The sequence below is a fragment of the Oryzias latipes genome, chromosome 12 (assembly GCF_053564925.1).
Source record: "Oryzias latipes strain Hd-rR chromosome 12, Olatipes_Hd-rR_3.1".
NCBI lineage: Eukaryota > Metazoa > Chordata > Actinopteri > Beloniformes > Adrianichthyidae > Oryzias > Oryzias latipes.
The window spans coordinates 13,325,016-13,469,194 of NC_136248.1; the positions used below are offsets into that span (position 1 = coordinate 13,325,016).

Below are 144,179 nucleotides of genomic sequence, written 5' to 3' on the forward strand. Positions count from 1 at the left end.
ACACATTAGAGTTATAAACTAAATGTCATTAAGGATGCAGCCAGACACGCTTTAAATCAAAGAGAACAAGATGACAGGAAGAGCTGCAAATACACTTATGCACGGAGTTCCGGTGCTGCCCGGAGCTGGAAAACCAGCAATCCACTCAACACTCAAGAACCATTCCAGTCAGCACCGAAGGGAATAAAGCCCCGCTGCAGTTCACACACACACACACACACACGTGCACGAATTTTCCTCAAGTCGCTGATACAGAGGTTTTGTTGATAGCCATACTGATTGTATGATGGCTAATTTCTCCTTCAAACACTTTACGGTGGAAAAATCACCTTGAGCCTTGCGGGAGGTAGATTCCCCCAGAGAGCAGGAAGGTTTGATTTGACACACACACACACACATGCACAATAGAATTGGTGCCCGATATTTACATATATACTGCACTAGGACAGCTACAGTCCCATTTCACCCCCACGAGATTCAAGGTTATCACAAAAACATTAAGGAGTAATATTTGATGTAAAAGCAGTTAAATAATTTAGTTGAGCAACCTACAATGAAAATTAGTTTTCATCATGATACAAGTAATTTTTTACAATATTCCTCACAAAATAAAACTAAAAAAGGTTGATAAGGTTGTAGAATATTCACAATGGGAACAATAGATTGCTGGGTTTGTGGTGCACTTTTTTACAGCAACACAGTTGTAAACCACTGTTAGCCTCATTTTTAGATAGTCTAATCCAAAACAAAGGCAATGCCAACATCTTCAAATTACATGCTGACATCAACAGCATTTCCAATACACATTGTTTCCAGGGCTTGCATCATCTGTTTTTCAAAACATGGTGCATTTGATAGAATTGTGCAGCTAATTGTTATATAATTCAGAATTAAGCTGCATTTCCTTGATTTCATAAAATTGATCTCCGACTTAATAAGTTGAGCTATTTCAGAAGACAAAAATAAAAAAAACAATTATTAAAAATAAATAGGAAGTGTTAATTAGGATCAGTATTTTGGACATTTCCTTTTCTTCATAAACCAGAAACTGTGATTGTCACAGTTTATTTATATCCCTCCTCCATCAGTCTCCACAGACAAAGGGAAGAATTATAGCTAGCTCCTCGTTACCCTGGCAGTTGGTATCTCAGCCAATAAACCATGTCTAATTGCATTGCTGGGAAGCATCTTTGCACAATTAAACCTTCTGTCTCAAGTAGCTCATCACACAATAAAGGATGCTGGAGATACAAACTGGCAAAAATAGATGTCAAAGCCAGACAATGTATATTAGGTTTATTATTCTGAGTAGGACAACCCAAACTAGAAGCAAAGAGGAATAAACATTTATTTATTTGGAGATCTCTAGGAGTAACATGCAGCACTAGTTGCACAAGGGAACCTGAAGAAAATAGAGCCAATATGTGTCCAGCTCCAAACAAAAGATAATCCAGTTTCTTCATACACTGAAACTTCTTAGTAACAAAGATGGAGCACACTGGTGACGTCATGGAACAAGGAGGAATCCAGTGAGGAGAAGCAAACTAATCCTACTACCGTAATCTATAGACAAAACACTCAGAGGCAGAAAAAGGCAGATTGATACACCAAGGAGGCCGATTTAATCTTAAGCAGGAACAGGAAAAGGGTCACATTAAACAGACAAGCAAAAGCTATGAAAACTGTGAACCGCTGGAACGTGAGCTAAAGCATAACAACTGGCCAAGAGTGTGAGGAACTATCAGCCCTAAACACTAGGGCTCACAGGTTAAATACAATTATTAGGCCAACCATACGGATTACGAATTTTCAAGAATTTGGATTCTTGTTGCGGCCATATTCACTATGTTGTATGCGAGAGGGTCAGGGGGTGGGATTTGTGGGCATTGTGTGTGTTTAAAATGTTCTTTTTGTGTGTGAAGGTCTTTACTTTGGTTTTTTAAGTTGACAACTGTTTTTATTATTAAAGGCACTTTGAGTGACTTATGTATTATAAAAGTGGTATATAAATAAAGTTTGATTGCTAAAGTTACCCTGTTATCTACACCTTAGGGCGCACTGGGTGATAAGGTGCACGGTCAATGAAAGGTCTATTTTTGAACTTATATCATATATAAGGAGCAGTCAGTCAGTCAGTCAGTCAGTCAGTCAGTCAGTCAGTCAGTCAATTATTAACGGCATTCCGAAAGAAGCTCTGGTGTTGCAATCTGGAGTGCCATAGAATTATGTTAAAGCAGTGCTGGACATATGTGAGGGCTGTAAAACAGTGGTGAGGTGTGCTGAAGGGGTGACAGAGGAGATCAAAGTAGAGGTGGGATTACACAAAAAAAAGGCTTTTAGGTAAGCATCATAGTGCAAATAATAAAGTCATTCTCTAAAATTTTTCTTACAAAAAACTTTCCTTTACTTTTCAGTGAGAGATGCATAAAACCACATCAAACAGAAAAAAAAAGGTTTTAAGATGTATCAGTGTTTTACTCTCAAATCAAACTAAGTCTGCTGGGCTATTAAGAATTAAAGAAAAAGAGATGGAACGGCTGTGACATTTCAATTTCATGCAGACCAAATTGTTGTGTTTGGAACAATGCATTGTTCTAGAAGGAACCTACTGTAGCAGCCTGGGCAAATGTTTTTAGATCTTGCCATCACTGGTTTAAAACATGAAAAATAAACAAGTACAATAAATTAAATAAAAATTTTCAATGTATTGTTTAAACATTATGAATAACTGTCTAGAAGATAAATGAGATTACTATTTTCTTTTGGAAAAAAAAAAAATCAAACAACGTTGTTAATGTTTCTCTTCCACAAAAACACAACAACATTCAATCTTTTTAAGTTTTATTGCAAAAATATAGAATTTTAAAAGGACACTACAAAAACATCAACACAAACATAATGCACAACAATTTCAAAGACAAACCAATAGCACATTAAAAGCTAATTATTTTCACTGTGCTTTGAACTGATCACAACTGAGTCAGTTATTTCAAACCTTATGTGTGAGTTATTGATAACAACATTTTTAATACTCCAAGAAAACAACTTCATAACCTGCTTTTGTACACTTATAAATGAAACCTGCATATTTTTCAGTGAAAATAAATGCTCAACTTCCCAATGTATGCATCTAATGAAACCAATTCAAGTTTATTTGAAAATAGCTTTGCAATGAGAGTTGCAGACAGACTTTGATGTTTATTTACCACGTGTGTGATTTGAGGATTCAAAAGGAATACGATTAATTTGATGATGCATTTGAGTATCCATCTCTATCAAAGTATTTTACAAAAACAGCAACAGGAACAAGTTGGAGCTGGATCTATCATAACCCTGTTCCTGATACAACTCCACCTCCAATATTCAAGGTCTTAAGAAAGAAATTTTCAAGTATTTCAAAAAGCATTCGATACTTAGTGCAACCTTTCATTGTTGTATTATCGCCATGCTATTTTTTGTTTCATACAAAACTTTTTTTGCTTGTATTGTATTGCTTTTGCACACTTGCTGGAAGGGAGTCACACCTGGTGTCCAAGTCTTCATTCAGTGATTTTTATCACAAATCAAATTCACCAAACTCTTTTTTTTAAATTCTTTATAATTTGAAACATTTAAAGTTGATTTGGGTGAAAATTGTTACATCATGTCACAGATCAATTATTACTCCTGCAAAAATTACACAAGAGCCATCAGAGAAAAACATTAATAAATCTCAAGAAGATGCCTGTCTTCTGTGCTTTTTAGAGCCAATTCTGAATTGTAAAGATAATGTAAATATAGTGCAAAAGTTTTGTAGAAAATAAATGTATGCCTTTTACACAGCATTGCATTGTAAATAATGAGAACATATTAATTTGCTTTTGTTTTGTTTTGAATAAAGATGTAATAATTCATAAATGCAACAATTAGATTGACATAATGGGTTAGTGCAGCCAATTCCTTGGAAAAGTAAAATCTCCATTTAACAAAACATCTGCTGGACCATGTACTTACATCCTGAAGCTGTAAGTTTTGCCATAAACAACAAAAAATGTGCTGTAAATCAGCGTTTGTGGATAATTTTTTAAAGATGAGACAAATGCATTGTGCTTAACGGTCTGATTTCATATCATGGGAAGCACTGATAATAAGAACTCTAATCAGCAAAATGAAAAAGTTATAGCTAATAATAATAATAAAAAAAAAGTTTGACAATATAATCAAGTATGCTATAAACATTTTTGTCAAACAAGGGGAAAGGACTACTTCGTAAAGTGCAAATTAAATTAGTTCCAATGTACAAACATTGTCTGACATTCTTGATATTGCCTGTAGACATTGTTGGCAAAGAGTAAATATAGACTGTTGGGACACAATTGGGCATAGCATTTTGAATGGAGAGAAAACATTGGTGCACAAAGATTGCGAGGCACTTGTAAGGGTGTATTATTCACCAATTGTTCATGCCTCACATGCGGATTTTAAGGTGTTCATTTAGCTGAAAAGTGTGATTAGAAAACAGCCCATTACATGAAGTTCAGTGGGACTCTGATGCTACGTTCACACTAGGCCCGAAATGCACGTTTGAGCGAACCACTTTCAATGAAAAGTCTATCTAAACGCACAAATATGAACGTTTCGTGTTTCCGTGTTCCAAACTTTCATGTTCATGCATTGCTATGCAATTTATAAGTTCATTTTTAGGCTATACGTACAAAAAGTGATGCAATTGAACCCGTGTTGAAAGTTAAACCAGTTGAACTTTGACCAATCAGGAAGTCTGACTTGGTTGTGATGTATGGGTAGCATCTTTTTCAAAACATTGAAGTGCCAACAAATTAATCATGAAAGAGAAATTAATAATTGTGGTTTGTGCCTGGCTGGAGTTATATGAAACCAAGCCTTTCATATATCGGAAAAGAGCTGTGGAAAAAAAAAGTCTGGAAAAGATTCGCCAGATTTGGACCTCTTTGACATTTCACACCAAGCCTCTTCCAACTGTGAGTACATGCGATAGAATCGGGTAGTGACATACCTGTGTGAACACCATATGCTAGAAGTGTGTTACAAACCCTCGTAACACTTTCAGCGCATTCTTGAATGCGCCACACATGCCCGGTGTGTACGTAGCTTAAGCTTTGTGAATCCTCTCCAAAAAGTCAATAGTTTTAGCACAATTCGAGATCCATGAACCTAGAACTGCCTGGATGCAAACTAGAAGCACCCAACACATTTTTCATCTGCTGCACATGCATTATATAGTGCAAACGAATACAGATGCTTCCCTCAATGAAAAAATAAGTGTCTACATAGCCATAATAGTCTACATGTATGGATTTACTGCCATAAGGTAGACAAAAAAAAAACAAAAATAATAATTTTATTTGAATAGTTACATTTTGTTTTCAGCAGTTTAAAATAAACAATGTTCAAATGTATTTTTTTATCCTTTAAATTTTAAATTAAAATGGAGCCCCAACTAAGAGTGAGAACATATAGACTACTATGGCCATGCAGAACTTAAATTGTAGCCAACGTTTGACTGACATAGAACATTTTCCCTTTTGGAAACTCTTGTCGTGTGATCATTTTACATTCAGTCATTTAAATATAATCTTGAGAACAGGCAAAAAACCCTAACCACAGCAAGTATCTACCATTGACAACCAACTCATTTAAAAGCGAAATGCCCCCTTAAAACCTTACATTCTTTTCCTGTGCTTTTCATATAGTGAAATGATTACCTCCTTAAAAAAAAAGAAAAATACATCTTTACAGATTATTGTTTCCACCTTTATGCCCCAAAATAACAGTGTACTGAATACGAAAAAATAACATAATCTGCAAAGAAGTTTCTGTTTCAAAGAGAAATATTCAGGCTGTTTTTACCAATAAAGCACAGAGTAGGTGTGATTCCATACCAAAGACAAAAAATGACGCACAAAGCTTGTTTACTGACATCAATGTTTACCTTTGAACCATGCCATGTCTTTACCCAGAGGGCAAAAGAGCCTTTCTCTGTGGAGGCAGAGGATCTCCAGCTATCTCATTTACGGCAAGTCAGAATATTTGTTGGTTTTGTACAAAACATATGAAAGCAACACTATCACTGACAACTGAGGATGAACATCCACTCCCTCTGCAGATCCTATTGGGGACCCTGACGTGGAGACAAATGTGCTGGCTGCCCCCACAAAGAGGCCCAATCATGATTTGCAGAAGTGTGGATTTAAATAATTTATCACAATTGTACTCAAGTGTACAACTCTGAGATGTATGATTAATACCAACTTGTCCACATGACAGTAGACAGAAAAACAGTGCTCCCTGCTTAAATATATATTACATTATATACATGAAATACATAGGTGGAGATGCATGTTGAATATAAACAAAACAACCTGTCCACATATTTTTTATATTGTATTTTTTCATATACAATAATTAAATGATAATAAAGTTGGTGGATATTGGCTTCTTGTTTCAGCACTCCTGTATTCATGTGAGTTACTTTTGGAGTGGCAGGTAAGAGTACGAGTCTGCAGTAGTTTTATCGCAACAGGATCATCATGGTGTTCTTAGGAACAAGACCTTTAGTGTTTTCTTAACTAATATGTATACGTGTAATTTGCATGATTCTGTAAAATAATATCATTTTCTGGTTTATTCCCACAGAAAAGATCACTTGACACCCTAATGCTCCGTTTATACCGAAAGCAATTCGCACATCAAATTTGTGTCAGTTGCCTCTATTTGGAAGTGCAGTGAATTTTGCTGCTTGACGCCTGACCAAAAATGTGTTTTATTGCCAAATATTTTAGCCTGACTGCCACGTGGAGCACTGTTTGTGTATATCTCATTTATCATGCATGGAAGACTCGGATGATGTTGAGAGATCGGATTAATTTAGTTTTGAAGAGTTCTATAAAAGCGTCAGTAATCACGTCTCCATGTCTGGGTTAATGAGATCATTCAGAGACGCTCCCAGTACGACGAGGTTCACCATCTACTACTGGATCTGCATCTGAAGAATGGCCCTTTCAACGCTACCTCTGTGTCTCTGTGACCCAGTTTGATGTTAGTTCAAGGAGGGAGATAATAAAAGTATTATTCAAATTTGAGGAATTTTATATTATTTATTATTATTTAATGCAAATAAGAACAAATATCAGGACGAGAACGATAAAATTCTCGCCCTTGTTGGTTTTGGACTCCACCTGGTGATCGCGACATTGAACACGTCACGTACCCAAGGCTGAGTCCCTGATTGATTTACGCGATGCGTCTTCTATGCCAAAATTCAGATTTTTTAACTCTGGATATACTAAAACGCGCTGCTGCCCGACGGCCATGCCTGGCATTTAAATTGTTCTGCAGAACCTCTAATTGCGTCTGTACATTGAAGCAACCTTTGAATCTACTGTGCGAATTGCGTTCGGTGTGAAAGCAGCTTCAGGAGTAATAAACTGTAATAAGGGCAATGAGGGGCAAGGGGACAGAGGTAATAGGTGTTTCTTTTAAAAGATCCACTAATGATTGTTCCTGCTTCCAATTTCCTTTTAAAAATCCGTCAATGAGTTTCAAAGTTCGACTTAGAACCATATGAATGCAGGTGAAAGATACATTAATTTTTATATGGGGGTTGTAAATTGAGAGGAGCTTAAAACTACAACAACCTGCAAAAGCGTAAGCCTCTGCTTTATGAACCAGATCCTAAAAATCAACATGTCTGATCTTCCTTGAGTTCTGCATATTTTAGATGCAGTTTTGTAAAAGCTTTCAGACAAAAAAAAGAAAAGACTAACAAATAGAGCTGAATACTGTTGGTGGTCTATTATTTAGACCTTGACTTAATCTGTTTTTCAGCTCACCAACTCCTAGTAGGCATAAAAAAGTAAAGTAAAATGAGAATAAAAGTTAGTTCACCTGAGACAGGTTAAAAATAGTTAGGAGTAAGTGCTTTACATGAAACTCCAACTTCAGAGCCAAGAGGCAATAGGCTGAGTGGATGGTCTTTGTGGTTCATTACGGTTTATTACCAAAGGTCAAAGCATTGCACAGAATGAATTATTGCAAAAAACAAACAGAAAAGTTTTGGAACGATTAGAATGTTAGGTGTCCCTTAAGTAAAGTTCGGTTCACCATCCATGTTTCTCCAAGTAGCACCACATAGTCCAGTTCAGTTTGGTTTTAGCGCTGTAATGTCAGAAATCTCCAGTGACAACACAGGCAACTGTACATACACCCAAACCACTAAAATGCAGTTAATCCAGTGCAGATCCAAAGGACACTCTCTATCCGCAAACATGTCCCAAGCCGTTCTAGGTCCAACAGTTCTTTGATTACATACTAGGTCCATATATTGTTGTCTTGTGCATGTATGAATGCATGGAAGCGTGTGCATGCCTGCACAAATGCATCAGATTTTTACAGTGGAGTTGTTCATATGAACTCTCATCTCTTGAATACTTGTGATTATTTTTTTCTGATGTCCTGCCAAGTTCACCCCCACTCTCCGCAGATCTCTAGAAAACATCAAATAGACAACATCAGACTTAAGTAAAACATGTTTGTTTACTTTTTTTTTGCTTTATAAAACACATGCAATATAAAAGGCTAAACTCCTAAATATACAAATGTTTCATTTATTGTATATTAGCACTTGGATTATTTGATTTACGAAGGCTTTACTGGAATTTGGATAAGTTCTAAAGGCCGAGAAACACTAGATATTGTTGAAATTAAGTTGCAAGGTGAAAAATATCTTGCTGCATTGCAGCAGCCAAACTATGTTAGTATATACAAATGGGACTGAGCAAAGTTTCTGTTTGAGAAAGAAAAGAAACAATACTGAGAGAAGCTGCTTGATTTTAAAAATATAATGGCATGAGATTCTAAAAAGGTTAAGTGTAAATCTGCTAGTTTGGTTTAGATCTTCTAAGTGTGGTGGCCCTAAAGTGCAAATCACACCATCAAATCACTCAATGCAAAGACAAAACAAAGATCACAACGAAAATTAAAAAAGCAAAACAAATAGTAAAAAAAGTTATTTCCAGAAATCAACATGAAATGAAAATGAAACAAAAGAAGAAACCAGAAAAGCAGGGTATTCCGGGACATCATTGATTGGATGATGAGGAATCTTTGACATTTTTCAAATGCGTCTTTAGTGTCCGCAGACTTTTAACAGTTTTTTGATTAGTATGGAGCATGTACAGTATCGCTTTATGCCAATTAACTTTCGGTTGAAATGACAGACAACCATCATCATCCAATCACCTTTCTGGTTTCTTATTTTGTTTATTTTTTTCACATTTAATTTTGCTTCCCGGAAATTACTTTTTTTTTTTAACCCAAAATGTTTCATTTTTTTAGGAATTACGTTTTGGTTTCTATTTGTGTTGATTTCCAACACAAATATGTTTCTGCATTGAGTGATTCGTGGTGTGAATTGGACTTCAGGGCCACTGTACCCATGTCCTGTAAAATGGAAATAACTGAACTGTTGCACTTCCCTAACATTCACAATGGGTTTTACAGAGGGAACAAAGCAAATGCAACATCCAGTCATCCTACGAGTTGTACCTGGGCTTTTACATTTTTTAAGAATTCCAGCATTTTACACATTTTTCAAAAGCCTGTAATACCGTGACTAGTCTATCATTATTTTTAAAATACTTTGTTTTATTATAAGGCTATAAATGTTCAAATATTGCAGCAGAAAAACCAGAGCTAAAGAGCAAAAGTTTAAATTCAGTATATCATAACGCAAAAGGTATAGAAGGGCTCAGATGGGAATTTTTGATATAAATGTAGGTGTTCTTACTCAGAGGTCATCTGTGTCACCGTTTCCATGGAAGAGTAGCCTGCCTCCATAAATAGTTCAGTGTAACGCCCCATTTTGATGGAATCCAGCCACTCTCCTACAGTCTGGCTTTGAGTGCCACAGTCTCCATCTGCAGTGGTGTGCTCCACCAAAAGATTAGACACTCTGGAAGACAGACAAAAATGGGTTTAACAAGAAAATACATCAAAAATTGTTCTTCCAATAAGCTGAACATTTTGTTATCATGAAAAGACACAATCTTAAATCAAATAATATTAAAAATAGTAGAATTTAACGGTCCCAGCAGTCACCTGACTGGCTTCACTAGTAATACCCATTGTGCAGCATCACACAATGATGCAAATGCTTTTCCCCTCAAACCATTTGTCATTTGGCTCTCTTTTTGTGCTGACAAATTGAACACCTCATGGTATCAAAGAAAAATATTCAAAGTACTAAAAAAATATTCCTCGCTGCAGCAGGAACAGGAGGCTGGCATAGAAAGAGAACTGATCCTGCTGGCAAATCTTTATTCCTAACCTTTATAGGTTAACACATGGATATTAGATACAGTGCTGACTTGTTAGGCATGCTACTTTTTGAATCTGTGAAAGACAAAATATTAGGCAAAACTAACAAGGTTTGTCTTGGTAAAGAAATATGTATATTATTCCAGCCACTTGATTGTGGCGCTCCCTGTATGCTTTACCTGCCAGCATCTTATACCCTGCAGTTATGTGCTGGATTGTTTCAGGTGCCTCTTTGCACAGCCTACACCTTGGGTCTTGTCTGGTGTGGTAGATCTGAGCCTCAATCTCTCTGGTGCTCAGGGCTTTTTCCTGAGCTGCCAGAATGAGTGCTTCAGTGCTGTCCTGTAGGCATTGGTAGGACCTCTTGATATCAGCCACTTCAGTTATGGTCCGTGGTACATCCCATGCAGGAGTTTGTCCTCCCATGATGATATGTCCTCCAGCACTGCATCCTCTGCTATCCATTCACTGAGACATTCACTGAGCACACTGTCAGTTGGGGGCTTGAGCTTGATGTTTTCAAGCATTTTGAACGTTTCATCCTGGATAGTGGCTTCCACGCTCACTATTCCTCTGCCTCCTTCCTTGCGGCTAGCATACAGTCTCAGGGTGCTGGACTTGGGATGGAACCTTCCATGCATGGTAAGGAGCTTTTGTGGCCGTCTTATTATTCCTGCAGGGTATCTGATAACTGGCAGTGCGTAGCTGTTTATTGCCCGGGTCTTGTTTTTGCCATTGAGCTGGCTTCTCAGGACTTGCCTTACTCATTGGAGGTATTTAGCTGTTGCAGCTTTCCTTGTTGCCTGCTCCAGGTTGCCATTTGCCTGTGGAATTCCAAGGTACTTGTAACTGTCCTCAATGTCTACTATTATTCCTTCTGGGAGTGAGACCCCTCCTGTGTGGATTATCTTGCCTCACTTTGTCACCATCCAGCTACATTTCTCGAGCCCGAATTACATCCCAATGTCAGTACTGTAGATCCTGGTGGTGTGGATCAGGGAGTCAATGTCGCGCTTGCTCTTAATGTATAACATATTGTCATCCACGTAGAGGAGCCAGTCTTCTTGATTATTTGGCTGAGGGGTTCACACCTATGCAGGACAGCAATGGGGACTGAGTGCCTGCTTGGTAAATGGTTTGATGAAAACCTGTGCAAGTTGCTTGCCATTGGCTTCAAGGTTTTTTTCCACAGCTTCAACGACTTTCCTGTGAAGGCTTTTAGAGTCCTGTTGATGTTGTACAGTTCCAACCATTCAGTGATCCATCAATCAATCCAGGCTGTGCACAGGTTGGTGTGTCGTGACCTGCAGTCTTGTTCATGCCAACCAGAAATTTCTACCAATGCCCTTCTGTGCTTTGCTCATGTATTAATCCATGTGGCTATTTATCTTGGTTGCTTCCATGTTGTGGAGAGAGAGGTTTTTGGCCGGAAGTTGAGGGATCCTTCTGGATCAGGATTGTTCACCCTTCCGTTAGCTATTCAGGGTGAGTCCCATCTCATAGCAGCTGGTTCATTTGTGCCAAGAGGTGCTCATGGAGTGCAGCGAATTTCTTTAGCCAGTAGGCATGTATCATGTCAGTGCTTGGTGTTGTCCAGTTCTTCATACCCGAGACTCTTTCATGGATGTCTGCCACTGTGATGGTTACTGGATTCTGTTCAGGGAGGCTGCTGTGTTTTTTTTCCAGAGAGACCAGCCATTGGGCATTGCTGTTATGGGCTGTCTCTTTCTCCTATACACTTTTACCAGTACTGTTCAGTTTCCAGCCTTGGTGGGTCAGTTTTGACCCTGCCACTGAGAATACAATTTTGCAGGCTGAGTTGCAAACAGCCTGTTTCTGGCTTCATTGTTTCTTGTGTAACTCTTTAGGTGGCTCCTTAAGGCCAGAAGCCTTTGTTTGGCAGTTTCCAGTGCTTCAGGTATGAGCATCTGGCTGTATCTTTTAGGCACTTGCTTTTTCATTGCACCTCTTTGGACCTCTATTAGCTGACTCACATCCCTCCGAGCTGTTTCCAGGAAACTTTCTGGTGGTACATCACTTAACCATTGTAGCTGGTGTCGGGGTTCCCGGGGGTTTATTCTAAAGATGGTCTTGTCTTTCAGTTCAGTTGCTGCCTCGCTCAGCGTAACAGTAGTTATTGGGGCTGTGTACCCAAGTTACAGTTAGGAGTGTGGTAGAGCCTTCTCTCTGACCTGTTCTTGCATCCCTGTGGTGTTGCATTTATGTTGTTCAATCTCAAGTTGTGATAGGAATTGCAGTTTGTGGATGTTGGAACATGGAGCTACTAGTTGCTTAGGAGTTAAGTCTTGATTGTGGATTTCCAAGCATCCATTCATTCCACATTCTCAGCATGTAACCTCTCTGAGTAGGACTACTAGCGTAGTAGCACTCCAACAAAATTTGTTCTCACATCTAGTCCATTTCCGTCGTTTTCCAGTAGCCCACTTTCCATCAGGGTGCTCTGGTCCCCCAACACCTGACGCAGACCTTGTTTGACCGGGTTATTGCTACGCCGGCATAACATTTGTTTCCTTTTCTCTCATGGGTTAAGAGGTAGGCAGTAGCAGCAAAGGTTCTGCCCAAGGACCCTCACTGGATTATGTTAATAGCCCACCATTGTTATGGTAATTGCTCCCATTAATAGCTCATTCTGGCACTGGGAATCGAACCCTGGTTTACTGCATGCCAGTCCTGCCCTTTTTTGTTTTTCATAGATCTTTAAATAAATGGCTGCTACACAGAACACCATTATACACTGATGCAATACTCTTATTTCACAGAGAAATACCAAGTAAACATAAAAATTCTTATTTTTATTTTCTAACAAGCAGCCCTTAGTGACATTACCCATCTAAATGAAATTATTTTGCCACATAAAAATTGAAAAACGCCATTTATACTTGATGATGAGCTGATCACCTTCTATTTTAGACATTGCTTTCTTCAGCAAGGACATGTTTTTACAGCATTCACAAAGAAAATAAAAAAGCTTTGTAATATAGAGTCAAAAGTTTCTTAGTTTAGGTATAAAAACATAACTACAAATTTGGGTAGAAGCATCTAGTGGTTTCATTCTTGTCTAAATTTAATGGGGGAAAAAAACACTTTTTTACTTTGCAGGGGTTACATCAGGTCCTGGAAAAAGTGTCATGTATGTAAGAGTAAACGAAGACAAGAATGTGGAATTTGTAATTTTTCTCCAACTCTTTCTCAGCAACATCTGGTTCCTGTAACGCAAGCTTTGAAATTTTTTAAATATTTTATTAATTGTAAACTCTGGTTTTCAATAAATGTCACAATATTAATCTTATTTAAAACTTACTACTGATCCTAAAAGTTTTGCTTTTGTTTGTGTATTTTTTTTTCCTGGCTTTTGTTTTTAAATCTCTATGGAACTGATATCCACAGACTACAAACTATGCATTATTTCTTTTAATCTTGTGTCAAAAAGAAAATAGGTTTTTATTTGCTTCATTCTTTTTAGGTAAACAAACACATTTTTAAATTTAAGATCAAGGTTGAGCAAAATCTTCAAAAGTAAAGGTCAGTACAGAAAGCTGCACAAAAATCTGAGAATAATGAGGTGATCTGATAATGCAGATGCTTCAAAAAAGTGTCTAAATACATTATTAGGGGCATTTTATTTTGCATACGCCTCAGAAACATGTTTTTTCACGTTGGTGTTGTAGGCATTTGGTGGAATATCTGGGTAAAAGGGAGTTTACAGCTCACAGTAATAATTATAAATATCTTTAACTCAATACATTTTAAAGTAATACGTATATATAAAAAAAAAACTGCATTTATAATTGCTGCTTAGTTTGCAAAGACGTTCTGAATAGCAACACTGCAATGCAAATCAGTGTGAAGGCTGAGCCAGACTTTCCTTCATACCTATGTGAGGAGTTGACCAGTTTTTTTAATGAACTGGGATTACGGATAAGTTTGTCTAATAGACAAACAATCTCATCAAACTTTGGACGGTTGGTGCGTTCATGCTGCCAGCAGTCCATCATTAGGTGATAAAGGGCCTCAGGGCAGTCCATGGGACCTGGCAACCTATAGCTCTCTTCTACTGCCTTTATTACCTGCAGACAGACAGGGAAACAAATGGAGAAAGACAGAAACCATTCATATTGGTTTAAAATATTACAAATTGTTATCATTCATTATATATCCTTGAAGAAATATATTTACTAAAGCATCACAGATCCAGATCAGATTTGTATTAAACCAATGCAGTGCCTTGAAAATTGCAACCTTTTAAATGTACTACTTTTTTTCACAACGTCTTTACCTTTTTTTTTTCTTTTTGATACATGGAAGCTCTTAAATTCAAACTTCTAAGGATTGTGAGCAAAGACTGCTTACCTGGTAGGGTCATGTTACATGAGAATGATTTGTTTAATTTGAAAAACAGAAAAAGCACAGTGAAAATTAATTTATTTTCCTTTGGAGGACAGCTTACAGAGTTGGATAAATAATAAAAAAGAGCTGCTTTTCTCATTACTCCTAGCAGTGGAACAGAAGCTGGAGTTTTTAGTCTCGTCTTGCTTTTGAAAGACATTGCAGGGAGCTGATTTGCTGAGTTCATGGCAGTATTTACCCATGTTAAAGTCACACAAAAGAACCAATTCAATCTACATGCACGCATGCTTTCATAAACTAAAGCTTCCAAGAAAAGCAGAGTATCAAATCATCATCAAGCTGAGAGGAAGAGGAAGTAATCTGAGCGCACTGGCAGGGTGGAGAGATCAGAGACTGAGAACGAAAGAGAGGACAGACGGGAGCCCAGGAAGAAGAGTGGCAGTTTTTGAGAGACAAGGGAGGACGAGAGGAAGAGCTGAGGAGAGGGACGGACTGAGAAAAGTGAAGGAGACGGCTTAGAGACAGAATGTGAGTGTCTGCGCTTTCTTGTGCAGATCAGAGAAAAGCTGGCACAACGCTTTCAATTAAACATGAAATGTCTCTCCTCTTCTTTGCTCTCATCCCTGTCTCCTCTGCTCTCCTACCCATCTCAAGCCTCTGAGACAGGCAGTGTGATAACTGAGGAGGTGGGAGTCTACAAGCTGAAGACGGTGGGTCATTTAACTCTTTTAGTATTCAGGTGGCCTCTTTCCAAAATAGGCTACAGAACTGTAGAGATCTGCTTGTTTTTACATATGTATGCTACTAAAGGGGTTAAACAGGATGGCAATCAAACAAGTACATTGCAGTGAGTAATACATGTAAATATCTCGCCTACTTACTTGTTTTTGTAATATGCATAGTGACTGTAGGATGGTTTTGAAGGTGTTTCCCCATACCTCAATACCATAGATGAGGTATTGAGACATGGGGAAACACCTACACTTTGTCCTCTCCATCAGTTCAGTCTGAACTAAATATTTGCTAAAGATCTTTTTCGTCCATGTGGAATTTTAGGACTGGATTACAGTAAAGGTTTGGGTCTCTGGGCAATTTAAGGTAAAAAAAAAAAAAAAAAAACAACAAACAAAACATTAATTGTGTCTAAAGTCATGTCTAAACAAACCCAGCTAGTCAAAAAAAAAAGTAACATTCAAAAGTAGGCTCAAAATATAAAGGTTTGAATGTATGCAAGTGCTTTTTCTTTCAAAAGTCAATTAAATATATAGTTAGTACCTAGAGTAGGGAAGTACAAAAGGTACACATTTTAATTTTATACATGATTGACCTCCTGACCTGGCATGTAACAACCAGACCTCTCTGCTAATCTAGATCTGGTTATTTTTTTAGTTTCAAAATCAAAACATGGAGAAGCTGCATGTAGCTTCTATGCTCCACAGATCTGGAACAGATTTCCAGAAAGCTTTAGATCAGCTGAAATGCTCAGTTTCTTTAAATCCAGGTTAAAGATCCACCTGTTCTCAGCTGTAATTGATTGGTTTTCATTCAAAAGTTTACATCCACACTGTTGCTTTAAATTTACTTTACGTTCAGTTATTTTAAACTTTCTGAAAAAGGATTTTTTTAAATTTACTTTACAATTTCTTTTAATAATTTATGAAAAACATTTTGAATTGTCTTTGCTTGCCTAAATACGTGATCTTAAGTTTTTGTGGGGCACTTTTTTAGAACCATCCCTCAACACGAGTAGATATAATTATTTTTTTTAATGGTTGAAAATGTGTTTAAAACCTCCCTGAGCCTTGAAGCGGACCAAGATGAACCACTACAATGATGCTTCCTGCAATGATGCAGGAAGTCTCTAACGCTGAATGTCTCCAATGATCACTCTCCAGGTTTTGTAATAAAACCCTTTAAGAGTGTATTCAGACTGGAAAGGTCTGTTGGTCTGGTCCAAGTCTGCTTATTTTGGTCCGGATCAAGTCCTGAACCCTGTGCTTCGTCTGTATTCAGACTGCTTTTGTAAGAAAAAGCCATCGGTCAGTAATTAAAAGGGCGGGGCAAAGCAACGAGAGAAAGAATAATGTCCTGCGCTTTGCAATCCTTGTCGGGATAGTTCACTTATTCAAACATCATAATTCACTGACTAATTTTGAACGTCTGTATCAATGTCAGGTATAAAACGTTTTACTTTGGTACGGCAGAGGCATGCTGCAAGGCGGTTACTGAAGAGACGACGGCTAACAAGGCACATATTCTACAAATTGAAAAGGTAGGATTTAGTAAAAAGTTAGTCCAGGTACAGGTACAGGAATTACAATTCCTGATAATTTAACATGTTCAGTGTGAAGAATTACTGTTTCTGCAATAAAAATTGAGACAAAGTAAATTAAAAGTTGCAGTTATAACTTATGTAACATTTTTTTTTTTATGACTTACATCTTGATTGGACATCTCCCAGTATGGCCTTTCTCCATACGACATCACCTCCCACATGACAATCCCATAACTCCATACATCGCTGGCTGACGTGAACTTCCTGTATGCAATCGCCTCTGGAGCCGTCCAGCGAATGGGAATTTTTCCACCCTGAAATAGAACGAAATGAGATGTTCAATTGACCTACATACTTTCACAATGTTACTAGAACACACAATTTATGAGAGTGCACAGATTTAGAAGAAAGTGGTGATATAAAATTGCTCTAATATTTAGCTTAGGAGTTATATCTACCTTCCATTTATTTCTTCAAATGTCTTCAGTTGCAGCGCCAATTTGACATTTTATTAACGCTCTTGGTAAATCTAGTTTTGATCAAATTCCTAACTATCCAACATAATTAGTTGGATTGATTTAGTTCTCTACAGCATCTAACGCTTCCTGTTAAAAGTCTGTTGTTAAAAAAGAAAGACTAGTAAGTGATTTTTTGACATTCATTCAATTATACATCAATATTCTGGTGAATTGGAGATTGATGATGTGATTTTCTGGATTTTTTTTTCTTCGTAGTTGAAGTGTATCTATGATAAAAGTTACAGACCTCTCTCAGGTTTTTAAATGGGAGAACTTGGATAATTGGTGACTGGCTAAATACTTTTTTGCCTGACTGTAACTTGAATACATTTTCCTGTTTGCATTTCAAGTTTTGTGTGGCCCGTTACCGTGAGATTAAAGAACCACTTCAATAAAAATTGTTTTTAACATGTTCCTTTCGCCTTTTTTTTTCCTGATGGAGGACTTATTTAAAGTAAAATAGGATTAAAATTGCATTTCTAAGTATTTCTTTATTCAAATAGTTGTGAATGAGACGAAAAAATCCCGTTTGAAAAAGCTTGTAGCAGTAGCTGCTACAGTTGCTGCGATAAAGCCTCCCTGCTCCTCTTCATTCTGATAAATCCATTTGCAGACAACTAGATTCTAGATTCTTGGTCTGCGCTGGCATCTGGCTCAAAACTGTCCGGCTGGATAGTGTGATATTTAGTATATATTATAGATATTTAGTGTGTATGATAAAATGTTTGAGATAAAAAGTTTCACTTTCTTTGACAAATCTACTGTGGCCCTGTGAGCTCTACTTACTATCATTATCCAAATCACTGTGCTTTCCTTTGCACAGGTTTAAACAAGCTCTCAGCAAGGCTGTCATGTTTGACAGGAACATGTGCTCCCAGTCTATGTGAAATTATCTCAACGCAGTGCTGATGAAGACAGCAGCAGGATTTCTTGGGCTCTGATTACAGGGAGGAAGTGAATATTGTTATTCACACTTGTCAGGGAAGGAACGCTTGATAACGACAGAAAGCAAGAGGAGATGTAAGCCTGGCACTGCTGGCAGCAAAAAAAGAGAGCAGCAAGACTCTGTGCTAATTGAGTGTTGTGGAAAGTGAGCCGAGTAATAATCAGCCGTCTTCCTACAGAAAGCTGCTCGACTGTGGCTGACAGAACCCCGCTCAGCCACGGATGCACAGCTCAGCTTAAACCCTGCTGTTAGATGTGTTTCACTGCATAAACTTTGACATGTTTGTCTCTTTTCCCACCTATCCACTTACATTTTTTAATATCCATAACTGACTCTTAAAATCCCACTCCTATCTTTGTTTGATCTATTTTAAAAGAGTTCACAGTGGTCTTTTAATTCTAATTATGCTGTTTTAAATCTAAAAACCTGTGTTGTTTTCTAGGACGCCCTGGACACCCCTAGAGAGTTGGGCATGATGTTGGTGTGGAGCACCCCACCCCCCCTTTCCTTCCCATTGAGGAGCGGAGCAGTGAGCTTGTGGCCTGCCCAGTGTATTTCCTACGTCACAAGTAAGCTTTTTTTCATACTGCCTTTTTATACTTCTGCTCCTGATTCACAGTGATTTGTATAAAAAATACTCTGAAATGAAATTTGTAAGCTTGATTTTCTTCATAAATGTCCTCCATCATCAGAAAAAATGCCAAGAACATGTTAAAAACACCAAAAACTCAATGTTCATCAGAGTGGGTCTTTAATTACATTACATTTTTGATCTACTTTAGTGTAACACAGTACAGACCTTCCCATTCATTCATTCATTTGAATGGGAAGGTGTGTCCAAACTTTTGGTCTGTACTGTGCCTTAAAAGACAAACATAGACAGACTCAAGTTTGCCTTGCATACAGTCTACCATCTGGATTGATCAAATTTATGAGTTACATCCTGCAATTTTGGATAAAGTAAATTTGTTCAAATTTAAGTGCAAACATAGAATACAGTCTTACCCGAGTGGTGTATGCAGCCTCTGGGTCATCTTCCAGGACTCGGGACAGCCCAAAATCAGACACTTTACACACAAGGATGCCGTTCACGAGGATGTTGCGGGCAGCAAGATCGCGGTGAACGTAGCCCATATCAGACAGATATCTGCATTCATCAAAAAAGAGCATAATGAGGATTTAACATACGGTAATTATTGCAATGGATGACATTTCTTTGTGTGTCACAGTGTTTTGTACCTCATGCCAGATGCAATGCCACGGAGCATACCAACCAGCTGGATTACCGTGAACTGACCATCATTTTTCTGAGAAGGACAGAAAGCACCAAATGTATATTTTTATCTATTTTTGGATAATTAACAACCTGTGCAGACACTGATATTAATCAAAAAAATCAAATTAAAAAAAAATTCCCTTTTAAAAGGTACTGTATGGCAAATTTATGGTTAGAAATTCCACTTGAAAAACATCCTTTTTTACTAAACGTATCAAATGTTCAACATTTCATTTTTGTGTAAATTGGTTAATCTTAGTATTATTTTGTAAGAACTTCTCTGAATAGTTTATTGAAAAATTTTAAACAGCAACAAAACAAAAGCTAATAAGATTATGGATCAGGAGTTATTACAGTACATCGTAAAACAGAGGTCTACAACCTTTCTGCATTTTTTTAATCCCTCCTATTTGGCTCTTTAGCTTTGAAGAAAAAAACTATTTGAACAAATATTGGTGTTTTGTAGTTTTGGTTCATTTGTTTTAGTTAACTTGTCACTTATGTTTAGGTTTTTAACATGTCAGGTATTTCATGCACATTGACATGCACATAAAGCACAAACTTTACTGCACAACAGTGTCTAGTTGCTGTTCATAGGCCAAGTCCTTAAAGCATATACTTGAATCTAAATGTTTACATATAAAAAAAAACTGGATTGTACACCAATGTTGTCATGTATATATTCAGTAGTGAAAGATGAAAAGGGATGATGGTGCTCTAAATTTATAATGAGAGAAAAAAATCATGTTTGACTTGGCTTTCTTGCAGTTTTTATTCTGTAGATCTGCCACAGCAGATCTGTGTCTTTTATTTTGAAAGGAATTTCTTGTGCCGCTGTCAAAAGTAAAAGAAGTTAGACCTCATAAATAGGAAATTATAGCACCCTATCAGTATACCGTATTTATTTATCACAATAATTCAATTATTGCAAACACTTTGAAGCTACCCTTTTAAAAAAAAAAATAATAATAATTTTTTTTTTTCAAATGGTGAGGTGGGACTTTGGAGCCCTTAAGTCCGAAACCAAATGGCTCTTTTAGCGTTTATGGTTGCAGACCCCTGCCATAAACTATGATTTAAGCTGTGAAATATGAATGAAAACTAACATTTATATATTGGTTTGAAAATATCTCACAAACGTGCAACAGAATTTCTTTGTTTTGTTTTGTTTAGGAAGCAAAATATGGGAGAAAAGGACAGAAAAAAAACATTTTTTTCTATAAATGTTTAAACATGTAAGTGTAATGGACAAAACACACACATAAAAAAAACTATAAAAGCTGTTTTCATAACAGCATTAATGTTGGCAACATTCAATTGCCCAGTTATTTCAGATACAACATGGTAGCAGCTGCAAAACTAACCTTAGCAAAGTTCATTTGTGTTAAATATTAAACTGTTTATTTCATGCATGTGCAAAAACAAGATCTCATTAGAGAAATGGCGAGCCTCCACCCACTGCAGCTGGATCTTTAGCTACATTACCACCAGGGTGCTCATTCAGATATGAAGATGATGCTCTCAACTGTCGAAAATGGAAGCAGTGCTTGTTTGAAAGGAGCTTTAGACTTCTCCCTATGACAGCTCTCATTGTTAGTTTAAGCTTCAACTCCCTCCAATCCAATGTAAACTCTTCAACCTTCCATTTATGCACTTTCCAGATTTTCGTAGCAGGCAATAGCTGTAGCAATAAACTCAGATCCTTAATGGTTTTAGGCCTCCGTTTGCATCACTTTTGAAACTAATTTTGCCATCCATTCACAGAACATCCCACCTTCATGAGAAATGAGATGTATAGTCAAAGGGATGAGTTATGGCGGTCAGAGTTCATTGTCCAAAGCTGTGACAGCTAATCCCGGACCCAGAGCCGCCCTTGATTTTCCAGAGGCTGTGTCATTTATACCACCCTAAGCACAGCAGCCATCCATGTAATTACCTCACAGAGTTTTCTGTGCTTCCTTGCCTGCTGGTTCCCAGTCTCCTCTGTCTCCCCTTTGCCATTTCGTTTTATAGCCATAAGCACAGAGTACAGTCATGTCAGCAGTTTCCACTGACCACATCCCAGTTTGTCTTTAATGTCTCAGCATGTTCTCCTTTGGATGGCCACAGTGGGATCAAGTTCAGATAAGACTTGATCTTGTTTACTTTTCAACTTCAGAAATAGACCTTCTTTGATTTATTATGTTATCATTAATTTATTACCTGAGGTAGAAACAATTTTTATTATCTTAATTACATTTATCTAAGTAACTTCTTGTTCAATTTAAACTGTAAGTAGTTTTACTAGACCATACTTTTACTCAAGAAGATTTATTAAGCTATACGATATGGCCTTAAGTGCAGGAATGGCACCTGAGAAATCAGGGTTTGATTCCCAGGGTGTCAATCAGCTTCCTGTGTGGGTCCTTGGGCAAGACTTTGCGCTACTGCCTACCTATGTAGCCACAAGGGGACACAAGTCTGAGTCCCCCCGTGCTGGTCCCCAGCCCAGATAAAATACAGGGTTGTGTCAGGATGGGCATCCGGCGTAAAAATCTCTGCCAAACTAGCTGTGCAAATTATTCCCAAAACTTCATAGCTCAGACACAAGACTTTCTGGCTCCAAGTGCATCAGGATTTTCAAGCTGTCTGGAAAGCGATCCATGTCGCCTTTGGTGAGAGGGAAGGCCTGTTCAAATCACTTCTGTTCACACACCTGGAGCAAAATCTTTCATCTTCTAATGCTGCACAGCAAAAATGAAATCAAAAATGTTACTGCTCTTACAGTGGCTACTGATGTTTGAGGTTTTCTTTTTTAAATAAAAAATTTGATTTGAAAATGTAAAGGCAACATATAACAAGCTTTAACGTGTAAAAAACTACGGTAAAATAAGAAAATATTGAAAAAATTCCATCTGACAATTTTTATAACTATTTCGATTTATTGCTAAATAAAATTGGTGAATCTTCTGGATAGGTTGGAGTTTTCACATCTTCATTCTTGCCGAGTTCTAGCCTGTGCTTGGAATTTTGACAGACTCGATAGCCTGAATCATAACTTTTTTTTTTACTCTCCTTTGTACATTCTAGTGAACACCCATCCTACCTTAAGAAAAGTGTCCAGTGATCCATTCTCCATGTATTCTGTGATGATCATCACAGGTTTGCCTGAGAAGCAAAACAAAGCACATCCTAGATTTAAAAAAATTATATTTTATATTTTAGCTTCTACCTTTATTTAATGATAAAGTAAAAACCTGGATCTGTCATTAAATACGATTTTTTTCAAATAGCACCACATAAAACTAAATACTTTCACATCTCAATATTCACTTTTGCCTTAATCTTCTCGACTTCTGTTCCATACAGTTTAACTAAACACTTAAAATACAAAAAATAAAAAAATAAATCCAAAAATGTTTACATCAGTGCAAAATGTAAAAGTGTAGAACCAGTCAAAGAACGCCTAAAAGTGCCCTTTACATTATAAATGTAACTGAATCTGCACTAAAACATCCAGCTGTTACGAAAGTACACATTACTTAGAACAGGTTGACACATCGACAAAAAGTAACCTCTAAAAAGGTAACGCACAAAATTATTGCATTTACCATCTCTAAAAACATTAGGGCTTTTAACCTTTTAGCCATGTGATCAGTTTTACTGTAAGCTGTTATATCTGTTCATCAAAGCCTGGTCTAAATCCTAAAAATGGAATACAATTATTATTTTTTTAATTTCAAAGGTAAAAATAGCTACTGTTCCAATATTCTGTATATAAAGTATACATGTAAGTGGTGACGCACTTAAAATCTGCTCCTCTGTAGGATGGAGTGCGTGGCATTGACATAAAAAATGACCAGAAACAAGTAGATGACCTACTTTTTGTGACCACACCTTCCAGACGGATGATGTTCGGATGGTTGAATTGCCCCATGATTGACGCCTCCCACAGGAAGTCCCGCCTCTGTTGCTCGGTGTAACCGGCTTTTAAGGTCTTGATAGCGACCTGGATCTCTCTTTTTCCAGGCAGCCTCAGTGGCCCACAACACACCTCACCAAATTCACCTGAAGGCAAAAAAAGAAAAAGAAACAGACGCTGAGCTTTTTACTAACTCTTGTAAAACAAAAAAGGAAACAAAGTAAAAATAAGCCTTTGCTTTCCGACATTACAATGATTTTTCTTTCAAATTTTTTTCGTTAAAATAAATGAGAATTAAATGTAATTCGTTTTTTATCTCAAAAGATACACTGGTAATTTTTCGTAAGAGAGCGCAGTCAACAAACTCGAAAGCACTCAGGGATCAATTTTACTCACCAGCACCGATGATCCTTTCAATGGAGATGGATGAGACATCGATCTCTTGTGCAAACTCATGCACAGCTTGGTTGGGATCTTCATAGGTCAAAGGGTCAATGTAAGTGCGCACCCCAGGAAACTTTACTGCAGAGAAAATACATATATTTAGAAATTATGTAGTATTATGACAGCAAGCTGGCGTAATTTTCACAGCACAGCATAAACACACATTCTGCTCCTAAAATAAAAATGTTGGTAAAGAAGGGTTTTATGAAGCCAGTTCAAAATCAATTTACTGGCCAGACATGTGTGAGTTTACTTCATACTTTATTTTAATCCACTAGGTTAATTAAGTTTTTTTTTATATATAACTGTTTAAGACACATGTGTCAAACTCAAGGCCCGGGGGCCAAATGTGGCCCGCCATGTCCCTTCATGTGGCCCGCGAGAGCATAAAAGTTTTTAATTTCTTAATTTTTGTTGTTGTTGTTGATTACATATTATTTATGTGTAGCTGCTGTTTTAATTATTTTACGTTTGCAGGTCCTATTTGTGCATGCAGACAAATTGTCATCAAACCATCAGTTGGATGCAAGACTGTGTGCAGGCTTTTTTGTAAAATGTTACACATGTGATACATGTTCTTTCTAGCTCAGTTTTATGTTATTTTTCTTTATTCACTTGAACAGTTTGATCCTTCATTAATGGAGTTATGTGGGTTTTAATAAACGGACAGAATTTAAAGGATTTATGCCAGAGTAACAAGCAAACATGTTTTCTATGCAACTGCAATTGTCTCTTTAAAAAGTTATAATAAATAAATAATGAGTTATTTAACATTAAGGAGTAGTTACATTTATTTTTCATTAAATTTAGTTACATGTATAAGTTATATCTGGCCCTTTGAGGACAACCCCTATGATGATGTGGCCCTCAGTGAAAATGAGTTTGACACCCCTGGTTTAAGACAACAACGGCTGTGTTGAGTAAGATTAAAAATATAAGACAAAACATAATTAAAATAAACTACAAATACAACTAAAATACATAAAATATAAAGGCAAAAAGCAAAGACTGAGGTTTTCTAAAAAAGAAAAAAAGAAAATCAGTCCCTTTATGTGTGTGATTACATATGTGATGTGGGGTTATACAACTCTAAACTGGGCAACAAATGGGATACATCACCTTTGAACACATACAAAATAAACATAATAAAAACACACAAAAATGCACTACTAATGGAGAATTTTAGTTTTCTTTCTTAGCAGTAGTAACACGGATTTAAGCTTCATAAAGTGAAAAAATGTTAATTAATTCACAAAATATAAGTGAGATTGACATCTGTTAGAAAAAAAAAACGTTTAAAAACATTCATCAGGTCAGGTTAAAAAACTTACTGTGACCGTTGTGAAAGTGCATCTTCTCTTCCTCAGGATCCTGCTTTGCTTTACTGTAACCACATCGTCTGAAAGAAAAACACAAAACTCCTAAATGTTAGCAAGTTTCTCCGCATATTATGCTACATTCTTGACCATGCTTTTAGTCAATGGTGTCACACCAGACTTTCACTACCCGATATTAGCTCATGTCTGCCACCTACAGTTGGAAGAGGCTTGGTGGGAAATGTCAAAGTGGTGTAAATCTGGTGAATCTTGCTCCAGGCTTATTCCTTCACAGCTCTATTGCAATATAGACTTTGTGTCATATAATTCCGGCCAGGCACATACCACAATTATAAATTCCTCCTTTTAAACAGTTGGTACTTCTGGTAATTACAAAGGATGCCATTTAAATGACACTACCAAATCTCAGTCCCTAATTGGTCATTGTTCCACTGGTTTAAATATTGTTGCACATTCAATGGTCGGGCAGTTTGTATTGCTGCACGTAAACGTGAGAGTTTAAAACGCAGAAGCCCGTGAAGCATTTACTCATTTTAACATAGACTTTACATTAAAAGGGGTCGCTTGAACGCGCATTACCGAGGCCAATGTGAACGTAATGTACTGTGGCTTGACAAATAATATACCACCACTGTTCAATAGAGAAAGGAGAAGTTGCTAATTCCTTTAGTGCTTCCTTGTTGTTACTCTTTCGGCTTTTCCCATCAGGGGTCGCCACAGCGAACGAGTCGCATGGTAAACTTGGCAATTTTTTAAGCCGGATGCCCTTCCTGATGCAACCCTCTCAAGGCAACTGGGCTTGGGACTGGCACAGAAGTAGAGAAGGGAACAGGGAGCAGCCCGGAGTCGAACCCTGGTTTCACGGACGGAAGGCGCCGCAAACCAGCACGAGCTAAACCGGCTCCCTTTAGTGCTTCCCCAACAGGAAAAATCATGGCTATCTTCAAATGGTCATGATGCCACATTTAATTTTTACTGATTTAATTTTTGCTAAAAAACAACAACAACAACCACCGAAAAATAACAACAAAGACAAGAAATGTGTTAACCCGTGTGTCCTGATCATCCAAAAAGGTTTGGATAAAAGTTCAGTGTCTAAAAAAAAAAAGTGGCTCCTCCACTGTCCATTGTTATTGTCTTTGTCTGATAGAATAGTCTAGATAAAATTGTCATCCCACACAACTTATGTTGTCAAAATAAATCACTAAAAATCTTTTTATACAAGAAGTACATGCTTTTTTGGGTATGATTGCTTTAAAAAATGTAAATTAGGTCTGTTTAGTTAATTAATTTCAGTTATTTTTCAATCAACCATTTTTATTTTATGCAAAATTATAGCTTTTATTGTATCTTAGTCTTCACACATTTTTATAATTATCTATATGTGTGTGTGTGTGCTGCACGCATGTGAAAAGTGTACCTGCATGACTGTCCTCCTTTAAAGGCATTAAGACTCAAAAACATTAGCATTATTCTAATTGCTTTGTGCGTGCTTGCCTTACCGACCGCTGAGCAGGAAGCCAGCAACCACTGCCAGGAGAACCAGAGCCAGCGTGATGGCGACTGCTATTATCGAGGCCTGAGCACGCTCACTGGTGGCGGTTACTGCCAGAGAAAAGACAGGAAATAAGCACACACAAAAACACACCTAGCTTCTATTGTGAGTTACGCACTCATCTGCTTTACTCACGATAAGGACTTGTCTGGAATTCGAATCGGCGGCTAAAAGCCCCATATCCTGCTGATGTCCTGGCTCTTACCTGTAAAAGGTAAACATTCATGTGTTAGTAATCTGTCTGTGCAATATTTCACATTTTATAAATGCATCATTATGTTTGAAATATTTTTTACCTGGAAAATGTAAACTGAGGAGGGTTTCAGGCCTTCTACTACCATCTCTGTGTCCTTGGATTTTATAATGGTGTAACTGGAGTCCTGCTCCTGTAACATGAGAAACAAAGAAGCTTACTCCTAATCACTCTCATGTTCTACATGCTTCATTTTTGTGTATGCTGAATTGCACCAGATTTGCCTGTCAAACTGTCCACACATTGATCTCTTGCTTAGATATCCTTCTACTCTGTGGTTGAGCTGCCTGCGGTAAGCGCAGGCATAAGTTGGTGTGTGTGCAGGATCAGTTTCTTCACTTTAACCACATTGGGATTAAACACAGCCAAAAGTCCCTTCCATTAAGCCCAAGGCCATTAGCAAACCACAAACTGTGGCCTGTTCTCCTGTGGACCTTTACTCTGACCTTCCAAGGAAAGACGACAACTGAGGATGACTGAGGAAGAAGAGAAAGGGGGGTGGAAACAAGGACCCAAACTGATGCATCACATTGCAGAACATTCTAATTCCAAACTAGAGCCTTTAGTGAAAGATGATTGTAACAGCACAAGACAAAATACTTCTTTATCTACATGATTTCTGCCCCAATATGATGAATTAAATGAGAATATATCTTACCATAAAAACTTAGAAAATGTAATTAATTTATTGATTTAATGTTGCTCAAAAGAAAAGGAGAGAATCTTGAGATTTTATAGTCATTTCTTGTTTTCCAAGATCCCCAAAGAGGTAACAAGAATAATTTAGTAAAAATTGTTTGAATTTATACTGGCTCATTGAAAAATGTAGTGTATATTTTGGAGTAAAAGTATGATTTTAAAAACGAAATAGCAACAGCCACTGGAGGGCCCTCTTAGTGTGTATTAATTCTACTGACACCAATGCAGAAGAAGAACTGTCGTTCATTCTTATGCTATGTCCACACCGAGCTTGGAAAAGTGTGCTCGAGTGACCGCTTTCAAGGAGAAGTCCTCGTAAACGCACGTATATGCACATATCAGGCTTCCACATTCAAAACTCTTACGTTCACACGTCGCTATGCAAGTTTTTAAGTCCGTTTAAAGGCCTCTGCGTACAAAAGGTGCGTCCATGGCCTGTGACATAAAGAGTTTAGTTGACTTGTTTGCATGTTTTTTGTGCTATGGTTTTCTGAATAATTGTCCATATGTTGCGCTAATATACGAGATTCCTCCTATGTTTCATGAAGCTAAATAAGCATCAATGTGTAACGGTAGTGAAGCGTGCATATATTCAGTCAATTATTGTTGAGATAAAATGTCCTGCATTTTGGTTATAAAGTTTCTCCCAAAAGTGTGACTTATACTCCAGTGTGACTTATATTCTGAAAAATACTTTATTTATTTTTAATACAGGGCAGTCTGACTAAGTCCTTCGTTATCCAAAAAGTGCACACAAACTTCCATTTGTTTTTTTTGTTTTTTCACCTTTTCAAAGTACTTGATCTCATACTCAAGGATTATGCCATTGGGGCGATCCGGCTCTGCCCAGGAAAGGGCGATACTGCTCTTCCCAGTATGTCCTTTCCTCACCACACTTACTGGGGAAGGCGCTGCAAAGACAAAGATCCAGTATAAAGACAATGCATAATGTCAGGAGCCAACATCTCACTGTCAGAAGCAATTTGATAAAAAAGCAACCCAGAGGATTTTACACAAGCAGTAATTGAGACCATCAAGAGGAAAAACAATGGTGCGGTCTCCAAACAAACAGCAGTTAAACTCCAGAGAAATCCTGTCAGTATTATAAAATCTGCTGGGTTAAATTACATGTCATTAAATATGACACATAATTCAATAACACCTCAACACGCTTTGATGTTTACAAGCACTGTGCTAATTATGCTGATCATGAAAATTTAAACTGCAAATGAAACCTCAAAGTGAAATTATCACAAAGCAAAGAGAAAAAAAAACAACAAGAAAGACTTTGAAGGCAATGCTGAAAGAAAAAATTGATTTCTGCCCTTCAGCTAGTGATATTATGATATTTTTTTAAATAAGAATAATTTTGTTTTTTCTTTTTACATTCAATTTTGTGAAAATTCAAATCCCCACAAGGGCCTTGCCAATCTGGCAACAAGGTGAGCTAACGTCTAATCAAATAATCCTTTAATAATCCTCTTCATCTTCCTGTGACGTCATTTCCGGGTGAGCTATTCGCAGTGCTAGTTGTGTGACTGCTGTCCTCTTGTTTGGCATTAGCCTTACTACTATTGCTTACTCTAAGGGTTATCTGGGTTAATATTCACATCTAGTACCTTTTATTAGCTAATTCACCACTGTTAAACCGCTTTCTGTTCACTTTTCTCATTTTGCTAAATAAACCACTTCTCTTTACTTAAACACCGCTAGCCTTAGCTTAGAACCTAGTATGGCCACCACCACTCCTTCCGCCTCTCCTCCTCTCTCCTGCCCCATGTGCCATATGTTTAGTGATGATCCTGCCTCCTTTAGTGAAGATAGGGGTAGGTGTGTTAAGTGTAGTCTTGTGTTAGACTTGGAGGCCAGGCTGGAGCAGTTAGAAGCGCGGCTCCGCACAGTGGAAGCTAAGCCGGCTAGCCAGGTCGTTACTCGTAGCGCGGGCCGCGCTACCAGGGCTAACTTAGCTAGCACCCCAGCGCCCTCCCAACAGCCGGGAGACAGTCAGGGGTTTGTACCGGTTGGGAGGAAACATAGTGCTAAACGCAAAAACTTAGAGCACCCGAGACTCCACGTTAGTAATAGGTTCTCCCCCCTCAGCGACACACCCGCTGAACACTCAACTCTGGTTATAGGCTCTTCTGAAGTTAGAAACGTGGAGCTCCCAGCGGCTACAGTCAGGTGTTATCCGGGGGCCAGAGTTGGTGACATCGAGGGGAACCTTAGGATGTTAGCTCAGAATAAGTCCAGGTTCCGTCGAGTCGTGATTCACGCAGGCGGTAATGATGCCCGACGGAGACAGTCAGAGGTGGTTAAGTTAAACGTAACTTCGGTGTGTAAACTGGCTAAGACGATGTCCGACACTGTAATTTTCTCTGGTCCCCTGCCGAACTTAGTCAATGATGAAATGTACAGCCGCTTTTCATCATTTAACCGCTGGCTTTCTAGATGGTGCCCAGAAAACGGCGTTGGTTTTGTGGATAACTGGAGCGCGTTTTGGGGGAAGCCCGGTCTCATGCGGAGAGACGGCGTCCATCCCACCCGGGACGGTGCCGCTCTTCTTTCTAGAAACATTTCTGCTAGGCTTAGTCTGTTAACCTGACAATCCAGAGACGAGACCCGGGCGCAGAGCAGCAGTGTAAAACGCTCCTCTGAGCCTCCCTTAGGGTTAGTGCCGGTGCAAAACCCATGCAGGGAAAATCAAGCAGGTCCGAGCTTTAGCTTATGTGCTGAAAGACAAATGAAAGGAGCGCGTCATAGAAACTTAAAAGTGACAGACAGCAGTTCTCACAAGCAGAATTATGTCATTAAATGCGGTTTATTAAACATTCGATCCATTTCCTCCAAGTCCCTCTTAGTCAACGAGTTAATTACTGATAACAATCTTAGTCTTTTAGCCTTAACAGAAACTTGGCTCCATCAGGATGACTATGTTAGATTGAATGAAGCAACCCCCCCCACTTATGCTAACTATCAGAAATCCAGGATTTCAGGGAAAGGAGGTGGTTTGGCAGTAATATCACAGTCTAGCTTACTTCTCAGCCCTAAAGTTAAAAATGCTTATAATTCATTTGAAAGCATCATATTGTCTTTAAGTCACCCAAACAGGAAAACTCGAAAACCTGTTTTACTCATAATTATTTATCGCCCCCCCGGCCCATATTCAGAATTTTTAACTGAGTTTTCCGACTTCCTATCGACTATTGTCTTAGATTCTGATCAAATTATAATATTAGGGGATTTTAATATTCATGTTGATGACCCCAGTGACTGCCTAGGAAAGGCTTTTGCAGCTTTATTAGATGATGTTGGTTTCACCCAAAGTGTGAATGAACCCACTCACTGTCATAAGCACACCCTGGACCTTGTTCTAACCCATGGTATAGAGATCAGCCAGCTGAGTGTCCTTCCTCTTAACCCCATCATTTCTGATCACTTTCTGATTACCTTCCAGTTTACACTGGAACATCCTTCTGCCCCAGTGAATAAGAAACAACTTAGAAGAACCTTAACTGACCGTTCTGTGTCTGAGTTTAAACACACAGTTCAGCCAGTACTTAGTGATATTCTGAGAAAATACTCTGAGTCCAGCTCCCATAGTATCAGTCCTAGTATAAATGACCACTTTGTTAATGATGCCTTACAAGCCCTCAGGAGTACACTCGATGTTGTTGCCCCCTTGAAACCTAAGTTCGTCAGACAAAACCGAGTAGCACCGTGGTTTAACGCTGAAACTCGTTCTCTCAAACGAGAAACCCGTAAGTTGGAAAGGGAATGGCGCCGCTCCGGTTCAGAGCAGTCTCTGGATATCTGGAAACATAGCCTATTAAATTATAAAAAAGCTCTGCGTAGAGCTAGAAGCCAGTACTATTCAACCTTAATATCAGAGAATGGAAACAATCCAAGATTTCTTTTTAGCACTATAGCTAAATTAACTCGCAGTCAGAGCTCAGTAGAACCACATGTTCCTGTTTCTCTCAGCTCTGATGATTTTCTTACATTTTTCGATAGTAAAATCTCAAATATTAGACATAAGTTAAATCAAGTTATTCCTACTATCAGCCCAGAACAGGCTGAAGCGGTAGAAATGGAGGCATCCATAGAAACCTCTGTAACATTAGACTGCTTCACTGCTGTGGATCAAGCGGAAATAACATCAATTATTACGTCCTCCAAATCCTCAACGTGTCTGTTAGACCCAATTCCCACTAGACTTTTTAAAGAAACTTTTCCCCTAATTAATGATCCCATATTAACAATGATAAATACCTCTCTGGAAACGGGTTACGTGCCACAGTCTTTTAAATATGCAGTTGTTAAACCTCTTCTGAAAAAGCCCAGTTTGGATCCTAGCATCTTGGCCAACTATAGACCGATATCAAACCTGCCCTTTATTTCTAAAATCCTAGAAAGAGTTGTAGTTAAGCAGCTTTACTGCCACCTACAGGACAACAGCCACTTTGAAGACTTTCAGTCGGGGTTTAGACCTCACCACAGTACGGAAACTGCACTAGTTAGAGTCTCTAATGACTTGTTATTGGCCTCAGAAAAGGGACTACTTTCTATTCTGGTCCTGTTGGACCTCAGTGCTGCCTTTGACACTATCGACCACGGTATTTTACTCCATAGATTAGAGCAGGACATAGGGATCAGAGGATCTGCTCTCCAGTGGTTTAAATCCTATCTGTCTGATAGGTATCAGTTCGTTAATGTAAATGGCCATTCCTCTCAGTGCACTCGAGTCAACTATGGAGTCCCACAGGGCTCAGTCTTGGGACCGATCCTGTTTACGCTTTATATGTTACCCCTAGGAAACATAATCAGGAAACACAGCATTAATTTTCATTGTTATGCCGACGATACGCAGTTGTATTTATCCATGAAGCCTGACCAGAATGACCAGATAGAGAAACTGAACGCCTGCATCAGTGACATCAAGACCTGGATGACAATTAATTACCTCCTCTTGAACCCAGAAAAAACTGAGGTCATTATACTTGGTCCTAAAAACCTCAGAGATGCTCTGTCTGCTCAGATAGTCTCCCTGGATGGTATAAGTATAGCCCCCAATTCCACAGTTAGAAACCTTGGGGTTTTACTTGACCAGGATTTATCATTTAAGGCTCACATATCTCAGGCGTGTAGAACTGCCTTTTTTCACCTGCGAAATATTGCTAAGATCAGAAATATACTTTCTAAGAGTGATGCTGAAAAACTCATCCATGCATTTGTTACGTCGAGGCTGGATTACTGTAACTCCTTGTTAGCAGCGTGTCCTAAGAGTTCCTTAAGAAGTCTCCAGCTTGTTCAGAACGCAGCTGCTAGATTGTTAGCTGGAACCAGCAGAAGAGATCACATCACTCCTGTGTTAGTTTCGCTCCATTGGCTCCCAGTTGATTCTAGAATTAAGTTCAAGATCCTCCTGTTAACCTATAAGGCCTTACATGGAATGGCCCCGTCCTATATTAAGGACCTCATAGTCCCTTACCAACCAATCAGAACACTTCGCTCGCAAAATGCAGGACTGCTTGTGGTTCCTAGAATTAGTAAAAGTACGGTTGGAGGTAGAGCGTTTAGCCACCAAGCCCCTGTCTTATGGAATAAACTCCCAGCTCATGTAAGAGAGGCCGACTCAGTTTCTACATTCAAAGCTAGACTGAAAACATTCCTCTTTGGACAGGCTTATTGTCAGACTGGCTAGTATTCAGAGATTATTTAACTTAATGTTAGTTTGTTTAAATTAAACTTAATAATAACTATTTCTTTTAAAAGGCTGCTAGAAGTTGAAGCTGGGGTAACTATGGTGCACTGGGGTTCTGTCCTCTTTCCTGTTTTTACTTCTACGCTTCCTCTCCTCTATTCTTGATTCTTTTAGTTCTCCATGCCTCTGTTTGGTACAGTGCGATTCATGTATTGTCCCTCTTTTCCTCTCCCCTCCTGGGGAGTGGGAGTGCTTCCAGACTCCAGTTGGCTCATCCGTGCTCCAGTTCCTGACCGTTTACCTCGCCTTTGCTCCTGCTCCTACACCTGGCTGTGGATCCTGCCTCTGGCTCATCTCTGGCTCGTCTCTGCTCTGTACCTGACCGTTTACCTCGTCTCTGCTCCTGCTCCTACACCTGGCTGTGGTTCCTGTCTCCGGCTCGACTCGCGCCTTTGACTGTCCCCACAACCACGGCTGGATGAAGCTCGTCTGCTGGACTTTTATATATGTAGTTGTAGATTTAGATAAGTTAATTCTTCTCTGAGATTTCTGGTAAATCGCCTGTCCGTCCTGGGGGAGGATCCCTCCTTCATGTGGGCACCCCTGAGGTTTCTTCGTTTTTTCCGGAATCCGGTTTTTTTGGGAGTTTTTCCTTACCGCGAAGGGGGGTCTAAGGGCAGGGATGCCAGTATAGCTTAGTCAGTTTGTTAGTTCATTTTAGTATTTTTCTATTGAACTCTTTGTATTCGTGATCCTTTTGATTTCATGTTTTACTTCGAAGCCCATCGAGACGACTGTTGTTGTGATTTTGGGCTATACAAATAAAATTGAATTGAATTGAATTTATTCTTCACAAACGAGAAGACGCATCTGGGGAAGCCCTTGAGATCAGCTCAATGGCTCTTCAGGTCTGAGTTTCAGCACTTGGTGTCATCAAGCAGTTATCAAAAAGTGCAGAGAAAAAATAAATAAATAAATAAAAAAGCCTTCCGTTCACAAAACTTGTTTCTGCTCATTTTTAAAATAATCATTTCAGTTTGGAACCTGAAAAAGAGGATGGTAGCATCAATCAACCAGCCATCCTATTGTAACCTGAACTGTTGAGCTGACTCTCAGAGGGACAGTTGGGGAGTCTCTGACACATAAAGAGCTTTTAACCAGGCAAAATGCTCCCTCAGGCAACATCCCGATGGTGTACGAGTGTGAATGTATGTGTGTGTGCGTCTGCTGCAACGCTGTTTAGGTTTCAATAGCCTCAGCAGAACTCCACAGGGAATAAATCATTGCTACAAATGCAGTAACTGTATCCTGAGAGGATGGTTGCACAGAAGTGTTATCTGCAACATCTTAAAAGCCTGAAACCAGAGACCAAATCACACACACACACTTTCAATGCTTAAATGGCACCAAGGCTGGGATTGAGTGATGAGAAATGGCCTATTTTCCCAAAAGCTTTATGGGTAACAATACACCACTATCTATGTTAAAGTCCAAACATACACATACACAGCTTTTCAAGGTCTGTTAAATCGAAAGGTTTCGAAATCGAAAGGCTGTTGTGAAAGGGCATCGCTGCAGAAGGTTCTGCAAAAAGAGATTCTGGTATACAGTACAGGTCACTTTGCATTCCTTACCGCTTTGACCACATTTGCTGTATCTCACTTACAGTGCAGACATCTGAGGCAATGAATATAAAACTTTATTGTATCCACTGACTATCTTGGCAACAAAAAAGCAATTTAGAGTCAATTACAGAACAGAAAATACAGATCACAGTAATTTACAATGAAAGTTGGAATATAGATGCTAAGCACTAAGCAGAAACTATATTTCTAAAATAAATACAATTCTGGAAAATAAGGAATTAGGAAAATAAAGTCTCACTCTGGAATATTTTTCTTATCAAAGGAACTCTTGGTAAACCATTTTTACCTCAATGTCAGATTTTCTGTCATTTTGCTTTAAATACATTTTTCAAAATTTAAAAAGTTTTGACTTTTTTAAGGGGGTCCGTTTTTTGCTTTGAGTCTAAAAATGAAATATCTTTGACTTCTTTAACTTCATGATTTGATTCTTGAGAACTTCTATTCCTTTTCTTTAAGTAAAAGTAAGAAGGATGCCATTTACTACTGAAGCTGTGAAACTGAAGTTTGTTGGGTAGGTTTATAAATTATTTTTAGCTTGCTAAGTGATACGAAGTCATATTTTTAACAAAAAAAAATAAAATGATGGGAAATAATGACATGATAGTTGTTGTTGCCAACTTTTGGCTTTTCCCATCAGGGGTCGCCACAGCGAACGAGTCGCATTGTAAACTTGGCAATGTTTAAGCCGGTTGCCCTTCCTGACGCAACCCCCTCAAAGCAACCGGGCTTGGCACCGGCACAGAAGTAGAGAAGGGAACAGGGAGCAGCCCCGAGTCGAACCCTGGTTTCACGGACGGAGGCACCGCAAACCAGCACGAGCTAAACCGGCTCCCATACAAATTGACATGATAGTGATTACTCAAAACAAGTGGTTGTGCTTGAACCTTGTAAAACCAATTCCACTTTACTCGGTTTGAAAGAACTGTAAAAAAGCAAAATATTTGTCAATGATAACTTTATAGAGTATTTATTAAATGATTACGTGATCATTATGAAATCTTATACTTTAAATTGTATGTATTAATTTATGTCCAAATTAAATAAGTGGATAAAAATAAAGTCAATTTTTTTGTCAGTTCTTGTGGGATTTAACTAAACTTTTGTGTCAACTGCCAAGTTAAAAGGCTGCAGATTTCTGTTAAACATCAACTTATAGATGAGCAAATGTTATGCAAACATACAACAGAAATGAGCTATGAACCGCAAAAGATGAGTGTTTACAACAGAAGACGGGAAAAAGCAGTTGCAGAAAAACAAAAATCACAAAGTGACGCCAGGGAGGAATGTGGTAACAAGGGAGAGTGATGGTAACTGAGTGAGCTGTTTGGTGACAAAAAGAAAGTGAGAAATTAAACATCAGAAACACAGAAAGGGGGATGTTCTAAAGAGAAGTGCTAACAGCGCTCCAGCAACACTTTTATTTTAGCAACTGGGTTCACGCTTTATTGACACTTGCTGTTTTAAACACTTCCTGTGCTTGTTAAATCTGTTAATAAGCCTTTACATCAGGGGTGCCCACACTTTTTTTGGCATGTGAGCTACTTTTGAGACGACAATGTCTTAAACATCTACCTATATATATATATATATATATATATATATATATACATACCAAAATACTGTTTAAAAAAACATAGTATTATGAATATTATGTACATTAAATTGTTTATCTACTGATAATTCAAAAACTACACAGTAAGAGTACACAGATATTTGTGAGGAGATGCTTTTGTATTAACAGATGAGCTGTTTTATTACAAAAGCTGAAAGCAAAGACTATCACATTTCATGCTCTGCTGTAAACCGTACAATGGGGGGAGCATGGCATTGCTAAAGTGCTGCTGGCCAGCGCTCGAGAAGCGTGTGCCACGGAAGACACTGCTGCCTTAGTGGGCTCAGATCCATCGGGCGGGAACTGCGGAGGCACGCCGGGCGATCCGGGCCTCAATAAACCCCCCAGTGGGCCGGAGTGGTTTCTGCCAGTGATCTGACGTGCCGTGGGGCAAGTAGCGACTTTCTGTTGACATACAGAATTTGAGCTCAGTGTATTTAAACACGCATGTGCAGTGATGTATGTATCAGAGTTCGATTGGCCATTCTGCATGTCAATCAAGTCACATACTTCTCGGTGAGGATTTTGATTCGCTGGTGGATTTTTTAGAAATATATTTTTATTTTACTGGTTATTTATCTATGCTGGCCTGCGATCTACCCTCATGTCCTTAAAGATCGACCAGCCTAACACATAAAATAACACTGTCCAACACCCCTACACTTTAGCGTATTCAGAATAACACAGCTAAACATTTTGACAGAGGGCCGTGTAGCTCTCAAAATTGCTTCAACATCAGAAAAACACCACCAGAATAACATATTAGACGCTCTGGATTATAAGGCACACTGCCTTTTTTTTAATGTAGGGCTTTTTAGAGAGCTTTATAGTGCAGAAAATATGATATTTGCTACATATTTCAGGTGGTAACAACCAACAATTAACAAAATGTATAAAATGAAGAGGGATAGTCTCCTTTTTTTTTTGTAAACAAGAAGCCTAAAAGTCTCACTATTCTGTATGTTAAAAGGCTGACTTGGTTGACTTCGAGTCACTAATGCGCATTCAAGTGACCACTTTTAAGCAAAAGATAATATCAGTAGATGCGTTATCATGTGCAAAAGTAATCGGACTGAATGCCTGATCGGAAGAAAAATGCGTCATGTAAAAACGGTGTTCGGAATACTCTGCCCCGATCAGACTCTTTTGGATCAAAATATCTTTCCGATCGAGGTGGGTTTTGCCGATTGTTGGTGCATGTAAACAGTTTATTCCGATAGTGTGTCACTACTGCTCTGGTTTTACATCACGCACAACGGTCGGGTGCTCCAGATAAAGCTTTGGAGCGCAAACAGGACCAACCGGCTGCTCCGCGCGACTGAACCGTGTCTGTGAGCACAGCAGCCGGACTTATAGCTTTGTGTTTGTAGGCAGGGGAGGGGGGCTTTGTCTCTGGGTGAGCTGCCGGACTCAGGAGAATTGGTCTCCTGATAGAACTGTGTCTCCGGGCAGAACTTGGACTGCCAGCTCACACAAGCTCACACACCGGCTTTGGGGCGGTGTGTGAGCTTTTCAAAGCAGAAATGCCACTCAGTCCTCACAAACCGTTCAAACAATCAACGTGGATTTGTGTTTCCAGTGGTGTCCCGACAAAATAAAGGGCTGATGTTATTCCCACATATTTAGGTTCAGCCAAAATGCAGATTGCGGCTTTTATGTTCATTCGAGGCTAAATGTTGTAGCACGTGTTAGCCTTCTCCTAACCCTTCTTCAGGCTTTTTTAAAAAAAAGCACTGACCACACAGATTAAAAATAAAACAATGAGCGAACAGGCACTTCATAATAACCATAACAATAATAAAAGGACAGTTAGAAGATCATCTTGTATATTACGGAACTGCCACATATATGTGTTTGGCAGCTCGGCTTGTTTACAGCGGAACTCATTTCCTCTTCCAGTATTTTAGAGAGTTCTGCACATGTAAATGATGTATTCCGACCGAAAGTGCGGGGCATGTAAACGTTTATTATAATGGGAAAAGGTTTTTCTGGGCCCATGTACACGGTTTAATTCTAATCCGATCTTTGATCCGATCAAGATATTTTGCACATGCTAATGATGCTAATGATGACATGTTAGGTGATTTGATAAGGTTTGCTCAAAACAATGATGAGTATTCAGGAAATAAACAATTTATTTACCTACTATCTCAATTTTAATCCACACATTTTCAACATGGTGTAACAAGTTTGTACAGATATCAACTATCAACAAATTTTGCATTTTTTGAATACAGCCATTGGTCATTTAAAAAATGAAAAGGAAAAGATTGGTTATTCTAACAATAAAGTTTAGAAAATTAGCTGAACTTTTCACACCAAAAGTGTTTTTGAAATTTCATGGGAGCAGCCATTTTGAAATTAACAGGAAAAGCCGTTCTACTGCCTCTAGTGGAGTGATGATAAACTACAGGGTAGAAAGCAAAGATCATGTTAGATACAATGGAGTTTTAGGGAAACTTTTTATCATGTCAATGATAAATACTTCTTAGAAATACGGGTATATAATATAAGAATGGTTATATATGATTTTGGAACATTTTTGTTTATAAATTTTTTTGTTAATAAGTTGTTTATAAATTCAACCAGAATCTCTCCTTCCCTTTCCTATCATATTTCCATAATTACTTTTTTCGATACATAGCATATCTAAAATAAATTATGTCTGAAACCTAAAGTAATAAAATCTTAATAACTTGCCAAATCTAAGGAGAATGTCCCAAAATATTTTGTTTCGGATTATTTCTCAAATTTTTTTTTGGCCATTTTTCTCTTTGCCATCCCCACTCTTTTTTTTGACATTTCCTTTCTAGGTGACCTTTAAATCCATTATCACAACCTTCCTATCATTACTCCTCCAGTCTGTCCCCTAGCATCTGTCCCCTGTTGTTCTGGCCCTCTTTTTCCTACTTCTCTCTGGAACTTTCACCTCCTCACGAGTACCAGCACTTTATTATTCAGCAGGGCTTCACAGAGATGCTGTGAAATCACCTATTTCACGGATCCCTTATCGCGCATGACACTTTCCTCACATCAAACAGCACATCCTCCAACTCTCTGTTGTTCTGAATCTAATTCGCCCCCGTCTCAGTTGCTTGTTTTTTGTGCCTTTACCACCAAAGGCAGAAGCACTGTCAAAAACATTTGCACACAAGACAAGTGAAAGTGTGGTTTGCTTGTAGTGAAAATCAAAGGTTTCACCAGCCAATTAAACCCATGACACAAAGGGTGCAGATCAATGGGTTAAAGCACACGTTACATTTCTTGCTTTGGGAATTCTCTTTAAATTGCTGTTCTTGTTACTTTGGTATACCATTTGATGTTAATAGCTTCCTTTTTAACAGAAATCTTTTCCACACATGCACATCTTTTATTTTATCAAGACAACACGCAAAAACTAAGAAAAATTACTTTTTAAGCTACATTTTAAATTATTTATTCAATATTGTGTTTGATTAAATATTTTCCTATCTAACTGTATTTTTGCCATGCTTTTTTACCAATAAAACATGTCAGTTGACATGGACAAAGTTCTGTTGTGACTCTATGGGTGGGGCGCCTTGTGAGGGTCTCGCCCGGGGATTAATTCAGGGTAGAACTGCCACTGGAGTGAAACCAGTTTGTTGGGTTTCAAGAGATGGTTGTAGATGGCTTGAGTATTGTACCAGAGTCTGTCAGCTAAGAACAGGAAACTGAGGCTACAATTTTCACAGGCTCACCAAAAGTGGACAATAGATGATTGGAAAAATGTTGCCTGGTCTGATGAGTCTCCATTCCTGCTGCAACATTCGACTGGTAGAGTCATAATTTGACATCAACAATATGACAGCATGGATCCATCCTCCCTTGGATCAACGGTTCAGGCTGCTGGTGTAAGGGTGTGGGGGATATTTTTTTGGCGCACTTAGAGCCCATTTATTACTAATTGAGCATAGTTAAAATGCCACAGTTTACCTAAGCACTGTTGCTAACCACGGCCATCCCTTTATGACCACAGTGTACCATCTTCTGATGGCTACTTCCAGCAGTATAAGGCGCCATGTCATAAAGATGGAATCATCTCAGACTGGAGAATGTTGGAGAATGGATATAGGAATGTGGGGGAACCATTGACTGTATAAGAGAATTGAACTGAGTCAGTGACATCACCCAAAGAAAATTATTTACTTCCGGTTCCAACCAAGTGAAGTCAATTCAGCAGTATGTCCATCGCCATGTTGAAACCAGATGTGAACTGTGATTGGTCAGTATTGATCTGAGTCTACAGCAACCAATCTCTCCAATCAGTGTTAAGCATGATAGAAGGCCACACCCCTTCCAACGAAAGCAGGCCTGGGAAAATCTGTCAATCGATCGCTTCATACGTCCAACCATTGACCATATAAGACAACTGGACTAAATGATTCCTCCCCCTTGTGTTCCAAATAGTACCCGCTGGCTCAACGAAGCCAAAGTCCGATAGACTTCTATTCAGAAGACAAATAGCTGTTACTCAGTAACTCAGTCATTATTTTTGTCAGAATATCCATTCTTGCTCTGCTACTTTTTTAACATGTTCTTGCTAATCCTAGTTATTTTCAATTTCAAATAAAATGACATTAATATCTGTTTATTTCTCTTTAGAAGTGGGTGGGAAGGGGTCACTTAGTCTAGTTCTCATATACAGTCAAAAGGGGAAACGTGAAATTGGCATCACAGATGTGCAGCCGACAAATCTGCAGAAACTGTGTGATGCTATCATGTCAATATGGACCAAACTCTCATAAGAATGTTTCCAGTACCTTGCTGAGTCAATGTCACCAAGGATTAAGGCAGTTCTGAAGGCAAAAGGGGGTACAACCTGGTACTAGCAAGATGTACTTGATAAAGTAGCTGGTCAGTTCTTTTTGCGATTTCCTATAGTTTTGCCTTAGAGTCAAATTAAGAAAAATGTTTTAATTATTTTTTAAATCCAAGTTCCCTAATACTTTAATTGTTTTTGTAGAGAATTTTAAAACCTGAAACAAAACTTATGAAAGGTGTGAATTTAAGTGATGAAAAAACATGTTGCACTTCATTAAACAAACAACAAAAACAGTTGCTTGTGTTTCAGTTCTGATTATATTTTTAAAGTGTGTTCTTTCAGCTATAGTTTAACAGAAAACAAATGAGGCAACGTGTAATTTTATCAATGTCCAAATTCACACTTTTTTTGGTACATTACAATGCAAAGTTTTGTACTTTTTGCCTCAATTTTGGATGAAACACCTTAATTAATTTTGTTTAATTTCTTATTTCACAATTAAAAAGGAGCAATGGGTCAAGCTATATAAATGGTTATAATGTTGCTCATCGTATTGGATCAAAAGTTCTTTGTAACTATTAGTAACAACAGTAACAATTGCATATCAGTGTTATGCCTTCACCACCCAATGCCTGAAATCTGCTAAAGTCGTCTGGTTCTAACTCTGGCTGGCATGTCTACCGTAATCTAGCATAATCCCAGCCTTCCACTTGCTCTTGTGATTATTTAATCTAGATTCAACTCCAACCAAGAATAATTAAGAGTTGTGCAGTGTTTTAATCAACTCAGTTCAGTGACAAGACAGAGAATGTCAGCATTCATCAGACAGCCTCCTGATGGTTTCATCAGCACAGATACATCTCTTGTCTGCCCTTTCTGCCCTTTCATAGTACAATCATAACTAGGGGTGTTAGAAATATATTGCTATAGTTCATTTGGCGATACTTGTATTGATTCAAAATACTGTTAGGACAATATTTATTTAATTATTTCTGACTCTTGTTTTCCACTTCACCCTCCGACCGCTAGTTGGCAGCAGAGCACACGGAGCCTCTTTGACCAGCTCTACTCTGCACAAAACAACAGGAAGACCTCGGCCAGAGGCAGCTTTTTTCGTTGTTATGAGACATGAACTACTTAGTTTTTACTTGGGATGGGAACCGAACTGAAACTCTGTTCCATGTTGCTGTCAGTAACATCTAAAAACGCACATTGCAGTGCTTTCTAGCAGACTCCGATGAGAACGAGTGAAGCACTGCAGCTGCACAGCGGCTAATAGGCTAATGCACTTAGCATCAACAAAAATGCTATCGGCAAAGCTGGCCAAAGTTCTGCAGAACCTCCCAGCAATGGGTTCTAGTTCAGCGACCTGATGGATCAGAGTGATATGTACAACGCTCTAAAAAAGCTGTCATTTTGATAATCAGCGTTAGTTTACTTCCGCGTTAGAAAGCGTGGCTGTGCAGATATTTAAACAAAGCATCTTTATCACAATAAAGGAAGTTTCCTTCATCCTGTCATGCTATGGAAGCGATTCTGTAGCATAAAAACGTGCTGAGTGCGTGTTGGTCCAACCAGCAAACGTTTAGCATGGCAAAATCTGCTATAGTTGTTGTTGTGCTTTTATTACTGTTGTGATTATTATTAAAGGCCTGCTCGCTCATATTTTTTTAAAATCCATGCGGTCGTTGTTTTTTCTTTGCTGTAAGGAGGACCCGAAAGACGGGTTAGCATTAGGCTAATATGTGCTTAAAACATTAGCCGAAAGGATACTTAAAACTCTGAACGGGCAATAAGCATCTTGGATGTAAATTTGTGTGAATTACATCATCCTTTATTTTGTTTTGGACACCACTGGAAAGTCAAATTCATATGATGGTTTCTCAGATTGTAGCAGCACTGAAATGCTGATACGTAGTTCTGAGAAGCTGTGTAAAATCATCAGAAGTTCACAACCATCACAAAGCCGTCTTCTCTGCCGCTACCACAAAGCTCTACTGCTCCTAGCATGTGTCTCGTAGCAGCCGGACATACGGAGATGGCACTGACGTCATCGCCCCGCCTCCTCGCTGGAAATGCTTATTCGAATTGAAGAATGCGACACTATTCGCAGGGTGGATGTTAAAATGAAAATGCAATCCCCTCTTTGCATTTTCGTTTTAATTAAGACACAGAATAAGCGTTTTTTAAGTAGAAAATGAAAAAGCATTTTGAAGTATATATTTTTCATTTTAATTTTGAGTCATTTGATGCCGCTACATTTTGAAAATTAAAAAGCCTTTCTGTTAATCCATTTTAATTGTCAAATTAGACATTTCAAAATTAATTTTGCTACACATTTGCCAGAGAACGATTTGAAAGTGAAATGTCAAATACCATTTTCATTATCATTTTAATTAAGTGACAGAATAAGCAGTGTTGAAGAAGAAAAAGGAAAAGCATTTTGAAGGATTGACTTTTCATAGTAATTTTGAATCGAAAAATGCTGCTTCATTTTGAAAATGAAAAAGAATTTCTGGTTTTGACTTTTATTTTTAATTATGCTACTGAATCGCTTGCATAGTCAAGCTGCCTCATCATCACACTTTATTGTGTTCGGAAAGAAACAATAAAGATTTTTAAAACACCATTCAGGTTCCTGAACTGTTACCATTTAAATGTACTGGAGAAGCTACGTTAAGCAATGTTGAAAATAAAATGCGCTTTATTTCCCCAATCAAACTTTTACAACCTTATTGGTTAAGGCACATTCATTCATTTTTTTCCATATACTAAAGTATATTTTGTAGTGGAAATCAGACAATGTTGACTGTTCCCTTTATATATTTTAGGTTACCAACATAAGAGCACTTCAAATTTGCCTGGGTAAAAGCAACTTATTTATGAGATACAGTTGCAGTGCTTAACATTGTGATCACAAAATAAACTGAATTTGACTATTACAATGAAAGATGTATTGAAATCCAGGTAGAGTTTTTCTAAGTTATATTTGTAAAAAAAAATAAAGAAAAAAATGTGTTCCGGTACAATATTGGGATATGTATCATAGCCTGGGGCCCGTGTCGGGATATGTATCGTATTGCCAGACTCTTGCCAATACACACCCCTAATCGTAACCACTCCTGTTAGACTAATACTCTCTACTCTTATGCTGCCTATGCATCAGCACCATGTATAGCAAACTGGAGAAAACCCTTCTTCAACATCCTTCCTCTCCTCCTCCTCCAGAGAGGCGAAGGCAAGAACAAAGTACTCATCTTTCTCTCATTTCATTAACACCATGTGCTGCCCTTTTCATTCGCAGAAAATTAAATAAACGGCTCAAGCTTATTACTCTTGTAAACATCAAAATGGGTTTCCCAAGCAGATATGGACTCTAATCTTCATTTCAAAGGAGGCAAACAATGGCTCTGGCGACAGCTGATGAATGTGAAGTGGATGGAGTTTTACACTGTGTGAATCCCTTTGACCTCTGGTGAGGCAGATTTTATAGATCCTAATAAACGCTGATCAAAAACACTACTCCCCTCCCCTCCTAACCTCAAATTAACATGCAAAGTGACTCATCATTGTGATTCATCACTGCTGACAGGCATTGAGAATACCACCTGCTACCAGACAAGAGAGGCCCGTACACACAGCAGCCTTCGAGTCAGGGAATTTCATTACACCTCGGATTCCTGTGAATCTTGTTGATGAAACGCTGCTCCTAAATGAGGGAACCAAGCTGCTTTTTGGAAGACACATCTGGATGCAGCAGCAAAACCAAAATTGGCTCTTCTTTGCAGCGTGCTTTTTCCTTCACAGCAAGCATGGTGTATAAGTGAAAAATTAATACAGCAACAGATTTGTTGGACAAATACTGTGATAATTTGATCATCTGGTGCTTTTGTTATCAAACTCAGCTATCTGTGCCAAAAGGGCAGACATACAGATTGTCTGGAAGACGATCTCCTTTTCCTGTGATTCACATTAATTAAGGATACAGCAGATAAAAGGGACAGCTGCGTTTTTAATTGGAGCACTCATAATAATTTCGCATCAAAACATTACTGGAAATGCAAGTTATCCTTCTGCTACAATCTTTTGGGTTTACCACATCTTTTATATACATTGAGAACAGATTTATAGTGACAGGAAATGAAGCTGGATTGGTTTGGTGCAACATACCTGCCTGATTGGTAGTCACATTCAGCGACACATACTGTTTGGGGTGGTCTTTGGCCAGTTCTGACACTCCGTTGACAGCCTCAAGCAGGAAGCTGTAGTTGGTGTGTGACTGCAGGTCAGCCACCATTACTGAGGTGTTAGACAGACCGACTCGGCGAGGCAGAAAGCGAACATTTGGTCCGCACTCATCCAAGCCTCTGCCCTCCGGCAGGACCTGCCTGCATAAGATATTGTAGCGGATGTCCTTCCTGCCGCCAGTCTCCAATGGAATGGACCACTCCAAAAAGACACTGGTTTCATTGACGTTGGAAATGGCGTTACGTGGTGCAGAGGGAGGACCTAAAAATCAGATAGAAAGAGCATAATTGGTACAAAGGATTACAAAAATAGATATAAAATCCCAATATTTAGTGGAAAATCCTCACGTGTGCAGGCCATGTTGGACGGGTCAGACTCAATCTTGTAGTATCCATCTTCACAGGTACAAACTGTGGCCCCTGTTTGCCTGGCCACACTGTGAGGGGGACATTTACTGCAGCCCGTAGACTCCAGCAGCGAGCGGTAGAAACCCACTTTGCAGACTGAAAGGGAGGGAGAGGACGGGATGTCATGAGAAGGTTGAGGTTAGAGAGAATGGATGGAATAAGAGCGGATGTATAAATACAAAAAAGAAGAAGAGGGTGCAAAGGAGAACCAAATAAAAACATGTTGAGAAGCCTGGTTAAAGTTTACCAGAGAAGGTGATTAAAATCTTACCAACTGCCTACCTTGCTTTTTATTTCATGTTTTCTCATCAAAAAAACATGTACTATCACATTATCGAGAAAACACCTTCTTTTTAAGAGATTATCAAGATAGTAGAAGTTACTGTCACCAGATAACAAAGTACGCTGTGTTGTGGTAAGAAGATAACGAAGAATCTACCTATTTTCATTTTGCTACAATCCGAAGCAAAACAAAGCATTTTGTCAGAGAAAATCTTTGAATACCAGGAGAAATTAATCAATTCATAATTGATTACTTTAATCATGGTCTAACTAAGACGGAGATTGTGCAAAATGCTGTTGGTCATAAACGTCATTGTCATTTGAGGCAACGGCTACAGCTGTGTAGGCATTTCTACATGCAGATCACCAATTAAAATCCAGTTTTTTTATGTTTTTATGCTAACAAGGATTATTATCTTGTGGTCTAGTTCTGAATAGTTAAGAGTGCTTCATTTGTGACACAAGTTTGCAAATAAACTTTTCAATTACGGTCCCCTTATAATCCAGTGGGCCCTATTGTAAGGAAAATATGGTAGTTTATTTTCTATTTTTCAGTTATTTTAAATCTGCAAACATCTTGGGATTAACATTTCCATATGTGCGACACACAGAGGTACAAGGAAAGAAACAGACCATCTTCCTCCCACAGAAAAACAAACTAATCCAAAAGTGGCAGGCAGACAGGAGGCTGATGTGCTCAGTATGTTAACATCCAAAAACCCACAAGCAGCATCTGATAACATGACTGCAACTCCATGCCAACCAAACAGTCATTTAATCTGTACTCTGTTAAAGCATTTCAACCAGATATGAAAATATGGTGGAGGTGCAAATGAAAGTAGCAGGAAAATGTTTTCAATTATACAGTTAGCTCTAAGCAGGAGTATTATTCAGATGAGTACAGGCTATGATAGAGGACAACAAGACAAAGGAGCAAGGATCCTTCAATCTTTGTCCAAGGAATTTAAAGGCTCTTGTTTTCCACTATTGTTCTGATGCAGCTGTAGAGCAAACCCACTCCATCAAAAGCTTCAATTAAAATCACAAAAATGAAACTTCTAGGGAATGGACAACCAGTCGCTGAGACAAACAAAAAAAATATATACAAAAGCAAAAATGAAGATAAGATCAAAATGGTGAATGAGGGGGGGAGAGCCGCCAAATTTCTGAGGGTGAGACAGGAAGCAATAGAAGGACAAAAGAGGAGACAAAGGAGAAAGAGGTGGGAGGAGGTGTGTGTGTGTGTGTGTGTATGTGTGTTTCAGACGTTAGGCAGCAGTGCTTCTGATTCACCTTGACGGAACCTTGGTCTGTTGTCATGGAATATTAGTCCTGAAAAATTCCCCCTCTGCCCCGGATCACTCCGAGTCTCACCTCTGCCTCCCCCCCGCACGCACCCTCCTCGCACAAACTGTGTATGACACGTGGGATGCGACACATAACCAACTTAAAAAGTAAAATGAAGACAAAGACTACAGTTAAATTTGAAAAAAAAAAAGCAATCATTAACCAAATTTTCAATCAAAGTGCTGAAACTATTGTACCACTAAGTACAATTAGATATTTTTCTAGTTATTACTGCAGCTACATAAATTCATATGTTTCTGCGACCAGAGTTTATCATTATACTTAACAAATGCCTGCAAATGTAGGTCTGCTATTGGCTTAGCCGGAAAATTCTTAAAATTAGTGTTCAACAACCATAACACCTTAGCAGACTTTCAAAAAATAAATATAAAGTTGAATAATGAACATCCTTTTTTAAGTTCAATCAGTCAGAATTATGTAAAGTTTCAAAGTCCCATAAATTAAGTTTAACCTCAAAAGAGTCGTTTTTTGGATCTGCTGATAGCTAAAGGTCGAATTTGTACTTGAGGTGAAAAAAAGGTACACACAGAGACACACAGTTATGAGATTTATTGTGCAGCCTATATCTGCCCTTGGCTTCATCCTCAAAATCCCTCCAAGTCAAATCAATAAAAAGAGGTGTGTTCTTCCATTTCACCCACCAAACAATGTTACACATTTACCTTTTGGAAACTCTCATGTTGTGCCCCTACTGCTCTCCTCCATCAATCCTCAGACAAATAGTTAAGTATCCTGGACTAAGCCTGTCACCATAATGCCTTTATACAAGGTACCTATAAAATAAAGTTTCACTCCCTGGATTTTTGTCTGTTTTTCTTGGTTTAATAGCCGCCGTCGTAGAAAGATGTTTCCCAGGATAGCTATTTTTTTATTTATTCCCAGCCAATTAGTACAGCACAGATAATATTCACTATGGGACCCACAATCTAGAATAAAAAACAACTAACATGTTTTTTTTAAGGTTTAGAGAGAAAGGTGAAAAACCAAATTTCCATTAAAAAAAAGAAATTGAAATTAGGTCTTGTTTTTAAATGAAACATGTTTGTTAAAAGGGACTTGATTACAGCCTTCAGCTCAAGCTGAAATGTTTTACCAATACATTTTGTTAACAGCCCCTTATTATCCAATTTTGCTAATGCCAAACATATAGAGGAAAATATTATATTAATATTAATTATTGTACTTCTGCCCACTGATTGAATAAAAAGTGGCCAGAAAAAGGAATGGAAAAACCAAAGAATAAGTTGACAACATGTCTTTAAATAGTTTAAACTTTTACCCTCTAGATCAGGGATGTCAAACTCATTTTCACTTAGGGCCACATCAGCATATTCTATCCCCAAAGGGTCAGATATAACTTATACATGTAACTAAATGTAATGGAAAATTAATGTAACTACTCTTTGATGTTAAACAACTCATATTTATTTATTCTAACTTTTTAAAGGGACAATTACATACAATTTAGACAATTGCATAGAAAACATATGTTTGCTTGTTACTCTAGCATCAATCCTTTTAAATTTGATTCTGTCAGGTTATGTAATATTGACAGTGTTTAAATCCTAATGTATAGTTGCCCAATCCGATATTTCAAGTCAGATTCTCCCTAGATATGAATAAATACACACCAATTTTTTTATTTTATTTTAATAAATTAAAAGCTTTTATGCTCTCGTGGGCCACATACAATGACATAGCGGGCCACATTTGGACGCCGGGCCTTGAGTTTGACACATGTGCACACACACACACATTTATACATGCGTGTGTGTGTGTGCAATACCATTTAATAAACAACTGCCAAGGATATCAAAAGCGTAAAGCTTTTATTTATTTTTTCTTAAGTTGCTTCAGTTTTCAAAAAACATGTTTGTTGTTTTTTTTTGTGTGTGTGAAATTGAAGCGGTTTAACGTCTGATCATTTTTTCTTTAGATTAAAAATGGAAGTTCAGGTAGCACTGTGTGCGCCTGAGCCCGTACCTGGATTACCCTTGACCAGGCTGTCTTTACAAAGCTAGGTGGATCTTGATGCACAGCACAAAGGGAAATGGGTAATTAATATGCAACACACAGTAATGTGTCTGTACAGATTTGTGTGTGCACGCTTTTATGAATATGAGGTTAATATGTAATTAATATGCATCCCACACTGGCATCCTAGGCAATTACGGATCCAGAAATGTCCACTGATGCCTATTAACAAACGTCCTTCTTAATTGGAAGCATTTCACAGTAAACATGTTGATTCATGCGTCTTCTTGACGTTCAGAGGGATTAGAGAAAGTAAGCCATTAATGCTTAGGGAAAGAAGCACGCAGGGAGAGGGGCTATAAAAAAAGGACATTAAAGCCCACAGACTGTGAATAAACGAAGTATTTAATTGTATTTGTCTGAACATAAACACATTATGAATGCAAATATTGCCTTTTTTGTTTTTATGACAGGGATGGTGGCTTGGAATGGGGCCAGTTGCAACAGATCACTATCCTGTAGGTCTGAGAGCCCAACATTTCAAAGGAACATTGTAGAAAGTCAAAGACTTCACAAAACATACAGCAAAAAATTGATATTTAAATGGTAATCAAGAATTGTAGCTGAAGTATGCATCAGCATTAAAAGGCGTTCATATCTGCCATAAAAGTCAAATAGAATTCCACAATAAAATAAAAAAATAAAAAAGGAAAAATATGTCAAATTGTCATTTTCTTCCTAGGGGAAGTCACCCTTTAGAGTCATTTTGACAGACGAAGAGCAAAATGTGAACAAAAGAAAAAAAAAAGCATTTTAACACAATAACTTTTTCGTCGACTGATAAGATTGTGAACTAATAAACCATTAGAGGAAACGGTAAATATCCTCTTCCTGTATTTGTTCTACTGGTCCAAAGAACATAAACACAACGTGCAGTGGCCTTTTTGTATGTTTGCATGTACGAAGGATTCATACCTTCAAATATTATTGTTGTCTTTTTGGCTGGATCGCATACGGCCACATGTGCATGTACCAGCACTTGCCTGCACACATTACTGTGAGAATACAAACCAAGAGAGATGATAATACAACAATAATATACAATCAAGTCAATGGAGGTTTCCTTTTAGTGGGAATAACAGGCCAGGACATTGTTTAGCTCCCACTTATTCTCACAATCTTGCAATAAGCAGACATTAGTGCATTCTAAAATGCGGAATATAAGTGAAAATGTTTGGTTTAATGAAAGTCTAAAGTAAGAAATGAACTATTATTAAAAACTAAAGCAATTAATATAAAAAATGCTGTTAAAGGGTCTATATCATGCAAAATTAACTTTGAGTTTTTAAGTGTATTATAATGTTCATTCCACACAAAAACAACCCCAAAGCGGTATTTTGATCCATTCATGCATTTCTGAGGATTCCTCTAAATACCTGCTCTCTTAGCACCAGCCCCTCCCAATCCACAAAACGAGTGGGTTCTCACAATGTGACGCCATAAAGTGAGGAACAGCCCCTTCCAGGAAGAGTCTGTGCTGCCAGCAATGCCCCCAGGTTAAAACACACACACACACACTTTCTCCACGCAGCTAGCAGTGATCAGCAGAATGCATTCATTGCACAATATGCACATCCATCTTTGCAAAAGTTTAAATGTTGTTTGTTTACGCGGCCGTAATGCAGACACGCTGCCGAGGCCGGCTTTAAGTTATCATCATGAAATGGGCGGCACCCACAAGGAGAGATCGAGGCACTTCCGGGTAGAAAATTACCGTGACTGTGAATATAATTCATACTTAATTGAATTAATTGTTTTTGTTGTGCCACAGGTAATGTATTATTATATATATGGAGTCTTACTCTAAAAGGAAAAGCATGATGTAAGCCCTTAAAGTAAATAAAAATCCTCAATTAATTCTATATTTATCCTATTTTACAACTTCAGTTTCGACATTTACTTCAACGTAATTTAATCTGGAAACGAAAAACAAAACCATGCACCCAACAATCAATCGACTATGTTCAACCAATACAAGATTGGCCGCTTGTTTCCCAGTGGTGATTGAGACCGTGTGAATGGAAAACATCTTAAAGATTAAAAATCTCATAAAAGAGAAATCTTTTTCTCATTTAAATAAAGTTCTACACAGTAGATACGTACGATATTAGGGGAAACTCATAATATTAGTGATCAATATGATGACTTGTGATACATGAACATACAGCAAAACAAAAAACAACTACTATATTATCATTTCACTGCAACCGTTCTATTTTAAGAAAAGTCAATATATCTTACATTTTTCTACAAATAACCCTTGTCAAAATTGGAGCCAGGCATCTAACATATAAGGGCTCCTTTTGATTGGTCAGATGTGTAAAATACTTTGAGATTGTTTTAGCAATTAATAAACAAATGCCAAACATATCAAAAGTGAGAAGCTTATATTTCTTTTTATGCGTTAAGTTGCTTCTGTTGTCAAAAAAAGTGTTTGTTGTTTTTTTTTAAATTGTGAAATTGAGGCAGTTATCAGGGTTTAACGTCTGATCTTTTTTTTTAAGATTAAAAATGGAAACAATCAAAAAAAGAATGATATGGTTTTTGTATTGTTCATTCATTAGTGTTAAATAGACAAAGCAATTTAGAAAGGCATCATCAAAAATGAATGTACTTAAAGGATCTTTAACTAGCAGTCTAACCAGCCCTTAGCCTAAACCAGGACTCTGGAGACAAGCAGACTTTCATAGAAGTCTCTTTTGCCAAATGAAGAAATTATTAATATTTCAGAAGCTTCAGGAATGTTTTTTCATGTGTTTGAGATGCAGAATATATTTTTGTGAGGATACTATCTTATGGATAAGCCTATGCAATTTAGAAAAAAAATAAGGCTTCAGTTTTATTGAATTTGTTTCTTATATTGATGCAATAAATAGCCTTCTCACTTGCTAAGCTGGTTAGAGCTGGTCAAGACTCAGGCCCTGCCAAAATCCCCATGTCTAATAAGGTCCTCCCAAGTGTAGAAGACAACCTCGGAATATGTGCACACAAATAGGGAGAAGGGTAAAAGGGAGGACGCACTTCTGGGAAAGTGAGTTTACCCAACAAGCACTCAGAAAGCACTTTAGTTGTCATGACAGCATCGCCACGTTGAGATGATGATTTGAGAGGGAGTGGGGAGAAAGGGAAAAAAGAGGGAAGCATGTAGAAGGATTCAGAAAGAGCAAGACTAGTGAAGGGAGTGAACTAAAGCCTACTCTGATGAAAATTGCATTTTTGGTGTTTTTGACATGTGTTCCTGTAGCATTTTTCTGATGATAGAGAATAAATACAAAGAAAATGTAAGCTTAAAGGGCCTATATCATGCTTTTCTTAAGTGTTTCAGCAGTGGCGGTTTTAAACTAACGTACTCCCTGGGCGAGTAACCCCCCACCCCTATCCCCCGCACTCATTCAATTCTGACGGCATCCTATTGTTCCCCATCTTTCTATGGCCATTTTACAAAAAAATGCATGAATTTTATTTACTCATATAACTCAGTCGCACAGGGGGCCTTAATCCAAAACACGCTTTAGGGTTGCGGACCGGACAAGATAAACATTTATTGAACACACTAAAGCTAAGCTTTTAAAACTTTAAAAACGTATAAAGAGCATAGATAGAAATAAAGACAGACAGGAATATCAATCAAAATAAATCAAGATAAACCTCAAATAACATAATATTTTGGTCTCCATAAAAATACATTCTGTTAAAATTATACAATTATGAACGTGCTGCAAAATAAAAACAAACAAAGCCTGGAAATATAAATAATAAGAAATAACAAATCAATGAATTCTGTTTTCTTTGCTCTTTTGTCATTTTTTTAGAGCTGGACTCCTGGCATCAGTTTTAGCAAAAAGTTCATTTCTGCTTGGTGTTTGACGTCCGGTGTGTGTTTTTGTGAAACGTATCAGAGGGATTTGATTATTTAAAAACCTGTTATTGTGAATATCATTTTTAGGTCTTAAAAAACGTGAAAAACAAAATCATACAACTCATCAGTGGGATTACTCCAAAACTATTTGGCATTTTCCTAACTATGTGCAACACCAGCAGTAAAATCCCTCCAAATACCCTCAATACATTCATAAACAAATAATCAGTTGTTTATTTATGATCTCAAAATGCCTGCATTACCTGCTGTCTCTGTGTCAAATACTAACACCAACTAAACAACAGGCAGACGTAAAAAATACATTTAGATGGAAAATAAAGAATAAAAATGTTACAATAGTAAATAAAGAATGACATTATTGGCATGAGCTGAGTAATCTTAAGGCACACCATGATCCAGGTGTTGCACAATCGTGACTGCCCTCCGTGCTCACCTCGCTGCCTTCGCTCACTATCCCCCCCCTTCCTTCACACAAATTTGCGGCTCCTTCTCCAAGACAGGAGCGGGCGGAGCTGCGGGTGCGCCAATTCGCAGGTTTTAGGCCGATCCAAGTCTGCGAAATAACAGAAAATTGCGCTACTATCGTTTTTCTATTATCTTTCTTCCAAGCGTGGGAATGGCGCCCCCCTTTAAATTGCCCGTATTGCCCATGCCTTGTGAGGCTCCTGCTAACAGGAGAGCGTGTAAACAGATGGATGATGGACAGGGGGCGGGTTTACTGACTTTCTGATGGACTCCTGACGCTCTGCAGAAACTGTCCTAGAAAACGAAAGGTTTTTGATTGGCTAAAAACAGGATCATCATAATTTAAGACAACTAGGAACATTTTTAAAATAGATCACAACATGATCTGAGTGGGAAATTTTCCATTTAGTTTTGGTTAAAGCATGGAAGCTCCAAGGTCAATTGGCTTCTTCAAACCACAATTAAATATGCGGTTGAAAGTAATAGATTCAGAAAAAAGGGTATTTTATTCATGTATGTTTAAAAAAAAAAAAAGGAGAAATCATCCTTTTTTTAAGGCATAGTAAAACAAAAGCCCTTATTTTGAAATAATACAGACATGAGAGTCAAACAAAATAAATCAAATAAAGAAAAAATAGAGAAACTCTTAAAGAAGCGTTGTGCCCAAACTGATATCCTTTTCTTACATGACAGTAATCCTTCAGAAATGACAGAAGTTGTCGCGTTTATGTGTGTGTTTCTGTGTTATCCGGGTTTTTGGGGACGTCCTTGTCGCCACATCAACAACCACAAGCCCCAGACTGCAAGTGTGAGTTGCTCCTTTGCAATCCTGTCATTCCCCAGGGAGCGAGGGCCCAAAGCTTCCTACATTTCCTCTCAGACGAGACAGTTTCTGACGGCATCGCCACCACTATGACAGGATGGAGTTTGACGTGTGCTGCAATAACGTCTGACAGCAAGACAAACACACAGGAACAATCTGGGGGGGGGGGGCACTGAAAACAAGAAATAAAGGAACCCAGCCTCAGCCATGACACACTTTAACGGTAATCCCCAAACAAAAAGCTCCAGGGTTTTAGTATTCCTTTAATGACGTGGTTTTTCTTCTGTTTTATTCCAGGTTTTTCTGTTAATTGTTGACAACAACAAATGACCTCATTTTCATTAACCAGCAGCTGTCATCTGCTTTTTATCTTCATTGCTGTTCTTACCCCCAGTTTCATTTGCGTTACCCAAAGCCAGTTCCAGGCTGAATTTTGAACAGCACAAGGCAACATTTTTGTCAGTCTTTATCTGATCAGTCTGACTATGACTACAGCCTATCCTCAGCTGCTCCCTCTCTCTTTAAATACAAGCTTTCTGCATCTATCTCATTTAGCTCCATTACCATCATTACGCCATTCCCCTCAGCCTACATGCCATAATACCATAATTTAAAAAATGGTTGTACTTATTCCAGTCAATTATCAATTTCTGCCATTTTAAGTATTTGTTTGATGATACAAAATTTCCTTTCGTCTCAAATGTTCTTATTACTTGACAGCCTTAACACATTATGAACTGTTTTTGATTAAAAGGGAAATTTAATTTGTAATTTAAGATATCCTTCTTTTGTAGTAAATCCTTCTTTTTGAAGGTTTTATTACAAAAATTCAAGATATATTAGCAATACAAAGTAAAAAACATATTCTGCAAGCTTATAATGCTATTATTAATTATTAGGATTATATTTTAGGATTCTAATTTCTGCTGGTTTATTAGTATATATGGTTACTGAATATACCATATTTTTGACACTATAAAGGCGCACTTTAGAGCCTCTTTTTCTCCTGTCAAAAATCGACAGTGCGCTTTATTATCCGGAGCACCTGGTATATGGATTAATTCTAGTTGTGCTTAATCTATAGGAGGTAAGGTTCTCTGCCTATAGGTCTGTTTGGTTTGTTTTTTAATGTTGCAGACAAGCTTAAGTGTAATTGTTAATAGGCCAACGCTGTGTTTTTGTTGTTTTTTTTAAACATTTTACTAACTTGGTTAGTGTAGTCACGGTAACGTTTGTTTTAGCGGTACCAGTCTGTGTTTTCTGCATGTTGCAAACAGAGTACAGAGTTACAGAGTTAAATGTGTTAGCGCTTCAATGTGGATAATGTTTAGTGTGTCACAAACAGGTTCTAGAATTATTGCAAATGCAGTTAATAAAGTCTAACTGACTGATGGACTTATCCCTGACAATTCTGTTTCAGTTAATGCACCTTACACTCCTGTGTGCCTTATGTTTTACACAAGTTAAAAAATAGACTATTCATTGAGGGTATGCTCTACAGTGTGGAAAATCCAGTAAATATTTATGTATTATTTCATATCCTCTGTCTCTATCTTGAACATTTTGGGTCATTGTCTGTTTCAATTATTTTATCTCCAAATATCAGAATTTTAACACACATAATATAATATTAACTTTGCATCTGTAGCCCACATGATTATTTGCATGACTGAGAAGCCCTGATCTACTGTTGTCTAAGAAGATTATAAAATTTAATCAAAAGAAGGTAATTAGGCTAACTAGCCAATAAATCTGATCCAGATTCAGTTTATGTATTTTTAGTTTAATAAAAAAAAAATGTTTTGTTTTATTTTGAGTCCAGAAACCAGAAAAACTTAAGTCTTCTTTTGGCTAAATGAATGGAAAAGAGAATATGAACACATATTTTTTTAGATCCGTCCTGGCAATCATAATATTTCTGTTAACCCATCAGTCATTTGTTCCAATAAAGCTTTGCTTGGCTGTCATTACACATTCAGCCCACATTTGTAAGCTTGAACTCAATCCCTGACACCTCCTCCTCATCATTATCATCTATCTGCCCACTTCCATCCTCACTCATTCTTCTTTTGTCACAATCACTGCTGAAACAACACGCATCCATCTCTCTGCCTTCGAAGCCTGTGGTGTGAAGTCAACCATTTATCTTGCGTCCATTGTTTCGTCTTCACTTCTCTCTGATCTCATTCCACTGATGTATTCATCCATTTATCCATGGATGTACTCTGCTCCTCCCCGCAGTCTACATGTGCTTGCAAAGATGTTGGCCAACACCAGCTTTAATAGTTTGAGCTGTGTAACCATTTATTTGCAACTTTCTCTGTGTCTCCACCCTTTACCCTTCACCAAAGAATTCAATGGATTTTAAAGTTAATCAGACATGTTTTTAAGTATGAAAAGAGGGAGTGAAAGAGTGAAAGCAGCAACATAAAAGGAAGGACAAAAGGCAAGAAGAAGAAAGAATGAATGAGGATGTGATAGGAAAAGGATGAAGAAAAGAAGACATAAATAAGAAAAATAGGGAGCACATACATAAAGAAAAAGATAAAACTCTGGAGAAAAATAAGAAAGATGTAGATTATTTGTTCCATGGCAATGGCTGCAAATACAAATACTCATTTTTAACTAAGAATTGTCAAAGATAAGCTCTGAGCTTAAAAAAAATACATACAAATTTCCATTTTGAAAAACTGACATTTTTGAAAATATTTATCCATTTCTACAAGGCTGCACAGTGGCGCAGTGGTTAGCCCTCTAGCCTTACAGCAATGTGGGACCTTTCTGTGTGGAGTTTGCATGTTCTCCCCATACATGCGTGGGTTCTCTCCGGGGTCTCTCTGGCAACTCTAAATTGTCCCTAGGTGTGAGTGTGAATGGGTGTGTGATTGTGGCCCTGCGACAGACTGGCGAACTGTCCAGACTGTGCCCCTACCTTCGACCACAAGCGGCTGGGATAGGCAGCCCCGTGACCTCGAAAGGGATATAACGGCAGAAGATTAATGACTGAATGAATGAATGAATGAATGAACATTAAAAAAAAATAAAAAACTAGGAAAAAAAAGCCGTAAGTCATTATGTTTTCAATTTTACAACATGGCATTAGATATATTCACATTTTTGTCATAAATCCTGCAAAAAAGCATGTTCTGGTTAAGATCAAATTTATAACAAATGCTACATGTGTTGCAGCAATTAGAAATATTTTCTATAGACTTTTCAATGTAAATCTAAAATAATACTATCACTGGTCATTTTTCTTTTCAATTTGCCTTTTTATTGCTACAGTTAATGCAAAGTGATTTTCTATTAAATGAATCCTTCTGTATTACAGATGTCTGATTCCAAATGCACCAACTGTGAACTGTAAATTTAAAGAGAAATATAAGGATGGCATTTTTAGCCAAAACAAAAAGAATCTGTGTCATATTCTAGGACACCTGCGGCTCTCAGCCAATAAGCATGCCGCTCTTTGTGTCTCATCATATTTTCAATATACTGCGACTCATTTGATAGAATTTTCCCTCTTTAACCACACTCAAATCCATCAGAGGGTATTCAAAATAAATAATAATAATAAAAGTAATTTGGCAGTGTGTGTGTTTTGATGCTGCTCCCGACACATAAGTGACCGCCAATCACTTGTGCGGGTTACGCCCAATACTGGAAAAGAATAACTAAATATTTGATGTGCGTGCAGACTGTTACCCTCATGGTCAAAATAAGTATAAGTATAAAGATGAACAACGGATGTTTCTGGCAGAATGGGAAGATTCTTACTTTTTTACTGAAAGGAATGGCAAGTCACTATGTTTATTATTATGAGCTTTTGGAAGCTGTAAAATTGTTCATGGCAGAAAAGAACAAAACGTATCCCGTGGAAAATCAAAGTCTCTTCCTGATCTGACACAAATTGTCTCTTTTATTAACAAGTTGAAGCTTTTCATAGTGCACATTCAAACGGCGATCATCCCACTTTCCTTCTTTGTGGAGCTCACAGCAGAAAGCTGCAATCAAAATGAATAAAGCGCAGAAAGTGACACTGCTTGTGCAACTGGACACAAACTTTATTTTGGGGTTTGAGGACCTGCGGCAGAAACGACCGCAGATCACTTTTCTCATCGATCCTTTAATGCAGAGAGTGACTGCCTGAGATCCCCGCTTGTCACTGATGAGGCAGCGAGCGAACCGGAGAGGATTGAGCTGAAATCTCTTGTGAAAGAAGGTCCTGTTATGTTTTGGAGAACGGAAAAATACCCGTGTGTAAAAGAGCCGCTCTCAATCTGCTGTTGACGTTCTCCTCAACATCTGTCTGCCAGTCCCTGTTTATTACCTTGAAACACGTAAAATCAAGGCATCGGTCCGTTCTGACCGACACTGCTCAAAGAGGCGATAACTGAATATAAACCTAATCTGCAGAGGATTACTAGAAACAAGAGAAATCCCACTGAGATCATCATCCCATCACTCCAGCGAGGTAAGAAATTCTGAGATGTAGTTTGGAAAATACACCTGACTGAGCATGCTTGTGTGACTGTTTTAATATTCCATCAATTATCAGTTTTTCATGCAAAAAGTCAATCATTAGTTTTAAAAAAAAAAAAAAGTAAAACATTTTTACTGAAGGTCAAAATTTAATTTATGCTACACACATCTGAAATGTAATATATTTCATGCATTTATTGTGAACATGAAATACTTAGACACCAGAAGGCTGCTCTGTCCAGATGTTTGTGTATTTGTTGGTGTAAGTGTCATTGAAAGAGGAATGTTGAGATATAAAGTTTTACCTGTTAAATACTGTTGGATGAATGGTGAAATATTCAGTTTTTGAATCCTAAATCGGACTTCAGATTCAGACTCACCAGCCATCAACCTAACCGCACGTCACTGAGTAGTTGTGTGTGTCAGAGAGAGGCAGAGAAAAGAGTGAGATAGAGATAGAGTGTGTATGTGTATGAGATGAGAGAGAGGTGCCTGTGTGTGTGGAGGGGGTCTCTGATCTCCAGGGTAGTTGCTGTGTTAACTCTGACTGAGCTGCATTTGATGTGTGTAATGAGGGTGGACACTTTCCTTGAAATAAACACAAGTACAATACTTGCTGTTGTGTTGTAGGGAGAGGAGTGTGTTATGGAAAATAATACGGCTTTAATTGCGTGTTTGTGTGTGTACGTCTTGGCAGGTCAGTGTGTGGTGTGGCTCTTTGACTCTCACAGTTAAAAAATTCGGTTCCTTGTTAGCCACCCCTGTTCTAGGACATAGTTTCTGCAGAGCGACAGTAGTTGTGGGCTGGGCCATTGCTGAGAAGCAACCCCACCCCCCTTTCCCTCCTCCTGGCTGAGAGCTCGGAGCAGGGAACTTAAGGCCTGCCTACGTCACAAATAAACTCTTTCTCAAGCAGCATTTCTTCATGTCCTCCCGACACATGACGATTTGAATAAAGCAATACTTAGAAATGCAATTTTAAGCTCAATGTTCTTTATATATATCCTCTATCATGAGAAAAATGCCACAAGAACATCAAAAACACATTTTTTTTTTCCTTTTTTATCAGAGTGGGTCTTCAAGTATTGCTTTTGAAATATTTGGGAATGCATTAAAGTTGAACGTTTGACATAATGAATGCTGTAAATATTTTTCTTTTCTTTACTCATGAAGTTAAATCTTTTTTCAGCTCAGCAATGAAGGTTTTAAAACTCCAACACAACAGCAGTTCAAGACTTTACCAGGAGAAAAGAGTCCTAATGCACAGCTTCTCACAGCAAGGAGTCTAGACACTCTCTTAGTGCCTTGAAAGCAGAATTAAACACTCCATCCTCTCAACATGAGTGACCGAAATGCACACAGAATGTGTTTACCGAGGCAGTGAACACATGTGGGTACAGACGCTGCCAAAGAGGAAATCCTGGAATGTTTTTCTCATGAGACACTTTCAAAGGCTGTCACTAACAGCCTCATCTACATACAAAAGTAAAAAGGAAATAAATATCTGACTGCATCATTAGTTTTAAAGAAGATGTAAACTCATTTATATAGAAAAAAAAGAAATATCTAAAAAAAACATTTGTATTTGATCAAATTTGCGCAGCAGAAATGTTTTTATCTCAGTTTAACTAATGGGGAAAAATTTACATTTCGTACAGATTGGTCTTCCTAGAAAGAAAAACAAAACAATTAAATAAAAAGAAAAACCAAAAGAAAACTCATTAAAATTCTGGTGCTTCGAAAACCTACTGTAAATGAAGCGGTGGTAGTTTTTTAGTTAAAAAAAAAATTCTCACTAAGCTAATTAAAAGAACAAAGAAACCGTCTACCTCCACCAGTCCCTTTTCAACTCTGTATTCATGGAAAAGGTGATACAAATTGAATATGTGCTGCAAAAGCCGGCTCTGTGCATCTGCAGACCGCCTTTTTGTTGCACCAACTTGAGAAGAAAAAAATCTGATTTGAAATTGATTTTAAAGTTACTTCAGTCTAAAGTTAGTTAATATGCAGTTTGCAAATGAGAAGAAAAGAAACACTTGCATGTGCAAGAACTACTCAAACCAAATCAGTAAAATTGTAGAAGTCTAATTAGCAGAGCAAAATGTGTGTGGCAAGGTAATGAGTGGTAATCATAACACTTGTAAGTATTCTCCTCCCCTCAGTCTCACTGTGCTGCTACTTTGGAGCAACAACATAAATTGGAGTTCTTAATAAAAATCACAAATGCAGCTCAAGTGCTTTTAACACCCCTGACCGTTGACCTGCTTAACATAGCCGTCTAGTGCTGACTGGGCTCTCTATGTTACTATTTTCAGTGGAGATAGAACGACATGCTTAAGCCTCGTCAGCCATACATATGTAACAGTAGTCTGGCTCAGTGTGGCAGCATGACTCCACATACTTCCCCCTAATGAACCCTCAGCAGAGATGGCATATCTGACAGTTAAACCTCCATAGAGATGGCTCACTCTCCATTCAAAAGTAGCTCTGGCTTGTGATTATCGCTTGGTCACAACTTTAAGACAGGGTAGTTTTAGAACAGATCTGTTTGTGATTTAGAGCGGAAGTCCTGTCATGATTTTGTACGTCAGACTTCAGTGTTGTTTTCTGGGAGTTTGATAAAACACCAACTTTCACTTTTTAACTTTGTCAAAATGGTTGTCATCTGACTGTTCTAAAAACTACAAAATTTTACAGTTGAGAAAAACACATAAATCAACATTATATCTTATTAGCTAAATATCTGACACATATTTAATTTTAAAAGGAAAATAAAGTAAAAGTAAGACTAAATGACTAATGCCTTAGTTACTAGGTTGTCCGGGCCCATGGAGGTTCAAAGACAGGTGTGGCTGCAACTTAAAGGGACCACAGGTGTGTCTTGCAGTCCCCCTTGAGGCTCTAGTGGCTACTTTAACCCTTGTGGTATCCTAGGCACTTTAACATTGGGAGTTGGGTCATCTAGACCCACTAGACAGTGCGCTGAACCTTTTTTCTTCAATGATTTGTGATCTTCACTGGTGTCCATGGATTACATTAAATATTTCCACCTTTGTCATGGTAGGGAGAACACGTCAATGTAAGGGTGGGGTCATCTAAGATAGCACAAGGGTTACGGGACATATGATCGTCCAAAGTGTGGCAAATATATGGTTAAGTATTTGTAAAGCTAAATGTAAGTTGCATGTAGGGCAAGGCGATATCGAATTTTTTAATACCACGATATAGATTTTTTAAAAATAGGACATTGACAATATATATATCATGATATAAACCTAATAACTATTTTCGTCAAATTTGAACACTGCTAACAAAACAAATGTGTAATCAATAGCAGGTTATTAGATTTAAATATTTACTTCCCATCATACTTTAAACAAAACGGATGCACTGAAGGAAAATGATTAAGGCAAAAGCTTTCAAGTTTCAAAAGAGAACATAATTAAAGCAGAGTGCTAAACTGTTTGATCGGTTTCATTTAAAAACAAAAAATTAATTCTAAAAATAAATTCTAATGTTTTTTGTCAACATCCTGTGAATAAGTTAGGAACTAAAAGCTAAATCTCTGAATTTCCTCTGGTAGTTTAGACTGTTGCTGCCGCGCGTCTCTTACATTTGTTGTTTTTGCTGGCCTGGAGAATCATAGTTTGTTTTAGTCTGAGATTGAGCATTTTTGGTTCAGTTGATAAAAAGGTTGGAGGTATTTCCACTTTTAGAAGGAACATGCCTTCTGCACAATTTGCAGTACACGTTACTCTTATTTCTGTTGGATTTTAAATAACTGAAATACCTCCGCACAGGGGCCAAACCCATTCTTCTCTACCGCTAGCTTACAGCCCCTCACAACCCCAAGCTATTATTAGCAGTGTAACAGAAACGGCGAGCAATACTGGCGCTATCCAGCTGTACAGTTTTGAGCCAGCTCAGACAGAGAAAATGAAGTGGTTAAGTGTTCAGTAGTCTCCATAAAATGTGCACAAACATTTTCCCTCTCAAGTTAGCCAATACTTTCCGTGCCTAGCATAGGTTCACCTATTTTGTACCCGCAAACAGCCCATATCAACCTGTAAAGGCAGTTGTGACTAAGACATCAACAAGTTAGGTAAACCCAAGACAGAAGGGGATGGAAAAAGAGACTTTGAGATCCTGCAGAGATGGGAATTAAGGTGCATGGAGGGAATATTTGGACACAAGTGAGAGCAACAGAAAAGTAAAGTGCTCCTGGACTCCAGGGAGCAGCCTTTACTAAGCCAAATAAAAGCTCAAAGTATGTATGTAAGAAAAACAGATACATCCAACTAAAAATAAACATGTACGGATTTTAAAAAACAAAGACAGGATGAAGTTAGCAACCAAAACAAAGATGGGCACAACTTTGAAGCCTAAGAAAGCCATAAAAAGGGTGATAATAGAGTAAACCAACAAAGCCTTCAGAGATAAAATGCTTGACTCATTTATTGCTAGATGATTAAAATTTTAGATTTTTCTTTTCTCACCTTGACAAGCTCCACTGATATCCTCATATCCTGGCTTGCAGACACACTTCCCAATTGGCACCAGCCATTCTCCTTCTGTGCTGCAGTGCATCCGAGGAGGCTCATATAAAGGCAGGGAGTTGTTGACGCAGTGCCCCGCAACCTCCACCAGCTGCGAAGCTTCTGAGCCGGGGATGGTGTCCGGAAACTCGGCAAGGCTCTTCACCAAGAGCGGGCAGCGTTTGTAGAAAACCCGCACTGACACCAAAGCAATGCAGGCCCCCAAATCTTGAAATGCCAAGTAGAAGCCTTTGTGGGTCAGAGGACCTAAATCGCGAACTTCTGTGTTAAGCTTCATCACACGATCCCCCAGATCCAGCTCTGTGAAGCTCTCGTCAGCTGCTATGGTGTCCACTTTGATGTATCTATTCTCCTTCAACACCCTCTCCTCCTCCTCAGTCATGCCAGTTCCATCTCTCATCCCTCCATCCTCCCCTTCCTCTTCATCCCCATCAGTTTCATAGTAATACATGTTAAATGTCTCTTTGCAGGTCCCGACTCCTCCGGGCAAGCTGTTGCAGTCTCTGAGGGTGAATTTGAGCTCAATGTACACCCGCTGGGCACCTTCAGTTAGGATCCAGTTGGTGTAGAGCCAGTTGTTCTGGTTCTGTTCCATCACGCGGCACACTTGGTATGTGTGGATGGGGGCGTAGTCTTCGTCTACTTCGCCAATCTCCTCCCACTTAAGCAGAAAAAAAAAGGATTTCAAATTTTTATATAACATTCATAAGAAACCATTTAGGACATTATTTATGTGAAACAGGAGATTTGCTTTAATCTGTGCAATTATTGATCCCATACAGGTTGTTTAAAGGTTGCAAAATTGCCATATTTTTTGCCTCATGCTACAAAACAATGTGTGGTATCTAAGCAAACCATTTTAAACTATAAACTATACAAAAAAAAATTCTACACTTAAAGCTGTAGGCTTTACTCAGGGAGATTATGAAAACATGACTGCTTGTAATCCGACATGTAGGTACACACAGAGTACAGCTTTATTAGTATTCCCCCTGTCATTTTTGTCCAGGACGAATATTTTAAATGGCGTACGTGTAAGCAGTAAAGATGCTCTCAAGTCTCTGTCTGCAAATCCAATTGTATTCTTTGTTATGTTGTCAGAAATTATTAAAGCATTCGTTTAGAGATTTAATATTTGGGATTACCAAATCTGCAGAACCACAAATGTAACAGAACATCTAGAACATGGGATCAGCTGTCCAACTGGTTGTTAATGCACATTTCTCATCAGCCAATCACATGGCAGCAACTCAATGCATTTAGGCATGTAGACATGGTCAAATGGTCTGCTGCAGTTCAAAGCAAGCATCAGAATGGGGAAAAGAATGCGATTGAAGTCATTTTGAATGTGGCCTGGTTGCTGTGGTCAAACTGACTGGTCTGAGTATTTCTGCTGATCCACTGGGAATTTCACCCACAACTATCTGTTGAGTTTATAAAGAATGGTCAGAAAAAGAAAAAATATCCAGGGAGCAGCATTTCTGTAGGTTGCCTTGTTGATACCAGTGGTCAGAGGAGAATAGCCAGACTGTTTCCAGCTGATGGAAAGAAATCTATAACTCAAATAACCACTGGTTCTAACTGAGGCACGCAGAAGAGCATCTCTGAACGCACTACACATCAAATCTTGCGGCAGATGGGCTACAGCAGGGGTGGCCAACCCTGGGCTACAGCACCAGAAGAATACAACAGGTACCACTCATGTCAGCTAAGAACAGAAAACTGAGGCAACGATTAACACAAACTCACCAAAGTTTTACAAAAGAAGATTGAAAGAAAGGTTGGTCTGTCTGATGAGTCTACATTAATTATTGCCTTATTCAGATGGTAGGATCAGAAATTGGCATCAAAAAATTACATCCTGCCTTGTATCAACGGTTCAGGCTGGTGATGGTGGTAGTGTAATGGTGTAGGGGATATTTTTCATGGGCCCCTTAGTACCAATTACCGTAAGCATTGTTGTAACGCCACAGCCTACCTGAGTATTGCTGTTGACCATGCCCATCCCTATACAACCACACAGTACCATTTTCTGATGGCTACTTCCAGTAGGATAACATGCCATGTCATAAAGCTGGAATCATGTCAGATTGGCTTCTTGAACATGACAATGAGTTCACTGGACTCAAATGGGCTCCAAAGTCACCAGATACCAACTTAATAGAGTATCTTTGGGTGGAACAGGAGATTGACATAATGTATGTGCAGCCAATAAATCTGTGTGATGCTATGATGGACCAAACTCTCTTAAGAATGTATCCAGTAACTTGTTGAATCTGTGCCACCAAGGATTAAGGCAGTTCTAAAGGCAAAAGGGGGTCCAACCCAGTACTAGCAATGTGTACTAAATAAAGTGGCCGGTTAGTGTAGTTATTAAATCTTGATCTGACAGCATAGCCAAGAGGTAAAAACAAGGATAAACACATGAAAATTGTTTACTTGTCCCAAAACTAAAGTCTGAAGTCTCATTTTTGAGGTTAAGCCTCAAATCCCTGCATGCGAGACCAGGGAATGACTCAAGTCTAAGTCTCCATCTCTGGTGCGGAAACAACAAACAATGGAAAAGGCACAGTAATGCAGTTCCTAAAGGTTAGACAGTTGTTAAGAATCCCTAAAGAGAAAAGCTTTGTATGCATCTAAATTTCTAGATAATAACATAATCCGTTTATTTCTGATTAACCAAAACTGGCTGTTAAAAGGTCAGTGTTTCTTAAAGGCGCAACTTTAAGGGTTTGGATTTATTTAACTCTTTAATCTAAAAAGTGGAAAAAATATCAACATTTGAATTAAAATGTATATTTAAACTACGAACATGGTTCATATGAGTCAAATTCTGCTTATGCACATAAACATGCACACGTTACTGTGTGTGCTTGTGAGTCTCAGACAGTAGCATTAATTCCTTCTGCAGGTCTCCTGGGACACGACTATTATCTGCATCACTAGCGCGCTCCCATGGCTAATACAGGCGCTTCATCATGTCACTGTAATTTGGCCAGAGGGACCAGACTATGATCTGGTGTTACAGCCTAATAGCTCAAATTAATCAATCCTTGCCGCAGCAGTTGTACATAACCTTTTGTCTTTGTCTTCTTTTTAACGTCTTGTTGTTCATTCTTTTCTGCTCGAGTCGAAAGGCTTCATGGCTCCAATTACTGACTTTACGGTGAATCATGTGGGTCTTTCTTGTCATTAGAAATTTGTACGTTGTTAGGTGAATATTTTTTGAAGCACATATATTCCTCTAAAAAGGAAAGCTGACCCTTTTTACTTCTCAAGAGGAAGGTCATAAACCATGAAGGGCACAGCTTACTCTTTACTCAAGGTTTTGACATTTTTGAGTTTGACTACCAGTCAACACCAGTTTTTGCATTTATGCTTGTCCTCACAGGCTCCCAAAAGCACAATCCGTGAATGCTTGGGTGTAAGTGAGCCCCCGCTTCTCCTTGACTTTGCCCCAGTCAGTCCCAGTGCAGACATTAAGCCTCTTACTGGTTAGATCACACAGATCCACCAGCCTGTTCTTAGATTTACACAGCTTAACGCAAACACTCACATACATACATGTCTGCTGGCCTACCAGTTGTTACTATTAATCCATCAGGGAATTGAACAGATGACCTCCTCTCCTTCTGGCCAAGAATCAGAAAGGTTTAGCAACAGAACAGAAAAGAGTAATCTGTGCTGTTGCCACTGGAAGTCTACAAAATCTGCTGAATTTAATGGAGCCAGCTTTTAAAAATCATGCATTTTGTGGTACAAGCACCAAATTTGTAATGAATGTACCTTAGGATACATTCATTACATTCAGGAAAATTATGTTAGCCATGACAGCTTTTTGTTCTTCAACACCCATGTTATTGAGACTGCAGCAAATAGACCAAATATTTTTGGAATAATTGAGTGTATGACCGCCATCTTGACAAATCACAGTTTTGGATTTTTCTCGTGGCTAACATGCTTTTCTGATTAAGGGGATCTAAATTATGTATAAATAAGAATAGGAATATAAATAGAAACCTGTTGTAACATTGCCTTCTTTAAGCTGAGCAAAAACACAAGTTTAACTGGTACCTGACTTCTCTCAAACCCCCAACCTTTTCCTTTTCAGAATAAAAAAATTACATAGATAAACAACTTCTTAGTTTTTGGGTCCAAAAATTTCATTTTAATAATAATAATAAAAACAATACTTTAACACCAGAGCTGTTGCCGGTGACATCTAAATGACACGCGCTCTTTAACTTACTGCAAAATTCTGACCGTTTACGCGATCAAACCAAATCAGTTGATTCTGACCCAGAGCAAAGCAGCTTTGCATATTGATTTACGTTTATTGCATAAGCACTGCTGTGCAGTTTTGCACATCAACAAAAAGCTGCTTTCTCCACTTCAGAGTGTACTGGAATTATGTTAGTCGTGTAAATAGTAAATGGTAAATGGCATATAGTTGTATAGCGCTTTCTACCTTCCTCGAAAGCCCAAAGCGCTTCACAGTCACAAACCCATTAATCCATTCGTACACACAAACGCTGAAGAGTTACGGTAGAGAAAAGACTGTCAACACTGGAGCTAAAGCTCCTGTGTTAAAGGGTATGGTATACCTATATTGCAGTTTTGCAGATTGGTTTTTAATGGAGAAGTGTTTGGTTGTAAGTTATCTGATGAACTCAACAGGTCTACGCTGTTTGCTTTGTCTGCTTCATGCATCACACCAAAGGCTTGAGCCTACAATGGGTCTGGCCTGAGTCCTTATATAATCCTTTTTAACACATTTCAATTTGTGAAGGACGCTGGATGGTCCTGGGACCATAATATTGGGTTCTAAGATAACCAGATAGCAACATTTCGAGTTAAGGGGGAAATTCATCTCTAACATTTTTAGCAGCATGTTTGAATGTGAATATTTTAAAATGCTGTAAAGGCCGACCAATTTAAGATTAGAAATTAAAGCTGAGGAATTTGATCCCTTTAAAGTCATTGTAGGTGGGCTTTAATGTGAACAAGCAAACGCCAACAGTTAGGTCCCCGTGGTGGTAAATATCCAACCTTAAGGCCCTCTCATCCACATCTTATTCCCTCCTTCCATCCCTTTTCCTCACTCTACTCCCAACACAGAAAAATCCCTATAGGCATCCCTGCAGCTTCTTATTAGTGTGTGTGTTCCCTTTTTCTAACTATTAGATGTGTGAGTGTGTGTCTGCATGACGCATCCATCAGCAGACCCCCTGTGGCTGCGCTGAGTACTCTCCCAGCTCTAATTCTATAAAGCCGTCTCTAGCTTATTATTACCACGCATTACCACTGACCACTGTGACACTGTAACAGAATAGCACCCCCCCTCTCCCTACTCTATCCGACAACACTGCTACCTTCCTGTTTCCATCTCCATTCTCTTGTCTTAATCTACTGCCTTTTAATTCCTGGCATAACAATCAGTTTCTCCTTTATACGTAACATTCTTCTCTGTTTTTGACAAATCTCTGATGCAACCGTAACATTTGTTTTCTGAATTACCCATGTATATATAAATATAAATAAATACCCATGTATATATAAATATAAATTAAATAATATTTTTTTACAATCTGCCATTTTGAACATCTCCACGTCTTCCACAGCGTCTCTGGTCATTTGAGGTGAAATAATCTGACATGAAAATGAAAACTACCAAATCTCAAAATCCTCCCTGACCATCCAGGATTTAAAATTACTTATCAACAGTTTTTTTTTCCTTCCCTTTTCTGTCACAGTTAACCATCTTGACGAGCAGAGTTCACGATCCCCTCACTTTGAGCATGTTTTTCTAACTGTGCCCAATTTTTGAAAGGCAAGGGGCATCATTGGGTCAATTGTAGGCACACAGAATCAGAGAAAAGGCAGCTAACCATCAACTATAGTGGTGTAGAACAGAGTATGAAGCAGAGTGACAAAACAGAGCTGCCTGATAACATTTAATAATAATAAACAATTCCAGTCTCTATCATTCTAAGTATTAAAGAGATTTTGGTCATAAACCACAGCAAAAGTATCTGTTATTACAAGTGTTCAAAAACATACTTTATCTCTTACAATACCATATTTATGAATTTGAGATTTGTTCCAGACCATCACCAAGCACTAAATTGCTAACGCAATAATAAAAAAGCGCAATCATTCCTTGCTGTTGTTAAGCTGATAGAAAGCTGCCGCTGTAGCAGGGGAAGCACTCTGTATCCCGATTACGAAGCAAGTCAATTCCAAAAGATTCACAGTAATGTCACAATTGTATTAAAGAGGCAGTCTGGTACAGAATAGTGCAAAAGAATTGGATCGAATGGCCAATTCTGTGAAGTTTTTATTTTACACTTTTCTTTCCAGAAAACAACTTACTTTCCTATCAATGCTGCAGTGCATCACAACATTTAATTAGATCGGTCATACATGGACTTAAAAATGGCTAAAAGTTTTAACGTTTTGGTTTGAATCTCTTTTTCTGTTTATAAAATACCTTTATTACAAAAACAAAAGCAGTTGGTGAGTTTTGATTTATTTTATTGTGCTTCCTAATAACAGTTCTTGAAACAAGTTAATTTAGTCATTTTTAGTTTGAAATTTTCTTAATTGATTTAAAACTTGAATTTATTTCAAGATTTTGAACTTATATTTAAAAAATAGAATTTTAACACTATTGATACAATTGATGAAAAAAAAAAGTTGACTAAAATGTGAACAATTGAATTTTTTTTAATAATTTATTTTTAAATTGCATGCAATAAAACTTGTACGTAGGTTTGTGTCATTTAAAACAAACTACATCTTGTGTATTAATGGTTTTGAACAAACTGAATACCTACCAGATGGCGACTTTCAGCGCTAATTTTTTTTTTTTTTTTACATTAAAAAGAATAGAAGCAGAACTCAAGGTCATTTTGAATAATGTTTTGGTAACACATTGAGCCCCTAATGTGTTACCAATGGGGCATTTGCACAAAAAAAAATAGAATTAGGTGATGCATTGCACTTCCAAGCACAAAACAATGTGGAATCAGTTGCCGCAGCTGCATTTTTAGGAAGGTGCTGCTTAAAAATGAGCACCAACAGTAAAGGAGGAAGGTCTCCAGAAGGCAGCCAAATGGTTAGGACCAACAATGGAAGTACATCCCCTTCTCTGTTGGCTTGTTTGCAAAAAGCAAAGCACTTGAAACATAGCTCGGGACCTTATTCTTTGTATCATTTATCTGCCTGGAGGGGAGCCAGTTTAGCTCGTGCTGGTTTGCGGCGCCTTCCGTTCGTGAAACCAGGGTTCGACTCCGGGCTGCTCCCTGTTCCCTTCTCTACCTCTGCCGGTTCCAAGCCCGGTTTGAGAAGGTTGCGTCAGGAAGGGCATCCGGCGTAAAACATTGCCAAATCTACCATGCGACTCGTTCGCTGTGGCGACCCCTGATGGGAGAAGCCGAAAGTGGAAGATTTATCTGCCTGGAGCTAAGGACACACCGGGTATGTGACACGTGTTCAAGAACACAATAAATGCACGAGATGTGTATCAAAATGGTTACGTTTATGTAAACATGCAGTAAAAATGTCGTTTTTTCTTTTTTAAACTCAGAACAAAATCATTTCTGAGCCTTCTTGCATCTAGAATGCAGTAATGCTTGTCTTCAAAATCCTGGGATGTGGAAACGGAAATTATTGAGTTGGCTAAGCTATTGCATCTTTTAAATGTTCAAAATAAGTTCAGTTTAAATGGCGCCATATGCATCTGATTGTTCTACAGTCATTAAATTCCTATCACAGATGATGTCTTCAACTTGTGTCACATTTCGCAGTGATTGGGCAATTCCCGTTTGATGGCATTGCGGCCAATGCAACCCGAGCAAAGATAAACTGCTATGAAGTACAAGCCGGGCCTTACAGTAGTCGAAAAAATGTCAATTCTGCAGCTAAATATCCAGGGTTAAAGGGTTAAAAAAAATGAAAACTTATCTCAGCAGGCAACTGTTTATGAATCGGGCCTAAGTTTAAGAAAAAGACTGAAATATTGTTGAATCTATCAATCAGGGATCTAATTTAAAACATTTGTCTGATAATCATAGAGTCGATGGCTGCCTCTCAGTTCACTGAAGCATCTTCCAGAGGTTTAGTCATTTACTGCATTTTATACTTCACAAGGCGCCTCTTTGACCACTTTTTGTTTCAGCGTATACTTCAGGGACTTTTCAAAGCACATCCAACATTTGAAAAAAACAGAGCAGAAGGAAGCGACAAGTAATGGAGAGATAAAAAAGCCAAGATGATGAAAAGAATAAGATGAAATGGGGATGAGGAGGGAAGCAAATGTTTAGGGATATAAAAAGTAGGAAAGGGGAGAAAAAAACAAGCTGAATGAAAACGGGAGAGAAGGAGAGCCAGCGAGGAAGAACAGTCACACCAGGAATGAAAGGAACCATCTGGCGAATGAAGACTATCTGTGCTTTCTCCACGACTTATTCAGCCATGACTGGAAGTGTGAAGGAGTGTGTGTGTGGGGGGGTTAGCTGCAGATGGAGTGCTATTGTGCAAACACTGAAGATTAATTAAATGACTAACTACAACGATGAATATTATTTAACATGCCAAAATGGATATTAAATATTTAGTCTAACAGGCCTGTTTATGCTGCATGTTAAACTTCAAGTTGAATCTATAAAAACATTAATAAAGTGAACACAAACAGCTAATGGAAATATCATTACCAGAGATTTAAAATGTCTAATTATGTCTTACTTCCTCTATGGATTGTTGAAAACACACATTATAATTGAGCCTTCATTAATATGACTGCACATATGTCTGCTTTTGTCAGCACTATCCTTCATCGAAATACTGAAAAGCTACAGTGAGCCATGATTTGAATACCCAAAGCTAAAAAAAAACCCTGTTGTCAGCACCATTGGTCCACTGGGCATATCTGCATATTTGTAGAGATGGATTGAAACTATATACAGCCTTTTTGTGCGCATCAAATAGATGCACAAATGTTTTTTTTTTAAAGAAAACTCCATAAAGAATGAAGGAGTTTTGCTGACGAAAGTTGAAAAAACAGTCAAGCAATTCTTTTATAAGTAATTCTAAACACCCTAGTCGTAGAACAATTGATTTGAAATTAAAAAATTCATTTTTTAATACTAAAATTGCATTTTCTAACTCCATCAAACTCCAATAACTCTTTTTCTAATGAGCCTTCCGTTTTGGAATCCTACTAAAGATTGGCCTGCTCTACGGTGACTTTCAATATTTCATTCATGAAGTCAATGTAAGAAATCACCTTTAAACTTGATAAAACAAATGTAGTACCTGGTCTTCATTATATTAGAGGACATACATGACTTCTGGTTAATAAGAGAAGATGAGTTGCAACTATCTGACAAGCAATTGATTTGAGCCACAGTCAAGACAATGTTTAGATATAATCATAGGAAAGAGATCATTTTTTGTGTGTTTTTTTTAATCTTTATAGTTTGACAGATGCTGATTAGCAACTGAGATGAATTAAACTTTTGAACTATGTTTTGTCCTGAGAAAATGAGTTAAAAGCATCATTACAACCGATGATGACAGAAGCGAGGTTCAGACTGAATTGATTCAGTTTCTCTATTCCATCTGCAATGTATCCAGAAATTAGTCTAATTGTTCAATAGGCCTTTTAATATAATGAAGTCCTTGTCTTTAAGCTTTTGTTGTCAATGCTAGAGGTTGGTTTATGGGACAGTTGGTACCCAGCTGTAGAGAAAAGAAAAACATTTTTTCGGTTCATTTATAATCTGCGTCTGAGGGAAGTTTTATTTTGGAAAACTACTGGATTCTCTCCACCACACCCAACTGATTCTTGATGCATGTCGTTCGGTCACGTATCGAAAATACATCCAAAGTGGTTGTGCTAAATTGAAACCCCCAAGCTAGCAAAGTTAAACAAAACACAAACATATTTTAGAGTTTCTTTTCGCAAAAAATAGTGAGGAAACAGAAAAACAACCTTCAACTTCAAAATAAAAGAAATCTGCATTTACTGAACATAAACCAGGAGTCTTTACTCCTAATATGGATTTATTGTGACAGTTGTTCCCACACACCATAATCATTATCATCTATATTTATGAAGCGCTACAACACTATTTGAAATTGAGACAAAGCGCTATACTTTCAAGCTAAACATAATAAAACTGTTAAAAAATAATTTTAACGAATAAGTGAATGAAAACTTAAAAAACACAATAAAAACCTAAAGGCGAAAAACATCAAACACAATAAAAACTTAAAATGTATAGTAACAGAGCAAAATTTTCCCACGCAGAGTTCCAAAGATATAATCTGTTTTAAGTTTCTTTATTTTTTCTGGTTACTGAACCCCCCACAACAGCTCTCTGCGTGGTGCGTTCACTGAGCTCTGAAACACAGAACACTTAGTGGAACCCTAACAGCCACCCACCACAACTGAGTCCACTACAGTATTTCTCCGTTACATTTTAAAAGTCGGATGAGGCTGAAGCTAGAAACTGAATCCCCCCCCCCCCCCCCCCCCCACACACACACACACACAAAAACTTTGACAGGTATGGGTTAAGAGAAAATAGATACCTCATTGTATTGGTTCCTTCACAGAATCTAGTGTAAAAATAAAACCAATTGCTGATAGAGGATGTTAAGGAATGCTGGAATTGGTCGGTGGTCTGAAAAAAGGTTGGGGACCACTGGTTAATGGCATCTGCAAGGTCCTTCACACAAGTGTTATCCTCAGTCCCATGTCAGTACATCTGGTTGTAATGACCGTAGCTCTCTGTCATTTCAACAGTACTCTGCAGGACTGATTAACAAAATAAAGTGTAGGTCCTGATGTCAGAAAAACCCTGCTTCACCCAAACCCTAACTTCCTGGAACTGCAATGAAAGAAGCTGTAATCATCTAATAATCAATACGTTCATTTCTTAATTTCTATTCAATTTTCAAGCTAGAATCAATCAAGTTTTCGAAGCATTTTATTTGTGTTTATTTCAAAGTTTCTTCTTTTAAGTTTGCAACACACTTGTTAGCCAAGCCGTTTGCTTCTTCCACAGCTTAGGCTCAGCCCCACATGCTCACAAACAAAATAAAGATGACTCCCTAACCAAGTTTTCTACAATGTATTCATTCAAATATAAATCTTTCTATCAAAATGCAACATACAAGCAAAAAGTATACTAAGTGACACTTTTATAGGTTTCTTTTGGGAAATTATAGATGAAATTGAAGGAATTTATAATGTACTTTTGCAAGACACACTCACCCCATTCTTAGGGTAAGCCACCCATCCAAGGTCTCCCATCACAGAGCGGGAATCCAGCAGATTAACTGCAAAAGATTAAAAACACAAACAATGCTGTGTATGTAAAATACAACATTAAAGCAAGTAAAAATAAATGATACTATTGTGCAATACATATTTCCATTTGTTGTTATAATATGAAGCTGAACCAAGAGACTTTCAATCATCCCTTTCAGATTTTTTTTTTATATTTTGTGACGCAAAACGGAAGTAAATCAAAAGCAAAAACCCAAATACAGCCATTAACTAAAATTTTGATTTGTGCTCTTTTTATGAAGCTCCAACTTTGAGCATCAGGGTCCACAGCCAGACAAGTAACTCAGACTTGTCCATTAAAAAAAAAAACTCTCTGCTCTGCTGCTCACTTGAATGCGATCAGGTGAAATTACTTTACCATTTCACTCCTCAAAACCGCTTTTGAACACTTGATGCTGATAACAGTGCAGTCGTTTACCTTCCATATCAGTGCAAACTGACCTTTTTATATCTTATAAGTCAACAAAGCTGTTTTCAACAGAAAAACAAATATTACTGGTAATTGTGACCTTTGCTTGCCTGGAAGGTCAAACCAGAGTGAGCATGATTTCAAGATCGTCCATTGTCATTATCTTCAATTGGTTTTCAGCTCAATGCAAGTCAGAGGCAGACAAACTTTTCCCATGTTTTCATTGAGGAGTGTTTGGATGTAGGAAAGGGACAGGTGTGAGGACTTGAGTGAATTTGACATGTGCAAAAGCAGTGTTTCCAGATGACTGAGTCCGAACAAACTTCCACTGCAGTTTTTAAGGCCAGCCTCATTAGTCTTATTACCACATAATGGACGCCTTTTATAATGGCAGAGAATTTTCCTTTTAGTTTGTCTCACCCTGCAGGGTTATAAACACCACCTGGAACTTTATCAAGTCCATGTTCAGTTTGCTTTGTCTGTCATATTAATGTACTCAAAGTATGAAAGGTGTGTGCAAACAATAAAAGGGTAAAGTCCGAGGTAACATTTCACTGATAAGTGATTAGATTTGGCAACGCTATAACAGCAATACACTCAATCCCATAAATCCAAAAAAAGTAAAGGGGATCCCACTTTTTTTCTGCTTAGTGTCCAAACTTTTTGTAAAGAGGGCCAGATTTGGTGAAGTAGACATGTGTGATGGCCAACCATTGGGCCTGCATTCTTTTAACTATTTTAATATCACTAAATTAAAATAAACTATTTAACACATATTTTATTGCAATGCCATTTTTTCGTTTCTTCTCGTAAAAAACAATACATCTTAATAATTGTATTTATTCTCAGTTAGCTTGTCATAGTTGGCATGTCTCGTCTGCCTCTTGCCATTGAAGTCCTTGAAATCAGCCACGGTCTCTTGACCTATTAGGGCAGACACAGTTGTTTGAGACTTCACTGAAAAAACGTGCCACTTTCCCCTCGTCCTGGAAGTGGTGGCCCTCACTGACGACTTTCCTTTCTTACTTAGAGGTAACATTTTAGAAATGAGCATGAAAGGGTCACAGAAGGATCACAGACAGTGTTGCCACAAGTTTACAATAGCTTAAAATGTAATGTGGCCAACCGCAGTCAAGAAATTATACTCACAGCTGGTAAAAAGTGCTGGCGGCCACATATTATTCATTTTATGAAAGGAGCCTGCAAGGTGGTGGAAATTTAGACACAAGCCAGACTTTGGACATGCCTGTGTTGAGGTTTAGTGTAGACACTAGAAATCCCTTTTTCTGGGATAGTTTTGCAAGAATTCTGGGTAAATTCTTGTTTTTTAAAGGTTAGCCTCACTTAAGTGAACAACCAACACAAACAGCCCATTAAAAATCTATTTATATGTTAAACCTTTAACACCAAAGCTTAAGCTTCAGTGCTTACATTCTTTCTATTATTTTTCAACTGTTTACGCAATCAACATAGTTCCAGTGAGTCATGAAAAGGAGAATAGCAGTCTTGCACTGTTATCCTACACAACGTTAGGAATGCGTTGCATATTGGTGCAAAGTCGATATGAAAAGCCACTGTTGGCCGCGTCAGAATTAGTCGATTCATGTTGATTGATTAAGCAGTCGAGGACCGTTGACCGTATGTCAAATGTGTGTTTTTTAGGTGTGGCCGGTGACATCTCCCTTGTTAAAGGGTTAAATTACCTATCAAAAAACACAACTGTCTAATGATACACACTAGCAGTGGCATGATTTACTCTAAAGGTACAAGTACTAAGATAAGAAACACTATAAAATTTCAAAGACAATCGTCCAATAACCAGCAGCAGGTAATAAGCACACAGCTGCTTTAAAACAGAACAGGATAGGAAGAAAAAGCTGGCTGAACAGCAGAAATAGTCCTTGTGAACCCCCTCCCCACACACACACCCCTCATCTTCCTGTCTCCACTGCTCTGCAGAGAATAATAAAATATGTCCTTAGGAGGCGATTAGACAACTAATTAGGCCATAAAGACGAGATATGTTATATTAAACTAGATCACAAAGAATGCCTCCTTCACTATATTTCGCTCTCTGAGGATCAAATCACCTAAAAAAGTTAAAGCTTGGCCATGAATGTAAGGACGTTAAGGTCTTAAATGATGTTACTTCAACAAGTTTAAATCTGGTGAAGAGTAAGGGGATCTGCAGCTCTGGGAATCTTATCGTGAAACTGTTTTTTTGCATTTTCATTTTTAACTGCACACTGCTGACACTGTCAGCCATTACCTCCAACTCACCTGAGTGATGTTTAAAGGAGTCTTTCTATTAGAGCCACACAACATGCAATTCCTTCAACACATTTCCTTTTTTTTTTACCTTAATGTACCTCCTGATATTTGAGCGTGGCATTTACATGCCTGCTTTGATTGCTCTGGGGTTAATGGCCTGCCATTTCTACAAACACACACATGCATGCACACACACAAATAGAAGTCTCACACCAGAATTCCTCCCAAACCCATTTCTAGTATATTACAGTTAACTAGAACGTTTGATTATGGCTAACAAGAAGTTAATTAATGGGTTTTCAAAATCTTTCAGTGTGAGATGTAACCCAGGCTATATTTTTCCCTGTATAAACAGTATCGTTTTTCAAAAATAATATCGGTAGACACCAGATGTGAGGCAGCTGGCTCCGCATTCACTCCAGTTCTGAAATCGATCAATTTAAATGAGAGAAAAATTAGTTTCAAGAGAGAAAAGAAAGAAATCAACATGGCAAAATGTTGGTTTCCTTGTACTTATCAATCAAAGCACATTTAAAAAAGAAAAATTCCACTGTACGACAGTGGGATGACTCTTTGAGATTCAAATAAATATCATGTTTCTTTGCAGGCTGTCACTAAGAAAAGAATCTGGATTTACAAAGAAAATTAAACATTGCAGACATTTTGAATTATTTCACTCAAAGAATCAATGTTACACAGAACGAGTGAAGTGAAAAAAATTTGCTTGTTCGATTATGGACTTTGCTCTCATTTCCAATTATGCACATAGATTATGTAATTATACATTACAATGCAAATATGCACCATATTAATCAAAATTTCCCCCTTAAACAATGAATTTTAAGTAGCTGAACAGCTTCTAACTCTAAGTTAGAGGGGATTTCAGTCTGATGTGAAAGATTCACACTTACAACAAGAAAAATAAAGATTCAAATGTGAATTTAATTTCATCATCATATAATCATAGCCTGCTGGTTAGCTGGGGCTTAACAGCATAGGAAATCAAGCACTGGTATTCTCGGACAAATAAAAATAATCCCATGAGGAGTTGAATTGTTTTTGTAAGTAAGAGCATTTGGGCTCTTTTTATAGAGCTGTGAAAGAGGTGTGTCCTATCCTATTAAGAATGGAGTGAATGCCCAAACCCCCAGTGAAGTAATTTAATCCACAGGACCCAGACGAAAAAAAGCCATAACCTGCACAATGTGGCAGGGCTTTATGTATGGAGGAAGGATGCCCTGCAGACCTCCCCTTGGGAACACTTAGTGCACCACGGCCACACATCAAGAGTTACCTTTGTGGATCTTATCTCTGACCAAATAAATCTGTCATGTGAAGAATAAGCAAATTGATGCATGTTCCCTCTTTCCCGGATATTGCTGTCTAGTTGCTCCAAACAAAACAATTCATGTGAAACTATTACAATGTTTAGACTGCAGAGAAAGGCTGGGAACAACATTTTATGCACTTTTTTCAAGTTATCATTTGACACTAGTTTTGTTTATTAGGAGTGTAAAACATAATCGATTAATCAATTTATATTCCGACTATTCAACCAGATTCATCTGTCTAAAGTTTGATGTTAATTGAATCAAACTATACCATATAAAACAGATTAAAAAAGAAATCTATGAAATCCCATTTGGATTGAGGTATGGTACAGGTTTTCTTTTTTTTTTTACTATAATGTAAAAACAACCAATTGCCATCAAGCAGACAACAGACGTGATAGCAGCAAACAATGATCAGTGCATTGTTGCACTTAAATGTGTGGACAAACTTTGAATTTAGCAAAGACAGGTGACCATCCATATACAGTGTGGTATAATGTTTTAATAATGTTCTGCTTGGATTATTTTGATGTGAAAAAAACAAAAGTGGGCTGATCTTTATGAAACTAAAATGTGAAGGGATTTGATATGAATACATGTTTACTTGTTTGTTTGTACACATTTAATTCACACTTGATTATCTTGCAAGAAATCCAAGGAATGTGGAAAGCTTCACCTGCACTGTTCGGTATTTATCTCTGGGTTACCCTGGTTGAATGTGTGGCTAAAGATGTCCTGGATTGTTTTTACGTCAGTGAATCGGATCCAGTCAGATTATTCAAAACGAACGAATATCAACTATAAATCACTAGGAATCATATCGTCAACCACAAATTATGATATAAATTAAATCATACAAAGGAACCCTACTATCTGTTCTTATTTAAAATTTAAATTTGGCAGGGCTTGTTCGTTTTATTTATTTAAAATCCGACAATTACATTTGATCAAAACCATAAATGTAAATGTCTTTGGTATTATTTTATCAAGTATAAGTGATCTATAAGTATCTGAATGTTCATTTTATTTTTTAACAAATAAAGGAATGTAAATTCGTGTTCAATAGGATTTTTGTAAATGACATTAACCAAGAATCATCTATAGATATTTAACATAATCTGCACATTGTTTTAAAGGTCATTGTGGTGCATTGATGAGAGGATTTTTTTCACTTAACCTCAAAACCTTTAAGACTCATCCAGAGATCTTATTTTATTCATTTCTTTCTTTTCCCCGTCTTTGCGCGTCTGTCGGCCATGTCCTCATCTGGTTATCTGACAGACAGAGGGCTGCTTGCGCTCAAAGGTCCTCTTTTTCTATGTCCGAACAGAGAACACAGCTGTCATTAATTTACCTGCTCAAAACGCTCGTGCACGCGCGCTCCCATCGTGCCATAGTCTGAGATTACACCTGGGACCGGCGCTTTGCTGGAGTGACAGCAGGTCTTTGACCGATCAGACTCCACTAAAGCCCCAAGTTGGCTGTCTACTCTGAAGGCTCGCAGGTTTACCTTCATTTGGAGGGATGCACCACGATCCGAGGAAAGCCAGGCTCCAAACCAGCAGCCGAATGCCACAACCCCGCCAACGAGCCTGCATGGTGCATCCAGGAGGGACAAAAAAAAAAACGGATCCGGCAGCGGATTGTCACTAAACGACTACAGTGCAGGACGGCATGAAGAAGCGGGGAGACCCGGGAAAACCACCTGCGTCGCAGCTCCTCTGCGCACAGAGACGGGCGCTCATGGTCTGCTGCGGACACGAGCAGAGAATGAGGAGCGGAGGAGACAGTGCGCTGCTCCTGTGTGGAGGAGGCGGGCAGCGCGCGCCAGGGGGGCGGGGGGCGGAGAGAGGCTCCGTGGATCTCCAATCGTGGGTCCACAGGTGAACACCGTAGCTGCTGCTGCTGTGGAATCCCTAAAAAGAAATCAATTGTAACAGTGGAACTGTTCAGCCTCTGTGATTAGTTTTCAAGTTACAGTTTTTTTAGGGTGTCAGATTATGCAGACGTGGGTGTCTTTCTGTTGGACATAGAATCTGGACACCAAAAGAGCAGCCAAAGCAGGATCAGGCAGACACTGAAGCTTCTTTGAAGCCGTTGCAGCAAAAATTTAGTTTGATTTCCAATAATAACCCATCATGTTGTTTAAACTCAGATGTTTCCACGAAACTGCACTCCCAAAAAATCAATCGCTTTCTGAGTTGTGTTCATTTTTGTTGGGCTGCATGGTGTGGTTAGCTCTCTTGCCTCACAGCAAAAAGGCCCTGGTTCAATACCCGACTGGCACTCCTCAGAGTGGAGTTTGTATGAATCCCCGATGTATGTGACTTTTCTCTGGGACTCTGGCTTGTAAACAGTCCAAAAAGATACATTATAGGTCAGTTGTTTACTCTAAATTGTTCCTAGGTGTGAATGAGTGTATGGTTATGTGGCCCTGCAAAGGCAATCCATAAGTAAAATGAAGTAAAGTAAAGTAAACTCCTCTTTCACTAAAAGTTTTTAGGCTCCAGCAACTCTGTGACCCCAGAGATTAAAGATCCACTCAAATGAAAATTGTGTTTTTAACATGTACTTGAATTTTTTTTGATGATGGGGGACGCATAGAACGAAAATTAAGATTGAAATTGAATATCTGATCATTTCTTTAAAACTATGCATCAGCAGAAGTAGAAAAAAAATGCCAAGGGAAAAAATCTTGTAAAAGAGACATTCAGCGAAAAAGATCTTGTAAAAGAGACATACAGCAGGCCAAAAGCTCCCTTCCATGCTCCATTTTGATGCATCCCCTTGTAGATCACTAGATCCATGTACATCTTCACTTTCCTCGTCTGGAAAGTCTAGCTCAGACTGTACGGCTGGATGGCTCCACTATTTCTCACCATTTTTGTTGCTCCAGAAATATTCCGTTGGGGTTGTGAGGGGCTGTAAGCTAGCGGGAAAGCCTGTAAACAAAGAGAACAAAGAGAAATGAGTGCTGGCTCACTCAGCGTCAACAGTCATGCCAGCAAGCCAAATTTCTGAAGAACTACTGCAGCTCTGCAGAAACTATGCCCTAGAAGACAGGACAGGTTTTTGGATTTTTGCCTTAAAACAGCATAATCATAATTTAAAAAAACCACTGGGAACACTTTTACAATAGATCAAAAGATGATCAGAGTGGGAACTTAAGGGGGTTTAATTTGGTTGTTAATGCAGTTACTTATTTAAAATATTAATATATTCTGCACAGTAGACAGAAAAAGTGTCAAATGTCCAGGCTTTAATTGAAATTTGCAAAATGACCTTTGTACAACTGTAACAAGACTTCATCAAAATCATAGAATTAGAAATTTTAAGAAAACCCTTTAATGTGTTCTTGGCAATTGGTGGGGAACCCTTCAAAAACACTGAACAAAAGCTGAATCCCCTTTGTTCTTCAGAGCGTCAAGGAATGCATTTCTCCTGCGACGCAGATCACTCTACCGGCAGAGAGATCGCCAACCCTGAGTCACTACAATTCTTCCTTAAAAAGAAAAAAAAACAAGTTAGGACACCGCTACAGTTTCAAATGCCCCGACAATTGGAGCAATAGGAGTGAGAGGGGGGGGGGGGGGGTAATTCGGATTGGGTCAAAGTTTTCCCTGATATGTCTCTCCAACTATGAAAATGTATAACTATTATTGATAAATATTTAAGATATAACATAAAATGAAAGCAAATATTCCATGAATTAGAACAGCCTCATGTGATGAGTAACTCTTTCAGTATCCCTCTGTTTCTCTTAACACCATGATAAAACAACCTGCTCCCAATCCATAAGCCTTGCTCTCTTTCCATCTGGTCCCCTGAGCACACAGGAAATCCACTTCTCTTCTGTCCATCATGTCAGCCAACCCTTTAGTTTTCCTTGTCAAAGATCTTACTGTACTGTCAAAGTTTCCATTCTCAAGGCATATGACAAGTGTTCAAGAACACGCTAAATGTAGGTTCTTGAAAATGCAAAGAGCCCATGGCATTCACATTAACCAAGCAGAGAGGGGGTCTTCTTTTCTTTCTTTTACTAGTTTTTACTAAACCATGTTTACCAGCCACTGGAGGGAGAGGCTTGGTGCCAAACGTCGAAGCGGTGCAAATCTTGCAAGATTTTCAGTGAGAAATCCAAGTCCCTAATTTTCAAAGTTCGACATGGTTTAACTTTCAATGTCCATTCAGTAGCCACGTGTTTTGTACATGGAGCCTGAAAACGGTCTTAAAAATGTAAGTATCTACATTAGAGTGCGGTAGCCTGAAACACATGCATATACACGTGTTTACATAGACTTTTAATTGGGAAAGTAGACGTGCGTATCTGAGGGTGGTGTGAACATAGCTTAAGTCCTACTCTCAAGCCTTTCCTTTTCTCTTTGCCTGCAAACACAAACTTCCTGTTCTTCTCCTACAACCAACAATTGTTCAATATCCACCGACATCCTGCAGGCCAACACTCCAACATCATCTATGGCGGTTGTAAACTTGCTGCATGACTGATCCAATATATAAAATCTGTTTGTGATTCGTATATTTGATTTAGCTTTGGCATTGTATCGGACGCCCCTCCCACATGGACTTGGGACTGGCGTACAAGAGCATTGAATTCTACTTTCTTGTGGCTGCATTGACCATGATCTATGCAAAAATGATTTTATTTTTCTGGATTGCAAAGGATAAAAACATCCTGTGAATTGATGTTCTTCCAGATATTTTGACCCCACCATTATATTTCTTGTAACACTTTTGCCCATAATTTTCCTACTTTCTGTCTGACAGGTGTCTTTGGAATCTGTGGAGTATTGTCTTTCAATGTAACCATGTTTAGCATTCAAGCCAAAAGTGATGATGTGCAAAGAAGAACTGAAGCACAAGTAGGCTATCTTTATGGGTATGTTTACTTTTTAGAATCACTTTTTGTGCATGTATTTATCTTTGAATGGTTACAGCTGATCAGCTGGGTTTCTTTCTTTTATTTTGGTATGATGCACAACAGGTTTAGATCTTTAAAAGCCTGCATTGTAGTCAGAATATTTATGTCTAATGTCATCCAATGGGTGAGACACATTGTCAAGAACAGACTCCTCAATGAAGCTACATTGCAGCTAAACAAACTGTTCCAGAATAAAAGTAAAGGAGGTCCCATCAGATTCCATAATGTTTGACACATGTAGGTTTGCCATGCTGTCACTCTGTTTTCCAGTTTATTCTGAAACAGCAGAATGGTAATGAATCCTGGTTACGTGCTGGGTGCTTTTGGTTTTTAGGTTCACCCAAAGCAGTTCTGCTTTGTTTGAGGCTATTAGATAAATGCAGGATGACCCCTTGAAAAAAAAAGCACATATCAAGAAGTTCTGGAGTTCTGGAGTTTTCAGTGTATACATAGTCATAATTGTAATTATATCTGTAAAAAAAAGATTTTTTTACCCTGTTTTCTAAAGTTGATTGATGTTAACAACGAAGAACCATCTCAGCTTACTTGTTTTTGCCATTTGAAAGCTTGTCTTATAATCTTGCAATTCTGTAGCTCATAAAACAACCTTCACCAGTGTATTTTGGATGCAGACAGAATGAAATGGGGGGAAAAAGTCTCATGGAGCACAGTGGAGTTCATTCATCCATGTTCTTAACCTGCCATGTCCCTTTCAGGGTCATGGGGTTGCTGGAGCCTGTCCCGGTCACTGTTGGGCAATGGCGGGGTACACCCTGGACAAGTCGCCAGTCTGTTGCAGGGCCAGTGGAGGTCATGTCTGCAGTAAATAGAAGTGATTGCAGCGTCTTCTCCCCGATGTCAAAAAGTTGCTCCTCTGACATCCATGGAAGGAATTCTGCTAATTTTATGCAATTTGTAAAAATGTCTACCTGCGGAACTCAGGGCGGTTGGGAGTCTGGGCTTGTCCATTGAATGCTGTTGTTTATTTATTTCTTTATTTTGTTCTGAACCCTCTCAATCCCTTTCAGGGCAAAGGAGCTGCTGGAGCCTGTCTCGCCTGCTGTTTAGTGAAAGTGGGTGACAAGTCTGGCCACACAAACACGCATTCACTGGGACAATTTAGATACCCCGATAACTTGTGAAGCATTTTTTTGGGCTGTGGAAGGAAACCAGAGTGCCTGGAGAAAACCCATGCGTTCACAAGAAGAACATGCAAACTCCACACTGAAAAAGCAGGGCTTTTTTGCTGCAAGACAAGAGTGCTAACCACTACAGCACTGTGCAGCCCTACGTTACAAATATAATCAACAATTGGGCAAAACTATTCTATTCAATTTCAAATGTATGTTTGTAGGGGTTACAGTTAACCATTTTTTGCTTATTCTGGTGTCTGAAGAGGAAAAGTCTAAGCAGATTCAGTTTATTCTGGCTCAATCGATCAATCAATCCCATTATTTATACAGCACTTTTCATTAACATACTGTCGAACACAAGGTGCTTGACATATAAGACATATAAATATTAGTTAAAATAATTTAAAGTCATCAACACATTAGATTAAAAGCAACAACAATAAAAGACAGCCATAAAAAGCAAAGAAAGGCTGTGGCTAAAATCTAACAGGAATAAGAATTAAGTCTTTCAGGACACTTTCCCTAATTAGACTTTCTGGAAACAAATTGAGAAATCATTGGCCACTCAGGTTTCTCAATGTTTTTTTTTTATCTATAAGAATTTCTCTCTGAATTGTTTCTTTATGATACAATGGCCCCTGAAGGAATATTTAATTTATATTTGTAGTATTTTTTTTTTTTTTTTTTTTTTTTTTAGTAGTAGTAGTAATAGTAACAGTAAAATATTAGTGAAAGATAAACATGTTATCATGTTTCTTTTTCTTATGTTTTGAGATTTGTGACATTTCCCCCCTTTTAATCTCTATATGCTATAATTAGGTTATTTGATCGCTGTCTGGTTCAGGGTAATATTCTTTTACTGCTGACACTTCCCACGCTCTTCACATATGCAAACAGACTGCGCTTTGGCGCACACATACATTCCCAGGATTTATTTATCCTCCACCGACACGTAACCAACAGCTCCACTTATAGTTTCACAGATTCTCAGCTTTTATTTTTGCCAAAACATTTTTTAGCATCTTCACTTTATTAACTGTGTTTTTATGTCCAATAAACAATAGAAGATCTTCACCAAACAAAATTAAACGTGCAAAGCCTGGGCATTGGTGCATTGTAGACATAGGTGTCTGATGAAACCTGACAGCAGGTGTGGAGGTGGTTCTGTTTTGCCAAAAACGGTTGTTGTCTACTGGAGGTGCTGGTTGAAATCTGTAATACATTTTATGAAGGAGTGTTAGAAAAATCCACCTACTTACCATCTTCAATATCAGCCATTGGGGATCTTTTTCAAAGTGGTGTTACTTCACCCATTTTTTTTTTTTCAGTAATGCATGGCAGATGGAACAACCCAGTCTCATCCTAAAATGTGTAGTAGCTACATTTGTCCACATGGAAATGCGTGAGAGTTTTACAAAAACGCCCCCAAAACTGTGAGGCGGATACGTTTCATTTTTCTATTCATTTTCTACGAGCCTTCTCAGGATCACGTGACTTTGGAGGTTTGGCCTGCCGTGAGCAAAAAACATGGCGGATGCACGTTCATTTTTCGGTGGAATATCCCATAAAACAAGATATTTTGAGGACTAATTTTTATTTTGACAACATTTCTAGTGAGAAATATACCATTTTCTTTTAAAATATGCTTTCATTTTGTACATACAGTTTGTAGTTTGCTTGTTTCGTTCAACTTTTTCTCCCAAAGGCTCTGTTACGTTCGAGAAACACGTTAACTTTCATTCATACCTGCAGACGTGCGCGTGGGTCACGTGACTAATATGTTTCTCTTTTTTTCCGCAGAAAATGCCATAAAATAGGAGTGATTGTGGACTAATTTATTTTTGAAAACATTTCTAGCAGTATATATCCCTTTTATTTTCATAATATCCATTCATTGCAGACATGCAGTTCGTTGTTTGTTTGTTTCGTTCAACTTTTCCTCAAAGGATCTGAACGCGTTTGATCTTTTCCATAAATATATGCAGCCTGACGTGGGTCACGTGACGTGACGTGAGTTTCTCTTTTTTCATATAGAAGATCTCGTGAAAAGGTACGTTGCTATTTATTAATTATTTTTATTTACATTTACGGACCCGTGTATAGGTTTCATGCTGTGTTGTTGCGACTTTGAAGGACATTTAAACAAACCGGAAGAATGTTGTTCAGGAACGGACTGGAGAGTTCTCTAAATTTACTTAGCGATTTTTTTATTCGATAATCTTTTACATGTTAAAGTATTCACACTACAAGTCTAAATGCTGTGTACAATGTCTGATCTTTTCCATCATATCTGTGGGCTGACGCGGGGTCATGTGACGCGAGTTTCTTTTTTTTCCTGTGGAAAAATCTCGTAAAATAAGATCGTCTGAGGTTTAATATTTACGTTTAATGACATTTCTAGGGACTCATGTACTCTGTCGTAACGTCCATGCAAGTGTATTTTTTCAACATCAACTAGTTGAGTTTAGAAATACACTGTAAATAATAAAAAAAAAGACGTTTGGCTCTAAACTGGTTTTGTGATTGGTCCCACGTTTATCGGGAAGGTTAAGTTCTAAAAATAAGCCCAGCGACAAACAGGTGTTTATTTTTATTTTTTTTACAGAAATTAATGTTTCCATTATTAATGCAAACTTTTTGTTTTGCAGGTATCATGTCGCATGACAGATTGCAGTTGTTTTTTATACAAACTTTGACTGTAACAATTCAAAACAACAATTCCCAACAGCAACCAGAAAGAAACAAACCAGAGGATTATTATGAAATTTTTCACAAAAACATTGAAACTGATGCACAGATTGAATGTTTTAAATGCTTTCTTATGGTCAGAGTTTCTTATTGTGTTCATGTTTTGTTTGAACTCATTGATAAAGATAGAAAAATGGGGGGTATAATTTCTAACTTTGTATTTATGAATGTGCCATATGAATAAAAATAATAAAAGGTTAATGATGTAGAATTGTTTTTTTTTTATGGGATGGACAGTGGGTGAGGCACGACAGATTGCAGTAAAACTAAACAGTAAAACAGTCAGACTGCTACCACAATAGTGTTGAACTTCTGTTGAGAATAATTCATTCATAAATCTGTCTACATATTAGAATGTCAGCATCTGGATCATTTACGTCTATTTTAACATAAAAGGGGCTAAAAAGAACTAACATCAACAAACAACAACTACTAATAAATATTATAGGAAATAAGGAAACTAAGTATAAAAAAGTAAAACAAAATAAATGTACATAGTATATTATTTATTATTGTAAATAAAAAAATAAACACGTCTGACTAAGAGTGGGGGTTGAGGGCGGGTTTTTTTTGTCTCTTTTTTGGAATCCAGCGTAGAGGCCATGACCCCCCCCTGCAAGAAAAGTAAAGAAGGTTCAATCAAACAGTGATAGACAATGGGTTACAGTTTGTTCACTCAGTGCTTACAGGACGACTGTTTTTAATTCGATTAGTGTCAATTATCCTTTGTAGGAAATATTAGTATTATTCAAATATTTATGAATAATTACAATATTACATTGATTTTTAACGCATAGCACAAAAGCATCAAATAATCAATATCTAACAACTTGTAGAACATGAATAATAAAACTTGGACATGCATCCATCATCTACCCCTTTTGTCCTTTTATTGACAAAGAAAATTAGAAAATATTTATATAATTTTAAATAAACAAAAAAACAAATTAGGCTGATTATTATTTGGACTTATTTATTTGCGACCAAGCAAAAAAACTGATGGAAATTCATGTTGAAGAGGCATGTTGCTGGATTGTCCGTACGTATTTTAACCTTAACCCCGCCTTCTTTACTTGCAAATAGGCACTTCAAAATAAATAAATTAATTCATTAATAATATATACAACATAAAACATGACTAGCACTCCATTAACTCCATCTGGGTTTCATAAATAAAATAAAAACGTTTACCACTCAAAACAATCATCAGAACTCTAACACAGTAAATATGCCAAACAAATTAATAAAAAAGCATTTATATACATTAGACTTCTACTTTAAAATAGTAATAATGTAAAATAAAAACTGCTCCTTTTTTCTTTAAATGTCCTCATTGCATATTAATCTTTTCCTCCAATCACACCGCTGCATTCTGAAAGATGAAAAGTGTAAACTTGTTTAAGAGATGTTTAAGAGGACTACTGTAAACTAAGATAAATGTGTTAGTTAAAATAAAGTAATAATGCATAGTTATTTTATAATAAAAGACTAAAAAAGGCAAATTAATAATACAAAATCCAAATCTTTACAAATTCTGCAAGTATTTTGTCGTATTACTTTTTACTGGTGGAAATGCAAAGAAAAGCGACAACTTAGAAGAACTGGTTTGAACATGAATTATTGCACAAAGACGGAAAGGTGGGCGTGTCTCCAGGAAAGAGATCCTCATGACAACCAACATGATTTTTGATACGGAGGCTGATGCTTCAAGGAGAAAAGAAACGTCAACAGCCAGTGCTGATCAGAACACAATCCAATGTTCTCATCATTTGAATAAATCCTGAAATGTTCATCTGCTGATGTTTGTCTGCATTTCTTGATGAAGTTTTGCTGCAAAATAAACCCATTAACCATCACTGTTCTGTCTGTGATGGAATAAACGCCAGGGCTACTATGGGAAGATATACGGTAGTCAACATTTTCTTGGAAAGGAATCCTTTTTTATTTAAATAATATTTTATAGAATCTTTTAATAGTGTGTAAAATGTTTTTAACTACAAAGCATTTTAATTGCATGTTATATGTTTTATATCAACTGTAATGCCCATTAAAAAGAGAAGCACAAGTAAACTTGAACTGAATTATTTTTTTCTTATTAAAGATTTGAGGAAAAGTGTAAAAATAACCACCAGATGAATTATTCTGTATTTTCATATTTCTTTGGAGAAACATTTGTTGAGGATAAAAAAACACAGGAATATCTAAAAAACATATCATTTTTGCTAACTGTGCAGAAAAATAAGAATGTACCAGGATAGTAAAATGTCCGGAGTTGGCACACTGGTGGACGGCTGTGGGGCTGAAGTGGTGGGAGGATGGATGTCTGAAACGGTTGATGGTTGGACGGCTGAAGCACTGGAGGGCTGCTGGTTTTTCCAACCTTAATGGATGAAAATGATGAAATGATTAGTGTGGTTGTTTTGGTGAGACATGACCAGATCTGCTGACGGTTCACAAATGAAAGTTTCTAATCAAACTAGAGTTCAAGCAGATTGAAGATGTTGTGTCATCAAGCTTCCATGAATAATGAGGAACAACAACAGACTGAGGTGAATGTAAAATTATTATTACCAGTATACCTGATACAAGGCCTTCATCCAGGCAAAGCACGTTTGTGCTTGATCAGGTAATTTAGGGCACCTTAGGGGGCACAACATGTGTGTGGTAAGAGGCGGGACTTTTTGGCAGGTTTGGCAGCAATTTTTGTATCGTCATCGTCAAAATTTAAATTATCATATAACACTGTGAACAGATCAACAATTGGTTAATGACTCTGAGTCACAGATGGTAAATACATACCAATACAGACACTTCATCACATGTGAGGCGTTCTCTTTTGGCCTGAAATCTTTGTAGCCCGCCTTACATTTGGATGTTTTGGCGGCCACAGCGATCACAGTTGATGCAAGAAGTTGTCGAGCCTCGTGGCAGATTCAGCTGAAAATAGGAAAAGCAGAATTTTTATGTCTCCAGTTCCACATTCTGATAAGATTTGGGGAAAATATTGCCATATTAATGACAATGGTTGTTAGTTTTACAATTAAATTAAGGTACCAATTGAAGTCTAACAGTTTTGTAAGAATGTGCAGGTTATTATTTCTGAATTTTAAAAAGAAAAGTTATAAAAAAAAAGGTCATGAAGACTTGGTTTTGAGCTGAAGATGTCTTTCCTCTTGTCCAAAATGATTTCTGGAATAAAACTGGTAAAAAAGCAGTTTGACTGGATCAGAGAAAAGGTCTGAGCGAGTGTGACGTCACCCATTTACTTCCAGATCCATCATAAAAATTCAATTCTGTCGTCGTTTCTCTGTGATAAAGACGTCACCACGTTGGAGCCAGTTGACAGTGATTGATCTGAGTATCAATTCTATGGCAACTACTGTCGCCAATCAGGAGTAAGCTTGTTGAAAGTCCACACTGCTTCCACTGAAAGTGAGCTTGGTGGAATTTGTCAAACAAACATTCAAGGTGGCACATGCTATTACTTAGGCATCTGTTGGTCAGTCTATAATTTGAATAACTTGTGATAAAGAAACAGTTTTGTAAAACAAATAACTGGAATTAGCAAAAACATGTTGAAAAGGGTATCACAACAAGAATGGTTAATCTGACCCATAGAATGACTGACTAACAGCTGTTTGTTTCTCTTTAGAAGTCTATAGGATTTTGGCTCCTTGGAGCCAGCAGGTACTTCCTGTTTGGAACGTGAGGGGGAGGAGTCAGTCAGTCCAGGTCTCTGAGACAGAGACTGTTTTAAAATATTTACAAAACCAAGTCCAGATGATCGTTGTTACAACGTTTTTTGTGTAAATTTGGAGAAAAACCCTAAATAGGTCAATCATAACACTTTAATATATCAGTAAATTACTGTTCCTTTTTTTTTGCCGGGAAACCGGCGGTGGCGCGAGCGCTGCCATAATCATTAGCTAATGTAACCCCGATTCTCACAAACCTCCCTTCCTCTGCTCCACCACAATAACTATACAGTCGAAACAAATAATTAATACATTTTTCTATGATGATCATAGTAACCTGCAGTCGTGTTACGTTCAGTCTCTCGATGGAGGCCGTATTTTTCAGCCCCGCTCTACAGTGATAACAAAGCTGCATTCATCTGTCAGATGAAAATACTTTCAGATGATCATAAAGTATTTTCATTACTGCCTCTTGTGTTTACATTTCTTACCTTTGAGACTTCTTTAGCTCGCGCAGAGATGCAGAACGCGCGACAACCAGATTACCTTTATTGACGCCCAGCACCCACCGACCGGCGCCCGGATACGTGGGGGTGGGGTGGCTTTATGTGCACGGCGCGCACGCATGCGTATTTGCACTAAAATTTTCACATGGCCTCTTTGGCATATAAACCTAACATTTCTATCATTTGTGTCTAAATTACGAGCAGTAAATAACACAACTTGATTTGTGTGTGTCAAAAAATATTCCATGTTGGGTCTAAATCAGATAAGCATTGTTCATCACATCAAATATTTACATATTTGCTGTATTATACTGTTTTCATATATTTATTACTTTTATCATCTAAATTGTCCTAAGATTTAGGAAAAAATGAAAATCACACACTGAAAAATAGGGTTTGCTTTATCAGTTTATTCTGCATAATGGAATGTTTGGCTCAAAACTGAGCTCTTTGGCATCAACTCAACCATTGGTTTGGAGGAAGAGAATTGCTACCTATGACCCCAAGAACAGCTTAACCACTGTCAAACATGGAGGTGGAAGCTACGTCACCACGTTGATGGAGCCATTAATGAAAAATCTTGAGTGAGAACTTCCTACCATCCTTAAGCCAGGACCCTTCAAATCAGTCATGGATGGGTCTTCCAACAGGATAGTGACCTAGAACCTACAGCCAAGGCAACCAAGGAATGGCTGAAGAACAATCATATCAAGGTCATGGAGAGGCCCAGCCAATGTCAATCCTATGGAGAGATCTCACAGTCGCCAAGCAACAGCCACCAAATATTCATGATGTAGAAGGGTCAAAAGAAGGGCAAATACATTTATATAAATTCTTTCAACTTGATTTCTTTCTAGGTTTGCAATTCTGCACAACAAACAAAGGACAAAAACTTTTTTTCCTCCAAATAAAGGCAAAAACCTTGAAACTTCATGTGAGTTCTTGGCAACTGCCATTTCCCAAATCCTGCTCATACTGGACCCACCATGCACATCTCCATGTCTTGGATATAAGTAATTAACTTGCAAATAACAAAGACTTATGAAAGGTCACTGAGGTGAACTTTGTAGTGCGGAAACTGTATAGTGTAAGGCTGATCGGCAAATAAAAGACCATGAAAGTCATCTTGGACTTTAGTAGGCATAGAGGAGGGTTCACAGCTTCCCTTTCCTGGGCATGCCCATCTCAGCTGATCTAACTTGGTTTCCTAACATCCAGGACGTTATCAACAAGCACATCAGCACGTCTGAAGCTGCTAGCAACCTACCGCTCAGCCAGTCCAACTGTATCATGGTCTGGCTCTCAGATCAAACTGAAGAAGAGCAGCAGAAGCTTCTGTGCTGAAGATACTGGAGCAGATCATCGGCTACCCCCTTCCCTACCTGTCATCCTGTCTGAGTAAAGGGACGTGTCAAGGACAGCACCCTTCCTGCAGCTAACATACTGATACACATATCACTCCACATTTCTAATATTCTTAATTTCTCATGTCATTTACCCCTAATTTAAGATAACTCATTGTCATTTTGCTACATTTTACTTCAGTCTTGCTACAATTAAAATGTAGTCTGTGCCCTGACAAAGGATTTGGATATGCATAGCACATTATATGAGTTTAATAGGTCAGTGTTTCATTCTAAGGTGTTGGACATACAAATCAAAGGCCAAACGTTTGAGTTAAAATGAGAAGTGTCTTCAGCACAGGTGTGAGCACTGAAATGTTTAGCTAGTGTTGCAGAAACTTGAACGGAGGTAAAAAATAATGCAATTGTTGAAATTTAGGTTGAAAAACCCTTCATTGGTGCAGTTCAGAAAAAAATCTCTCATTTCAATTAAAATTCATTTATTGGTACAAAGTTGAAATGAGGTTTTCCTTCATATAAGGCTTTTTTTAGGGGTGGAGCTGGGGCTTGAACTGCAGAAAGTCTCCTCCTCAACAGACAATTAGTCCCTCATGTTCTCTCTCCATCAATGCCTCTGTGCTGCCTGAGAATGAAATGAAGAGGAAAACACATAAATGCCACAAGCCCTGGACATCCATGCAGATCACAAACAGAAACCCCCTGGCTTTGCTGGGCAGAACCTTCCAAAAGCTGGGAGGAGAGCTCTTCAACCACACTTCAAGGACTCGAAGTGCTGCTGGACTTCACCAACCACAGTCTGGTCAGCAGCATGACATCATAGAGCCTTTAGTTCTTCACCATGGCACCATAACCTGCAATCCATCACATCATGCTTGATCAGTTATGCAACAACTTTAGAAAGTGTAACAAATGATTTTTACCATATGCTGATTCTTGTTTTCCTGATGCTCAGACAAAGCCCTTCAGTGTTTTTCTCTGGGTCATTTTGATTGGTCCTTGTGGGAAGAAATTAATGTATTAATAATACTGAAGAAATCAAGAGATATTCCACATCAACAGCATGAGAGTAACATGAAAGAAACAAGCCAACATTTATCTACAACATTACCACGATCTTTACCTGGAGGTATCATTCTGGTCACGTCTGCTCCAGCTTTTCTGACTTCCGCTTGTTCCAGCCACCGGCCTGAACGGCGAGGATGTCTGTGCAGAAAGAAAGGATCAAAATGTATTAAACTGAGAAAACAAATTACACAAAAAGGATGCATCTTCAATGAGTATTTACCAATATTTGACACATATGTACTGGGAACATGTGTCTGCTGAAGAGAGGAAGCTGTGCAGTCGGTTCAGTCCCTTTCCCTGATGTTGTCCCTTCTTGATTTCATCCTCGGATCCTCATCATTTCAACCAAAATGTATGTTTGCAAACTTTTGAAACATAAGGGATTAGAAAAAAAACTCCAACAGGAATAATGAGAAATAAGCCGTTGACAATTATTACCTCACACATCCAAGAGTGAACTTGAAAAGGACACATGTTCAACAGGTCCTGCATCTCAGGACACAGAACCACAACCTTCTCCAAATGCGATCAGAACTCGTAGACTACATCAGAGCAGAAGAACTGCACGGTCTGTGGAGAAAGCCGTTTCTGCAAATAGAAGGGGTTCATGAAAATATCTCAACGGAACAGGTTCAGGAAGCTCGCTCACCTGGAGAGCTCTAAGTGGAGCCACTTCCTCTCTACATCCAGAGGAGGACGCCTCCCTGGGGGGGGGGTTCCATGCATGTCTCACTAAGGGAGACCCAGGACACGCTGGGGAGACTACGTCTCTCAGCTGGCCCCGGGGTCCCCCAAGAGGAGCTGGAGGAGAGCGAAGTGTGGGCATCTTTGCTAAGACTGCTGCCCTCACAACCTGGTTCCTGATGAATGGAAGAAGATGGATGCATGGATGGAACATGTTCAGGCCTTTCAGCAAAACTCCACGATGGCAGACTGCGATACTTCCTCATTTACTTTGCCAGAAGACTTTTTGGAGGACTCTGGTGCTGCCACAAACTTACCTGCTCCACATCTCCCATCTCCAGGATTCTATCAAAACAAATAAATGTCGTATATTAACATGATGATATGACACAAAATACAATAAAACATATATGCAGGCATGTTCATTTTCTTAAGGAAGAGGCCATGAAAATAACCTTACATATTCTATTTCCCCATGAATGCAGTTCACAAAGGAGGTCACCACAGTGTTTTTGGTCAAAAACGCATCTTCCAAATAACCACTGAGCCTAAAAGAACAGAAAAGTTTACATAAGAAAAACATTTATACCATCAAAAATGTAGGTGGAAAAGAATTTTACACACCCCAGTTGGCTCTAAAACAGTATATTTTGCAAGTTCCATCCACTGCTACAGCCAACATGGAGGGAGAGCATGCAGGACCCTGAAACAGATGAACCTGACAGCCTCTCCATCTCAAAGTTAGCAGAAGATCAGTCCAGGAACTATTTGTACATGTTGTCTCCAAATAACTGACCAGTCTGAGAGAGGAAAGGGAAAAAAACATGAGGTTCTTTTATGTATATACATACATACAAGAATCAGGAATCAGACATTCTGTTGGAGTGGGACTTTAAGTCCCACTCCAACAGAATTTTTAGCTATTATAAAATCGTTCCCAGTGTTTTTTTTAATTACGATCATTTTGTTTTTTTAAGACATTTTTCTGCAGCACAGCAGCTCATAAGAATTTCACCTCAGAGCTGTGGTGCAGATGTTTGCCTCTGCTAATTTCCCATAAACCATTTGTTGATTCTCTCTCCCGCTAGCTTATAGCACCTCACAAGCCCTAGCCGACATTAGCATAGCAAAAAAAAAAAAATCAATGAGCAACATTGGAGCTATCCATGTGTACACTTTTGAGCCAGATACCAGCTCAGACAAGGGAACTCAGGACATTAATGGATCTACCGGTATTTGTCTGCAAGTGGATGCATCAGAATTGGAGCGGAGTAGAGACTTTGGCCCATTCATGGCAGTTAGAGCGTCACAACTATAAGCTTTTTGAGACAATCAGTTTCATCTTCTCCTGATCCATTGAGATTTGAATAAATACTCAGAAACAGTTTTAATCTTATATTATTGTGTATGTGTTTATATTTTTGTTAATGTTCTCAATAAAGAGAAAAATGTTTGATCTTAAAAACATGACTTCCATTGGAGCGGCTCTTTAACTTTGTTGACAACGCTAGGATAAATAAATGTGGTCAGCCAAATCAGCCATAATTGTTTAGACCAGGGGTCTGCAGCCTGAGGCTGCACAGCCACATGTGGCTCCTTGACCCCTCCTTTGCGGTTCTCTGACAAAAAATAAAAATGTTTTTAATTCAAACAAATATCCTATTTTTCAGACGACACAGCGCATCACGCAAAACAAAACAGTCAGATAAGTCAAACTTTACTCAACTTGGTGATCTACTCAACAGTTGAAGCAAAGTATTACTATGCCAGGCTCCTGACTACAGTACCCATAATGCTTCAATAATCTATCAAGCGGTGATGCACAATATTTTAAGAAATTCCAGCATTTATGAAGAATTTTTTTAAACCTGACGACGTACCCTAAAAAAATCAATTTGAGGTCAATACGCACAATTTAGAGGGCCTATACCATGCTAGCCATTTAGAATAAACTATTTCCTCGATCTCTGAGGCTCCGCCTTTCTCTTCTTGTGGGTGTCGCCTATTTCATGACATCAACCTAGAGTCGGCGTCGGCAGCGTTTCTTCCACCCAAACTTTTGCAAAGATGGATGTGAATATTGTGCAATGAAAGCATTTTGCTCATCACCACTAGCTCCATTGAGAAAGTGGGCGTGTCTGTTAGCCTGGAGGCGGTTTTAGCTGCACCTTTGTAAACCCCAGTAGTTATCCAGTTTCCAAAATAACAAATGCAAATGAGTGTTTGATTTTCTAAAGGCTGAAGAGACACCTTGTGTGTCCTACTGAGTTCTGGACAGTGAGACATAAAGGCTCTTAGCTGTTTAAAGGGCTGCAGACCCCCGTTTCTGGCTAAATGACCCAAAAGGAAACTTACCTCTGCGGAGACCACGTGACGTTTCCGCCCCCGTCCTCTACAGAAGAGGCCTTCACCGTGATGCTGCGGCCTTTTAAATTTAAGATGGAAAAACGCCTCGTCATTCAACGTTTATCCTAAACAGACAACACGTTTTTACTAAAAACCCATCTCTGGTTTCCCAAATCTAAACATTACATTTCTAAAGAGAAAAGTTCAAAGCATCGCCCACCTTCCAGCTGTCCAAGAAGTTCTTCAGCCGCGCGCCTTCCTGCGGGTTCATCCGGGGGTTTCCGGGGGATTGGGGTGGGGGTGCCCGTATGACGCTGCGTTCACTGGCTTTTCGAAATGCGCACTTCATGTCAATTGGGGCAAATTGAAGGCTTAAAAGCCTGTTTACTTTAGATAATATATCCTATTTAATATATCCTATTTAAAACATTATTGAGAATTACTACAGGAAACAGTGATGAAACCTTTTTTAACAGATAAATTAGAGCACTTCATTGTAATACTATAATATATGAGATACGTCAAAAAATTGACAGTTAAAGAAAAAAGAATATAATAGATCCTAATATTTTATAAACTCCATCAAAATAATTGTTTCATCTCATTTATCATAATATTTATAGTTTTTTTATCACACACCATTAGACTCGTAGTGTAAATAAATTAAAATGCAGAAAAATCAATTTAAAGAACTCTTTGGTCCGTCCCTGAACTCAACATTTTTCCGGTTTGTTGTCACATGTCAATCAAAGCCTGATCGCCGCAACAGCAACACGGAACGAGAAAACCTATACACGGATTCCTAGAAATGTAAATAAAACAAATTAGTAAATCGCAACGTACCTTTTTACGAGATTTTCCACAGGAAAAAAAGAGAAAGGCACGTCACGTGACCCACGTCAGCCGCATATATGAATGGAAAAGATCAGACGCTTTCAGATCCTTTGAGGAAAAGTTGAACGTAACAAACAACTTCATGTCTGCAATATTACGAAAATAAAGGGGATATATACTGCTAGAAATGTTTTCAAAAATAAATTAGTCCACAATCACTCCTATTTTATTGCATTTTCTGCGGAAAAAAGAGAAACATATTAGTCACGTGACCCACGCGCACGTCTGCAGATATGAATGAAAGTTAACGTGTTTCTCCAACGTAACAGAGCCTTTGGGAGAAAAAGTTGAACGAAACAAGCAAACTACAAACTGTATGTCCAAAATGAAAGCATATTTTAAAAGAAAATGGTATATTTCTCACTAGAAATGTTGTCAAAATAAAAATTAGTCCTCAAAATATCTTGTTTTATGGGATATTCCACCGAAAAATGAACGTGCATCCGCCATGTTTTTTGCTCACGGCAGGCCAAACCTCCAAAGTCACGTGATCCTGAGAAGGCTCGTAGAAAATGAATAGAAAAATGAAACGTATCCCCCTCACAGTTTAGGGGGCGTTTTTGTAAAACTCTCACGCATTTCCATGTGGACAAATGTAGCTACTACACATTTTAGGATGAGACTGGGTTGGATGGAAAGATAAAGAATCCTGTTTTTTTAACAACCTTCGTAATAGCATGAACGGTAAGGCAGAAAATCAAAAAGATACTGTCCTATGGAAAAGGAGGACATATCAAGAAAGCAAATGGCATGTATTCTCCAAATACATTTTGGCTTTGAATATCGTGTAGCGTCACTCAGAAGGTGTCATCAAACAGAAATGGGGGCTGTTTCGGGAACCTGGACAGAAATGAAAAGAAATCCTGGCACATTGGACAGGTTTTCTTTTGGTAACAACATTTTATTGACCAAATGGTCACAATATTCTAAATAAAGTAATATTCTGAATAATGTGTTTAAATAAAACAGAACCATTTATGAGGCAACTTACTGACAAGTGCACACTCCCAAATAATTGAATTCCTTCATTCCTTTTTCTCTCTGATGGTGTATAAAATCACTCATCTAGACATGTGGATTGCTTCCCACAAATATTCGCAAAACAAATGGGCGGCTCTCAAAAGGTTAATGAATTCCAGTACAGTACAGTGATAGAATGCCACCTGTACAGGAAAAATCTCAGTTATAAATATCCACATCTTAAATTGATTGCCTGTTAACTCTCTGGTGTATTTAAAAATAATAATGAAATAAAAGTGATTGGGAACAACAGAAACTGTGGGAACCACACAAACTGATAGAGGGGTGTCACTAAAGTTGCCAGTTAGGGGTGTGACGATTCATTTTAGCAACTCTGGTATTCCTATCATTATCAGTGGTTGAGGATACGATTCATAGTTGATATTGGTTCATTTTGAACGATTGGATCCAATTTGTTGACCTAAAATCAATCCACAACATCTTTAATGAAAAATTCCACCAGTGTGACTCAGAGATAAACACCTGGTTACTGAACAGCGCAGGGGAGGTTTTCCAGATTCCTTTCTTGCAAGATAATCAACTGTGAATTACATATATGTACAAAGAAAGTAAACAAGAATTAATAGCAAATAATTTTGAAATTATGCATATGGAACGTTATTAAAACATGTGTATGGTCACATCCCTTTGCAAAATTCAAAGTGTTTCCACGTATTAGACTGTAATGATGGCTTGATCACGTTTTCCTGTTATCACGTGTGGTGTCCGCTGTAATGCACTTGGTCATTTTTACGTCATAGTAAAAATAAACGTACTTTGCCTCAATCCATTTTACAACATTGATTTGATTGATTTTTTTTTATTTTTTATTTTAAAAGTATTTTATGAGTGTATGGGCAAGGCTCAATGTACACCAGTACGGTCTTGTACTGGTACTGGGATGAGATGTGGTGGAAGTACGCAGTACCGGCTGGAAGATCAGCTGTGTGGCAACTCTTTACTGCTTTAACACTTACTCAAAAGCAACTGCAGGCTGCCGCTAAACTGTGAACCACTTTATCCTGTAATTTCTCTGGTTTTAGTGTTTTGCCTCTGACTCCATTTGCCTGCCCCGAATCTCGCCTGGATCCTAACTACTTCTGTTTCTTCACTGATGCTCCCATGCATGTGAGTAACCCCTGCCTGACTGACCCTGATTTGGCCTAGTGGACTTTTAGCTGAGCTAATTAACCTGCTGCAATTGGAACCAACCTTTTACATTTTTTAAGACAGTTTTACACATTTTAATATTTTGTGTTGGATCAATTCAAATTTGGTTTAAAAGAAAAAACACAAATTTTATAAAAAATAAAGACATTTTATTTTATATTGTAGTTGAAATCTGAATTGTAAAATGGCTGTTTTTTTATTTTTAGTATTTATTTTTAATATGTTATCTTTATAATAGCATATACATATGTATACATACAGTATGTAGGTTTGATTTGTTGCTCGGGGTCAGTCAATTGATTCAGTCAAGTAGGCATATTTTTATGGAATTTGGAGGTATGTTCGTTTTCAACGGGAACGAAAAACAATAACTGCTTCCTAGTTTTCTGTAATTAAAAGTTCTGCATGAAGCCTAATGTAATGGTAGAAGTGAAAGAGGCAGCAGAAAAATCAATTTATATGTAAAAAATTATTGAAAAAAGAGGAATGAAGGGAAGATTGTTCTGGAGGAAGATTGCAAGTAAGGATGAAGATGTACAAGTTGAAATTAGTAGTGGAGAAGAATAAAATGACAAAGGAGTTGCAATTTCTGCATCTATCAAGTTCTTTAGTACAAAAATAAATTCAATTTTTTTTTTTACAAAGCCCCCTCTACATTATTATTTCAACATTTCAACATAGTCAACATTTATTCTCAAATGCATTAGACTTGTAACAATTCATTTGAACTTTGTTTCTATTCAAATCATAATTTCTGGTCGCTGATCCGATTCATAGTTGATATTTGTTTATTCTGAACAATCCGATTCACTGACCTAAAATGGATCCAGGACATCTTTAGCCAAAACATCAACAAGGGTGACTCAGAAGTTTTTCAGATTCTTTGTATTTCTTGCAAGATAGTAAAGTGTAAATTAAATACGTGAACAAACAAACAGGTCAACAAGAATTAATGTCAAATTCATTCTCTTTTTAGCTTCATAAAATTCAGCCCATTGTTGTTTTTCCACATTAAAACTATACTAATGGAACATGATTAAACATTCTACCACACTTTCTGGTCACATGTCTTTGCAAAATTAAAAATGTTTCAACTGATTGGACTGGAATGATTGCTTGATTATTTTTTGCTGCTTTCTGCTGTGATGCACTTGGTCGTTTTATACGTTGGAGTAAAATAAACCTGTCTCAATCCAAATGGTATTTTCTGTGATTGATTCAATTAACAGGTAGATTCAGACAGATAAATTTGGTAGGATAAATCAATTTATCGATTAATCCATACACCCCTAATCGACACTTACTGCTATTAAGATGCTAAATGGGATGCAGTGATGTAAAGCTTTAATCATTGGAGCATTGAGCAGGGAAGACGATATTTCTGGATGGAGGAATCATGCTCCTCCATCTGGCAATCTGTTGGACATGTCAGAAGAAGAGAGCTAACTGGTCTTGTGCCACGTGTGGAGGTAAGATTGTTTTTCAGGATATGGGCGTAGCTTCTTAGTTCAGTGAAAAAAACAACCGCTTTAGTATACAAACAAGCTCCTGACTTTGTGCCTTCTTCCTGTTCCAACATGACTTCTTCATTGCAAAAAGATACAGCTGAGTGAGTTTGGCGTGGAGGAACTTGAATGTCCTGACCTCAACCTGGCCGAACATGTTTTACAGAGACGATGGCGTGAGATTCGACCTTCTCATGTAACAGTGTTTGACCTTCCAAAAAGACTTCTTGATGAATAGTAAAATGTCTACAACCACATTCCGAAATGTTGAAAGCAAAAGTCTTTAAGACCAAAAAGTCACTTTGATACTATCATTACACAGCACAATACTCTCCAGCAACAGATAATGTTCCAGCAGCCAGGAAAAAATGTTTTTGCTTTGTTTGACAACAAATTTGAAATGTTTTTTTTCTTTATTTTTCTTCTTTTTTTTTTTTTTTTTTAGTGTATTACTGTCCTAGAAGTGGAGCGAAAAACATTAGCTTTTCATTAATGTATATATAGAAAAATTTCAAAAATAGGCATGCATTATTTCCATTCCCCTTCAAGAAGATTTTTTAAATGCTATTGTTTCACATGCTAGAATATTCTGAATAAAATCAAGTCATTGTACTGTACATGTTGTATCTTAATTATGAATTAATTTTGCCCAGTGTGATAAAAAAAGTATATTTGTTGGGTCTTCTTTGGATTAGAATACAGTGTTAAATTTCTAAAATAATCAGCAGTGGGTGAAACCCACAAATTTTATAGTTAATATTTATTTATTAAGTTTTTAAAAACCCTTTATTGTATGCTTTAAATACACTTTTCTCAGACAAACAATGACATTTTAACACTTTTCTCTCTTGTTCAAACTCAAAATTTAAACCTTTGTAGTATTTCAGTGTTATATATTAAATAAATATTTCAGTATTATTGACTGAAAACAAAGATCTGCTCCGATCAAAGATTTATGTAAATTTAGCAAAATAAAACGCTTTCAAATGGAGGAGATTGATTTACACTTGTCTACAATCAGGACGCAGAATGGAATGCACCATAAAAAAGTCAGCAAAATTGTTCTGAAAAAATCCTTGTAACAGCAAGACAGTGAAAGGTAAACTGGAATATTTTGAAGGGAACACTGTACCGTTGTGATTAAAGTATACTTGGTCATGCTGTAGTTTATATGTAGACACATTATCCAATGTTCATGTCTAGCATGCCTGATGCTTTTACACAACAGCACCTCTCACACTTCTGGAGCAACTCAGATATGCTCGTTAAAAATAAGAATGGTTTTGATGACAAGAACAATTTCTGCTTTTTGTGAGGATCCATAAAGTCATTACTAGCCAACGGCATGCTCCCACCTCCTCTGGACATGGCAGACAGCTGGCCCATAAATGAGTCTGTAGCTGAATGACAAAAGGACTCATGCATGAAGGAGTCTGCTAATTCCTCCATCTCTCTCAAATTTGCCATCATTACTCAAAGGCTTGTTCAATCAAAACTGTCTTTATCCAAACAGACTTGAAAGGGACGCTTCTAAACAAGACAGTGCTTTCACAACTTAACATTGGGAACCTAGAGGCAACATTTTGTGAAATTAAATGCACCCTTTAGTGCATAAAAGTTTAAAATATGTAAAACATAGAAGAAGCACTAAAGAGACTGATAATGAGACATGAAGTATCAATCTTCACACACGATCTATGCTGCAGTCTTAAACTCATCCACAATGCATTATTTCTTACAAGAAAATAGTTTGGCAAACCCATTTTCTCACTTTGGGGATTGTGCAACCTACTTTGATTTTTGTCTGGCCTGGCAGAGGGATGGAACATGAAAACAAGGTCAAAAAAGGTCATTTGAGGACATACAACACACATGTGGGACAATTACCACAGTGCCACAAGCAACCATTGAGTTTTCATGCAGCCATCTTCCTTAACAAGAAGAGGTCAGTGGTTAATTCTAAAGCCCTTTTGCACATCAAAAGCCCTTTTGGCACAATACTCAATCCTACAGTACCGTCTGCATGCCCATTCCTGTGTGTATATTGAGGCGGTTGCTTCAGAACTTATGTTAGGGGAACCCAGTACCTTTTGGTGCTGGATCCTTGAACAAATAAGCATTACTACTCACATTCAGCAACTAGGGGTTCAACAATTAATTTTTCTTCTGATCCGTTTCATCCCTTTCGGGGTCACAGGGTTGCTGGAGCCTATCCCGGCCACTTGTGTGTACAGGTCGCCAGTCTGTTGCAGGGCCACAATCCCAGACCAATGCACTCTCACATTCACACCTAGGGACAATTTAGAGTGACCAATTAACCTATGAAGCATGTTTTTGGATGGTGGAAGGAAGCCAGAGTCCCCACAGAAAACCCATGCAAACTCCACACAGTAAGGTCCCCTATTGAAATTCTGTTTTAGGTCACCCAACGGGGATTTGAACCACGGGCCTTCTTGCTGTGAGCTAGCTTAAAAACACCAGTGCTGGATCCAACAGAACCACAAACTCCCAAATTTATAATGAAGCTCGGGTTATTACTCTTTCTTTGGTCATGAAACAACAAAACTACTAAAGTCACTGCTAAACAAGTTCACAACCCTGAAATTAGGCTCTGCATTTCAAATTCTATGGCCTCTCTTTGACCCCCCGAAATATAAAGCTTGTATTTTGGGCTTAAAAGAGAAAGAAAAGCACACCATCATACATTTGCGCATTTGAACATGTTGCCACTGACATGCACGCACACACACACACAACCCCTTGGGCATCGTTAAGCCCTGCTTAGCAGCTCAGTGAGGCTGGCAGGCAGCGCTGCTCATATTCTCTCTTTATTTTGGCTGCACCCCTCTGCATGCTGCTCCAAATCCTTCTGCTCTCATTTCACACATTTTATCTCCAAATTCAAGACATACAGAAAGTATACTTTAAATGAAAAAAAGAATATGAGGACTCAGAACTTAATCATGCAATATATGAGAAGCAAGCCTAATGATTCCAAAATACATGCAACTTTAACAGTTAATACATTGCAAATGTTTTGCATTGAAGAAGTCTGGTTAGGTTCATGAAAGAAAAAAAAATAATAATTTCCAAGTCTGAGGCCCGATTAGATTTACCTCAATACCTAACTGGAATATCTTGTATGAGCAAAAGCAAAAAAGATTGGCAGTCAGATTGGAGCTTCAGTGGTCTGGTGTATTTAAAGGCTTCACAACACCGATAGAAAAGCTGTTGCCTGTCAGTTGACATTCAAACCCTAACTCTTGCTTATAACTTGCTTAACTTCTTGTAATTACTGAACGAATGACCTTATGCACACGAGTGGCCAAATAAATTATAGTCAAAGGTGATTGCGCTGATTCTTGGGGACTGTGTAGGAAACTCTGTTTTCTATCGTTTGAGATTGGTCAGTTTCATTCTACACTGAAAGGCCTCCATTAGTTTAGTTTTTGTAGCTCCTATTTTTGAAATGTTTTAGATATATTCTAAAACAGGTAGATCATAGATATACAGTATAGTAGATGTTTTTTGTTTCAATTTCTATTAAATGTTTTCTATTCCAGTAGCATCTATAAAATTTGTAAATTTGTTTTGGAAACACATTGAATGTTTGAATAGTTGTTGTTTAGATAGTATGCATTGTATAAACACTAGAGGGCACAGATCTAATTCCATGAGTTAATTCATAGATGTTTTGTTGTTCATGACTTTGTCAATGAAAAAATAAGGATGGACAGACGTGCAACATGGTTATTCTATCATGTGTGGCAACTTAGCTAGTGGTCCATACGCATGAAAATTTGTGTCTTTCATACTTTAAGACGAGGTTAAAATCAAGAAGTAAAAGAAAGGAACAAAAACACAGAAATTAAATGTATAGAGAACACTTTTTGCTTGGACAAAAACAAAGGAACTGGAATTTAAAGAAATACCACAAAAAATCAGCAGCACATAAGAACAGTTTATCAATATTCATGAATTTTATTTCAACCCTAGCGTACTGAGTGGCTATCTTCCTCCAATTGTTGCAAATGTAACATGACTAATAACTCATCATCTGATTCACCAATGATCTGTACCTGGTCTGAAGTCTTTTGGACTATACTGGTCATTTTTCCAAGACTCTTAGCAGCCTGGCTAGAATACACAGCTGCTGTGTTAAACTGGATCTGCTATTACTAACATGGGGCCTCATGCACTTTGGCTCCACATCCATCTTAACCTCTGTCGCCTCCTCACTGGAGATACTGTACATCCACAAAAGATCTCAGAAGAACTTTCACAATGACAAATTTAAGCAAGAAATCCATCTACAGTGGTCTAAAACTCACTAGAACTCCCCAGCAGCCTAATTACCCCCTACACTGTTCATTTGTTGATCACACACACCAAAGGCCACTTGAACCTGTCTGAATCTGGTGTCCTCCATGTCACTGACCATTTCCTTATTTTCTTAAGCCTTTCCCTTCATCTGTCTTCAACCACTTCTTTATCTTATTTCATTGTGAAATATTAAGGACATTGATGATGTTAATGTTCTGTCTTCCAATGGTAATTGGTAAATGGAGAAATATTATATAGCACTTTATTACCTTCTTTGAAAGCCTAGTGTGATTTGCAGTCACACTTCCATTTACTCATGCACACATACATGTATATTCACACACTGATGGCGGCTCCACTGCCTAACCCTTGCACCAAACTAACCACCAGGAGCAATATGGGGTACAGTGTCTTGCCCTAAGACGCAGAACAGGAACCAAACCTGCAATCTTCTAATCAGAGGTCGACAACTCTACTTCTGCACCACTGCTGATCCAATAATGGTGACTTTCAGCCTATAGACAATCTCTAACCAACTCTTGATATCCCTGCTCAGTTGCCCATGCACTTCTTCAAAGATGTTCTACAGAATAAACGCTCAGTTTCACATTTTTGCAGATGACACCTAGCTCTATTTGTCTGGCAGACCTAATTCAACATTTCTGTCATCTTTCCTCAGCTATCAGCTTTCAATACAAAAAAAGTTAAAGTTCAGTTTAAACTTCTTAAAATTAAAAAGTGGAAAAACTGAGCTCATACGCTTGAAACTGGTCACTCTAAGACTAATGTTTTTTTGCTAAAATATCAATGGTTCTTTAGTACCCTTTCCCCTCAGGAAAATGGTCTAGATGTCATCCTCGACAGTTCATTGTCATTCCATTCTCACATCAATAAAATCCCTTGGACAGCCTATTTTCACCTTCATTATATCAACCTCCACAGATCCCTCACTTCCCTTACGGTATTTGTCCTTTTCCAGAGTTCTTACTTCTTACTTCCCCTCATGAATATTGTAATTCCCCCCTCTTTGGTCCTCCCCATAAATCCTTCCAGAAACTTCAACTGATCCAGAATTCTTTCTCAGAATTAGATACCATTATTTCACCAGATCACCCTTGTTCTACATCAACTCTAATGGTTCCTGTTTTAACAGAATATAAAAATCCTACTCCTCACTTTCAAAGCTATTACTGACCTCACCCCTCCATATCTTTCAAATCTCCTCCTCATTTCTACTCCCTCGCATACCCTCTGATTCTTTAGCTCCATTCACCTCACTGTGAACTCTGTACCTCAGCACACAATGGGGGGCAAACCAATTAGCTACTTTGTGGCAAAACTTTTGACTTTTATCCCAAGCGTCAATAAAATTACCATCAAACTACTTTTAAACCTGTGATTTAAACTCATCTGTTCTAGATAGGTTATCCTCCTCACTGGTATTTTATCTGTCAAACTGTTGCTTTGGATATTTTGTATTATTGTTTTGTTTTATACTTGTTTTTTTTTACAGGTTCCTGAGAGTTTTAAAAAGCACTTTCAAATAAAGCTACAGAGTTCCAGTCTTATGTTTCTTCTCATGCAGTTCTTTTCACAGGAGAAAATTGCATGTGATTTGAAATTGCAGACCCCAGCCAAGTAAAAAAAAAAAAGATGGCAGTGTGTTAGATTCTAAAAACCTGAGCTGCTATCTTGGAGTTATATAACACAAAAGCGTTTCCTCTGCCACATTGTGGCATCTATTGTTATCGATTGCCTCTCAATCCCACAGGCACGCCCTGCTTTCCTATATCCTTTTAATCTGCTTCATACTTTTTGTCTCTTTTCCCCACAAACACACACATATCTATGTCGTCTTTGTGTCTGCTTGGCCCTATTTTCCCCTAAACTTTCACCTTAAATAAATTCTATAGCATTGCTTTTTATTCTTTCTATTAGCTGTTTTATCCATCCAGCCATTCATGTTATAAATGACATGGTGCCTCGGTCAGCTACCTGCCTCCTCCCCCCCTTCCTGCTCTGCCTTGGATGCGACCAGCTGGTTCCACTTACCTCATCATCTTCCCCGCCTTCTTAAGGAGATCCAGGACCTTTCTTCGGTGCCAGTTCGTTGTTACTCCCACGGTGCTTATGTCTGGCCAGCTCATGCTTTGTACCTTGTCTGATCTCAGCTTCGCTAACTGTTCCTCTCTGCTCCGCTCTCAGGAACCGTCTTCATCACAAGGGAACCTCGGGTCGCCGTCCTCTGCTCTCGCTCCTCATCCTTCTCCTCGGACTCAGCCGAAGTCACGCTCTCTGGTTCATCCTGCCACAAACCTCCAGTCAGCCGCCACGCCGCATCAAGAATCTAGTTCTATACTCACCTCCTGTGAATTAAACCACCTTAACTTACCTCACGTCTCCAAGTGTTCTTCTGGGTTCCAGCGTTTGGGTCGGTCTGAATATTCCACGAGACCATGACAGAACGAACTGGCCAAATTCCCGACCCAGCTGACTCGGAAGGACTTCGCCACGACGTTACCCTCCAAGGTAATCTTCTGAGCCGCCAAGCGGACGCTCTCGCTCAAATGTCCGCGGCTCAGCAAGATCTTTTTCGCCGTCTCGATTGTATTACCCATACACTCACGGAACTAACAGGACAGGCATCTACTGTCTCAGTCACAACTCAAGCTCCCGCTTCCGGCAACAGTTTCACTTCCGCCTCCGCCGTCACTCCCGAAAACTTCCGCCTTCAACCGGAACCATTCAGCGGTGACGTCACGGCCTGCGGAGGGTTTCTCCTACAATGCCAGCTCATATTCCAGCAGGCGCCCAGACACTACCAAACGGATCAAAGCAGAATTGCTTTAATTGTGAATTCTCTCAGAAACAAAGCACTCCAGTGGGCCCAAGCTTTTTTGGCTGCTCATCCAATCTCTCATCTTCCCTTCGACCGGTTCATAGAAGAGTTCCGTCTAGTATTTGACCAGCCTCGTAAGCAGGAGGAAGCCACCCGACGGTTGCTCAATCTAAAACAAGGCAACCGTTCGGTAAGTGAACATCTTATTGACTTCCGTATATTAGCTGTAGAGGCTGGCTGGCCAGATCCTGCTCTAAAAGGGATTTTCTACCAATCCCTGAGTGAAAAAATTAAGGATCATTTATGTTCACAACCAGAGGCTAACAACTTTGAAGAGCTTGTCTCCGCAGCCCTCAGATCTGATATCCGGGTACGAGAACGTCACGCTGAACGGAGCATTAGACCTCCGGGCCTTTTTCAAAACCCTGTTTCATCCAACCATGTGGTCGCGCTACCTGCTCACGAGCCATCAGCTACCGCACCAGACGAACCTATGCAAGTGGGTCATTCTAAACTCACTGCTGAAGAACGACAGAAACGGCGTGAAGAAGGGTTATGCTTTTATTGTGGTCATCCCGGTCATCTTGTTTCCCAGTGCAGACAACGTTTAAACTCCAGAACCCCCCCGTTAGATGACAGGCCACGGGGGGATAACGTTATTCATGTCAAGAAAACCAAGTTCTTGTTTGTACCTGTCAAAGTAGCTCATCAAAATCAAGTCCACGATTTGAATGCACTTATAGATTCTGGCGCCGAACATAGTCTCATCGACTTAGATCTGGTTAAACATCTCTCGTTACCTGTAGAACCCCTCGATTCCCCCATTAATGTCGCTGGGTTAGGTGGTAAACAACTTACCCGTATCACATCACGTACTAAACCGGTCCTCATTCTTACTTCCGGTAATCACAGAGAATACCACCAGTTTTTTGTCACTCGTTGCTCTCAGACTCCCATAATTATGGGATTTTCCTGGCTTCAAATTCACAACCCTCAAATTGACTGGACTGCTCCCCGCATCGCCAACTGGAGTACTTATTGCATGGCAAATTGCCTTCACTCTGCTATTCCGTCTGCTATTGCCCCTACTCCCACTTCAGCTAAAGAAATCGACCTGTCCAAGGTGCCCTCGTGCTACCACGACCTTAAAGCTGTGTTTTGTAAATTTAAAGCCAGTGCTTTACCCCCCCATAGGCCGTATGATTGCGCCATTGAACTTCTGAACTGCGCTCCTCTTCCTAAGGGCAAATTATTCAATTTATCCGGACCCGAGAAAAGCGCTATGGAAAAATACATTCAGGAGGCTTTGTCTCTTGGTCACATCCGTCCCTCCACTTCTCCGATCGGTGCAGGTTTCTTTTTTGTGGAGAAAAAAGACAAAACCCTGAGGCCCTGCATCGACTATCGTGAGTTGAACCAGATTACGGTTAAGGATAAATATTCTCTCCCATTAATTGATTCGGTTTTTGACTCTGTCCAGCAGGCTACCATCTTCTCTAAGTTAGACCTGAGAAACGCTTATCATTTGGTTCGCATTCGTGAGGGAGATGAATGGAAAACGGCTTTCAACACACCCCTGGGCCACTATGAATATTTGGTCATGCCGTTCGGCCTCACTAATGCTCCCGCTGTTTTTCAACGGCTTGTTAATGATGTCCTTCGCGACTTCCTTAATAGGTTCGCTTTTGTTTATCTTGATGATATCTTGATTTATTCTTCTAACCTAACTCAACATGAGCATCACGTTCGTCTCGTCCTAGAACGTCTCTTAGAAAACCAACTATTCGTAAAAGCTGAGAAATGCGAATTTCATACCTCCTCCGTTCCTTTTCTGGGGTATATCATTGAAGCTGGCAACATACGACCAGATCCAGCCAAAATTGAAGCAGTTACTCAATGGGAAACTCCACAGACCCGTAAGAAGCTACAACAATTTCTGGGTTTCGCAAACTTTTACAGGCGGTTTATCCGTAACTACAGCAGCATAGCAGCACCCCTCACGCAGCTTACATCTATTAAACAACCCTATGTCTGGACCCCAGCTGCCGATATGGCGTTCAGAAAACTCAAAGAACTTTTTGTCACAGCTCCCATCCTCATTCAACCGGATATCACGAAACAGTTCATTGTAGAAGTGGATGCCTCCGATTCTGGGGTTGGCGCCGTTCTGTCTCAGCGTGAAGAATCCTCCGGCAAGTTAAAGCCCTGCGCTTATTTTTCCCGCAAACTGAGTCCTGCGGAGCGGAATTATGATGTGGGCAACCGAGAACTTCTGGCCATCAAATTGGCTTTGGATGAGTGGCGCCACTGGCTGGAGGGGGCAGAGCTTCCCTTTATTGTATGGACAGACCATAAGAATCTTGCATATCTACGCAGTGCAAAAAGACTGAATTCACGTCAGGCCCGCTGGTGCCTGTTCTTTGACCGGTTTAATTTCAATATCACCTACCGTCCAGGCAGCCGCAACATCAAGCCAGACGCCTTGTCCAGGAAATACACCATCTCTGAGTCCCCCTCTGACTCTGCTATCCTCCCTAAATCCTGTTTTATAGGTACTCTCACCTGGGAGATTGAGAACAAGATCCAGCAAGCCCAGGGTGAGATACCTAATCACGTTACCTGTCCGCCTGGAACTTTGTATGTGCCTGACTCTCTCAGGTCCGAGGTGCTCACTTGGGGGCATGCTTCCCGGATCGCCTGTCATGGAGGGGTTCACCGGACTATCAATTTGCTTCGTCGAAGGTTTTTCTGGCCCTCCCTGGAAAAAGACGTTCGTGAGTACGTGGCAGCTTGTACCATCTGTGCCCGCTCTAAGAACTCTAATTCACCCCCCTCGGGTCTACTGCAGCCTCTGCCGATACCCAGTCGGCCTTGGTCGCACATCGCTCTGGATTTCGTTACTGGGTTGCCTCCTTCCCAAGGGCACACTGTTATTCTGACGATCATTGATCGTTTTTCCAAAGCCGTTCATTTTGTTCCCTTGGCCCAGCTTCCCTCCGCCACAGAGATCCTGATCCATCACGTATTTCGCTACCATGGAATTCCCTGTGACATCGTGTCTGACCGTGGACCCCAATTCACGTCCCAAGTGTGGAAATCGTTCTGTTCTGCCCTCGGGGCCACGGTCAGTCTCAGCTCAGGTTACCATCCCCAGTCCAATGGGCAAGCTGAAAGGGTTAACCAAGAGCTGGAGGCGGCTCTCAGGTGCTTGGCAGCTCAGAACGAGTCGGACTGGTCCAAGTTTCTCATCTGGGTTGAGTACGCCCACAACATTCACCCCTCTTCCGCTACTGGCTTATCTCCCTCCAAAGCCTCATTGGGGTACTCACCACCTCTGTTTCCTTCTCAGGAATTCGATCTGGCAGTGCCCTCGGTTCAGCTCCATCTTCAACGGTGCCAGGACATTTGGCGTCAGGCCAGGGCTGCTCTCCTGCGCACCAGGGAGAGCAACTGCCAGATCGCTAATCGTCACAGGGTGGTGAGTCCCGATTACCGTCCTGGGCAGAAGGTTTGGCTATCGTCTCGCAACATCCCCATTCAGGCGTCATCACGTAAGCTGGCTCCCAGATACATCGGCCCTTACGTGATCGCATCATCAATCCCTCCTGTGTCCGCCTGCGCCTGCCTGCTGCTCTGAAAGTTCACCCCTCGTTCCACGTTTCCCAGATCAAACCTGTCAGCGATAGCCCTTTGTGCCCGCCGTCCTCTTCCCCTCCGCCCGCCCGGGTCATTGACGGTGCACCTGCCTTTACGGTCAGTCGTGTGCTGGACGTCCGGCGCCGTGGTAGGTGCTTCCAGTTTCTCGTGTACTGGTTGGGGTACGGTCCGGTAGAGCGCTCTTGGATCTCCCGCTCTATGATTCTGGACCGTTCCCTGATCGACGACTTCTTCCGTGCCCACCCGGACCGTCGTCCTGGACCGCCTGGAGGCGGTCGTTGAGGGGGGGGTACTGACATGGTGCCTCGGTCAGCTACCTGCCTCCTCCCCCCCTTCCTGCTCTGCCTTGGATGCGACCAGCTGGTTCCACTTACCTCATCATCTTCCCCGCCTTCTTAAGGAGATCCAGGACCTTTCTTCGGTGCCAGTTCGTTGTTACTCCCACGGTGCTTATGTCTGGCCAGCTCATGCTTTGTACCTTGTCTGATCTCAGCCTCGCTAACTGTTCCTCTCTGCTCCGCTCTCAGGAACCGTCTTCATCACAAGGGAACCTCGGGTCGCCGTCCTCTGCTCTCGCTCCTCATCCTTCTCCTCGGACTCAGCCGAAGTCACGCTCTCTGGTTCATCCTGCCACAAACCTCCAGTCAGCCGCCACGCCGCATCAAGAATCTAGTTCTATACTCACCTCCTGTGAATTAAACCACCTTAACTTACCTCACGTCTCCAAGTGTTCTTCTGGGTTCCAGCGTTTGGGTCGGTCTGAATATTCCACGAGACCATGACAATAAACCCACGATATCCCTTTCGGGGTCACAGGATTGCTAGAGCCTGTCCCGGCTACTGTTGGGCAAAGGGGGGATACACTTTGTAAAGGTCGTCAGTGTGTCACAGGGATAGATGTTTTATGTAGTATCCAAAATAAAAGGTCACGTTTTACTTGTCATGCAAAAACATTTATTTGTGTTCCCTTATCTTAAAATTTTAAATCTTTTTTTTAATGTTGTGTAAAGAATGCATTTGGAGTCTTGTCTTTAAATCCGACTTCTGTTGATTTTTAATGCACTGTGGCATGGTTTGTTTTCCATCAGTTTATTATTCACCCTATTCTTATACCAATAGATATAGCTTGGGCCATGCAAGTACAAGTAAAAAGAGGCCCGATGGAAAATGTGAAAAAAGAGCTATTTTCAAATTCCCATTGACATTTCTGCACTCACCATCTGTATTTTTCAAACAGCCATTGTCAGAGTTGTGATTATTACACACTAGTTTAAATAAATAACAATGGTGTTTTTGGTGAAAGTTCATCTCTACTAACTGGTCCCACTGGGGCCTTATCCACTGTGCCTCAGGCACTGTGAATTTTTTCATTAAATATGTGAGATTTTCTCTCCCGTGACCCACCAGATGGTTAGCACTGTTGTTTTTAATGCAGGCTTAGTGACAATTTTGTATATGCATGGGTTTTATTCGGGGTCTCAGACCAGAGAAGGTACATTGGTCTTCATCATAATATGAGAATAGAAATTGTGAATGTGAGTTCATATCTTGTGGGATCTTGAAAGCCTCCCAACTTGTCTAGAGTATAAATATTTTCCTCCAAAATCTTGATCTTCTAATTTAAAGAGCAACCTCAAAGGAAAAGTAAGAACACGCTGTTTGTACCCAGATTAGATAACGTCTGATGCGACGTTCACACCAGGTTCAGACCACTTCCTAAAGTCTATGTAAAAGCACATAAATGCACATTTTGGGTTTCAGCATTCAAAACTCTTGCCTTTATGCGTCCTTGTGCAGGTTTTTAAGTCTGTTTTTTAGGATCTGCATACAAACTTGCAGCCATTAAGCGCATTTAAAGTCAAACCAGTTGAACTTTGACCAATTAGAGACTTGGATTTTGTAGCCACGTATGGGTGGCGTCATTTTCAAAACATGTCAATACCAACCATTTGAAAATTGGAGGAGAAATTAATAATTGCAGTATGTGGCTGGACTGAATCCTTTGACATCAAGTTCTTCATATATCAACATAGAGCTGTGAAAGAAAAAGCCTGGAGTAAAATTTGCAAAATTTGCACCGCTTCAACATTTTGCACCAAGCCTTTTCCAACTGTGAATACATGCTCTAGTGTCGAGTAGCGACAGTCCAGTGTGAACACCATTAGGAGAATGGAGGAGATGGTGATTGACTTCCAGAGAAGGACACCACATTTTACACTGGTGAGTATCCAGATCCAGGGTTCACACATTGAGGTGTTGGGCAGCTTCAAGTCTCTGGGTGTTCACCTGAACAACCAACCAGACTTGACTGAAAATACTGATGCCCTGTACAAGAAGGGCCATAGTTGCCTCCACCTTCTGAGGAGACTGAGGTCCTTTGGAGTGAGCAGGACTTTCCTAAGAACCTTCTACGACTCTGTGGTAGCCTCCACAATCCACCATGCCCTGGTCTGCTTGGGAGCAAACAGCACAGTTGGGACAGGAAGAGACTGACCAAGCTAGGGCCAGTTGTGTCCTGGGCTCTCCACTGGACTCTATTGCGAAGTTGAGTGATAGGAGGATGTTGGCGAAATTCAAATCCATTATGGACAACACCTCTCACCCACTTCATAAGAGAGTGGAGGCGCTGAGAAGTTCTTTCGGCAGCAGATTGATATACCAGCAGTGTAAGAAGGAACGGTACCGCAGACAAAATCATTCAATGCTCTACTGCTTTTCTAGTTCTAGGGTTTTTCTAAATCTCTAAAAATGCATAGAGTGTATTATGAGTCTGAAGAGCTTTTTTATTAACATTGTTTTTGTTTTGCCTTCAATCATTTTGCATATTTTATGCACCTTGATGCCTGACCCCCAGAGCTGCTATAGCAATTGAATTTTCCTACGACAGGATCAATGAAGTTGATCTTATCTGATCTTTTCTTATTTTTCTAATCAGCTAAAAAAAGCTTTCGAAAATGCTTATTTGGCATGTTCATTAAAGATTGAAGAACATGAATTTTTTTTTTTCAATTTAAGAATTACTTTAAATTATTTTGTCACAAAAAGATGGCCAAGCTCTATTAACCCTGGCAACCTGTTGCGTAATGTTGCAAGTAATTCCCTTCATCGATTCTCAACCACTTTATAATACTGTATACTATAACTGGACTGAGAGAGTGCGACGTCACCCATTGAAAATGCCCAACCACATGAATTCAATTCAGTTGTCATTTTTCCACAATATGTCCGTCGCCATGTTGGAACCAGATGTCCTCAGTAAGCCATGATTGGTCCTTCTCAGTCTGAATCTTCGTTTTCTACTGCAACCACTCTCTCCAGTCAGGAGTTAGCATGTTAAACGCCACTCCTCTTCCACTGAAAGCAAGCTCGGGGGAATCTGTCAATCAAATGCTTCGATCGTTCAATGTGAGGTTACCTACTTTTATTGAGGGATCTGATTGGTCAGTTTATAACTTAAATAACTTGTGCTACACCAAATAGTGCTCTGCACTCCCACAAATACTGCTGATAATTTTTTTTCTTTGTATTGTGCATTTTTCTTCTTTGTCACAATTAAATTGTTTGGCTGGTTTATCTTATTTTTAAAGTCAAATCAAACCATTTTTTTTAAAGCACATCATGACTCTTTCAAATTATAAAATGTGTTTTTCCCAATATTCTTTGTCCTGTCCGGTTGTGTCTGTAGCTTTAATGCAGTTAAGTGATTTTATTTGCCTCCTAAGACATGTTTTTACACAACCACAAAATACAGCCTTGCACTTATTATAAGTTAACAACTAAAACTTGTTGATCCCCCTAAAACTTTCACATTGCTCAAAATATTGTTGTTGTTTATTCTAATTGTGCTGGTTTTTGTTTGTTTCCATGTGGGGCTTAGGTTGTGTATCTGTTGAGACATAAAAAAGTAATTTGGTAACTTCAGTATTATTTCTTAAAATCACTCTTTCTCTGGCAACCCTGTAACCCCAAAAGAGATAATCGTGTTAAGAAGATGGATGGATGGATGGATGGATGGATGGATGGATGGATGGATGGATGGATGGATGGATGGATGGATGGATGGATGGATGGAAAACCCAAATCTAAAAAAAATGTTATTATGTTGCTCAGAAGTTCTCTAGTCTTCTGTCCAAAGCATACGTGTGCTCTTCGCCACAGACACAAATGTACATGTATGGTCACACTGCTCCACACTGCTGAAGCCCCTTATTTCCTCTACCCATTAACCTACATTGACTACATCCTGCTGACTGTGTGTGTGCACAAATGCACCCATCCCCATGGGATACATTGCACAGTAATGCAATCAATTCCTCGTCAAGTAAGTTCATCTCACTAAAATGTCAATAATTCTCTCTTTTTGCTTTGTAAGCACATTTTCATGTTTTCTTTTTAAAAACGATTACAGCTGCCACAGAAAATTTGGTAAAATGAGCAATACTTCTACAGTCATCACTAACAGCTATTTTTAATCAGGAGTCTTGATACAGTCATTTCAACATTTTGAGGGAAACTGTGTGTCACTATTACATGATCAATACCATTGACCTAGCCAGTTAGCAGGAAAACCCAATGAAAACCAGAACAATCCAGACAGACGAAGTGTTGATTTTCGACATCCTCACCGATTGTTAGTAGAATCAGGGCCACTGGATAGATTAGGCTGAAAATGCAGAAAATAAAAAAAAGATCAATTTTAGAAACAAGAGGATATTAGTAATCTCAAGGAAATGTAAAACCCCATTAATGTGTTACTCACAAATTAACTAATTCACGATTACTTTAGCAAAAAAGACATACCATTACGATTGTCAGCAATAAGTTAAAACGAACCAGTACTAAAAATAGTTACTGATTTTTTCTTTGTTTATTCAAAAATGCTAATAAATTTCACATCAGAATATCATTTTTTTTTTTTTTTTGCCTATTTATAAATAAAAAACCTTTGCTTTAACAGATAAATTATTTCTAAAAAAAAAAGGCAGGGTAGTTTTTTTAAACTCTAAAATGTATAAAACACTGTGAAAATTATATATATATGTATATATCATAAAGGCTCTTGCAGGGGGGGGGGTGAGGCCCATTCCCGGTGCACAGAAGCGACCAAAAAAACAAGGGTCTTCCATATTTTCCGGTCTTGTGCCAGAAGCTCAGCATCCTTCATAGCAACCTCATAAGGTTTAACATCTCCCGCAATGACATCTGTCCACCGAGTACGGGGTTTGCCATGAGGTCGTTTCCAGCCTGCAGCCCCTGAGTTAAACTGCAAGATGGCTCACGTCGGCTGGTAAGAGGGAAGACGGAGAACGTGGTCGAATCATCTGATGCGGCGTTGCGCAGCAAGGCAGGTGGCTTGGGGCTGGCAGGTTTGGGCTCTTAAGGCTCTGTCAGAGACACTTGATGTTCTCAATGGACCTGAGAGCCCGGCTGTTGAAGCCATCTATTCTTGCGGCTACGCTCTTATTTAAGGGCCATGTCTCCGAACCATAAAGCAGGATGGAGAGTACAGCTAGGTTGTAGATCCGGAGCTTTGTCTTGCGCATAATGTTTTGATGACGCCACAGTGGTTTTTTTGCCTGATGTTTTCAGTCACAGATGCACAGATGGCTTTTGACACTCTGCTGCCTGCCAGAAGAGAGCTGGCACAGCTGGTAGACGCTGCAGAGACCTCTATTAAAACAGCTTGTTTATGGGCTCCATGGGTGCTCGTCACTAAAAAAAGCTATGACTGTAATGCAAATAAGATCGCTTATTACGGTCAAATTTACATCTCTAGTTGTACATTTACTTTTCAGTTTGTGCGGTAAGAAGAAATCAATCAATTACCGTAATCAGTTTAAAACAAAAAACAACCCTCCCCTTTTTTTTAAAGAAAGAATTGGCAACCAAAAAAGCCAATTCACTTAAGATTTTGCAAGTGAAATCTAAAATCAAAAAGCCCCCCACTGCTTTGCATAGTTGTATCATTCATGCCAGGAATTTCAGGCAGTCATTTTAAAATGAATTTGTTTAATCATGTCTATTTGGCATATGCCACACCACATCATATACTTTAAATTTTTTGTACACTACAACTGCTTAGGATGCAAAACACACTTTTGTGTTAAAAAAATATCACCATTACATCGTCGTCTCGTTTCATCAGGGCTCATTTACCTACCAGGGGAGCAGAGGCACAGCTGGCATGACTGAAGCAATGTGGAGAGAACAGCTTGCAGTCAGACATATAGGACAACACTAAAAAGAGACATAAAAAGAAGATGACGGCTTAATCTTTCTTTCATGTCCTGGTTGGCACTGGCCAAAAATATGCTGAAACAATGTATTTTAATCAGAAATGCCAATTTAAAGCTTTTTAATCAACAAACGCATGCAAAGCCAATGTCAAGTTACTTCAACAATGAAAAGCGATAAAAAAAAGCTAAGTTGTCCTGGCAAAAACAAAACACAGAGAAGAAGACAATTAACAGAAAATCTGCAGAATGTAAGTGCAAAGCAGCCCAGGTAAACACTGTCATGAATGCCTGTGGACTGATATGGTGCAGATCAGAAAAACTACGATATAAAATGCCACTCAGCTGTTTTTAGTCCTCTTGATGCAACCTCACCTAAGCTTGCTGTTCATCTAATGCTGGTATGGTAGCAGATCTCAATGAGCTCTCTTCTCAATTTAACTTCCATTTTTTTTCTGGATTAATTGACAGAACACAAAAAAGAGAAACATCTAAGACATCAGAACTCGGGATATTATTTTGTTTGATAAAGTTTTTAACTGGATGAGAATGATAGAAAATAAGGATAAAGTGAGTTACTCACGTTCAGGGTCAGTAGCCTAATTTGCCACATACATTCACACTGGGCATGTGGCACGCCTTCAAGAGCACGCTTTTAGCGTGTTTAGCATATAGTGTTCAAAAAGGACACGCAGGGAGGGGTTTCTTCTCCTTTTTCTATTGTTTTATTTCATGAATCTTGCTCCAGTCTTTTAATTTTACAGCTCTATTTAGATATATGAAAGACTTTGTGTCATATCATTCCAGCAGGGCACAAACCACAATTATTATTTCCTCCTCGATGATCAATTTTCAAACGGTTGGCACTTCTGTAAATTAAAAGGGATGTCATAGATACATCACTACCAAATCTGGGTCCCTGATTGGTCAACACTAGATCTGATTTAACCTTCAATGCGTTTAGTACTTAAAGCGTAGCTACTCGTGAACATGAGAGTTTCGAAGAAGCCCGAAGCACGCATGTAAGCGCCACTACATAGACTTTTCATTGGAAGGGGTTGCTTGAATGTGCACTGCAGTAGGCAGTGTGAATAGCTTGAAAAGAGAAATGTAAAGATAAACGTCTACAGAAAGAGGAATAATTTCTTCTTTTTTTCTTTAATGACAAATAGTGCTGTGATGGAAACTACATATTTTAAACCAAGAGTAGTTAATTATTGATGAATTTTAAAACACAAAACTACTTGTGACTTTTCTTAGTGTAACTGAAAGGAACTATATTTACAAAATCCATTCAAAAGGTTACATTTTTGTACACATCCTGCAAACATCAAAACCCTACAAAATATTTTTAGTAATTCCTTGTTTCTGCCAGATGTTTAACAGGTAAACAGAGCTGTTTATGGTATTAGGAATAGTTTAAGATACAAGTTACAGGATCATAATTCAGTACCATTTTCAATCACATTTTAAAAACTTACTCAACTTTTTTGTGGGTTTCCCTAGAGAGGGTCACCTGTGTGACCACACCAGATAAATCAAATGGAACATATGTTTACAACTTTAAGGGCTAACTGTAAATTCAGCATCAAAAAGAGAAACCAAAATGCACTAGAAAACAGAAAAAACATTTTTTTAAATCTTTGCCTGGGAAAAAGATCTTTATCTCTCTGATCCATGAAATGTTTTAAAGGGTCTATATCATGCTTTTCATTAGCCTTTCAGAATAAACTATATCCATATATACGATAATATATTACCCTTGGCACACTAAAGAACAATTTTTTTATTAAATAGTTATTTTCGCAGCCCCTTTTCCTATCCGTAAGTAAGACAACTCCATCTCTGAGACACCGGCTGTCTTGTGGGTGCCGCCCATTTCATGACATCAGCATAGAAGCGGCTTGGCAGTGTGTCTGTTTTTTGCCCAAAAAAACAAACATGAGTCGAACTTGGCAACGATTGATGTGCATTTTGTGCATATAAAGTGAAATGTGTTTTTGTAGATTACTGCTAGCTCTGCAGAGAAAGTGTGTGGGTGTGTGTAGGTGTGTGTGCGTGTGTGTGTGTGTGTGTTAGCCGGTGAGCGGTCCTGGCAGCGTAGAAGGGGCTGTTTCTCACGCATGTATGTCACAATGTGAGAACCCACTAATTTTCATGGATTGAGAGGGGCCGGTGCTCACAGCGCAGGTTTTTAGAGGAATACCCAGAAACGCATGAATGGATCAAAATACCACTTTGGATTAGTTTTTTGACATTATAATAAACTTAAAAGCTCAAAAGGTTGATTTTGCATGATGCAGCTTGTGAGATGCTCTTTGAAGGAACAGTAAATATATTAAAGTGATAGAAGAGGAGGTTTATAGAAGACATGAGCATGTGAATGAGGAGGATACAAAATAGAATTGGTTGTAAGTAGATGATTCAGTGTTGTGAATGCTCAATGACAAAATCTCTAGGTCAGTTTTGAAGAATGACCAGTCTGTCAACCTATTATAGGTCAGGAAGTATTAGAGAAAAGGTCAGTTCAATTGTAACGCCTGAGTATTACACACTTTCAGCTGTTATCAATCTTACAGCCTTGATATAACGACTGCAGCACTACAAGTACAAGATAAGATGACAATCTACTGTCAGGGGCCACGACAAGATAATACCCCTACAAAAGCTATTTTAGTGCCACAGTAAGCTAAAACTCCTAAATTAAAATACAGTATTCCCTCGTTCATCATTAGGGTTACGTTCTAAAAATAATATAATATATGATAAAACAATATAATATGCAGAATTATTGATGCTCTAAGGCTGTAAAACTCTTCATTACACACTACACTTTTCTCAGACAGAACATTTTCACTCTTTTCTCTCTTAAAGTTCATCGATTTTTGTAGAAAAAGAAGTTTAAACATAGATGTGATCAAGATTAAAGTTTTTACTCTCATCACCATTTTTTTTTTTTTTTATGTGTTTCCGATATAATTCTTTTGGGCCATATTTGTACTTTTTGCTGCTCCTTTTAGTAAAGATGTGATATCCCATCCGGAAATGATAGATAAGAATCTTATAAGTTTTTTGTCTCTTTTATCTGAAACTTATAATTTAAGGATAAGACAGTCAAACTACTTATAAAGTCCTTAGTAAAATAGGACAATATGAAACTTGTATGTTTTGGTAACACATGAAGAAAGTGTATGATAGTGGTTCCACATACATTATTTTTAGTAGGCATGTGTAATGTAGCCTAGCCTGTGACTAGCTGGGATGGGCTCCAGCAAGACCCCCGCGACCCCGGTAAAGGGATGGAGCGGGTCAGAAGATATATGGATGGATTTAAGGACCAACTATTCCTAATGACATTAGCAACATGATATTGTATCCAGACAGCAAATATTGAAAGGTGATATCAAGTTATATGTTGCTCTTTTGTAGTATTTCTCAATGAATGTTACATCAAATTGTGGAAGTGATTTGTAGCTCTGATTTGCAGTTATAGCCTGCAATGTTTAGCTTTAAAATATATTCCATAATTTGTAGTTCTTGTTACTGAACCTGTTGTTTGTGCAGTTGAGCTGCTAAACATCAGTTGTTTTTTCTTTTTCTGTATGAATGATTTGATTTTTCTTTCTCTGGAAACCCAGAAGTCAAAGGTACAGAAAAGAAAAGACCCTGCTGAAGAATTTCTTGAGATGTACTGTCATCCACAAACTAGTTCAAGGGATAGAAATCCAGAAAAGACAGTATCTGAATTAATGCAGGAGATCAAGGAGCTGAAAGAGGAGAACGCTAAATTGAAGGAGATGGTTGTTCAAGGTTTTTGTTCATATTATTCACTAAATTATTTGTCAAATCATTTTTCTAAAGCGTTTTATCCTGCCATTACTGTATTATATTGTTTTTTACTTGGACACAGATCTCCAGCATCGGAACCACAATAAATGGCAAGATTATAGAACTCCGGGCGAAAAGTAAAAATGTTGCTGTGTCATTAATTGTCATGATTAGGGTTTGGGTTGGTTCTTTAGGTTGTTTCCTGTTTTATTTTGAAGGCTCTTCCCTGTTTGTTTAGTTTAGTTTGACTTCCCTCGTCCCAATCTTTCCTGATCATTGGCGCCTGTGTCGCGTCAGCCCCGTTAGTATATATGTCTTGTCACTCCCTTCGTCTTGTGCTGATCCGTACTGTTTGTTCCTCCTTTCAAGTGGTTTTGGTTCTATTGTCAAGTCTAGTCAAGTCTGTTCTCAGTATATGTTACTCTTTTGGTTTTTGGATTCTCTGTGGTACAGCGTCCTTTGTTAAATAAATAGATTTTGTTTTTTGGAACTCCTGCTGCTTCCTGTCCTGCATTTGTGTCCTCCACCAACCCTAAACGTTACATGATTGTTCCTTATTTAAATTTAGTTTTTAGTATTAAAGACATTGAAGAACTGTATTTATGTGAAGGGGAGGGAAATTTTAATAGTTGAAATTAGTTTAAGTGGTATTAAGGCAGTATGTCTGTTTGTAATTGCAATTGGTAATGCAATTTCAGTGTCCATATAATTTCAAATGAAGTCATGCCACTTCAATATGTGCTTCATATTATTTAAACAATTAACACTTGACATTGTACACATACATACATAAAAAGTATGTTGTTTTATATAATGCTACAACAGTTTTTATAGTTTAACAAACATTCTTGTAGAAAAATTGTAAAAAAAAACTTGTATGTAATGATACATATTTATATATGTTTTTATACTAGGTTAGTCATTTTAATTAGATGACATATAATAAAAGTAAAAACAACATATAAAGAAAGCATAATTTCCCTGTAAGGAATATACATTTTACTTACAGAAAACTTACATTTAATGTTTTATTTTCATATATGAGAAGTATATGTTTGGGAAAAGAACATGTAAGAGAAAACTATGACTATTATATGACACATGTATAGAAAATACATGTGAAAATGTAAATACATACATATTTCTGGTTAATGTCATGTATGAAAAGAACCAGCAATAGGCCACTTTCAGGAGTTTATCATATAAAGGACTAATAAGTCTTAGAAAATGCACACATATGTGAAACATAATGCAGGTCATGTTAATTTCTTATAAGTTTTCCATATGGGATTGGGGCAGTTTATATGAGGAGGTCCTTTAAAATAAGTAGAAGCCTCCGTTCTGGGTGAAGGTTGTGCAGCCCAACCATTCTCACACAAGTAGACCAGACTAACCACTGAAGAAAAATGGATCAAACCTCAAAGGGTTAAAACATCAAAGGGGTAAATGTTGCTGGAGATAGAAAATACAGTACATCCTTCTGCAGGGTTTCGTCCTGTTACAGTTGCTTCACCACTATTAACAGCTGTGTTATTGTCCTATTTGCTTCCCGAATTTTGTTGATAATTGTTCACTATTTCATTCTGTATATGAATCCTGCATATTTCTTGTTTTGATTGTGTGCATACCATTTAAATTAATTAGAATCTACCTCTCTATATTGTTTGCTGTGTGTGAGACAATTCATTTAAGCAGCGAAATAGCAGCTGTGTTTCTGTGTGTTTTCTCTGGCGACATGCTCTTTATCCTGCTGTTGCAGCCTCTATATATCAGGCAGATATATATCCTCAACAATCAGCAACATAATCCCAGCATTCTAAACAAGGAGGAGAAACGTATCCCAACATGGAAAAACGTGCAGACTCTGCTGACAAAAGCTCATAAAAATGGGTTTTAAAAATGGCAATAGAGAGAACCTACTTTTGTGAGTAAATTCAGAAGAAATAAGAAAGGGGGAGGATTAAAGTCATAGAAAGAGGGAGCACTGCAGAATCCTGGGGACCGCTTTATTAGGATGAGACTCACCACTCCGCCGCTGGTAATGTGCAAACATACGTTCATGTGCAGATGCTGGAGCAGATGCACGCTGCCAAAGAGTGGAAACAGGAGCACAGGAAGTGAGATAGCACTTGACCTCATTTTAAATAAGGGTTCTCCAGTCAAACATGCATTCAACCCCCAATTTTACATTTCACTCAGTCACAAACACTCTATGTAGCGTGTTTACTTTAAACTGAAAATAAGCCTGACACAGGAAGCTGCTTCATACAATTAGTATTAAGAGACACAGTGAGTACACACACTCAGTAACACACGCACAACTGCAGTTTACTTTGTTTCAAGGCTGCATGGAGAGACAGGTTCCTCAGATGGCTGTGCCATCATCTCAGATTTTACATACAGTTTCCTCATTGGGGGTGTCAACCTACTTTTGCACAAAGATCAGTGAATGGGGAACTGTAAACTGATGGGAAAAGACAACGAAGACAAACAAAACAATAGTGGAGCTGAAAAGAGAAACTCCACAATGTCAAATAAATTTTAAATCATCACAAACAAGCTGTCGACAAGAGAAAGTGGAGGGAAAACTTTGTAGGGATTCACAGGAATCCATATTGTTCTTGTTACTTTTACACGAGTTCATGCCCATGAATTGTTGATGTATTATCAGCAAAATGCTTGTAATTTGATTCCAATCAGATCAGACTAAGGATGTTATCTATTTCCTGCTCTTGTTATAAATTTACTGTTTCTGCTTTTTAAATCCTTTGAATTTCTTTTTTAACTGCATTTAACATTTTATTTACATTTAATTAAACAAATTTTTTTTTTTGTTTTTTTCAGACAGTTAAAGCTATTTGGATGAGTGGTGCAACGTTTCAAGAAAGAAGATTTAATTCCATGACTCCATGACCTTAAGACATCACCTGGATGAATGACAACCTTCACCATCTACATCAAACAAACTCTTCAAAATTAGACATTTAGCCAACTTTTTTGTTTGGTATTCCTGAAAGTTCCTCTTACATTTCAGTTAAGTGCCAATCCATGTGTTTTATCTAAAAAGATGTAAATTAATCGATGTCTAAATCAGAGTTGTAGCTTTTACGTGTGACCTTTGGTGACCTCTCAAAATAATTTAAATGTCCTCCCTCTCCACAGGTGTTAGTTAGGAGGATATTACCTTATATTAGCAGTTAAACAACTGTTTCTGTTTATTACAAGTCAGAAAAGAATAAACTAAAATATTTGCATTAGCAGGTATAGTAAATTGCTGCAGATTTTTATGGAAATTGTAGGTCCTTATGCTTGTTGGGCAATTATGAACGAAACAAATATCTTCAAGATACTGCTTCCTGATATGCAAACGTTAAAAATCTCATCATTGCATTTCCTTTCCTTTGCTTGACAATTTTGAAAACAATTTATTTTTCATATAAATTTTCTGTTTCCGAAAGTCTCGAAATGCAGGAAATCAGCAGTTGATAGAAACTTTAAAACTCAAATACATTTAAAGACAAACAGAGGGAAAGCACAGGATGAATACAAAAAACAAAAGGAACACGATGGAACCAATCAGACAGATGTTAAACTGAAACCTGACTGATGACAACAGAAGCTGACACAAGATCCTGTCAGTAAACATAAGAACCAGAACACACTGACAAATGTGTGAACTGAATACAATCTGTACTCGAAGCTGACGCCGATGTGGATAGTTTACAAGACGCACAGTCAACTCTATACCAGATCGCCAAAATACACAAATTTAGGGTGAATGCAGACTGGAAAAATCCTTTGTTCCAGATGGAGTCCTGAACCTTGCGTTTGTTCTGTATTCAGACTGCCTTAAAGCGGAGCGTTCTGTTAAGGACCACAGCTTGCAAACAAAATCAGGTGACTAAATATCTCTTCAGTCATTGGACAGGAGCTGCGGGGGGGGGCAACAAGAGAAAGACGGACGTGCTGCGCTTTACAATTCTTATCGCGACAGTTAACTCATTCAAAGTTTATATTTTGATTACCAGTTTTGAAAATCAGAAACAACACTTTTTACTTGTTACTTTGGTACAAAAGAGGCATGCTGCAAAATGGTTACTGGCAAGGAGACATGCCATATTTGCTTTAACTCAGAGGATGCTAGAAACTGCAGTGATGAGGAGACGTCAGGTATGAAGGTCGGCTGGTAAGTGTTTATGACATTTAGATTGTCGGGAAAACAACGAGAAGCAATGTGTATCACATTAAAAATTGTTTTAATGAGTCTGCATTCATCCGAACACATTTCAATGAGTTGCTGTGTCTCATCGTTGTGGTTATAAGGCATTGTTTTTCAGAGAATTCTGTTAAGGAAAGTACAAGGTAGCGTTTAAGAAGAAGTCATAGCAGCGCGAGCCAAGTATCGAGACACAGAAAAGCATGTAAGAAGTGTTTTCAGCGGTGTTAAAAATGTTCTAACAAATAAACAGTTGGACCCTTTTTTTGTTACATAACACGACAATCGTTGCTTTATATTTGTCTGCGGCTCATCTGTTGCTTCATTCCTACTCTGTTCATGTCGGCTATGGTTTAAAGGTTTTGGTTCAGTTGTTCAGCTTCGAGTACAGATTGTATTCAGACTGAGAAATCTCAGAGTGAACCGAAGCTCAGTCCGATTGGAAACCAACTGAGACCACCTCCGAAGGTGGATCAGAGAGTGGTTCCTGGTCCCGGACCAGGGTCAGCTTGGGTGTTTTCCGTCAAAATATTTGTTCATTTGGTTTACCTAAAGTGGACCAAATGTATCCAGTCTGAATACACCCTTAGAAAAAACATCAAAATAAAACTTTCTCTCAGCTGGTTCGACGTTTATTCTATTTTGTAGAGCAGCATGAATGAGAAAATGGCTGCACTGTTTAAATATAGTGAGTAATTGTTGTAATTTTAAACTTAAATGAAATTGCTAATTAGGGCATCCTTTTCAACCGCTAATCTTGGACATTTTAGGCATTTTTACGGAACATAATGTAGAATGTGCTAGAGCAATAAAAAAGCCATATTCCTATTAAAGTCATAGAATATGTCACCAAGAACAATACGCTTTGTTTTTATTTATTTTTTTATTCTACATTTGATGATGTATCTACAGAGTTCTTAAAGGTACATAGTAGTAAAGACACACACACAAAAAAAAAGAGTACTGTTTCACGTGCTGACCTGAAACTAGAGGTTAAAACAAATGGTACTGGTTTCTCTATCTTGTGCTACCATGTCCCTTTAGGGGCTCTGTGGATTGGACCCTCAAGCAGATAGAAAAGCACATATAGCTATTCAGATGTGTAATCATTTCACAAAGAACATCACATCTGTTAGGAACACACATGCATTTTACAAGACAGGTATTTCAGCTGTTTCTGTCTCTGACCATTTGTGAAGTCTACAGCTTCATTTAAAGTCTATTCATCTTTAGGAACCTTCAACAGACCACTGTCTTCATTTTTTCCCTGCATGTGAAAATCCAGCCCACATAGATGCACATAACAATGATAAAACAAATGCTTACAAAAATATGAAATATGACCCCAGTCGTTTACTGCAGCTTTATGCCCTACGTCTCTGGTTTCCATGGTGATGTCGCAATTACCAGAGATTAACTAATCCCATTACGATTCTTTCCTTATTTTTACTTGGGGGGGGGGGGGGGGGGGGTATGGGTTGGGGTGCCACATGGTGGAAACATGCTTTTCGGCAGACACATAAATCAGGCTATTATGCAAATTTAAGCAGAGATGTAAAAATGAGATTGTTAAATTATCCAAAGATTGATGGAAAACTTTTCTTTTTTTTATATGAAGAAATTGGGCTTCTGTGCTTCAACTTGGTATGGATTTGGAGCAACTCAGTAAACACTGCACTGCAGCTAAAGCACTTTGTATCATCTTGAGGAAAGGAATGTGATTTTATGTGTCTTTTACACTATCTGTGCTTAAAATCATTTTAAACTCTTTCTTCTTGAGTATTCTTGAAAATATTACGTTTCGAGAGGCTGAAAAATTCAGTTCTGTCTTTCCTTCAAATTAAGTCACCTTGCAATAACCTCCACTTGCACCCTCTCCAAAGTTTTTCTCTGTCCTTGTGTGTTGTGGGCACATATGTGTGTGTTCCAGGGTAGTGTGTCATTGTCACAATTCAGCACTCTATTTTTTCTGCCCTCAGCTCCCACAGGAATTCTGTCCCCCATATGCTTACACCCCACCCCTTCAAGACGCACACAAACATGCTTACACAGTCTGAAATGCTCCATCTTGGTCAAAAAGTCATTAGAATTCATCTCATGTATTGAACTTTGGGGTCGTGACTTTCTGCTGTGTACATGGCTCAGAGCTACGGTGGAAAAAGTGCAAACTCTCTGTGATCTCTTCCGCTTTCCCTCTGCCTTGCTGCCCCCTCCATCTCTCCTCCTAAACACACACAGAGCTATGGAATGACTTTTGAAATTCTCATCCTTTTCTTCCAGCATCCCACCAAAAGGAGGACGAGTGAACTCAGGTCCTCATGACTCACCTCGACAAGATGGGAGTTGATCTCTTATTTACATCTGCCTCTTCCCTCTCCTTTTGACAGCTTTTTGGAGCAATAAACACACTTGGAAAGGAGTGTTTTATATCAAGCACATGGGCTTTGAAAGGCATTCTCTGGACAAGGAGGGGAAGGTCTCCTTTTTTTATTCTGTTGCAAACTAGCATGCACATTTACAAAATCCTTCTCTACTGTCAGGCAATTGTGGAAGAAATCCTAAAACCAGATCAACTGTCTCTGACAAGACTTTAATCAAATTGACCTATACCATTATAAAATCATTTCAAAATAAAATAAGTTGGTTAAAATCAATGTTGGAAAATACCATTTGGATTGTGGAGCGGTAGGTATATTTTACTATAAAGTAAAAACAACCAAGTGACATCACAGCGGACAACACACATGTGATGGCAGCAGAAAATAATCAAGCCATCATTACAGCCCAGTGTGGAAACACTTTGAATTTAGCAAAGACGTGTGACCATACATGTGGTAAAAAATAAAATAAAGATGTCCTAAATTGATTTTAGGTCAGTGAAACAGATTGAATCAGAACGTTCAAAATGAACCAAAATCGACTATGAAGCATTATGTCAACCACAATTGATGATACGAATCGAATCCTTGTTAAAGTGAATCGCTATACCCCTACTACATTCAAAAAAATGAGGCATTGTTGCAGAATTTTACTTGTGTTTCACTTCAGACTCCTCCCCCTCTCTTTCTGATAGAGATGTCTGCCACATTGAGAAGACACGACCCCCTCCCACATCTCACGCTCTGACTTTTCTCCCGTCTCATCCCTGAACTGTTGAGGATTTTTTTCCACTCGCATATTTTATCTTCCAAGTTCTGCCTTCGTCTCCCTCCGGTCTAGAACCCAATCGAAACCCCCAATCCTGTTGCCTCTTTCTTCCTCTTTTCCCTCACCTTCTCATCCAGAAACCCTCTCTGTCTTCATCCCTTTCGTCACCCTCTTTCTCATTCAGCCCTCTCATCCTTCTCTTCCTCTCCCCACCCCCCCTGCACTGCTTGTATCTCACTCTGTCCTAGTTTCCACAGCCTGCGTTATGAATTATGTGCAACTAGCTTGCCTCATGAAAGAATCATCTTGCCCAATGAATAATAGATGTTGAGTAGAATAGAAGTGTAGGTTACAAACTGTGTTTACCCTCCCTGCATCATTCAATTCTTTATTAATTTCATCATGGTTAAACAATGGACTGACTCTTTCTATTAAGTGGCATGCTAGTTACAAAAGGTGACAACCACTGCTGTCACAAATCTGATTTGTTTATTGTTCTTCATGGAGTTCCTTTCAGAATTAGATTGAAGTTTGCAACATGGTTATGCATAATCTCTGATTTTCTATGGAGACAAAATACTGTCAGCTGTGACTGTCCCAAGTATTCTCTATTTTCCTGAGAAAAAGACTGAAAATGTCCTCACACATCAATTTGCAAGTGTTAGTCACACAGAGTATTGCCTGAATGAAGAATCCTTTCACCTTGACTCCGTGTTTGCTTTGCGGGCTCCACTCACTGTACCAGCAGTTCAAACATCCAGCTGCTTCAGACGTTTGATTCAACTCTCAGCTGATTCTCAGCAGGTTATCAACCGTCTCACTAACAAGACCAGCAGGGGGACTCCGCTCACTCCAAAACGGCTGAGAACTGACGGGAAAAGAAAACCCCTTCGTTCCATCTCTGAACAGAGAGCACTTGTTATATGCTGAATTACTAAGTAAGACTCTTACTGTACTTACTGTTTTGTAGAGTCTTACTGCGTAAGAAACTCAATACCTTTAATCATTACTTTTCTAAAATTCAATTTGAACTGTATCCAAAAACACACGCTATCATGACCTGAAGGAATCTAAACATAATTTATATTAAACTTAATTTAAGTCTTTATGATAAATCAGTTTATAGAATATTGAAAAAAAATAAAACATTAGTAATGACTGCAGGTATTTTCTGCAGTATAGGGTGCCCCGACCAGATTACAAGGTGCACCATTAAGGAAATGGTCTGTTTTCGTATTGATGTCATATATGAGGTGCACCAAACTAGAAGGTGCATTAAGCAAGACAGAAGAGTCAGAGATGAGTCTACAAGTCAGACTTTATTAACTGCATTCACAGTAACTCTGGAACGTGTTTGTAACACGCTACACGTTAGTCACTTTAGAATATTCACAATACGTGTAACTCCTGACATTGTTTCCAACACATAAAAAATGACCTATGCCGCTAAAACAAATGCTTTTGTGCGTATTTAAATTATTTTTCACTGTTTTTTTTTAAAAAACGTACCCACATGTTTCGGTGGAATACCTTCCGCCTTCGTCAGGGTCGTCATCAGGTGGTGGTGTGTGACGTCTTTAAAAACAGATGATTGTGACTGAGGCGGAGTCACCTGTCAAACTTTGACAAGTGACTCCGCCCCTTGATGAACTTTTTTTGCTGGAGGATGTTGCTCCAGGTGTAGGAGAGCAGGAAGGCCCCCTCATACCTGTTCATGGAATTATGGGCTCGCTTTCTTATCTCCACCGCCTCCATGATCCATCTGCGGTGTCTGTTGTCTTCAGTGCGGAGGACTTTGGCCTTTTCCCAGTCCATGATGTGGTTTTCCTGCTTGCAGTGGTCCGTTATGGCTGATTTCATATTTTCTTGTACTGCCTGTTGTCGTCTGGCTCTTGTTAGTATTTTTTTTGTTTCCTTTTCACATTCTTTTTGATGTTCCATTTTTCTTGTGATGAAGGTGCATCCTGTTTCTCCGATGTACGTTTTATTGCAGGTGTGACATGGGATTTCATAAATGACATCAAGGGGCGGAGTCACTTGTCAAAGTTTGACAGGTAACTCCGCCTCAGTAACAATCATCTATTTTTAAAGACGTCACACACCACCACCTGATGACGACCCTGACGAAAGTGGAAGGTATTCCACTGAAACATGTCGTTACATTTTATAAAACAAACCAGTGTCTGATAAAAAATAATTTAAATACGCAGTATAATTTTATAGAAACAATGAACCTCATTGAATCAAATGCTTTTGTGACTACGCTAACTCCAAACCTTGTTAATAGCAAGTGAAAAAAAATACAGCTTGACATCCCTACACGTCATTTGCAATCGGTGAACAAATCACACTATATAATTTTAAGTAGTCAGGGAGTAGTAGTGAGGGACATAGCCACATTCCAACACCGCTACATGTTAGCGTATTCACAAAAACACCCTACATTTTTATAAAAAAAAAGGAGGTTTTTAATAGTGCCGTGTACCTCTCAAAATCACTTCAAAATCCGTAAGCACAACCAAAATTAATAATTTTTTAAGGTGCTCTGGATTATAAAGCAATCTGTCATTTTTGAAAAAAAAGACTTTGTAGACCTTATTTTGCAGAAAATATGGTACAGCAAGACACAAATTACTTGTTGACTTTGAATGTTTGCCCACCAACAACAAAAAAGGTTTTCCTAAAATTACATTCATAAATGGATTGATAAAAATATCCTAGGGACATTTTTTAAGAAGTACTAAAGTTAATATTAGAGTGGCATCAATTGAAAATTATTAAAAATTATTAAAAATTATTAAGGTAAAAAAAAAATTAAATGAAAAAAGCATTTTACAATACTGATTATACTTGTTCCATTTGTGTAAATTTACTAGCTGAAATCTGAAAACTCCTTTGCACAAGCAAGACATGACTGTCATATTCAAAACTGTTTAAACCATGATGTATGTATCCCGCGTGCAATCTGAGACTTGCTGGCAAGTAAGCAAGGAGAAAAGAGCCAGAGGTAGAGTGAGTTGGGTGGTAATTATAGATCAAGAGGATGGTAATTCTGCTGGGCCTCTTTCCCTATAGGTTGGGGGTGGGGGTAAAGAGGGAAGGATAAAGGAGTGAGTAAAAAACAGAGAAAAAAGAGAGAAATAAACATTTTTTGAATGGTTTGATACAGAAAAAACTGAAAGAAATAAAAACAGTTTATTACCATTATTTTTTACTGTACTTTTCGAAGACATTTCTGAGCCAATCCCAATATATCCCAGTATCGACATGACAGGAAATGTTATGCAGAGTTACAGAATGCACCAAATTATGTATATTTATTTTTATTTTACAACCTTATAATTGCATATTTCATCTAGAAAAAAATTAAAACACAAAGAGGAAAACCAGCTGCAGTAATTAATAATTGTTTAATGCAGATATTCATGCCATATCGGAAATAAAATCTATTTACTACGATCACTGCTTCCATTTCACTTTCCATAGGTATAACTGCTATGGTGTATAGATTCTTTTTATTTCTTTTTTTTAACTTGTCCTGTCCAACAGCTGGGCAAACAGATGAGAGCTGAAGGCCTCTTGTGTTGTACATATTTTATTTTAACAACAGGGGTTATGAATCTTCTGACAAACCAGAGGTATGTCTGAATAAACCCCTTTTGTAATCGAGGCCAAACTTTATTCATTTTAATCGTATTTGAAAATCTTTTGTGTTGGACCGTAAAACCATAAAGCAGCATAAAGCAACAAGTTTCTGGATGGTTATACTCACTACAGTGAGGTTCAGATGTAATACACATCTATAAGGGCGGGGCCTGTCCACACACACACTCAGATGTTATAACATACCTGTTGGCTCCAAAAAATATTCCCATGTCAACATGTACACAATACTAATAATGTTCACACATGCATACTTATACCTTCAAACCAACTAGTGTGAGATATTTCATTCAATCACGCAAACTATTTATGTAAAGGTGAGCTAACACCTTTGCTCTAGTGAGTGTTTAGGTTCTTCTAAGATGGATGATGGAATGTAAAAAGAAGGAGGGAGAGTGCCCAGCCATCCCCACACCAAGACCCCCGCCGCAGCAGTAACGGCAGCCAGAACCCCCCCCCCAACGCCCGCATGGCAGCAGGCAGAGAACAACCGCCCCCCGGGCGATCACCTCCGCCACCCAGGCCAGGGCCAGCAGGACCGCCATGGGGGCCCCCAGAGCCAGAGAGCAGGGAGGCATGTAGGGACAGATAGCACAGCTCCAGCCCAACCAGGAGAGCAGCCCACCTGCCGCACCGGGAGGGCCCAACGCAAGGCCCCGCCCCAGAGGAGTGCCCACAACACCAGACGAGCACCTCATCACCACCCAGGAGTTCTGGGGATCCCCCCGCTCCGAACTCAGGTACGAGCCAGGACCCCCCAAAGGAGACCCGCTCCGCGCTCCAGCTAACCACCCACCCGGCCCACGGTTGGTCCAAGAAAGAGCAAGGCAGGGGCCAGCCGTCCCCGCCCAGGAGGAGGGCACCCAGGAGAAAAGGGGGTCCACAAGGGATGTTGTAAACATGGCCCGACTAGGCTCGACCACAGTTGGAAATTTAGTGAGGCCAAGTGCTCAGGGGCAAGGACCAGAACCCACACCACAGGGACACGGACACCCCCGGCTCAGGTGTGATGTGATCCCCGGCTCCTGGCCTAGCCAGAAAGCTCTCACTGCGTGGAGAGAGGACCGCCGGGCCCAGGAAACCAGCACCCAGGGAACACGGCCGCCGTTACCAAGGGCCCAGTACCCCCTACCAGGGATGGGGTAGGGGACATATTGTCCAAGGTCCCACCTTCCTTACGAAATGCATGTGTGTGTGTTTGTGAGGGTGTGTGTGTGCATATATGTGTGTTGGAGTGTATATTTTGAGGAGTAAAGGGTGTGTGTACTAAGGGGGTGCAGTTAAAATTGGCGGGTAGGGCACTGAGAAGACATCTCCTGATTAGTCACAGTCATGTCCCATCACCCTCCCCACCAAGGGGCCCTAAATGTCTAAGGTGCAGTTAAAATTGGCGGGTAGGGCGCTAAAAGGACATCTGCTGCTAAATGCAAGATTCTTAATTTCCTACAAAGCTAATTGGCTTTTTCAATAGGTAGTATATAATGAGTTAGAAGTCCTTCATGTCGTAATTGTTGGGCGTATTTCTACCTCAAAAGCAACCCAGTTCTGATTTGACCACTTTGGTATCCAGCAGACACGTCCACTTTGTGTCCCAGATTCCTACACAACCCTAGTGATGACAAGACAAGCTTGCTGATTACATGCGTGATAGAGCACATGTAGAGGGGGGTAAAGGGAATGGAGCACCTGCTCTCTTTGCTACTTGACCGCTAAGTGCCTTTTTCTAAGGGGCTCTTTTAATTTATTTCATGTCAAATGCAGCCTCCCAGTGTTTTCATTTTTCCAGAATTAGGATTTTTATTATCAACAAATTTAGCCATTTAGCCAAATATCAGCCATTCCATCAGTTTACCACATGACCATTGACCTATATTTTTTGCATGTAATACCTAGCATTCATTCATCAGTCTGCTCTGGTCATAAAATCTCTAATGATGCCCATATGACAAAAATAAAGCTTGAAGTTCAGCCGTGTCACAAGGAATTTTACTTTGCCCCGATCTGTCATTCCAAAAATACGTGTCAGGGCTACATCGAGCTGAGTATCATCTGCATAACTGAGATGAGACATCATAACGATCTATCTCAGAGATAATATGTACAGGTGAAACAGCAGAGGTCTAAAAATGAAACTTTGAGATGCTCTGCATGACGTGGAGATTCCATCCATCCATTTTCTACACCTGCTTAATTCATGTTTGGGGTCACAGAGATGCCAGAGCCTACTCAGCTACTGTAGGGCAAAAGGAAAGTTGCACCTTGGACAGTTTGCCCCGTCCATCACACAGCCACCTATTTACAACCACACACACACCAAATGGGGAATTTTAGAATTACCAATTAATCTATTTAGACAGAGTGCCCAGGGCAAACCCACATCTGCATGGGGAGAACATGAAAACTTCACCCAGAGTGAACCCATCTGGGATATGTGCCAGGGCCTTCTGTCTGTGAGGCACGAGTGCTTGCCACAATAAGTAAAATCCCTCAATTTAAGACCTCATAGTGACTTACCAAGCAAACAGAACACTTTGCTCACAAAATGCAAGACTGCTTATGGCTCCCAGAATTTGTAAAAGTACAGTTGGAGGTAGAAGTACAGTTGGAAGTACAGTTAAAAAAGCCCCTGTTTTAAGGAACAAGCTCCCAGCTCATTTAAGAGAGGCAGACGCAGTTTCTACTTTCAAAGTTAGGCTTAAAACATTCCTCTTTGGACAGGCTTATTGTCAGACTAGCTAATAACCAGAGAATATTTAACTTAGTATTAACATGTTTAAATTAAGCTTAATTACAATAATAATTAGTTGTTAGTTGGCTTCTCCGGATTCTGCCTGCATCTCAACCCATCTAAGACCTGACCCGACCTGACCCTTGAAGCACACACACCTCATGGGATGATCTGATCCCATTGCAACCACACAAATATTTTCAAGGGACCTCCAGATCCTGCCTGCACCACAGTCTTTTCACGACGTACCCACAGATTACTGACAAGACTCCCCTCTATTTCACCCTTTTTTTTAAGCCTAGGCCTGACCTGAACCCTAAGCTTAACCCTAACCAGAAGCTGGAGAAAGTATGGTGAACTGGGGTTCTGTCCTCTTTTCTCATCTACTTCTCCTCTCCTCCTCTTCTCTATTCTTGATAATTTATTTTTCATTCATTCAGTTCTCCAAACCTCTGTTTGGAGCAGTGCGATTAATGCATTGTCCCTCTTTCCCACTCCCCTCTGGGGGAGCCCATTGAGATGATTATGGGGTATTATTGGGCCATAAAAATAAAATTGAATTTGAATTCAGTTAAATGGAGACACTCTCAGATATCCAACAACCTGATTCTAATAAAAACCTTTTGGGATCAGGAGGCTGCTGGAGCCTTTCCCAGCTACTGTTGGGCTAAGGTGGGATAAACCCTGGACAGGTCGGCAGTCTGACTCAGGGTCACACACTCAAATGCTAGGGACAAATACAGACACCAATTAACCTATGAAACGTCTTTTCAGTAGTGGGAGAAAGCTGGTTGGAGAAAACCCACCTGGATAAAAACCCATGTATGCACAAGGAGAACATGAAGGACTCCACACAAAGAGGTCCCAGTTGGGATTTGAACCAGCGCCTTCACCCTGTGAGGCAAAAACACAAAGCACAATGCACCCGTGCATTTGCAAAGAAAACAACATAACCTCTGCCTTCCTGATAAGATCTGACCCAGCTTTAGACTTTATCTGACAATCCCACCCACATTTCCAGCCTGTCAAGAAAGATTGCATGGTCCAAAGTATGAAAAACTGCACGAAAAAAAAAAAAATACTAGTAAAACGGATTTTATTTTTCCCTGACTGAGTTTTCTCTGACTGTGGAGGTCATGTGGCATTATTAATATCAAAACAGGTAAATCATTTTGAAAAAAACACAACACCCAATGTTTCTACTGCAACACAAGGGGAAGTAGGTGGTTGGATGCATATACAGCAACCTGGTGTTACTCAAGAGAAGAAGAAAAGTCAAGTCAAGCCTTCCAGAAACAGATCCAAAATTTTTTCTTGTCAGCTACACAAGTAACCAAAACGTTGATTTATTGCGTGTTTGTGCTCTACCCTGATGAATATCCCAGTCAGTCAGAACATGGTTCAGTGGACTCCCTGTATTGATCAAAAAAGTCTATTATGATGGGTATAGCATTTTTTAAATGTATTTTAGGTCATTCAGATAAGTGAAGTAAGTTAAGGGAGCCAGAAATGTTTAGACTGACACATCTAAGCTTTGTCAGTACAGGAAAGAGCTGTATAATAAAGTTTTTATGACTTTTTGTCACAGCCCTCTGAGATGTTCCACAGTCACTGTGCTACACTGTTGAAGATAAAAAAGACTGAATAAAAGTTGACATGTTAATCTTTCATTTTTGTGCCAGACACTTGGATTATTTCCATCCATATCTTGATCAAACTTTACAAGGCAATGATTTTAGAAGTTTTTTAAAGTTACTTCTCAATCACTCATGCAATTTCTTATCATTAATTTTATTCATTTTCAAAATCTAACTGGAAGAAATTAGTTTGCACAGAAAAATAAGGTAGACAGACGTTTTTGATCATGAAACTTGCATCTGCTCTGGAAATCTTTGAGGTTGTTTTTCAGGTTTTGGTTTCATTTTATGGTTCATGTTTCCTAAATTTTGTATTACTAAAAAAACAGTGCTGATTTGTTTATGGTGCAAAAACCTGCAAAGTGTCCAGGTAATAACTGTGATCCAGTTTTGCAAGGTTGTAATGTTAAACTGGTGTGCCCGAACACTGAGGCATGACTCTTTCTTCTTGAACAGATTGTTACAGCTAGTGCCGTTAGCTACTTTAATCTGTCATGTGTTTGCTTGCAAGAGCAGTTTCAGACACCTGCTGGTGTTGGCTGACTGACTGACTGACTGACTGACTGACTGACTGTCCCACCCAAAAGGTTTGTACAGCATTGTTCATAACTGACATTTTGTGTTCAAGTTGTCTTCTTCCTTGCATGAGAAAATAAAGTGAAAGGTTTCCTCCATCACAATAAAACTGAGTGAGTCAGACAGTGATCCTCTACAGTTGGGGGAGAAAAAAAAGGAAGCAACAGCAGGCATGGGGAGAATGGGATACTCAGTGGAAGACATTGAAATAAAAAGAGACAGAAACTGAAACCCTGCAGGATTTAAAATGGATGATGGAGAAAAAATACAATAAGAGACAAAAAAAGGCAGGCAAGTGGGCTGGCACTCTCCCTGGTCTCTTCATGCAAGGTTGGAACTATTTTTTTACCAAGCACGTTATAGACTAGTTAGCAAACATAACCCAGGACGGTCTGAATCCACGTTTAAAAACCTTCAGCACTTAATTTTATGTTCATACTCACATAGGATTAGACACCAGGTGAAAGCTTTAAATTCTTTTCCTCTTTAAAGTCCCACTCCAATCATCTTTTGATCTATTGAAAAAGCAATCCTGGTGGTCTTTTAATTATGCTTTTAGCGTTTTTGGCAAGATAAAAATCACTGGCAGAGCACCAGTAGTTCATTAAAAATTGACCTCTGAGTTTTGGCCGGTACCGTTTTTTGCAAAGTCTAGCCCGCCCCCATTTCCCATCACCCATCTGTTTACACTCTCTTCCGCTATAGCTTACAGCCCTTCACACCCCCAGCCTATCATTACTGGTGCAACACAAATGGATGGCAATTTTGGAGCTATCCAGTTGTACAGTTTTGAGCCAGATGCCAGCTCAGACAAAGAAAACAGCAGTGTACACGGTTCTATTTGTCTGCAAATGGATGCATCAAAGTGAAACAGAGCAGATGATCACCTATTGTAGCTTCTATGCCACAGCTGCAAGCTTGTTCCTACTGAATTTTTTCATCTGCTCCTGATTCACAATGACTTCAGAAATGCATTTTTAAGTTTTATTTTCTTGTACATATGTCGTCAGAAAAATGCCACTAGAATGTGCTAAATACACAAAAAACACAACTTTCATGGGACTGGGACTTTAAACTAACTCCAAACTTTTTTTTCTGACCTACATATTGACATCAGATCAAATACCTGCCCACTTTGTCACCTGCTGAGAGGAAACAGGACATTTTTCATCAAACAAAGCTTGTTTTGTCAGTTTGGATTCTTACTGTCAATCTTTTTTTTTCTCATCTGGCAATATGAGTAGATGTCTTTATTTTTTACCCCCTTCATCTTTTCAACACATCTCATTTCGCCTTTTATTATTGGGGAAAGCGTCACCTTTAATCCAACAGCTTCATTAAATGATAAAGAATTTCATTAAAGGGCTGCAATGTCCATTCACAACAGCAGCATGGGAAATGGGAAGAAAGAAAGAAGGTATGGACTGAGGCGAACTCAGAAAAAGTGGGGTGACAGAAAGCAGACCTCACAAATACATGGTGTTAGTGCAAATGTTTGAAAAATGATGACCAAGATTTAGTCAAACATTTGTCAAATTCAACTCCATTGTTTTTTTTTTTTGCAGGAGTGGGAACCTGGTTCTCTTAGATCCCCTAAATGTCAATCCACGCTTGATGTCTCCACAGTCAGACCATGAAATACTGCAATAGTCTGGATCTAAATTGATAAGAGTCTCATTAATATTAATCCATTTCTCATTGTCAACACTAATTAACAAAGTTTGACAGAACTGTTAGAAGGCGCAGCTTCAAACTTTAGAAAATAAAAAAAGAAGTTTGCAGTTCAGAGAGTTCACAGACTTTTGTAGTTTGGAGCACTGACTCTGTACTTGTTACATTCACAAAGAGTGGTAATAAAATAGAACACTTTATGATATTACAATCATGAATATGAAACAGGAATTATTGCTATTATTGGTATACAATAAATAAATTAAAACTGCTGAATTTTCTTTTGCTGACATTTTCTTTATACATATATATATATTTTATTTGTTCATAACCACAGTTTTACATTTCTAGAGATACCACAGTTTCACCTATTGCCAATGCGCAGTTCCACTGGGGGTTGAAAACGCTTGCTCTAGGGCACTAAAGGGGTACATATGAGTGTTTGGCAAACACTGCATAACATATAAATGACTACATTCATTCATCTTCTAAAACCGTTTGGTCCCTTTAGGGGTCACGGGGCTGCCGGAGCCTATCCCGGCCATTAATTATGATATGATTAAAATTGTTGTTGACGTTACGCCCCTATTATGTATGCTTTAAATATTATATTATTAGCTTTAAAATTTACTGTGAAAAATGTAAAAAAAATAGTAAAGTTCACAAATATTCTTGTGCATTTGGGGTCAAATTTCTGGCCCATTACGTAAGGGTTAATGGTCGACGAAGTGTGCGTTATTACTTTTTAACGCACACTTCCGCGAAGTGCGTTAAAAAGTAATAACGCACACTTTGAAGGCCATTAACCCGCTTATACCATGGTCAGTTACAAAAGCAATACATATTAACCAGTTTTTAGTCCTTAATTCTTGTTTTTTTTTCCGATTTGGATCGCTTTTCTCACAAAAAGCGTACTATTTGTTACGTGATACAGGGCCGCATTACGTAACAAATAGTCCGCGTCGCGCCTTATCACCACTGCAGTCAAGATTCGGCGATATATATATGCTGATCTTTCCGATGGGTTGAATAAAGCATCAGTTCAGAGAGAAAGTTCTCCTCTTACCGCTTGTTTTTGTCCAAATGATGAAGCAAAAGGTTGTTTATAAGAAGCCGGCGCAGTGATACGAAACATTTAAGCTAGGTGCCCGGAACTTCTTTTTTTACCATGCGGTTATTAGGTTTTAATGCACACCCAGCAGCCAATCAGAATCGAGTATTCACCCGGTCCACGGTATAATATTTAATAAATAAGGTAAATGTAAAATAATCCTAAAATAATCCCTCCCTGAAGATTAGACCAATGTTATTTTTGCCTCATATAATTATATAAATAAACAAGAAAACATAAAAAAACACTTCTAAGTGAGAAATGCAATGAAAGAATTCTGAAGGAAAGAAAATGACAAGATTGATGAGTGTGTGAATGGTAAACTATCTGTTTTTTTTACGTCATTTTTTTCTTACTTCAGAGTGATGATGTTTGTGGGAGTTCAAACATTTAAGATTTTTACTTTTTCTCTGTTTTGTCATGTCATGTGTGCTGTATGCATGAGTCTTATGCACTGCAGAGCAGAAACCAGCTGAAAAACAGGTTTGAATGAAGATTATTTTTTTTAAATCTTACGTTTAATAAATCAAATCAAGATCTTTAGCTAGCTTTGCATTTGTACATCTCTACTGTTGGTTTGTTCTGTGATTCTCTGCTGTGCTGAACTTTTAATTTCAGACATTTCAGCCTGCAGAGCTTTCAGATGCATTTCTTTGCCGTCACGCGATGCACCAACGAACAAGCGTGCTGCACCATCGCCCCCTCTGCTTCTCCACAAACACACATTCCCTGTGGACATGACTCGTCCTCGCGCTTACTTACATCACTCTTAGCTCTTTCCAGTTGTCCACTTTCATAAAGTAGTTTGGAGGTTCTACAAGATTTGATCAAAAGGTAAAGATGTAAACTCATTAAAAACAACCGTCCAGTCAGTGATGACAGATAGTGGATCAGAGGTACTGTGTGCCTGAGGTTCACTGGATAACAGTTGGCCTGGGATGACTCCAGTGCCTGCCATGTTTGCGTGCAAGCTTTCACTTAGTGTTGATGTTCACAGCAGTGGAAATGCAGAGGCTGGGCCGGGCCTCTGAGTGTGTGTTAATGCAATGGCCAACGGCAGTGTTTGTTGAGCTGCTTGGATGCCAAAGGTCATGTTTTATTAATGCAAAGTCCTCAGAGGCCAGCTAAAGCTGTCATTGTGTGCCTTCAGAGAGCTGTGTGTTTTGGCTGAGGTGAACTGTAGCAATCAAACACAGATAAAAACATCACAATACGGAGAAGTGGGATACCTCAGCACCCAAACAGAGGGAGGATGAAGGCGGAGGGGGCTTCAAGGATGTGGTAAGCCACCAGATCCACAGATCCTTGATCTGCAAACTTGAGTGGGAATTTCTCACTTAACAGAAACGCTGTCATGAAAAAAAAAAGAAATGTGGAATTATTGAGCAAAGTGACAGCTCACAGAAATAAATCATGCCATCATCAGAGCTGCACTGGGAGAAAATCAAAAGACAAATTCCCATTGGAAACTTCTCTTCTTTAACAGATTAAGGTGTAGTGGACAAAAAGGACTTCCATGTGAATAGATAAAGTAGACCAGGGGTGTCAAACTCATTTTGGTTCGGGGGCCACATTCAGCCCGTCTGATCTCAAGTGGGCGGACCAGTAACTTAAAAGCAAAATATCAGGTTTTTTACTCAGTTGGAAAAAAATGCCTCAATCAACATAGTAGCCTAAATCCCTTGGGGCCAATTAAAATAAATTTCAATTTGAAAAAGATTGGTCTATTCAAATTAATACAGACTGAATATTTTACATCTGACACTGAAGCAATATAAAAACTTTTCTTTATGGTGAGTATCTTAGTGGTGCTGGATGTTATATTATTTGAGCACTGCAATGTTGATGACATACAAAGCATTTGGGTTTTGCATTCAGCTTTGTGAAATAAAGAAAAAACTCTGTCCATTTTTCCTGGAA

General features: G+C 38.7%; 1 protein-coding gene and 4 long non-coding RNA genes across 8 annotated transcripts; 2 read left to right on the forward strand and 3 right to left on the reverse strand.

Moving 5' to 3' along the window:
- Positions 1–7,985: 7,985 nt before the first annotated feature.
- epha5 (EPH receptor A5) lies at positions 7,986–81,477 on the reverse strand. The gene is made up of 19 exons (XM_011481948.4): positions 81,072–81,477; positions 75,476–75,540; positions 64,135–64,855; positions 46,245–46,400; positions 45,820–46,158; positions 28,694–28,818; positions 27,252–27,341; positions 27,091–27,160; positions 26,903–27,005; positions 25,395–25,462; positions 24,016–24,141; positions 23,580–23,765; positions 22,804–22,865; positions 19,682–19,749; positions 19,448–19,589; positions 17,143–17,292; positions 14,230–14,423; positions 9,806–9,970; positions 7,986–8,504 (listed from the first exon to the last, which is right to left on the reverse strand). Exons 1-19 carry the CDS (start codon positions 81,157–81,159, stop codon positions 8,399–8,401), a joined length of 3,024 nt encoding a protein of 1,007 aa, XP_011480250.1. The 5' UTR covers positions 81,160–81,477; the 3' UTR covers positions 7,986–8,398.
- LOC144996540 (uncharacterized) lies at positions 15,102–19,012 on the forward strand. Its single transcript, XR_013659458.1, has 4 exons — positions 15,102–15,231; positions 15,358–15,413; positions 16,879–16,975; positions 18,885–19,012. It is a non-coding gene; the product is annotated as an uncharacterized LOC144996540 (long non-coding RNA).
- Positions 81,478–88,876: 7,399 nt separating the features above from the next.
- LOC111948360 (uncharacterized) lies at positions 88,877–92,679 on the reverse strand. 2 transcript variants are annotated; one of them, XR_002874349.2, is made up of 5 exons: positions 92,568–92,679; positions 92,414–92,495; positions 91,181–91,318; positions 90,632–90,761; positions 88,877–88,994 (listed from the first exon to the last, which is right to left on the reverse strand). It is a non-coding gene; the product is annotated as an uncharacterized LOC111948360 (long non-coding RNA). The 2 variants fall into 2 exon arrangements; XR_002874348.2 differs by lacking the exon at positions 92,414–92,495 and having other exon boundaries at positions 92,568–92,666.
- Positions 92,680–94,408: 1,729 nt separating this feature from the next.
- LOC105357870 (uncharacterized) lies at positions 94,409–99,008 on the reverse strand. Of its 3 annotated transcripts, XR_013659247.1 has the most exons (12): positions 98,885–99,008; positions 98,262–98,368; positions 98,051–98,120; positions 96,320–96,495; positions 96,156–96,243; positions 96,013–96,040; positions 95,450–95,871; positions 95,232–95,376; positions 95,067–95,149; positions 94,867–94,941; positions 94,666–94,797; positions 94,409–94,568 (listed from the first exon to the last, which is right to left on the reverse strand). It is a non-coding gene; the product is annotated as an uncharacterized LOC105357870 (long non-coding RNA). The 3 variants fall into 3 exon arrangements; XR_013659249.1 differs by lacking the exon at positions 96,320–96,495 and having other exon boundaries at positions 98,885–99,005; XR_013659248.1 differs by lacking the exon at positions 98,885–99,008 and having other exon boundaries at positions 98,051–98,166; positions 98,262–98,319.
- A 9,919-nt stretch (positions 99,009–108,927) lies between these two features.
- Positions 108,928–114,163, forward strand: LOC111948351 (uncharacterized). Its single transcript, XR_013659327.1, has 3 exons — positions 108,928–109,077; positions 109,159–109,982; positions 113,977–114,163. It is a non-coding gene; the product is annotated as an uncharacterized LOC111948351 (long non-coding RNA).
- Positions 114,164–144,179: the final 30,016 nt, after the last annotated feature.

Excerpts from the sequence above, each read along its gene's own strand:
- epha5 (XM_011481948.4), bottom strand. The coding sequence starts at position 81,159 with ATGCAGGCTCGTTGGCGGGGTTGTGGCATTCGGCTGCTGGTTTGGAGC. Across the intron at positions 23,766-24,015 it reads TGAAAGGATCATCGGTGCTG|GTGAATTTGGTGAGGTGTGT; the intron begins GTGAGTAAAATT and ends TTTTGCCTTCAG. Across the intron at positions 14,424-17,142 it reads GGGAGATGTCCAATCAAGAT|GTAATAAAGGCAGTAGAAGA; the intron begins GTAAGTCATAAA and ends GTCTGTCTGCAG.